Genomic DNA, 144,179 nt, shown 5'->3' with positions numbered 1-144,179 from the left:
TTACCTTTCTCTACACTATGCCTTTCCTTTCTGACTTCAATAATGAAATATTGAATATGTTTTGCCAACCTGTCTGCTCCCTCTGATACCTGAATGTGCCGGACCCACAATAATGGCATGTTGTCTCCTTGCCTAAACGTTCATCTAAATGCTTGTAAGGAGCTAACACACATTCAGATATGGCTGCCCGTTGACTCCATTCTACTCCCGTCACAACAGCAGTATTCACATTCAAACAATCAGATGTTCCCTGTTGTATCTGTTTAGGGTTCCTTTGATCCAAATGTGAACACGGTCTCTTTAAAGAATCCAGTAAACTAGTATTTACTGGTTCAACCAGCAGTCTCATCCCTGTGCTTCATCTCAACTAACTCCAATCTGTTTTTTTAAAACTCTGGTAATTATGGACTGACGAATGAAACAGACAGCAAAGTACATCTTAGCTCTACCTCCTCAGTCTCATTCGACCCGAGCAACCAGACTAGACGAGGATTACTTTAAAAGAGCGTGTCGTGTGTTGAGGCAGCATGACAAACACTCACCCCGAACACAAAGTCAGCGAATCATCTGCTTTAAAGAGAAAGAAACGGCATGAAATCCCTTCTCTTATCACCATTACAGAGTTAAAAAGCTCACTTCCTGTCTCAACACAAACTTAGATGAAGGTTTAATCATAATTTCCAGCAGGTTTGTAATTAGCAGTCATTATCAGGAGCGGCAGCATCGTTTGTCTTTGTTAATCAAGACGAACAGATGCGTTCTAAACATCATCTTCCTGCTCGGCACAGCCGTCAGGACGAGTGGGGGTCAAACACACACATCCACCTGAACCAAGTACTGAATTATAGAAAAACCTTCACTGCCTAAACATCCTGTATGGTTGATATTTCAAAATAAAATGAGGTAGCAGGTATGAAGGTGTTTTTAATTTGGGACACTAACATAAAAGACAACATCAATGACAGCTTCGGTCAAACATTTAACACGTAACACGGCAGGAACTTTGATTAGCTAGAACACAAAGTCCTTCCATAATGTCAAAACGTCAATCAATTCAAAGATTTAATTCCAAACTATAAAACAAATCCGTAATGCGAACACGATAAAATGTGTTTTAAAACGCGTAACTTTAAATCTACAATTGGTGAATTTCTATTTAAAGCATCATCATGGATGCAAAGAGTAATAAAAGTATAACCTCAAGTTAGTTCAATTAATTGTGACTTTAAATAACGTTTTCTACTTTTTTTTCCTAATCTTAACTACAAAATGTTTTGTCTGATACAAACTTTGTGTAACATTTAAAAAATGGACATATAGTGTAAAAAAAAAAAAATCTTAAAATATAAAAGAATTCCCAAAATGTAAAACAAACCAAAAATAATCGGGAGGACAGAACATTATTTGGAATGTGTTTTAAATTCTTTAAATAATATTTGTTGAATATGCTGAATATATACAATTGATCAGTAAAAGAGTCTGTACAAAATCATAATGCTACGCTCTATTTGGTAGGACTTTGGCCCTAATCAAATCTTGCAACAAAAAAAACATGAGAATAAGAAACAAATATGTGCTGTGAGGAAAACTCAAAACTGCATTCCTTCTGCCTCATGACGGCTTCCTCCTCCTCGCATCCTGTCGCTGCGTCTTTCTCCAAACAGTTAGAACGTCCTCAGGGAAGTCTCTCCTGATCTTATTCTCTAATGAGCGGAAACAACACAGGGAGGGAAGAGAAACAACACAGGGAGGGAAGAAAACTTTACAAACGGGATGGATGTCATTTGATGGATGGTAAAATAGTAGCCGGGCTGCCCCGAGGTGAGCTGGGAAAACTGGTACCGCCGTCTATTAGCAGATGTGCCTCAAACATCAGGGAGTTGGCTCCAATTATATTTCAAATCCAGATATTTATCTATTCTTGACGGGGAAATCGCAACGCATCAAACCCTGAATTATTTAGACCACAACAATTCCGGCACTCTGAAGAACACTAAAACAGTCGCAGCGTCGTCGTCGTGTCCGTCCCTCCGTCTTGTTTTGCAGTTCTGGCATCGATGTGCGGCGTTTCTGAAAGTTCTCCAAACGGAGTCATGATGCCTCTTTCATTCCCTAAGTGTCAAAGGGTTTGGAGATCCTGCCAGGATACTGTGCTCTGTACTGAGCTTCCATTTCTTCCACCCAGGCCATGCTCCAGTCCCACGCAGGAACCGGCTCCAGCTCGCCAAACGAGTCGCCTTCCGCCCGGAATGAGGGATACAAGGCGCTGAGCGGGGACGCCGGCGGAGAAAAGTCTAAACAGAGAAGGGGGGGCGACATGTTGACATGCATTTCAATATGGAGCGGAGGGAGTTTAATAAAACAGGAACCTCTTTGCCTGTGGAGAAGGTAACAGAATAAGGAAACATTTCGAGACCTCGGAGGAGAAACGTTCCACGCTGACTCTCTGAGGTAAAGCAAATTTAGAAGCTCCTTTGAAGCAGCTGTCTGTCACCGACAATAAAACCATTCCAATATGTGCGAGGCACCAAAACAAACATTGCCAATTCACAAGAGCTGCGTTCTGGATTCTAAAGCTACTATTATATATCAAAGACCTGAAGAAATGTAGCCGTCCAGGAATAATAATAGTTTATTCAGAGCTCTGAGAGGCTCTGCCGTCTCAACGTCCCAGTCTGAAACATGTTCCTGCTGCTCCACTGTTTTCATGTCACTGCTTTTTATGGTACGTTCACCGTTTTTTAAGCTACAAATTACAGAGACAGAAACCAGAAACACAGCATGTTGTTTTAAATTTATTTTCAATTCCGTGTGTTCGGTTCTTTCTGACAAAACTAATTAAAACTCAGTGTTTCATTTCTATTGCCAGAGCCAGTCTGCATCATATGAAGTATTGTGCAGTAAATCTGTTTGGGACGCAGCGCACATCTGGAGACGGGTCACAGATATCCAGTGAAAACAAACTACACATAATATATTTTATGTGTAGAAAACAAAATTGAGTATCCGTACATTTGCCTGTGTTGAAACACGTATTTAAATATAGAATTGACACATATTCAACCTGAATTTTCAATGTATTTCAATTCAATTCATTAAGTGAACAACAAAAAGCAGCTGCTGCTTCCACCTGCTGATGATCGGGGCTCGTTCATACGATTCTCCAAACCTTAAAGGTGACGACTCACTGCAGCTCTGGGTTTGCAGAGCTTTACAATTAGTAGGTAAAGAGCTTAGTGTCACTTGACTCATCTGGAGGCTCAATTTGCTGAAAGCTCCAAAGTAATTGCCTGGTGATACCTTTGATATTAGACAAACAGACACGTGCACGACCATTAACATGCAAAGTACAGTATGTGCACCCTGACTGCCCTTTACGGTCATTTAGAACCTTTAAGCATCAGAATGATGAGGACACTCCAGACTAAGCTGTGTCATGAGTTTCATGGTTTCATGGTTCCTGTATGCCATCAGTCTGCCGACCAGCCTGTCGGGATCGTTCATAGACGGAGGGCTCCATCTAGTGGAGGAATGCAATAAACAAAACAGGACAAGGATGCTCTGTTTGGGGAGGATCTTTGCCATTAGCAATTTTTATTTTTGTTGTTCAAAAATCGAACAGGTCACATGACGTTTGACAGAATGAAAAAGCAGAAAAACATGTTTCTGCTAACCTAAACTATTCTTTCTTTTGTTGTAATTTACTGATTTTACCTAAAGAAATGATTGTAATCTAATAAAACCTTATTTCTAATGGTCATATATGGTATACACATCCAACTGGATGCTTTCTAAAGGGTCATAGGTCAAGGCTGCCTTAAAGAGATGTTTGGAGATATCATCGTTTACCAATGTATTATCTCTGCTTACCTGACAAAGAGGCTCCACTCATGGTCTCGGCCGCTGCAGCCAGCAGGCGGGCGAAGTTGCTGCTGTCGTTGGTGTAGCAGCTGTCCACGGAGCTGATGAGGCTGGTGCGGGCGCTGGCCATGTCGCTGTCTGTGACGGAGCTCCAGGTGTTCCACAGGGAGCTGTCCCATTCGCTGTAGCAGGAGGAAGGCGTGCTCTGGAGGCGCGCGTGTCGCAAGCCAATCGGTGGGTCCTCAGGCTCGCCGGGGGGCGGGGGATCCTCCCGCTGAGTGGAGCGGACTGGACCACAGATGCAGCCGAGGGTGGGGGGGAAGCGCTGGGGCAGGGAGGGATGCTGCTCTGGCAGGACACTGTGGACAGAGAGGGGAGGCGTCATCAGAACACTTAGAAGCTCTCAACAAACTGACAGAGAAAGGACGAATGGTCACATAATGTCAACAATATCTTCTGAAACACAAGATCTTTTCTACAAAACTGTGCTGGGATCAGAACCAACGAGGACCACTACCTGCATCTCTCAGGTTTAGAGCTGAGCTCCAGATACTGGGCTGCTTCCTGTGCGGTCAATGTGCCTCCCTGTTCCTCATCCATCGACATGGAATACGACGTAGCAGACAGGTGGCTGTAGGAGGGGCAGCTGCTGTTGTTGGGGCGTCGCGGTTGCCCACGGTGATCTGACGCAGCGCACACTGACTGGACAGAGCCCATGTCCACTGTTAGCTTCGTAGAACGACTGGAGCTGAGGAAGATGCAGGAGACGGGGATGTTAGACCGGTTCATTCAGATGGACTCATGTAAGACAGCAGACAGTTGTCTTTATCCCACATCACTCTTAGAAAGAAAGCAATAATTACATTCCTTAAAAGTGAAAAATGTTCCAAAGCGAGATGCTAAGTAATCTTACACCTTTGTGAGTTTGGAGGACATAACATAACTGTTGTTTATCAGGGATCACTTTCCATTCATTGGGAATAAATATAAGAATCTGTACAGCCAGAAATCAATCCTATCAGTTGGACTTTGATGAGAGTTTAAAAGATAAAACTTCAATCATCTAGTTAATACAGTAAGATGAAGAGTCAATCTGCCTCAAACATCAAAACAACATTCAATGCCTTGCATATTTGAAATAATGCCCATATTAGTGGTTTATAAATTCCAGTTCTTTCTATGAATAAACATCCCTTTATTGCATCAGAGACAGAAAACATTTTTCAAACTCAGATTGCATATTTGGACTGAGAAAAAACAAGCTTTCAGATCGTCTATATAAAAAAAAAAAAAAAAAAATCTGTTTTGGGAGACATAAGCTTCCTGCGTTTTTAGCTCACAGATGTCTGCAAACAAGATCCTTATTCTTCCATTTTGAATGTTTCCTCTCAACAAAAACACGCTCAAAGGAAGGATGTTTAGGTGATTTCAGACCAATAAGACATTAACGAGACTTAAAAGACAGAGAGAGGATGTGATGCAGGAAAGCTTGATTTCTTTTAACGTGTGTTGTTGTCACCCTGAAGGAAACCGGTGGCTCTAAACAGGTCTATCATGGATGACAGCTAAACTCAACTGCACTGATGCACTTCTTTATTCCTGTATTCTCTATTAATTACACTCCTTCTTCATGAGGCCCTAGAAGGGCAGCGTCGCATTGGCCGCGCCTCTTTTCCACCCTCGACCAGCCGGTCTGAGCTGCGTGACGTACCCTTCATCTGAGGTGAGGCTGTGTGCGTCCGTGCTGTCCTCTGTGGGGAGCGGCGGTGGGGGGGGCAGCATGTCCACCAGGTGTAAAGATGCAGAGTAATGCAGCAGGCGAGGACAGCCGGAAACCTCATCACACTCTGGACAAAAACATAGGACAGCAGGAGTAAAATAATGTGTGCCAAAAATGTCTGTTCTAGTTCAATTTCTTGCTTTTAGCACCATTTAACATTTAACATGAAAGAGTAAAAGTGTGTATATTTCTCAGATAGCAGTTGCTGATACTGTATAGTTGTGATATATATATATATTTTAATACCACGCCGGCTGGATGGTACGTGACTGAGTCTCTGTTTGTAGACACTGGACGGACAAGCCTGGTTCCTGGTTCCTACGGGGACACTGTTCACTGCATGCAACTCTGGGAAAACAAATACACATTAGCCAGTATTCTATGGTGATGCGTTGAAACATATTCTAACCAAAGCATTCATCGTTTTCTAGCATAGATTATATAAGAAGTGGACATAGTCATGGTGACATTTCTGCATTATGTCTGTAGCCATCTTGGAAGTGACCATATTTGGACTGTGGAGGAGCGACGGGTGGATCTGACGAACACAAGCAGCTGAGCGGCACCCTCTGGATGCATCTGGATTCTGGTGTGAAGCTGCTAACAAAGTTAGCTTCATATGTCAAGGTCAAGTGTTAAAGTCAATCAAGTCAATCACATGTAGCCCCGCCCCTAAAGCATCCCCTGCTTTCTGGTCTGTTGGACTCTAAATGGACCATAATGGACTAAATGAACATCATGCTGGATTGAAGAAGACTTGAAACTAGAGATTGAGACCATAAACTCATGTCTACAATGTGCATGCTCGTCACCTTGCTTGCTGTGGCTTTTTTCCCATGACTCCCTCAGCACGCCCATCTTGGGCTGGGGGCGTATGGCCTGTTTCCATGGTAGCGCCTCGCGGCTAAGGAGGGGTGAGGTCTTGGCGACGGACTGAGGGAATATCTGGATGGTCTCGGCTCCTTGCTGATGAGGCAGCCCGTGAGGCATCTTTGGGCAACGCCCGGGACTGTTGAAGGTCTTGAGGCCGTTGCCCATCAGGTCCACGTAAAAAGTGCCATAAACTCCACAGCTGTCGGTCACAACGGGGACAGCTGAGTCCACGCAGCTGGGCTCCTTCCAGGAGACTGGGAGGCCTGGTGAAACACAGATGGATCTGGACTGACACTCTGGATATTTATCAGAGTATCTGAAGCATTGTAGGGAGGGAAACTGTCATGGTTTCACATCTCTGGTACAGTTCATGTGTTGCATTCATTATTTTCAGTACTATTGTATTATAAGTACTGTAGGGTGTTTGGCCTTCCTGCTGGGGTTATTGGGGGTCTCTTTCTAGCTATCTCACTCGCTATCTTGTTCTGGTCCATTTCATGTTCTATGAGTCATAAAGACTCACAGGTGACTCACTGATTGGATAGTTTTGACGACCCTAAGACATAATGTTTAAATCATATTTTACGTATTAAACAGAGTGAATATTAAGGACTATTACAACTTGTACTAGCTTGAACCCCCAACAGAATGCTGCTTCAACACACAGAAAGATTCTCGGGCTATGCAAAGAATCTGGTCAGAGATTATGGCTGTGATATGTAAGAGAATATTGTTCAGATATGTGGAAGGTCATGAGGAAACACTTCACATTCTACTGAGTAATTGTTGGGGAATGAAAGCACATTTAAATAGGTCTTAACATCCTCTCCCGACATGAGGCTCCTCCAATCAATGTGCTTTCATAACGATGGCTTGACGAAGAAAGGACTCCGTTTTTCCACAGCTGGTTCAAGATCAGCAAAAGGGAGGAGACCAATGGGGAGAAACTCAGGGTTTGCTAAAGAAAACCTGCCAGCAAGCAGGTTTGGTTCACAGAGTGAGTTACCATGGTAACTGACCTAGAGTTCACTCTCTTTCTGGAACAGAAAAGGTATCTCTCTTGTCAGGGTTAACAAACTAAGCATTTTAACAAAGCCTGTTCATCTGGAATCTACCCCAAAGTCCATTTGAAGAAAAACAAACACAGGAGCCTCCACTGTCTCCCTGCAGTGATCGACCAGCGATCCAGCCAGACGTGCATATCGGTACTCACTGTTGCCCCTCATCCCTGGATGTCTCTGGCCCTGGGCCCATAAGTCCTGATACTTCTGGTTGAAGGCAGGTCTCCAGCCTCCAGAGATCCAAGGAGAGTCTGGAGCTGCCATCCTGGAGTGGACGCATGACGGTACATGGATTTGAGAGGTTTTATAATGCTTTAACATTGTCTCTAATGAAACTGCTTATGAGTCATTATTCTGAATTTAAACTATAAACATCACTGATTTTACTTTACTTCACAGTGGTTGGCATCAGAAGTTAACATATTGTATTTACTTCCAAAAGTATATGTGTATTTAGTTTGGACTTATTCATATGATTACATCTTACATTAAACCATATTTGTAATCATGAAGCTCTCCAACTGTACCTGTGTTTTATGATGAGATCTTCACTGGCTAGTCGGCGCAAACCTAAGAAAATATTATACAAACTTATAAACAATGTTGGAGGAAGCATTTAGATCGTTTAAATGAGCAAAAGTATTAAAAGTATTTGTCTTTGTTGTACTTGTACTCAGATTTAGCATCTGAACTTGGTTGAATAATGGTGTAAAACTATTTATAGGAGACAGGATGTTCTCATCTTTACTGAGCTCTCATTAAAATATCATTTAACATTCCAACTCACACCTCTTACGTTATTTGCTAATTAGATTTATTTTTTTCATTGCCCCTTATTAATTATTTGTCATCTTTGGCACTTCACCTGATACTTTCATACAATCAACAGATTACTGACGTGATATAGAATATATATTTATCTCTCTCTCACAGGCTCGATAAAAACATTGGTGGCTCCGTTCTTTGGAATTAATTGACCTGCTCGACATTTCATCAGACCAACTTCTCCTACTTCCTCTTGTATCCTCCGACCCCCCTCATTTGATCTTTCTGTATTTTTATTTCAATAATACATTATTTCTCTCATATGTGTTTCATGACCTGAGTTGCTCCTCCTTTATATACTGTTGGCTAGTTTCATCGACAGAAATGCATCATATTCTATAAGATCATCATCTCTTTGTAGAGTTTATTTAGCTTAAGAAGAATTTTCTAAACTAAACACGTCATCTTTCAGTTTATCAGAAAAAAAAAAAAAAATCCGGAGATACGTGGTTTTGACTGGACAGGAAGGGGATTGAAAAACTGTAATCTGCAAAGTAAATAAAGCTGTCAGAGAAATGTAGTGAAGTAAAAAGTACAATAGTACATGAAAGTACAAGTACCTAAAAGTTGTGTCAGCTCAGGTGTAACTGAGACAACTCAGACAGTTGTTAAACGGAGCAGTGGACATTAAAGCTGTCTGTATACACACCTTTAGTCCTGCCATGTCCTGGCAGCAGGTGGCCCGTCTTACTGTGGCGTCTGAAGAGGAAGACAGCCGCAACCATCAAAACGCACCACAGGAGGGCGCCAATGCTGCCGATCAACACTGGGTCCTGCAGCAAGGCCAGGACCCGAGACAGGTCCTGTTTTTGGTCGTCTGACTCGGGGGGACCGCCTATTTGTGGGTCTGCAACAGAAAGTGGATGAAGTCTGATATGAAGTCCTGCTGACTTCTCGTCTGTGATGTGGTTTGATTACAAACCGAAGATGCAGACTGGCCTGATTCAGTTTTTTTTCCGATTGCAGAAATACAATTTTGAAAACAGTTTATTCAAAACACTACACACGGCTAACAGAATCACACCCCATTTGCAGAATACCTATTTTTTTTTGCAAATAAAACAATTAAACTCTTCTAAAACGATCTTTCTTTATACTTCTTAAAATCATACGTTGTTACCAAGTTAGGGTTGTTACTTATGACTGTATTCTGTTTGAATGAGTTACACACTGCTGTGATGAACCTGAAATACTTTTAGCACTTCTACTTCCCAATGATTACATTAGGCTACTATAAACAAAGTACACAGAGAAAGTACAAATACACAGTACTACTGCAAATTCACCAAACACTACACAAGACCAAAGTTGCAGACTGATGACAATGAAATGTATTTCTCTACATGCCCAACATGTCGACATGGAGATTCATACATAACAATGCTTTTTATAGTACTTATAAACCTGATTGGTGTATATAATTAACTTATAAACCTGAGTAATACGTTTCATTTTAGTGTGTAAGCAGTCGAAAAAAACCCGTCAACATCGTGTGCCTTTTTGCTCACTGATGACGAATCCATGAGGGTCACTCAGACTCCCTACTCCGGCTCCGTTGACAGCTGCGACGGTGATCCAGTATCGCCTCCCCGGTTTGAGTCCTGAGATAACCAGGTTGTGTTGACCACTGTCCACTGTCCAGTTTTGGTACTGCGGCTCGTCAGACTCAACACACCACACCTGGAAAAAACAGTTTGCATGAAGTCCTACGCACTAATCAGGAGGTGATACTACACATGAGTGTCCTCCAGTGATTACCTGGTAGCCCTGTATGATACCGTTGTGGGCTTCATGAGGAGGAGGCTGCCAGCTCAGATGGATGGTGTTATTCTGCTCATGGCTGACTGTTATGGACACAGCCAGCGGAGAGGCGCTGGGCACTGCATAAAGAGGAGGAGGAGTTTACTGTTATCTCCTAAACATGGCTTTACAGTAAAACACAAGTATTAAAAAGCGAATGGAGCTAATGGCATTCTTAAATTAAATCCATTCTTACCCGTCTCGGGGACTCTGAGGTGCCGGGTGTTGCTCTCCCTCCCATACAAGTTGCTGCCATAGGGGCGCACTTTGAACTCATACTTGAAGCCCCTCTTTAAGGGGCCCACTAGAGCCTGGAAGCTGGGCAGAGTCACTTTCTTTGCTGCCCAGTCCGAGCTGGCGGGCAGCAGGGAGCGATAGAGCACCTCGAAGCCATCAAGGTAATGAGGCTGGGCCGGGAGGGACTGGAGCTGCTCAGGGAGAAAACACCACACGGCTCATACACCTGAAGTATTCATGTTTTCTCTGAACATCTCAGAATGAACGCGTCCGTACCTTCCATTGTACTTGTGATATGTTCGACCCAGGGGCTACAATGGTGACGTTTTCCAGAGCAACTCGCAGAGCTGACAGCTCTTTGTGGAGGTCTCTCTGTTTAGTGCTGGTTGCATCTGGAAACACAAGAGCTTATCTTGATATTTCTTTAAAGAGTCGGAAGCAACATTATTTCTGAAGTGGTAGGTAACTTCATCTTCCAGTATTCGGACAGAACATTGAAGTCCAGCGCTAACACTTCAGGAGTCGGCTGGTAGACAACAATACTGTGGGCTGAAAGAATCCACAAGGCAAGAGCATGAGGAACTTCTTGTTCGGACATCATCTTACCTTCAACTAGTAGCTGTGCACTGGCAGAGACCACACCCACATCATTGACAGCAGTGCAGGTGTACCTCCCAGCATCCTGGGCGGTCACATAGTGGATCTGGAGGGTCTGGTCTGGGTTTACAAGATACCTAGACACACATGTAAAACAGTTTGACATTTACTGTCCCCCTCATCTCTTGAAGAAGGAAACCCTGGAGAAACTTACTGGCAGCTGAAGTTCAATTAAATGTGTGCATGGCAATGAAGTAGGATGATTGAGACCATTTTAAATTATATCTTCAAACTAATGTTGGAGCAGTTGGTTTGAAGTTGCTCAGCTTCAGGTTTTCTTGGGTCAGACTATCTGCCGAACCACAAACATCTCAAATCAAACTTCATTTGAACTTTTTCTGGAAAATAAGTTACTGAGTGACGAGCATGTCCTCTTTTCTGCATGTTATAGTAATCTAAATGCAAATACATTGATTACATAAATCAACACTGATGAGGTGTTCAGTTCACTCTATACTCGGAGTGTGTATTTCTGAGTGTTGCCATAATGAAGTACCTTCCGTTGGGCAGTGGCCCCTGCTCTCTGCTCCAGACCACAGCAGGTGGGGGGTCACCTTTAGCTTGGCAGTAGAACTGGGCGGACTCCCCCAATCTCACAGACACGTTTTCTGGCTTCAGCACCAACACTGGCTTAGCTGCAGCAAGACAAGAGGAACTCTGTACTGTACTGTACTCTACTGTACTGTACTGATATTTAATGGAATTTCATGTACTGTCATGTAATGTACTGTCATGTAATGTATTGTCATGCAATGTACTGTCATGTACTGTTATGTAATACTGTCATGTACTGTTATGTAATGTTCTGTACTGTCATATACTGTGATGTAATGTACTGTGTACTGTCATGTAATGTACTGTAATGTAATGTACTGTATTGTCATGTACTGTCATTTAATGTACTGTTCTTTAATGTACTGGTATGTACTGTCATGTACTGTGATGTAATATACTCTCTTACAATGTACTGTTATGTAATGCACTGTGATGTAATGTACTGTAATGTAATGTACTGTCATGTAATGTACTGTCATGTACTGTTATGTAATGTACTATACTGTACTGTCATGTACTGTACTATCATGTAATGCACTATACTGTACTGTCATGTAATATACTGTCATGGAATATACTGTTATGTAATGTACTATACTGTACTGTCATGTACTATCATGTAATGTACTGTTATGTAATGTACTGTAATGTACTGTTATGTAGTGTACTATACTGTACTGTTATGTAATGTTGAAATTTTCCTCAGGATCAATAACGTTTTTATCTATCTATGTACTTTACTCTACTGTGTGGTACTGCAGAGTACTACACTCTACTGTATGTAATGCACTGTGATGCCTATCAGGGTTAAATCTAATGTACTGTACTGTAATGTACTGTACTGTGTGTGGTACTGTATTGAACCATATATTACTGCACTATACTGTGTTGCACTGTACTATCCATAAGGATAAAAAGGACATAGGCTAAAAAGGCATGCATCAAACAAGAATATCAAGGAGTGAAAGAGTCCATAGCTGTACATTAGTGTACTGTACTGTAGAACTGGGGCTAAACTTCAAACTGAGGTGGTCAGAGCAGTCATAATGAGTAGTTATGGGATGCTGTCTCACCCAGCACAGAGAGGCGAGCCGCCCTGCTCTCTCTCACTCCCACGGTGTTGCTGGCCACACACACATAAGCACCAGAGTGGTTCTTCTCTGCAGGAGCGACGATGAGCTTCCCACTCAGCTGCTGCAACACGAGCACAGTGCAGACACCCAGGATGCACATCAGAAACATCCACTTCACATGGTGGACCTTCCATTTCTGAGAATAGGACTATTTCTTCTATTCTGACACTTAAGCTATCAAAAGGTTCTGTGGTGGATTTGAAAGAATTACGACCAGATGTCATATTAGTCATCCCTCCTGCCATGTCCTGCTGCCAATATTTTTCTAAGTCTTTATCAGATTCAGAAGCCATCAACGTAAGGACACGTTGTGCAAATATTCAATATGTTCAATATATTCAGCGTTTGTTCATCTCTTTATGGTAACAGACATGAACATGAAATTATTTCTGACAGGACAACATGGCTTATCAGACAGACCTTTTCAAATGAGGGAAATGTAACATAGCCAAATTGAATCAATTGAATCAATTGAACATAACTTGATTTGAATAATATATATATATAAGAGGTGATAATTAAGTGTCAAATTCAAACAGTGCCCTTAACAATACAAACACAATGTGCATTGTCGATCTTGCTCATTGATTATACTGACTTATTCAGCTCACACAGTGTTAGAAATGTTATGAGGATGGACGTCTCACTTCAAAGGGACTCGACCTTATTCAGACACAAGATCAACATGTACAATTGCCATCACATGCTTGATAAGGCAGAGGGCTCACAGTGTAGCGGTGATCAGTGTTGTTGATGGGCAAGCCATCCTTCTTCCAGACCACATTCGGTTCAGGATGTCCCATTGGGGGGCCACAGTTTAAGACAGCCACCTCCCCCTCTGCCACCTCCACGTCACTGGGCTGCACACTGAACTGCTCCTGCAACCCTACAACAACAGAGTCGGGGTGAGTCCACACACGTGTCTCATGTTAGAACCTTATCTCTACCTATCAAAGCTTGCCGTTGTTACTGATGTACGATGATGTTTCCTGCATTTCCAGTCAGAGTCCTGTACACGTCAGCATTCACCCATTCACACACACACAGCCATACATTGAGGGCAGAGGCTGCCATGCAAACGAGCCATCTGCCTATCAGGGTTAAATCTAATGCACATTACAAGACTCGGCCTTTGGGAGAAATTTGGGGTTCAGTAATTTGTTCAACTTCAACATGCAGACTGGAGGAACCGAGGATCGAACCGCCGACCTTCCAGCTGGAATGAGGACGTCACTTGTATTACTCATTAGCTGTTAGCAATCAATAATTCTGAGGAGGAAATATAAAAATATGACACTGATGTTTTAATATAGGTATATAAGACATAATCGGACTATCCTACATGGCCTTTTATCCATCACAGTTTGCAGTGTCCTGTAAAGACAAGCAGGTGCTGAGTGTCACCAGTCAGATAAGTCAACAGTGAGGGTCCGAGGTCAATTAGCACCACTGTTGACCCCCTGCTGTCCAGCAAACATTGACATTGGACGCCTGTAACCTCATACATCTTCCTCAGCCTTCAACTCCCCGTCATTCTCCTCGAATAAGGAGTAAGGATTACTTCAGTTATTAGAAAAACAATTAAGCATAATACGACTTTAAAAAGGGACTGAGTTGGTGAACGTCGCTCCATGAATCTCTACATGTGAGCCTGAACTGCAACACCAGTGTTTCCGTCAGTTTTTCTCCACTTTAGTTCAAACATATCTGTAAGCAGATCATTACAGTTGCCTACATTTGAGGAGAAGTCTGCCACACATTAGGATATCTTATAAAAGTGTGAGGAGATCTCTATTAATTAATGTTTTTAACCCCAGTCTTACCTGCGATGTACAGCGATGCGTTCCGGCTGGTGGCCTTGCCTGCGCTGCTCCTGGCCACACAGGTGTAGACGCCCTCGTGGGACTGACCTCGCCGACCCCGGCCCACGCTCAGGAAGAAGATGCTCCCCTCGGACAAAAGTATGGGCTGCAACCCTAAGTCATCAATTGTCGTGTCCAGAAGCTGTCCGTTTCGTAGCCACTCAATGGTCGGCTTGGGGCTGCCATCCGCCCGGCAGGAGAGCGTGGCGGGACTCCCCACCTTCACCACCACGTCGGCGGGCTGGTGGACGATGCGGGGCGCCGTCTCCTGTCCGTGAACCCTGACACCTGAGGATGACACAGAGATTTGGTCGAGACTGAAAACAGCATCCAAGTGGATTTAAGTAGATGTTGTAGTTCTGATTAGTTGAGAAAAAGCTGAAAAAGCTGCTTTAAAGAGAAGACATTATAATTATTCTATGATGACAGAAATAGTGTACTGGACATACTGGAATTTCATCTTTACCACATTTAACCTCACCTTTCGTCAAGAAACACATTTTAGTGCATCACAAGTAGAAGTTTTTTTTGTGAATGGTCGTAAAAATAACAAATTATGTGTCAGTAAAAGGGAAAACATTGCGTCAGTCTGTTCTTTGTGATCATTCCTGGAGGCGATTTAAAAACCTCTGTTTTTCAGTCTTCTCCCATGATAGCGAGCTGGACCTCGTGACGATATTCACCGCTGCGATGTGTTCTTTGTGGCGATCTGTGATAAAATCCTGCATCGTCCCATCTCTACAGTGGATGCACTGATCCAACCTCACTATATTATGTAACTTAAAATGAGTGACGTCGGAAAGTGTTTGCATCTTTTTGGGTGGCAGCAGTGAAAATGACCGATGATAATGAAGACAATTGGAGTGTAATCAGATATAAAATAGGCTTTATTGGTAACTATTGGGTTTTCCCCAATTGCTGTACACAATTTGAGGCATTCTATTATCTGAAAAAGGCTTGGAAAGATATAGCTGCTGTAATTGGGGGAAAGATCCTAAACTGTAAAGATGAATTATTTTCTGTATATAGAGCCACACCTGAACCGCAGCGTTCACATCTGAATACCGTCAACAGGCTACAGAAGAGCCCCAACAAACACATTTAAGCCTCACTACCAACAAACAATGTCTATTTGCAGGCAGCGGCGGTGGAATGCCATTGTTTGAACTTCCCATGGAGTTGGATGACCACACTGAAGGAAACGGGGAGACCGTGATCAGCTTCCTGACAGCAGAGGAAGCTTGAAGGTCTCAGGAACATCGACCCGTAAACAAAAGAAGACTGGAACTCCCTCATCAACAGCACATCCGCAACAGAACAAAAGACTCTTTCCAGTGACTTTGGTTTGCAAACAAAACGTTTTAAAAAATTAAGTTGTCGTCCCTTGATGTAAAAAAAAAAAAAGCCCAGGGTTAAAAGGGTTTGGGAGAACTGAACTCTACACCAACAAAGACATTTTTATAACATCTTCAATGTTTCATGCTGCAGAACCAGATCCTTACAAAATAGAAGGTGCCAAAAAGAAACAAAGACATGTTGTATTATTTCACACCTGAATAGAATCCTAATCTGGACAAATATACAATGTAAAAACAAAGCAAAAGGGTTGAACTTCTGCAGCTTTTCATTCACTCACTATAGCCGGAAATACCTTCAAGTGACAGCCAACAATAGACTGAAGCCCTCTATCACTGACTAACAAGAAGATACAGACAAAACACCAGTACATCATGGTAAAAACATTCAATGTGATCTAGCACATTACTTAAAGGAACAGTTCACTCCAAAATCAAAACTACGCATAGTGCTGTTTATTAATCCAGATAGATTGGGTTCCGTTGAAAGAAAGTAGTTCCCACATGTTTTTTTAATCATTATTTTGAGGTGAATAAAGCTACTTTTAAAATATCAAAATGTCAACCCAGGGGAAGTTGTGATGGTCACTTTACACTCTTCTCTGACATTTTATACACCAGAATCAATTGTGAAAATAATCTCAGATTAATCAATAAGAGATAAATCATTCATGGTTGTTTAAAGGGAAAGAGAAGTTGGGTTTACTCAACAGGGCTCAATTAAGTATTTTAAAAGGAGAGATACTGAACATGACTGGAATTCTGGATGTTGACTGAGCCCATTATACCCGTGTGGTAAATATACAATCACTTCCCAGAAGTGAATCAACAAGTAACGTGTAATATCTTTAAATACTTGTCTTCAGGTTTTCAGTGTTACAAGTTAACACATGAATGATCCCAAATCTCAAAAGTGGCGAACTTACCTGATAGAAGAAGAAGAAGTGACGCTAACATGGTCATAAAAACGCTTCTGGTCATCACTGATGGCGAGGTTAACGGTCACAAACGAACTGCGTTTTATTAAGCTAATTAACGGCTAACTAACGGCTAACTGACTGCGTGTCTAGCTTTCATCCACCGACGTAGACCGACCTTGCTTTTTTTGTATTTACATGTTTAATTTTACCTCAAACTTTACTTGGAAAAACCAATAATGAATATCAGCGGGGGCTTCACTTGTCCGTCCGTCTGTGGCCGCCCGGACGTCAAGCTAGCGCAGTGACATCATGCTTCCTGTCAGACGACTTTTCAAAATAAAACCCACGTTGATACAAAACATTGATGGATGCATCACTTCTTAACGTTTTCAGTCGCTCTGAGTTTGTCATATTTGTGCCAAAATAGACATAATGATGCCTGTCTGCCCTACAATTCCTAAAAACATCACAAATATCTCATTTAAGGTCAGACACGAAAGGCTAAAATAATAATAATCAATGGATAGCCCCATGAATTTTTCCCAGTTGTAATTGTTTAAATGCATACTCATCAAGAACAGAAATCTGAACTTTAGATAAAGGCATGTTCAAAATGTGCATTTCATTTTCTTGAAATATTAGATGTAAAGGTTTGTACAAAGTTAATTTAATTATTAATAATTTGATCTCTCTTATATATCAATATAATATATGTGTATTTTGGATGTTGTTTTTCATTTCGAACTAATCTTATTTAATTTATTTTACTTGCTTTTGCAATAAATGTATTAATGGCCAGTGTGTTGGGTGTCTAAATCTAAAAATGATCGTTATGTTTGACAAATCAAACACACATTTAAGAAAGTATTGGTATCTGTAAAATTTGAAAAAAAGTGATCAGTATCATATCAACCTTTAAAAGTCTGGCATCGGCCATCCCTAGTTACTGTGGAGGGTCCATGACGCTAGTTGACTGCAGTATAGGACGATGGATTCAAATATCATGGTTCCTATTGAAGTTTTAGCTACTTTATTTAACTGAATAACTTATTTATTGCATATATTTCTTATCAATTGTGTTTAAATATTCCAAAAATAGTAAAAGGTTTACTGCACAAGCCAAATTTCCAATAAACCTGTCAAGCTCTGAGGATGCTGGTCATCGTTCTTCAATTGAAAACTTTATTGATTGTACTGCACGGCAATAAAGTGATAAATTATTGACATTATTGTTGTGTTTTCTGGTAACATAGTCTTTATTCACTTACATCTAACCAACTTCAGCATGAACTCCCACAGGAGTCTCTCACTGTGGCTTTTTTTTTTTTAGTTAGCTTTTGACAGTTTTTGGCAGCAGCTCTTTCAACGCTGTTATGAAGCAGGAAGTTCAGAGTCTCCCATGTCTCCAAACAATACAAGGAAATTATGTATCCATCACTCATGCAATGAGTCCACAAAGTACTCCAACTGTAAGTAAGCTGTTTGTATTGGTACTTGTTGAAGAGAAAAATACCACCTTTGTATCCCACATTATTCAATACTGATCCAAAGCAGCTTGTAAGCATGTAGAGCATTCACACCGGAAAAGTAAATGTAAAAGAAATACCAGATAAATACTAGACTGTGTGTAGACGCACAAAGCAAATGGAGGTTCTGGTATTGTATAAAATATAAAAAAGCAACACAATTTAGCTGAAAAGTAACGTTTCAAAGGATAAAAAAGTGAATTAGTTGCAAGTTCCATCACAGCAAAGCAAGAAATAAGTAGCACTAGTTCATTCCTTCCAATGGCTCACATAAATGGAGTATTGTTTAGTGAGCTGTCCATTGTGAGGCTCAGAAAGGCCCGGGGCTAAGTGATGGATGTTTATATTGATCCAACAACTTGGGTTTGATGGCCCCGGCATCGGCCAGCTTTCAGCCCGCAACAAAAGCTTTAGAGGGGATGAAGGATGAGTCCCGGCTAAACACAACCCATGGGAATGGTGCTGTGCCGAGATGTGCCGAGGGAAGGAACCTCTTTCAGGCTCGAGAGCAGAGGTCAGGAGAAGGATTGGAGCGGGCGTGGAGGGCGGGGATGGGATACGAAGAAGAAAGAACATGTCAGCTATAGTGAGGAATGTGATAAAAAGTGACTTCAGAGTAAATTGTGTCATTCAAGTGTGTTTTGTAAAGGAATCAACAAGTGCTGTCGACACAAATAACCGCTTTTAAGCTCGTTTTAAACAAATCTGGATTCTGTGTTACACGCTGCGCCCGTTTTTCTTCGCGACTAATTGAAATAATTAAAGCAAAATGTTCATCTTTACGTTCTTCTTTCAGACACACTGTGATTGCTTTTCACCACGGTAACATTCTCCAGACTTTTTTGCAATTAAACCTTGAGAAATGAGCAGATCAGGGCTGTTTTTTAGGCATCTGGCTGACATTTTTTACACATTACATTGTTTTTATTTGTTGTCAAATACTACCCTTCCTCCGAGGCAGTTACATTACACTACATTAGTAACCCTAATGTAGTGTTTACAACGGCTTACTTCATAACGTTATCTAATTATAAAATAATTGCTTACAAACATGACTTTAAAGTGATGAGGTTTTTTCAGAAGTCTGCTGTCACATTAGCTGTTCGGGCTCCGAGCAGTAAATGTAAAGCTAAATGACTAAAAATCTAAATGTTGACAGAAAGTTTAATAACAGCACCAGCCATCCCAGAGGCAAGAGTTATACTTTAATACATTCATTTAACTTGGATTTTAATAAAAGAGGAACATATAAATAAATATGTACAGTATGTGGAAACAAATCATCATTATTATTATTATTATTGCACATACAGCAGTGGTGCACCAAATACCTACCAAATATCGTGAGTTTCAGACCTCACCTTTTTTGCGGAGCGGCCTGTTCCTGTGAGACGTGTGCTGGTGTCCGACACCGTGACGGACATGCTCCCTGACCCGGCTCTTTGACCTCTTGTCCAGTCCAGACTCTGTTGGACAAATGTCTTGGCACTGAGCCGTCTGCGAGTACTCTGCCCAGGTGTAGAACCAGGACACCCAGAGAAGCCACGCAGCCACCCGCATCTTTCAGTCCACGCTTCCTGGATGCAAGACCCGAACCCCTACTGCAGCGCCACAGACATCCAACATGTGACCTGTCCTACGCACCACTTGTTATCACCACGGAGATAGTTTTCTTCATATATTCCTTAAGCATGTGTTCCTCTTCCCTCCCTCTTTAATTTGGCTGCTCTCGGTCTCCCCATCTCCCTCCTCTTTGGGTCCTTTTTTTTCTCCCGCGGTGAGAGAACTTGGGGGGGAAACAATGATCAAAAAACAAGTTTCAGACCTCATGCTGAGCGAGTAGTGAGGGAAAGGGGACCAAGGGGTACTGTCTTGTCCAACAACATCTGTGCCATTCATTCTGCATGGGTTAAGGGGAAAGGGGGGGTTCAGAAAACAAGGCTCAGTCTAGGGGAGGAGGTGGTTGAAATAAGGGGGAGGTAACACAGAGAGGCCTGTTTTCTCAAGTCACATCACTTCCATTAATCAATGTCTGCCATGTGACTGATCAAATGCAGTTTTGATGATATTGAGCATGGCATACATTGAATAAATAGATCTCTGCTTTGATCAATTAGAGAGAGATTTCACCCAAAATTAGCAGATATGTAAAAAAAAATGCACTTGAGAAAAGTATATTCATTTGTAAAAAAGACAAACATTTCCTTCTCCTGTGTAATTTTTCGTTTCCCGTTATGAGTTCTCATACTCGGATGTAAATGATCGGAGCAGAAGAATGTTTTTCTTCCGACAAACAAAAGCCAAAATAGCTACAAAGGCTTCTCTTTCATTCACTGCGTTGCTTTAATGTGACAACTCAAGCCCCCGCTCACTCCCCAACCTCCCACCAGTCAACTAGCCAAGCAAATTTGTAGCTGCCTGTCTGCACAGTATGAGTCTCATACATCATCTTGGCTCGCCCATAAGAGGCAAACCAAGTCAACCTTGTCAGACTGTTCTGCTTTAATTTCAGACACAGTCCGTTTGCCTGGGTTGGGTGGACTCCCAGAGTGTACAGAGATTACACAGAGTTTTATCTGCCTCGAAACTCAAATTAATGGCTTCCATAAAAAAAATGGTGGTGATAGTTTTAGGCTTTGGATATTTTTCTGTCACACCGGTTCCTGTAAACCCACAATTACAGACACCTCAATGTAACTGTCTTCATGTAATGAGTTAAGAGCAATGTATTTATTTTCTTTATTACACTCTAATTGCACAATTTTACCTTTTGAAATATTTGTATGAATCAAGAATTTCACAACAGGATCGATTTGAAAGAAATCGTGCAGGTTTCAGTGCAAGCTGCCCTTCCTCCAGCTTCTATGCAACTGTGTCTCGGAAGAACACTAAGAAAAGTGGGGCTCCAACTCCAGAACCTGACTTGAATGAAGCTAACAAATCAGTCGAGGCTAAAGCGCTTCCATAGAGGTCAATTCAAGTTCAAGCAATCACACTGATTGGAGTCAAGTTTAGGTAGTAAAATAATTGAAGCTGTGTCCCATTTCTGCATCCTTCAGAGGACGAGGCTTTCCAAGTCCTGTTTGCGGCATCTTTGCCGCTCCTGTCACTCCTGTGGTTGATAAGAAAGAGCTTTACGTGATTAAAATGGAGCCAGAGATCATATTTTATTATTTTTCTAATATATTATGATGGAGAAATATGTTGCATCGCGGGTGCCATCGGCACATGATATATTTCCGGCTGAGAGAGTGTATTTCTCCCACATCTCCCGCTGCTGATCCACTCGTATTGCTTCAATTGGGCCGTGAAGCATCCATCAGTTGGACCCTAAGAATCCGGGGAAAGAAGGCTTCATGTGAAGGAGTCTTTGAAATGGGACAGATTTGTTGCAGCCGCTGTGATGCGTCCGGTCTTTCAACGTAGGATGCGGAGGCTGAATTGGGACCCAGCTTGAGTGTGCATGCACAGCGTTCATCTTTAAATGATGTGGGACACTGTGATTGGCTTATAGAAATCCAATCAGGTAAAGTGCATTTGGTGGAGTCAGATAGGGAGACATTAGGCTCGTTGGAGATGAAGTGCTCCTCGCAGGTAAAGTAGACGAGATCAGGCGGTCCTCTGACCAAAGCCCAGTAAATACGACCTCATGATGTAACACTGACATGAAAGCCACAGGTACTGTATCTTGCTCCGGGCTGAAATGAAGTAAACGCCAGTAAAACAGATGAATAACACAAATACGTAATCGAATCTGCTTCTCTTTAATAAAACCAGTACACATTAAATTCCATGTGCTGGCCACTCTTGTATAATCTATCTTGTCTCTCAGTACAATATCAAATATACATCTGCATACATAATTCATTTTTAACCAAATCATTTAATCATTAACTGCTGTAACTCAAAACCAAATTTACAAAGTAAATCCTACAAAAAGGTTTCATCCCTAAAATGTATTCTTAAATTAAATAAAAGAATTGTTACGGACAACACAAGTTAGCCAAAAAGAAAAAATACCAGGCCCATGAAAATAAAAGAGCTTAATGGAATTCAGCCATCATTTACACCTTCATGTCCTACTGAATTGTTCCCCTCAAAGCACTGACATACGTGGGGTTCAGTATGTGGACTGGAGAACAAATCGCTCATGTCACGATTGGGGGACGACTCACTCGGCCGCCGCAGTCGCCTCCTTGTGCCAGTCTATGTTGACCGGGTAGATAAGGAGCCCTCTGAGGAGGTCAAGGACAAGGACGGGACTCCGAAACCCCGACCAGAATGCACCGGGGGAAGAGTAGCCTAAACAGTACCTTAACAAGAGAGACACCTGATTCATAAACATGATTTGATGAACAAAGACTGCTGACGCCTCTATTTGCTTCAGCTAAACTCAGTTTGATCATGAAGGACGGGTTCAGTGAGCTTATGTTTTACCACTTTTGCTCAAAGAATTGTGTACCAGCATATTGATATTCAGTCATATTTGTAAATCACTTGACTTTTGTTGGTGTTGCTCTTCCGTACCTAAAGTTAGGTCAACCTAAAAGCTACTCTATGAACACGCAGGCCAGTTGGATCCGAGCAGGGACTGAGCGTGCTCCGTGGATCACTGTGGCCACCCATGTTCAACTATTGTGAACGTTTTCTTTGATCGGTGCGTCCCGTTGCCTTTCCAAGCCTGGCCAATATTCAATCATGTCTTCAACACCGTCGGAATGGAAACCCCCCCACGGGGTCGGGCTTCGGCCCGCGGTGGGGTGTCATGTCCAAGCAGCGGAGGGCTATTGGTGAGCGACCTGACCTCTAATCTCTTATCATCGGCCAACCGAGGGGCAGAGCTTTAGGGTAATTCCTTCCTGAGAGAGAGGGAGGCAAAAGGCCAAGGCAACAGCAGGATCTCAGATTGAGGATTTGGCCCCCCTAGTGTGTGTTGCAATGATAGTATCCCCTGGCCGTACACAAAAGTGCATAATAGAGCACAGCCAGGCAGCGCTGAGAAAAGAAAAAAAACTCTCTTCTTGGCCTCAAGACTGCATAGTTTGTTGCTCGGGGGGGGAGGGGGGGGACCCTCTGGTTCATTTCCACATTCTGTCACTAACTCTTTCACAGTTTAGTGAAATAGCCAGCCAGTGAACTCTGGTGTCTTCACGTTTGCCAAACATCCACTTGTTGGCTAATAAACCCTTCTTTAATCCAGGCCGATACTCAGATTCACTCCTCCACTTCTCGTTTTTACCCCGTGGAGCACTCATCAAGTTTTATTTACCAGACTTTTTGAAAAGGACTGCAAACATTGCCGTCTGCTTGATTTAACATGAACTGGAACGCATTCTACTGGGATAAGTGCATCGACTTCGCCCCAAATCTTTCATGGATATTCAGTGCTGCGGGAGCTGGGTGGGGCGGTGACGGTATCCATATCACAAGCGGAGGGCGAGATGGCTGAGGATGTGAACGGCAGGCCACAAGTTCTGCTTGAATGCATCTGAATGTGGGAGAGGAGGAGGAGAGGAGGAGGAGGAGAGGAGCACACCCCCATCTCCTCCGCAGTTTCACAACCAAGCACCCTGAGCTTTCTCCTCACACCTCCTTTCCCTCACACCACTCCCCCCTTTTCTCTCTCGCACCCGCCCCCATCTCTTTATATGTCCAGCTGGCTGCGCCACAAAGACTCCGTCTCCCAGTTTCAAATGATCCTCAAACCCCCACACGCTTTGTTCTGCTCATTTTCCCACTCCCCAGAGACAGAGTTCAGTAGCAAAAATTAAAATGAGGCGAGGATGGAGGGAGAGGGGAAGATTAAAAAGGTGAGGTGGAGTGAGAGAGCGTGTGAGAACCGAGGACTACTGTCACATCTTGGAGGGATTCGGAGTTTGCATACTTCTAGTCAGTGATGAACTGATGTACAAACAGCTTTTGCAGTGTGACCTTGACATATAAACTGCAGCTGAGTGTTCTCAAAAAGCCATCTTTGCAGACAGGAGAAAGAATCACCATCAAACATGGTCTCAACGCACGTGACAATTAAAAGAACACATCAATAAATTACAGAATAAAACATTAAAAAGGCCAAAGATGTGTACAGATCCTCATCTCAACATGTCAGCTGAGCATCTGGAGCATGGTAGGAGAAGGACAAGTAGCCGATTTTTGGGGGGCATTGATGGAGAGAAGAAGACGGTGTATCGGTTTATAAGGTGTAATATATTCAGATAAATATGGTGGTGCAAGTCCATGCAGGGCCAAGTTCAAAGTAGAACCTTAAAACCAGCTGGAGCCTGCACTGGGAGCCAGTGTAGAGGCCAGAACCCAAAGTCTTTTTAAGGATTCTGGCTGCAGCATTTGGACAAGCTGGAGACCTGAAATGGGACAGTAAGGAAGACCAGAAGACAACTACAGCAATCAAGTCTGGAGGACATAAATGTATGCATAAGAGTCTCAACGTCGTCGGTCAAATTTTAGCCGTGTTACAGAGACGAATGATGCCGTTTCGGTCATAAGTGATGGAACCAACAGGTTTCTGTGGAAGTTAAAGAGAAGAGAATATCTCAGCTGGCTGAAGCTCTCCTTCAGTCTGAGTCCGCGGGAGGCGAAGATCATGTTTTGCGGTAATCATGCGGTCAATTATAAGCAACAAGCCCCTCCAGGTTGAAAGGTTTTCAGATCCCACCCTACCCCCCGTCCCAGCCCGCTGAAACCCCCCCAGTTCCCGAGTTTGTGTGAAATCATGCGGTGGATTGTTGTGCAGAAAAAGGGACCACAGTATGGAGATGTGGGCTGGAACTAATAGGATTGGTTTTGATTCATTAGATTCTCTTTCATCATCCTGGTTGGAATTCCACTCCACGTCTCCTTGGGCTTCACACTTTTAAAATGGAAGTGGGAAGGGGTGGGGGGGAAGTGTTTGTAATTGAGCCTCTAGACTGTAAAAGCTCATTACTCTCTATGGAACCGGCAGCGTATTTATACGTCATGGAATCAGCATCATAACCATGTGAATGCAGCAGCAGTGTTTGACAACACAGTACAGGAAGTGACTCGATATTTGGCTAAATGCATCACCCAAATGGAGAATAGCCAGGCACAAGAGCAACACACATGCTTCTAAATAACAACAAAAACAAAGTTGTAGTCCAAAACACACTGGTCTTAGTAGTAGACGTGTTAAAGGTGAGTTGTGAGCGTCTCTGTGTTTGAGAGATGGATGTTGGTGTAATTAGTTGGAGACGAGTGTAATTAAACAAAACGGTCATACTCTGTTATAGAAAAATAGGTTATTATTTTATGCCGAATGATCGGCAACATTTTCCTGTTACCCTGAGTAAAGTTAGTCTGTATGCATTTAGACAAAATACATTCATTTATTTCAAAGGAAAGCATTCACTGTGTTTGCTTGGTTTCATATTGGATTACAATGGCCTGTTTAAAGTGATCATATACCAATATGTAGATGCACATTGTTCAAAGAGACGTTCATTACAACCACAACTTGAGACTTGACTTGGACTCGAGCTCACAGAACCAGCTGTAAAAGACCAAGTTGTCGTTTTCAGTCTTGTTGGACACTTAATAGGATTATCTGACACCACTATCACCTGTTTCATGAGACAAGAAATGTGTGTCTGTGAGTGTGAAGGACTCACCGAAACTCACCACATCAGTGTGATGCTACAAAGATTTTCACACTTTTTAAAGCACATCAACATCAGAAAACTGCTAATAATCAAAATAAAGGGACCAATTGGAAAGCTAAGAGACGGTGTCATAGTTCAGCCAAGTTATTGACCAGCTGAGTCTGTTTGTATATGGTATCAACATGACTGTATGATATCAAAATGAACACAATTAGAATGCTTTTCTGACACTGTGATTTAAGACTAAAAGCCAGAAGACTAATACAAACCAAGCAGATTATAAATCAAGAGATTAAAACTTTTTGATGCTCATTTTGTTGGCATTAAAGTGAAACTGTCTTCATATTTGCATGTCAGACAAACTATCCACTCTAGTTTCACCTGATTGTTTGACAACTGAATGTACTGAAAGTGATAATGTGTGTAATATCTGATCTAAAACCTGCCAATTTGCCATTCGAATTTTCAGCATTTCAGCACAGAATGAATTGGGGAAGCAGATATATCTAGATGTCAACTAAAATGGGTAGCACATCTGTCATTTTCTCACGTATGCATATTAATAAAACACTGAATAATAATGTCCAGTGATGCTAGTTCCGTGTCAACTTCTTTGTGTGGCATATTCTATAATCTGATGTTTTTCTATGTGTGATGTTACTGAAACATCATGCAGAAGAAGATACATGAATAAAAATCCATAACTTTGCTGAAGTAATCATTAGCATAATAGAGTCAAGTGAAGGAATGCATTTTATTGGCATGATTCAAATCAGCTACGGTTAATTAATTTCAGGAAATTATTCAGTGTATCAACACTGTTTATGAGTCAGTTGTGGGCTGTAGGATGCTTTTAGAATGTTCTTTTAGTGAACTGGCTCAGTGACGTGCAGTATTCCTAACAAAAAAAAATCACTGTGACAATGTATTTTTTATTTCTTTATAAAAAGGTGGCGAGAGTGTTTCAGTATATACTTAAAATAATCTTCACCTCACGTGTTAAGATTTCATTTGAAAGGACACAACCTTGTTGGAAACCTCTTCTCTGGTGGCTGTACATAAACAGTTGGCAAAGCAGAAGGAAAACACTGGCTCTCCTGCTGTTTCTGTTTGGGATTCATTCTGTAGTCTCTTTCCATGTGAAGGGAGGGCCTCTCGGCGTACCCTGCTTGTCTTAAGTTGTGTACATCAGCGGCGTGATCCCGGTGCCAGCTCTGACCCTGGCAGCTCTAGTGTGTTCTTGAGGCCTTGGCACACACTGGCTCCAGGAAATGAAAGGGGAGCAGCATGAAGAGCACCACCAGAAAGACGGCGCTCACCGACGCCAGCAGGACGTACCGGCCGATGAACAAAGTGTCCACTATCTGTGGAGAGAAGGAGTGAATACGTTCACTTTTAGGAGTTCATAGGAACGACACACTAGAGCTTTCTTGAGTAAACTTAGTAAATATAAATAGTATCCGAAACTTGAGAAAAGCATGGCTGTATTTCCTCTATTAGCCACTAGATGTCAGGAGAGGGCCTTGACAAAGGCTCTGTGTAAGGGCAAAGTGATAATGTGGCATTTTGTGAGGCCATGAATGGGCATTCTGTACACACATGCAGAAAGAAATGTCAGAAAATGCTATTTTCAGTCCCTCAAATATGGAGATCTTTTCTCTGTGTTCTATCATGCATGTCATCAAATAGAACATACATTACAAGCACTTTCAAGCACTTTATTCTAAATCCAAGCACTTTGCAAACACCACACTAAAATTCAAGTGTTTTCAAGGATTTCCAGCACCCGTACCAACCCTGATGTTGATGTCATTTGTTTTTCTAGCAGCAGCAGCGACTTAAGGTATCTGGCATTGACAGACAACTCCACTTAAGGTTGCGTTTAAACTGCCTTCTTTTAGTGATAAAGATTGGTTACTGTTGCCAACTGTGGGCTTTGAGGGAAGAGTGCATATTTGGCTACATGGATGCACAGTTAGATTTAATTTGAGATAATTCTGAAGCATAAATTGCTTAACTTGACTGCTTCATCTGCTGCGGAAGTGATGGAGACCTCAAAGACGACCCAAAATACACTTCACATGGGAATTTTGGCTCCTTAATGAAAGAAATGTGGCAGAAAAAGAAGCTAATGTACTGCTGTTGATTAAGGCAGCAGCAAAATGGATTTTAGACACCTAAAAAAAAAAAGAACATAGATAACGGCTGCACACACAAATTGTAAAGCTGTCTCACAGCAAGGTAAACCGGTGAAAATATTCTAAATATAGTGTACATTAATGGTAATGATTATTTCAGGTATATACTGTAAAATATATACTGATAAATATATACTCCGTCTGTTTCTCCATCTACTGAGGCTCATACATAAAACAGCCCACCCAGATTACAATGGGAAGCGATAAACTGATTGAATACAATCGATCTGTGCTGATACTGACCATCTCTCGGCTTACAGGTCAGCTGATCCACATTCAATACCGTTTCTTCCACACTATTGCTACAAAATTGTCTTATTACCACAGAGAATATATTTAAATGCTGCAAAAGTCTAAGAATAAAGACAGTGTATTAACCTCTCCACTTAGTTAAGAAGGAATGTGCAGTTACATCCACGTGTTACATAACATTAAGTGTGCTGGATCACTGATCAGCCAATAACCTGAGTTTAGTTAACAGGAGCAGTGTGAGGACAGAGGACGTGCCTTATGTATGACTGTACCTCCTGGTTGTACCTGTGCTGTGACCTGAATGTATCATTCAAAGCCAGTCAGCGCAACCTTCCAGACCTGGCGCTGATTCACGTATAGGACTGAGCCCTGGATGTCCAGCAGTGTATTTGAAGACATGGCATGTTTGTTGTTTCACTGCTCCCTCACAGCTGCTGGAAACTAAATGCTGATTCTGTACTGCTGGTTATTTTCTGCTCTAGATGGATGATCACACAGCTTGCCTGAGTAATGCATCACTGGACAGGTCTAAAGCAAACATGGCTGAGTGAGAACTTGCAGAAACGATAGGTCTCCTAGATTCACATTGGGGTTCCTTAAGTTAGGAGAGGGTTGGAGTTCATAAAGTTGCCTTCAATTAGATTTAATCAAGTCTTCACAGATAGCCCAGGGTCTGTGTTAATATTTACATCATGGACCATGCCGGAATATGCAAATACAAACTGAGAAAATGCCCTGAAGCCAGATCATACCAAGAAGAGTATCGGCCCTACTGCTGACTGAAGAGATTTCACAGGGTCTGGTGTGGAATGAAAGGTGTGTGTGTGTGTGTGTGTGTGTGTGTGTGTGTGTGTGTGTGTGTGCGTGTGCGTGTGTGTGTAAATCCACTGGTATCTAGGAGAGTTGCGGATGATGTATGCCGTCTCTTATGGATGCATTTAACACATCTCACTTTTTAATTTGCCAATTACACAGCAAGAAGGAACCCAAAGTGTGGGCCATGTTTTATTAATGTGCCATTGAGCGCACGGGTGGTAGCTGGCAGACGTGTGTGTGTGTGTGTGTGTGTGTGGGGGGGGGCGTATAACCCCCCTCCCTCCCTCCTTGTCTGGGACTGGCCTAATTGGCACAATGATATTTTACTTTTGTTTAACAGCAAGAGATTAGACATTACAGCCTGCACACATTCACGCACTTCCGGTCACATCTCTCTGCTTACACGAAAATGAAAAGATTTGACATCAAAACATGATGACAATGTCAACTGTGGGCAGTATTCTGGGCAACACTGTGGAACCTCAACACACCCTGGAGGAGTAGACTGAACAGCGCCCTTGTCTGGAAGAAAATCCACCTGCTAAACAACATGCGGTAAGGAGAAGGTTCCTGAATCAACACTGCACAACCACTCACAAACTACCTGATGGGTCTCGACACCAGAGAGATTATGGTCTTGAGTGGCCACAATTGTGATACCTCTCCTCAGAGCTATCGGCAAACCGAAAATGACGGACCAGAGAAAGTGGAGCAACTTCCTCGCCGCGCCAAACAACACACCTCCACCTCACAAAACAAGGCAAGCCTGGACAGTTTCCCAGTGTGTCTCAGTTCACAAATTCTGTCTGTGATGAAAAATGAGACGCGCTAGCTGCTAGCGTACGTTCCATAGCAACGGCCTAGGTATGTGCAAGCAGCCAGTCCACAAGGGCCTGTTTTATTATGTATAAATAAAAAACGAATTTACTTGGAAAGTGTCTATAACTTTCATATTGCCTTGATCGTTTTATAATAGCTGTGATATAATTACAACATTACCCTGTCATGAGCTACTGCTTAAATATACCCTCACGATTTACAGAAATAACAGGCCCCTTGATAATCACTAGAGGTTGGAAACTCAATACAAAACAAACCAATCGGTGACGACTTTTTGCTGGCGTTATAAAGTCTCATTACGAGTGATTTTACATGCGGGCTCTTTTAAACTCTGGAATCCATTTCTGAAGTAGCCATGGGTTAATTTGATCCGTTAGCCTTGTACAGAAATCCAGGAAGTCACATTGTGCTGCCTCTGTCTGTTGCTGCTCTGGTATCTGCCTTTGCACAAAGGCTATAAAATGCGAGCTCGCCGGAACAGGGCTCTGCTCTGCTATCTCTATGGGGTGGCAGCTTGCTTGGCAGATCTGGCCAGCTTATTGGCACGACCCGGAGGCAACATGAGGGGGGGGGGGGGGGGGGGGGGTTTGTTCTGTGTTGCTGTTGGACTAAGATAAAGCAGAACAGGCCTTTATGACAAGCACATACACAGACGAGCTCACGCAATGACACATCTCCTTACACGCATACAGCGCTGTGGACGCTGGCTTCTATCGGAGGTTTTATGTGGGAGAGGTTGCTGTTTATATTCACCTGCCTCAACCCTAAATAGAACCTTCGCGCTCAATCAGAGCAAATAAATGCTGCTCTTAGTTTCAACCACACATGATCTTTTGGCCCATAAAAACACTCTCAAAATATGAATTAGCCTTTGAGATCTTCAGACCTACATCTGTGACGAAGATCTATATGTTTGATATCTTATGTAGTCATTGATGAGCATGAAATGAGACAATCTTTATTTAATTTACCGTTCCTTAACGTTTCATAATGCATGAGAATAGACACTATATGTTTTTAAATATCGTTTTAAGAAGCAAAACAAGTGAACAGGAGATGGCCATGGCCAAAGTAAGCCGTTTGTTTGTGGGCTTTGAATCCTCGTTCTCACTCAGTGGTCTCTGTACCCAAAACATTTGGTCATAATGAAAGCCAAATGGCCTCGCAACAAAACTGAAAACATCCCAGGCCTGCTGTTATTTCCAACTGAAGTACATTATGTTGTCATTATGCACAGACGATAATAACACAAGCCTGTGTGTTTTTGATGCAATAAACGGTCTGAACAAGGTTTAAGAATAGTTCCTTGTCATGGATTTGGCAGGGAATACGTTTTAAATTGACTCTGCGTGTAGTGAAATGTTGTAAAACTCTCAAGTTAAAATATTTCTCCATGGTACTTGCATTTTAATATAGCACACCATACTCATTCATACGGTGTGAAGGACATGAGATATACGTTTACTTAGTTGGCAATACAAACTGTAGCAGCAGTAACAGTATCTGAGAATCGGAGTCTTTATATGTGTGTCAGATCTTTGCATGAAGCTCACCTCGATCTCTTTGAAAGGCGGATTTGTCTCCGGGCTGCGAGGGAAAAACACCAGCACTAGAGTGATGGTGAGAGCCAGCAAGAAAATGGGGATAATGCCTAACCTGGCAAGGCAAAACACAGACACACACACACACACACACACACACACACACACACACACACACACACACACACACAGTTAAAACTAAGAGGATAACATGACGACTTGCACTGCTGATTTGTGGTAAGACTTGCAGTAAATGCGGAGTTATCTGAGGATAATGTGATTATAAAGTACCAATCAAAACAATGGCATTCTTTATTGTGTTTTTTGAAGTTGTTAACTTTCCAATCAAGTGAAGAGCACCATGTTTCACCTCATTTAGACTGTACTGTAATTGCATCTTACACATGGGCACAGTGTTTGGTGTCACAGTGCATTCTACACAGAAATACGCTGACTTTAATTGTATTATGGTCCGTTGTAGCCATTGCACAAGTATTAATCAGCAGGGATTGTAAGGTCCCAGCAATTAATTAGTATAGCAGCATGTGGGTTTCATTAATTGTTTCGAAGAATTTAGGCAAGAAGTCAGGAAACAGTAGTGATTTTGCTGATCTAATGGGTAGACAACAACATATTTAGGTGGCGCTGCAACTTTTTTGTGTGAAATCCACACAAAAAAAAACATTTAAAGAAATAATCAAAAATCCATATATAACAGTTAAAGGGAGCTAATGGACTTCCATGAATCTGGGTCCACTCATCAATTTTATTTCGACTATATTATAGCTAAATAGGCGTTTCCTCCCTTAAACACACCACTGTGCTTAATGGTGAGTTAGACTAAATGAAAGATGTTCGTGGCATTTCATTGTCACGGTTTAAATGGTTTCTAATCCAGAAGGTGTGTGATTTTACCAGCTTGTAAACCAACGTTAAAAAGAGGGAGACGTTTACAGAGATGCGGCGTTGACTGGTTAATTCACATTCTCAAAGAAATCTGGACTATTCTCCATCAATAGATGCTGTTTCACCGGGTTTGTAGCCGGCGTGTGTGGAGCTGCCGTTCTCACTCACTTTGCAGATTCGGATGCTCTCAGCAGCATCGTCCCGAACACAAGCGCCGCAATCCAAACGAGCACGATGACAAAAACACCCGTACCGACTTCCAACACGGTGTTAGCCATGTTTAGTGCTTTCAATGTAGTTTCCCGTTATCCGACAGACGGAACCGTTCATTGGTAAAGTCGGTGAGAACCGACGTTCGTGGCATTACTAAGAAATACTGTAGCTAACACAATGAACGTAGGTTAGCTAACTTGAGCTACATTAGTTCACTGTACCTTCCACCGTAGTGTGGGTACGTTAGCTAAGCTAGCTGCCACTGCTAACTATGCTATACCGAGGCAGACGGTTGCCTGCTCAATGAAAACATGTAACTCGTGATGGTCGATACGAAGTTTCCCTCACAAAAAGTATATAAATGCTGTCCGTTAACCTAATTTATCTATCGCTTCGATACATTAAGCGTTCTATACCGCGTCTTCTACTTCCTGGTAACAGCAAACGGGGGTTTGATTGGATACTTGAACTCACGACTGGCCAATCATATGCGTCGGTACTGAAAAATACGACTACTGTGGCATGGGCTCCAGAACTTCACCCAACCGCTCGTCTGACTTTACATAATGCATACGATATCCATGTGTCCCGTTACCCTTCTTCTGTCTACCTCAAAGAAGCATGTCTCATACGAGGCCAAGAGTTTTGTCTTTATATCGAGAAGTATTTACTCCTTTTTATTAATCACCATCGCCACCTGCGCTTTTGACATGAAGCCATTCATTCTCTGTGTTTTCAGCCTGCCATATCCAGACGAAATTCTGGTCTCAATAAGCCTCCGAGCTCCCACCATCCCACCTGTCTCTTTGAAGCATGTAATTATAAATGCAGACCGACAGGGGGCTGGCCAGAGCCGCGATTCAAAGGCGGGCGTGCGTGCGCTGCGGTCCCGCTCGAAGTGGCGGTGCCTCTGCCTTCTTACTGGAAGAAGACGTGTTGCCTTTGTGGGACCCTCGTAAGATCCATGCATGCAGTGTTTATTCAGGATTTGGACGACAAGTCACATGGTGTGATTGGATCCGGTTTACACCATAGAGCAATCAGTCCTAAGAGTACAACGGGAACACAGCAAACCGAGACCTACACAAAACTACCAAACTGTGCATGGAGTTCAGAGTTCTCACTGTGTTTACTTGGAATTCCCTCAGATGATTCGATTTTCTTCGTAATCACAACAAAATCCACCAGAGTAAATATGGCAGGATGGACAGCAAGCAGCAATACCAACATTATATGAAACTTATGTCCAGGGTCTTGTTTGTCTTTGAACTATTTAAACTCAGACATTTGTAAACCTACAGAAAATAACCTAATTAATGTAATTGACTGACTAAAGAGAAGAAACAATGTATTGGATAAATAAATATGAAATTAACGTGTTGAAATCAGGTTTATACCTCATACATCATAACTATAATTCAGTAGTAGGCGAGAATTAATGCATTTAATTGCAAAATCAACAAAGTTATTGATTGTGTTTCTTGCAACAAATAATAGAAAACCCCTGAAATGTATAATCTCTCTTGTGGGCTAAAAGTCATTGAAGATTGTTGACACTTTGTCCTCACCCTCACAGCCTCTGTCACACACAGCGTTCACATCAGAGATGTCTCGTTCTAAATCTGGAAGCAAATAGAATGACTGACACGTTTTAAAAATAGTACTGACTAAGTTACTTTATTTGTTGAGACATATCTTGTATAGGTGTGTTTGACATTGAAAATTCTGGTTAATGACATCTTTTAATTCAAGCATATCAAGAAAAAACAACTTGTTTATTTGGGGAGTCATCACCTCGGAGTCATTGCTTACAAGCTGAACTTCCCACACGACCTGAACGCTCATTTTGTCTTTCTCCTAAACCGATGTGACTCGTGAAGCCCCGCACGTGATTGCCGTATTTCCCACGGACACTGGAAGGCATCAGCAGGCCGGTGTTGGGAAAACGGGGAGCGGAGATGGAGGTGGGAGGGGCCTGGCATGGCTGACGTCACCGGCTGTGTGGAGGAGTATAGGCTGTGCTGTCAGCCCAGTGTCAGTCTGATGAAGATTGGCATGCAGGTAAGCTGTCATTCATTTTCAATGTCAGTGCATGGGAGCAGGGCTTTACCACTTCAGCGTCCTTTTTCCCCTTCCCCCCCCTCCTCCTCCCCCTTCATTACAAAAGGCAGGACATTATTCATACAGTCAGACAGCCAGCCAGGCCAGAGGGAGAGAGAGAGAGAGAGGGAGAGAGAGGGAGAGAGAGAGAGAGAGAGAGAGAGAGAGAGAGAGAGAGAGAGAGAGAAGGAGGGAAAGAAAGAGTGAGGGAGGGAGAGAGAAGAGAGTGAGAGAGGGAGGGGGAGGGGGAGTAGAGGAGGGGGAGAAAAAAGAGAGAGGGAAAGGAGAGGAGATGCATTTTTGTGCTGGACTGAAAGACCAGTGGATTTTTTTTTTTCCTCTTTTGCTTGGCGCTGCGTTTGGATTTAAAAAATGTGTTGGTAATGTTTGTGACGCACGTATCTAGGATGTGTTTTATTTAGCGGCGGATGTTTTTTTGTGCAAAAAGGTTGTAATTTTAGAGAATAATAATAACAATAGTGAGCGGAGGACAGAATGAGCGCATAGCTGCAGGCGGCTGGCGTTTTATTACGGCTTTGTCAGTTAGCACCTGAGTGCGACGCCGCATTGTGATTATGCCTTCGTTTTCCAACGAATACTGGTATAATGGTGTCGACCTTCGGTGCAAAACAAAAACAAATGTATTGTTTTATAATTATTTTTAAATGATGAAGTTACATGGTGTTTTGATTCGAGTGAAATGCTTTTATTTGGACTGGCGTAAAATGATTAACTCGCGTGTTTGAGCCAAGTTAATTCAGCAGTTTTCTTTATTTATCATACATGTTATTACAGTAGTGGCACTGTGTGTGTATTTGTGTTTGTTTTTTGTGTGACAGAAACAAATTACCACATCATGTCAAACTGAAGAAAATATATATCACCTTTGGCTGGAAATGTAACCTTATTTTGAGTGAGTGATTTAAATAGCTTCGGTTTTGTGTATAATATATATTTTTTTGCTTAGATGTGTAACTTTGACAGGCGCCTGTCTTCATTTTCTCCTTGCGGTTCATGAACACCAGTTCTTCAAAGTAAAACAGAATCGTTTTTTCTACAAAGCTAATGTCTTGCATTTATTCCAGAACAATCCAAAGCAAAACAACAAAAACAACAAAAACCAACAGCTATTTTGCTCACTTGTCTGCATTTAAAAATTCAAACAGGGAGTGTAACCGTCTCTGTGTGAAGTGTTTCTAAAGCTCAAACTATGTGCATCTCGGTGAGCTGTAATGTTTACTCCCAGCCTTCCCTGCCCTGCAAAAACCTCTCCACGCTGAACACTGGCCGTCTTTGTGTGCCACTCACCACTTTCTATTTCAGATGACTACTTTATTCCACAGTGACTGTTTCACTCACAGGAGACGTTTGACTGGCATGAAGTGCCGTCAGCGTGATTTGATGGAGGCTGTGTGATTTTAAATGATCATTTAGTTTAAAAAAAAACAATCTTATTTTTATAAGTCAAACCAGCTCATCTGTTCAGTTCGGCTTTGAGCTCTTCCCCTAAAATGCCACATACGTGTGCTTATACATGGATTTAGTAAACACATTTGGAGGGAAAAAAATCAGGAAATAAAAGTCCAGTATTACTTAACTGTTTCAGCGTTATTTTTCATTTGTCAGTGGTACTAACGCTATTATAACGTAGTGAAGGCCCCCTCGCAGCAAAGACAATAGTGTTGGCTTCAGGAGTACATTAGCTTAATTAAATATGCCTCAACCATTTGTTTACGAATCATCTGCTTCCCTGAGAAATCACAATGGTGATTTAGACCACTTTAGCTCCCTCCGTCAAACACATTCGGCAGGTGCAGAGTGCTGAGTTTAAAATCCCACGAGGAGCTAAACTCGCACCCCCCTGTGAAAGTAAACGCTTTGAGAGACCCTGTTGTCGCTGCTGTGAATCGCTGTTGACAGACCAAAAGAAGGCCTGTTTCCTTTTACGTTATTCAAATGATTGTGCACCTTTGTCAGTGTCTCAGAGTGGTAGGATTCAGCTGGGAATGAATTTTGACAGTGCACACACACACACACACACACACACACACACACACACACACACACAGGAGTCACAATGCATCACTACTAATGGCTCTCAGTGATGTGTATTCTTTGTTGTCATCTACCCCACACGAGTCTACATATTGTCAGATAGGGATAATGCCAATTGAGTTTATCCCCAAAACCCCGCTGAGATCTTAATTGATGATTTGTGTCATTGGACAAGCAGCCCAGGGGCAAATTTGCTGCTGCAGAACTACTCTGACAGTATTTGCATATTCCCATTCCTGCTATATGGGCAAATTACATGATGAGGTGTGATGCTGTGCATTCCTGCAGCTTTTGGGGGGATAATCACTAATAAAGTGATTCAGTCACACTAAATGAAGGAAGTAAACAGAGCGAGGAGAGCATATGTTACAAACCAATTTAAGCATTTATGTATGGCCATAAAGCAATCGAGGAAATTAAACCCTGAGCAAATGTCTTGGCATTTCCTTCGCCTTTGCCTTTAAATCCGCCCTGCATGGTGCCGAAGAAACCAGATTTATTTTCCTTTTTAGTGTCGTGTAAGGCTAACAGGCCTTACTTTGCAAGATCCCTTTTCTTAGCAATCCGATTGTGAGATGTCTAATTTGTTTTGTAGGGCCTCACTTTATTCAATCAGGCAGCAAAAGGCGAGAGGATGTTCAGAATTATTCATAGGCCTTTCGTCTGCTGGGTATCCTCGGAGGAGTGCATCTAGGTCCTGTTCCGGGCCCGTAGGCAATGTGATGTAGGCTAGTTTTCTCGTGTTCAGTAGAGCAGCAATCCTTAAGACAATTGTGTTGTATTGCATGTTGTGGGCCGTGTCCGGACCCTCACAGGTCATGCCCACTAAGCTTGCTTGATCCCTATTGCTCTCAAGAGGAGACAGAGGCCTGTTTATACCGTCAGACAGCTCAGCTTAAGGACAGCCCTCGCATGCTTACCCTTGCTCATTCCGCAGCCAGTGCTGCGTTGGCATGGCTCTAAGTAAGCCACCAGGGAGCAGGGTCGGGGTAGATGGATTGGCTTGATTTATGCTCCAAGAGGAGCAGCAGGCAAATTTAATGATCCTCCATACTGTCAACATCACAGAGCTTTGTTCCTGGAAGGACGTAGAGATGTCATATATGTGGTTTGAAAACTGCAGTCAGACAGTGAGCTTGTTGTGTTATACAGTAGCACAATGGCTGAAGTCATTAAAAAATAAATGTCCCCCATGTATGAAATAGATAAAAACATTCATCAATTTGTTTTTTATGGATTAATATCAGATTATTTATCATTATCTAATAAATACAACTCTATAGAAATGTGGTTTTGTTGCCTAATCCTCAGCAATTGGTTTGTTGTATTGCTCTGGTGTCAGATTGATGACACAATATGTACAGTAATATATATGCCACTAAATGATTAATCATGATTAATTGATCCATATTGAGATTGCTATTATTTATCGCGATTACAGTATTTTGTGATTGCTTACACACTCGTTGCAGAATTTGGCTCCTTGTGTCGACTCTTCACACAATAAGAGACAACACTGGGAGGAAACATCTCACTTCTGTGACAAAATGAAACTACAATCAAAACCCCATAATCCGTTTCCAAAATGGCATTTTTGCAACAAAATGCTGCATATGTGCGACATTTGAATGAGCAGCATCAAGCAGCAACACTGATGTTCTTTATACCAAACGCTGCTGTCTGTACTACTTTGTCTACAGGAAGATTGTTCCAGTGCAGAACATCTCACATTTCAATGAACACAAAAAAAAAGCTTCAGAAAAAAAAAAAAAACAGTTTATTTTTCTTTGCTATTGCAAGTTTTACAACACCAGAAGAATTACAGCATAATAATCAATACAATATTTTACTGTAAACTCACTGGAGCAAAAGTAATTATATTAAAATGACAATATAAAAAATGGTTGGATGGTTTTGTATCCCACTTTCTGTATGTCTGTGTGTCATCCTCTTCCTCTCACTGCCTCCATGTGTGCAAACTTCACACCACAGAGGTGACGTTACCTGACGGCTATTTTCATGCTAAGGCTGATTGGTGTTCAATACTGTATTTATTGATTATAGGGACAACATATTGACTTCCATGCTCTGCTCAATCCCTGCTAATTAACACATCTGCATCAAAATAAGACTTAAAATAAGATTTTTCCTCAGCTGAATTCAGGTCATAGTCAGCAGACGAGGAAAACGAGTCACATATCACAGTCAGTCGTGCTCATTTAATTGTGGGAAGCCAAAATCATGATCACGACTAATGTCGGATATAATGCGCAGCTCTAAAGCAGATGACGTTATTGATATGTAAAACAATGAACCTCCCCTCAGTGCCTTCACAATCACCTGTAGTTTGGGACAAATGAGATATTCTGTCATTTTTACTTCATATAATGAATCAGTGTTCGTCAGTGTGGCTTTGCTCAGCTCTCAGTGTGTCATCCAAACATATTCTGCTGAGAAGAAGACGAGTCTTCATGTGACTCAGTGATTGATTGGACTAGAGCACATTTCATTGAACGGCAGACAGTCAGAAATGCTCTTTTCCACACAATAATGTGCGATGTGTGGTTGAACAGTGAACGCCACAGCATGGAAGTAGTCATACAAAAGCTTTAGTCATTAGGTAATGATTTTAGCATCAGTCTTCTGATTGCATTCCTTTTTTAGATGGAGGAAATGAAAACCCAGCAGGGACACATTCCATAAACTAAGTCGAAGTCATGGCATAGAAGGGAGGACTCCAACACGGCTTGTATTTTTTTTCCACCAGCAGGATGCACACAGTGTTTACTGTGGGGGGATTTTCAAAGACGTGTAAGAAGTAGGCTATTTCCACTCTCTCATGTCTTCAGCATCCACAGTGTTTGTATAAATTGCTTTTGATGTCATTACTTTTGCGTTAAAAACAATTAAAAACATATATTTTTAGACTTCAGTGGTATTATTCAAGGATCAAGCACAAAATCAAATTAGCAACAGCTTATTATATATTCTGCATTTAAAGTCCTATAACAAGACTCCGAACCTCATTGTGCCGTTGGTTCTTATCTCTGGTGGAATGTAGATAATCCTAATAAATGAGTAGAGCTTCACACAGAGAAATATGAAGCCTGCCAGCAAATCCTGAATTTATTATATTTGAGAGTCCTGGTAACAGCTGAGTTGGGTGAGGTTCAAAATATTTGATTTGAATTCAACAGCAGATCATAGCGGAGAAAATCCCACCAAGCACTGTGTGGCTGCATATTTGTGCTTCCGTCCAAAATGAATAAATGCATGGGCCAAAATGGGGTCAGTGCTATTGAAAATGTAAGTCTTTTTAAAACATACTTTTGAGTGAAATGAAAAACAAACTCCTGATTAATGCGCATTTCATTCAGCAATATATTCTTCGGAAATGAGCACCGCTTTTATGATTTTTGAAGCTTAATTCGAACCATAAAGAACAATAAGCGAATTATACCACGGCCATGCGACTCCACGTCACCAGCACGAAGCTAAAGGTGGAACAGCGTTCGTGTGATGATGCTTATTCATCTCATTTATCCACTTGTTACCAAACGTCTTTTTAAAGAAACGTAAAATCTTCAAAATTCAAAGTCGGAATGTTTACTGCCGTGTTTTATATCGTCAAACTAAACGTTAAAATCTCTTAAGCTCATGTTGACCACAGACCTTATTTCAGGCATCTAACCAAAATCACATAAAAACACAGACTTTGAAAGGAGGGAACAGGAAGTGCAAACATGCGGATTCATTTCCGGTTTTAAGACTCATGCAGCACCAACTTAACGCCATATGCTCTAACAATAAGTGGCACTGGCTTTCTCTTGCCAGAACCAAATGTATGCTTGCAGCTTGACATCTTTAGCAACATATACATTTTAAAACATTTTTTAGGTTGATGACATAATAAAATATGGAATCCGATGTTCACAAAATCTCAATCGATGGTTCAAATGCAACAAAAAAGAAAGTGTTCATTAGTGTAGCCCTATTGAGATCGCTTTCTTCCATATGTACAGGAGCATTGTCTTCTACCATCATCTCCAAGGGTTGGTTTGATTTTGGAGTGGTGAGGAGCTGTGGGGGCTTGCTCACAAAAACAACAACAAATTAAAGCACAATCTGTAGTTCCAATAATCATCACAGAGACGGCAAATGTCTGTATATCTCCACGGCAACGGTTCTGAAAATCAAAGCTAAAGTGCTTTAAACCTGCATTCTCTCTGCTGGGACGACCCCTCTGGTTGCAAAAATAACTGATTGTATAGAATTCTATGAGAAAATGATCCTACTTTTCACTTGATGTATTATCTCATGAGTTTATGGTCTCAATTGGTTTCAAGTCTTCTTCAATCCAGCATGATGTTCATTTAGTAAATGATGGTCCATTTAGTCAAACAGACCAGAAAGTAGGGGATGCTTTAGGGCGGGGCTACCTTGTGGTCGCTACCACGGCTTTGATACCTTCGCTAACACTCTAGCAATGCAATTAGCTACTAAGATAACTTAGGTTTAAAGTTTACCTTGAGTTATGGAAGATAACTGTTTTTTTAAGTTTGATCTTTTTGGCAATGTTTGCCTTCATTTGACAGACAGTGGAAAGGGTAGAAAGGGAATGACCTGCAGCAAAGGGCCATTAGTCAGACACAAACCTGGGCCACTGCAGGACTCAGCCTTAGTGTACTAGGTAGCAACTCTAGCAACTTTGATAACTGCTTCAGACCACAATCCAGATGGATCCAGATCCAGTAAGGTTGCTGCTCGGGGTGCCGCTCTGCTGCTTGTGGTCATCAGATCCATCCGTTGCTCCTCCACAGTCCAAATATGGTCACTTCCTTCACTGGTTGCAAAGATTCCAAGAAGATGACGGCCAAAATGCCAAACTTGAGGCTTCAAAATCGTAGTCCACGAACCAACGGATGATGTCACCATGACTACGCATTAGTGCATTCTAATTCCCATCTCGCTGTTTGGTCAGTGACCCTCGCCGTCTGATACCGATACCCTTTAGCTTCTGTTTCAGATGCAATCTTAGCTTCAAACTAACTCTTGTGTAAAAGAGTCGTTGGTCAGTCAAGTTAATGTCAATCACAATCTTTTCCTAACTCTAAGTAGTTGATTCCTAATCCTAAATTCCTGTGAAGATAATTTATTTTTAAAGACACCGTCACTGATACGTGCAAATGTGACGCTACAGGGGAACTTAGATCGTCATCGTTTGAAGCGTTGCACGCCTGACCACGCCCTGTATTCCACCAGTTTGAAATGAGAATATGTGCGGTGCCGTTTTTTTGCTGGCGCTGGACACATGAAGGGGAGTTTAAGATTATTCATTTGCATCTACTACCCACATTGTAATGACACAAAGCTGGATAAAAATGGCAAAATATCCCCTTAAAGCTCAGTGGTTTCATACTGCAGGTTTAGCTCCAGCTGTTTTTCAGCACTGCAGTGCTGCTGCCAGCAGGAAAGCTGCTGTTCCTCTGTGAGTCAGACTTTTATTGCCAAGTTGAAGACAGACAAAGTACACATCAGCCACGCTAACTTATATTACTGTTTTGCACTTTTTGCATCTCTGACCACCTCCTGATGTTGTTTCTTTTCACTCTCGGGTACATTTTCACCAGATGAGCTTCAGCATGAGACAGGTTGGTGCCCGAGACATGAGGCGACATATGAAAAGTCTGGAATAGAATAAAAGTTCGCCACTTTGAAATGGTGGTAGATGGCCTTTTAAAAATAACCCTACTTTGATTATTGGCAGAGAAGTCCATTGAAGTCTGCTGCACTTTGAATAGAAACGCAACAACGCTAACATTGTGACCTCCAAAAGGCTATTTACTGGAGCAAGGCTCCATTTTTTCAGAATCCTCTCCAAAGATGTTATTGGAGTGTATTGCTCTTTCTGCCACTCACTCCTCATCTGAATGTCGAGACTATTGCACTCCAGGACACCATTGATCTGAAGGACAATATTTTTGCTCAGTCTATAACTGCTCTGCTTTATTTTGACATTAGACTTAACAAAAAAAAAACATCTTTCTTCCTTCAAATCCATTTGTATACCTAATCTCCTGGTGGCTTTTGCAGATGTCGGGTGAAACACTTGTTAGTGTGCATGCTCTCGGGTGAAACAGCAGCTTATCAGCGTATTTCAGCTAAAGCACTGTCGAGTGGCAAGGACAGAAAAATTTGCACTAATGCATTTTAGTGATCACTCTTATTAACTGCAAAATTACTTCCTTCGTGTAGTTCTGTCGCCTGCTGTAAAAGCGCCATGATTTTATGACAGCAGGCTTCAGTCGAAGTGCATTTCATTTTCCATGGGAAGGCTACATCTTTTATGGTGTTTCATAAGTCTTGACGCTCTTAAAATGTTAGAGGATGACTACACTGTTTTATTCCTGTATTATATTTCATTAAGGCTTTTGGCATCCCGGATGCCTCGGTGCTGCTGGATTTATATCACTTCATGTCTTCACTTCGAGGATCTAAAAGCCTCTTGCAGTGTAACACAAGTACGAGTTACCCTGGAGTTCAGCTGTTTAGCAGGGGTGCTGCTAAAGCTACATAGTAGGTCACATGTTATAAATATGGAATAATACATACTGACAAAGTGCACATAGTTTGACACAGCGACCGTGTCACCTAGAAATTAAGTTGACTGTACACAACCACATTGAGAGAAATAGAAAGCCACCCCAATTACTTTAATCAACATAATGAGGTAATTAATAAAAAAGAAAAAAAATAGGAAATTTAATTAACATATCTGCCTGGTCTCCAAATGATGAAACCAGATGGACCTGCAAAATGTATTTAATTAGTTTTCAATATCCATTTAGAAATAAAAACATGATTAATGGTTGCTATGATTGTATTTGGGCAACAAAAACACTTATAAGGTTAGGTTAAGATCATTAAATATTAAAAAAGGTAACCTAATGCACAAAACAGGATGTGCTTTCTTCCTTTCTCTTTAACAACAACAACAACAACAAAAACTAACCTTAAAACCACACACAGCAGGGCTGCACAATAAAAATTGCCTGTTTGCCTTTGGCAAGTTAGAATAAATCTTGCAACAACAAAAAAAGAAGAAATAAACACATTGTTTTTTCCGGAGCTGATGATTAAAGAAGCTAAATTAAAACGATTTGTATAGGGGCAGATTTCCCAACCGGCCAAGTAAAAAAAAAACCCCCATTAAAACCAGCTACAAGTGTCTTGTGATAAAAGCATGTAGCACTTTGTTCTCTGGAAAAAAAGTCCCCCAAACATGGCAGGCAGAATGTTTTGCATAAAACGTAACTGACAAAACAACAAGTATATTAAAAACACAATGCCGTCTAATTCATGCCGGTAAGTGTAATCTATATAGAGTTGGGAAAAGTCGCCTCTGCAGAATCATACAGTAGACTGGTTATTTCAAACGTCAGCTGTTCTTAGGAAACAGCAATAGTCGTCCTGGCCGTATTCGCCGTCCTTGCCTTCTCCTCTTCTCACTTCATTACATTCAGAACATTATGACTTTGCTGGGAGTGGAAGGAAACACGAGTGCCGCTGACATTAACCTCCAGTTTAAAGCTACAGAGCTCATGGTTCCTTTCAGTCTCTTTGTTCGCATTCATTATCCTCTACTTCCTGTTCTGAAAATGACGGCAGGATCAACACCTACATAAAGACATTCCTTCCGAAGAACACGCTCTGACGTCTGGCGTGAGTTTGAAAAACCTGGCGATCCCGGTGAAAGCGATTTGTTTGTGAGAGCCGTCCTCTGGACGACGGCGAGCTTTGTTGACTGGTGTCAGAGTATCATGTTTGGCCTGCAGCTTAGACTCTGCAAGCAATCACGAGTCAACCGCAGCAGTCCAAGGGAGAACTTGGACGGGGTAATGGGTGACAGAGGTTTCCGGAGGAGTGTGAAGATGACGTGTTCACTCCCGAGTCAGATAAATGTGCTTTTAGTTAGAGGTCAGTGAGACTTCAGATGTCTGTTTATATTGTACAAATCATGCATTTTTTTGTTTATATGTGGTTTTACAACCCCCATTTGCTCTATTATTAATTATTTTCTTTCTTGTGTCTGCTGCAGCAATGACTCAGGCATCAAGGTATCCACAGTTCTTATCCATGAAACATTTCTGACCTTCACTACGAGCAAAACACACGAAGCCTCCGCTCGGTTTCCACGGTGCAAAAACGTTATCAATCCGCCCAAAGCATGTCGCAGAAAAACAAAAATCACTGTCGAGTCTGATTTGTGGTGGCAGACGCACAATTTGTCAAGCAAAAGCTGCGCCGTGTTAAGTATGTTTGTACAGTGGTGCGGGCTAACCGCGCACCAGCTCTGATTTTACAAGTGGTAATATTTAATGACTCTGCAACACGCGTCTGATTTGCGAGCGCCAGACTCTTAGCGCCACTCGTCCGCTTCAGTTTCCTTTTTCTGATTTCCGCTGCCACTGTCGAGACCCCGGGCGTCGAGTCACGTTGCCTTTCGAGTCATAATGTAAACACGTCAGATTTCTGGAGTGTGTGTGAAGAGGCGGGAGCGAGCGTGTGCAATTATCATAACAGACACATCGCTGTAAATGAATCTGTGCAGAAGGCCGTGCACCTCGGCGGCCTTTATTCTTCTTCTACGTCCTTAAATACGTACCACAACAATCTGTGTTACTGCGTGCTCAATCAAGAAAATATTCCTTCAACATTATCGGGGACGGCAGACATGATTCCACATGTTAATTGCAGCACTGTGAACTGAAAAAAAGCAGACTGATTCCCCCCCCTTTTTTTTTCAAACTAAGACTTCTTTCCACTACAAAGAATAATTACTTTTCCCAACTCCCGCACCATAATTGGTTACTACTCTTTTATCTTATCTATGTGCGCATAATTATCACAGTCATCATATTAGATTATTTCATGCATAATAAATGAACTCAAACTGTGTGTGGTGTAATTAGCACGTTAGGATATGTGCCACGATAAGAGGTTTGCTCTCTGAAAGATTGTATTGTTCAAGACATTCCTGAAAAGTGCAGGAAGGACTGGGATATATAACCATTGCTGTCGTGAGGTCTTACGTTTTTAGGCCTATAGTGACCCAGTAGAGGGACCCCCTATAACATACCTTATAAAATTGTGTTGCTTATTAAACCGGTCAATAATAATGTATAGTGCCATGTATAAAAGTACTTTGTAATGATGTATGCTAAGCCATTAAAAATAATAATTGTTGACAGCTTTTTATATTTACAGAACATATTTTAATTCTATTTTCGCATTTCTACATCACAATTCCATCTCATAACACTGAATAAATAGGAAGATTTATATTTGCCTATTACAGGTTGTATTCATGTTATTGTCTTTTTTGGAAGAAATAAAGCTTGGGAACAAATCATTTTGGGGACCCCCTGCAGTAACTCTGCGGACCCCCTAGGGGTCCCGGACCCCCTGTTGTAGATGTCTGCTCTAGTGTTAAGAAATCGTATATATTAAATATCATTGTTGAAGTTTATTTTGTAGTGTGTATCTGCATGCCTGTCTGTTTCGGGAAACTTCTCCCGTAAAGCGATGCAGCTTGTAATGTTTTTAACTGTGGATTGGAGTTCTCCGGCAGACAGTCGTTTATATGCAGAAGACGTAACGAGACATAGGAGCATAATGGAGACTATTGTGAAAAGACAGGCCGATATGCTATTTGACTTTGGCAGCTGTCTGCTGCATAGATCTTATCCAATCCAAATGACAGATGTGCATCGCTTCAGTCATAAGTTAGCTTTTAAGTCTTTCCTTAAATTTCCGTGGAACATTTTGCTTTCCATAGAACATACACACCGCTTTATACTGTTGGCAATGCAAGTATTTACAAGCTGCCACCAAATGTTGTTAAAGGTTCCATATTACAGGTGAGAAACATTTCTATGAATCCAGTTGTGTGGAAGGTTGAAGTCAGAACAGCAGCTCGGCCACGAGGTAAACCCGCTGCTGATGCCTCTCCGGTTTAATGCTGCCCTACTTGGAAATATTTCAGTAGTTATTTAATGAGGGGAGTCAATCAGGACCAAGTCCAGTTATGATGCCTTGCCTGGGGTCAGTCTGAACTGCCTATAAAGACACAGGGATTTTTGAAAATGCAATAACTTCAAATTTTACCACCCAATTAAAGTCCAATTTCCACAGTGTATTAAACACCAGTGGAAAGCAATGTATATAAATGGAGGGAGCTGTGAACCAGCAGCGATGTAGAATTTATGTTCTGCATGTCCACACTTCCATTTTAAAGGCCTTAAATAGTTGAATTGAACTCGAGGAAAGTTGAAGCCACCCACATTCAAAACGATTTGCAAAGCAAACTCATTTTAGTGCGTCTTAAATATTTGTCCATAAATCTGCCTGTCAGATTATAGATGTATAAAAAGTTGGTCACTCTGAAACAACACTTTGACGGATGCTTGCTTTTTTCACCACTCAATAACAAGAACATTTTCTTTGACGCCAAATGTTTCACTTGAATTCTTTTTTTTTTTTGGCCGTGCAGCATTTTTGGCAGGAACACCTTCACCAACCTGAGCCAAAGCCTGTAAAACACAAACATAATGAGCTATTTTCAGCATTGAGATGTGTTTCTTTTTTCATTGAGTGAGTTGTTCAGGGGGGGAAGAAATTTATATTCACAATGTGATGACAGCTTTTATTTAAAAAAAGATAGTTGTCAGACTTTATACAATTAAATTCAATGTGATTACTGCTATTATCACTAACTAGCACCAGCACACTGTAATTACCGCGGAGTAAGATAGACATGATTTGCAAAATTTGGGGGTAAAATTTCCTTTAAAGAGTGTGTGTGTGTGTGTGTGTGTGTGTGTGTGTGAGTGTGAGAGAGAGAGAGTCTCCAGCGATTCATAACCGTCACACTTTCTAAATACGGTGGGCAATATATCTATATTATGTTGACATCGTGATATGAGATTATAGTATGGATGGGATGGGATTTCATTGCGGATCGCGATTAAACACTAACAATAAGGTATTTCCTTTATCTGGACAATCATGAATATTGTCACGGCCCGACTCACGAGTGACTTAAAAAAAGCTGTCTAGCTCACAAACATGGTAGAGACATGAATAAAAGAGCCTGCTGATTAAAATAATTCAGGATACAAAACTTACATTTTTAAAATGTATTTATACTTTATTTGTGCATGGAAGCCTTATTGAACCCTATTTAGGTTATTTGATTGTTTTTCACTAAAAAAGATGTGTGTCTTATTTGTGACACAATACACATTTTGTTAAGTTTGTTTCTTAACATTTTAAGAGTTTTAAGAATATTTTGCTGATTATCAGGATAATATCCTGAATCATAATTATTTTGGCAGGATAATCATCACATGACATTTTCATATCTTCCCATGTTTAGATTAGATATCGTCTTATATTTTGGATAATCTGTATTTCTATATTTTTTTAAAATGTTAATTCCTTTTATGTGCAGACATATTTGTCATTAAACCCCTTTGTGATTCCAATTGTCTCGACTTGCCAGACTGTTCGAGCTGTAATCTGCCCCTATCCACTTAGTCATTACATCCATAATACTGAGGATTATATCAAAAATATGATTGTTGAAAAAGTTTGTGAAAGGACCAATAGTCAATCCTATATAAGCGACGCAACATCAGGGTATTTGGTCACGAATATTGAGATATTTGATATTGCAGAGCCATGATTCTAAATAAAAAGAATCCGAAAAAGCTCAGTCGGATTCTTCCAGATACAAAAGTTTGCAGCCAAAGAGGTGATGAAGGAATTCATAACAGTTTAGAGGACTTTAATTATCACGGATGGAAGAATATTGAATAAAAGACGGCACACAGTCACACGCCGACACACACCACCACTTCCAGTGTAACTTCATAATGAGCGATGAGGGCTCTGTGCTAAAAGTCAGTTATATCCAGCTGCCGAGTGCGTGGTGAGTGAGGCAGCTTGGACGCGGTGCAGTGTCATGAGAACGCTTTCCTCCGGTCAAGGTCTCACTGCCTCCCTGGTATGTCTGTGCCCGTCTCCCCGCTGGCACTGCTTTGGCATTGCTACAATGTCAGTGTGGCGCAAATGGCACTTTGAAACATGATAGCGCTGATTGCAGATCCAATTTGTTTGTTTAGCTTTAAAGGGAAAGTTTTGAGGGGGTTAGGATAGTCCGTCAGTCGTCTGTGTGAAATCCTCCTAAGTAGATTGTTCAAATGCTCCATGCTGACAATTAAAGGCATATATGAGTGAGTCGTGAGTGTGCTTTCTTTTGTATACTGGAGGAATTAAAAAGCACGCGGGTCCGTAGTGACTCATGTCTCGGACTGTGTGGGTTCATAAAATCCTATCTGTTCTCTGAGACGGGCAACTGACTTTATTTGTGACTTGCCCTTTAGTGAAATCAAATTTGAAGTGAAGTTCAGTTCCTTTCTATGGAATCAGGCCTGAAGCTGCACAACTTGCTTTCTATCACGTAACACGCTGGGAATTAAACATTAAACACCACAGGGAAATCACCCATCTGGGAGACACGGATGCTTTTAGTCTTAATGTTTGCTTCTTCTTTTTTTTATAAACCTCTTTCGAGCTAACTTTACAAAAAAACGTGTCGTACTTCTTTACTGGATAAAGGTCAACAGGGAGGCGGGGAGGCGTTTCTGTGGGAGTAGTGGCTTGGAGAGTGCTGCCGGTCGGACTATGAAGGTGAGACGTGCCATGGCAAGAGATGAGGCATGACTTGACACCCACTTCAAAACAGGCCTATTTATATGTGTGTGTGTGTGTGTGTGTGTGTGTGTGTGTGTGTGTGTGTGTGTACAGAGAAAGGGGATGGAGAAATTGATTTAGGAATGTCTGAGTTTTTGTTTCGCTTTTCTTTTCTCTCTTTTTTTTTTCTTCCAAAAGCCTGTGTGTTCGTGTGAATCCTTCCGTCTCAGTGAAGCGACGTACCACTGTCCCTCTCTCCCCCGTGTTCACTGGTATTTATAAAGTGCCATAGACATTTAATACAGATGGCAGAGCACCTTAAATTTAAAGGCACTATTGCTCCGTCCTGGGAAATGGACAGAAAGTACTTTGTATTTAACTACCTGGATATGGAGCTGAGGGGGGCTGTGAAACGAGCGGTGCATTTCTAATGTGTGGGAAGGAGAGTGGAGAGCACAGAGGATACCTGAGCGTCAGTAAATTCTGCAGGCTCAGTCCAGAGGGATGTCGTGCTTTATTATGAGGAGATGTGCACAACTAGAGTAGACATCCAGTACATCAGTGAAAGAGTTAACTTTCTTCTTTTGGATTCTTACCGGGAGGGAAGAGTCGGAAGGAAAAAAGAAAAAAGAGCAAGGTTAGCTCACTTCAGACACTGATGGGGAATTCCAAGTTGTCTCGGCCGTCTCTGCCGAGCCCATTGTCTTCCCTGCCTACTGTTTCATAGCCAGACAATGAACGAGTGTTTTAATTCACTACAAGAAGTATTATTGCATTTTTACATCCCATAAGTGATACCTCTATATAAATAATGAGATAGTGGAAATGATTGTTTATGTCACAAAGACAATAATGCTGCTGCGATCGGAGCTTTCTCAATGTTTCCAGACGATCGTTCTTATGTACGTGGAGGAGGTGGGTTTATTTTCCTTAAATTAACTGAAATCCTCCACTCCTCCAAAATCAAACTGCAGTTCATCTTTTTCTAATATTGTTGATTATTGATATTTGTCAAAAACTTTTGTTTAAAAAGAAATACAACCATCAATATTGGGTTGGTTTTGTGCGCTCTTGTTTTTTTTTGTTGCATTCCTCAGACTTGTCTGACACCTCAGAGCCACCGTACATACTGATGTAATCATCCAAATACGTCTGATAATCACTTTGTAAACAGCTTCACACCAGAATCCAGATGGATCCAGATCCATTAAGGGGGGCAGCTCTGCTGCTTGTGTTCGTCAGATCCACCCGCTGCTCCTCCTCAATCCAAATATGGTCACTTCCTTCACCGGTTGTAAAAAACACAAGATGGCGATGGCCAAACTGCCGAACTTGAGACTTGAAAACTGTAGTCCACAAACCAACGGGTGACGTCACCATGACTACGTCCACGTGTTTATGGGGTTGCTAGTAGAGCCCGACCAATAAAGGATTTTGAAGGCCGATACCGATACAAATGTTTGTTGATTTAAAAATCCGATATTTCAATATATTTGCCGATATTTTTATTTTATTTCAGAAACGTGTGACAAAACATTAACAGATTTCCCTAACATTAGTTATTTGTAGTTATTTATGAGTCTTCACTAAAATAATATGATAATGCAGTTTAAAAATAAACATTTTATTGTCACAACGGAACAGAGGAACATCAAAATATATTAAAGTTCTGATAAATAAAATGTATAAAAATACAAACTTAAGATATAAAACTTAAAGTCCTTTGAACAAAAACACAATAACAACAACAACCAAACACAAAGTTACCAGTATTAAAAGACTTGGTAAGCTTCATAAATATAACTTCAAACAAGACTGGAGACAAATTCTGTTAAGTTCTATGAGGGTGTTTCGTATTCATTTAAATGCCGATACCGATAGTTTGGAAAATGCCTAATATGGTGGGGCTCTGGTTGCCAGTTGATGGTCACTGCATAAAGCAACCTCCCTTCCTATAAAGTACAGTAACCTGGGATTTTCATATCTGATTTGGTTGCCCACAATGTGAAAATTAGTCTAGTCTTCCAGTTTGCTGAGGATTTTGTTTATTGATCATACAATATCTCACAATGCAGTAGTGATTTATAGTTGTCTCTAAGTGTCTCTGAACTGTTGTCTTCCCTGTATGTAAATCACTGAATTCAATCAGTCCTGAATAGACAAGTTTCAAGTAAACACATTTACATATTGGCCCTTTGACCATTGCCTCTGCATTCTCTGTCACATCATGGAGACCATAACTATCCCAAAGGGACTTTCAATGTCCATCACGTGATATTAGGATTAGGATCGCTTTCCTGAGGGACTTTTCCAAGATACTGAGGGAACTGGAGGTTCATTTTGCACTGGACACATGTCCTTAATGTCAGATTGTTTATTTGATTGTTGGAAGATTTTGAAAGAACGCTGAAGGTGGACACAGAACCCAGGCGAGCTCAGATGACTTCATATAACCGGCCTAAACTTTTTTTTGAGGAACGAGGGAGGATTCCTCCAGGGATATTCCTGCAGTGTCTCGTCAGTGTGTTACATTTGACAGTCTGCAGCTGGTGGAAAGTGTGTAGACGTCCAAATATTTTCACTACTGTGGCTTTTTACATCAGGGTAGGCATACATCTTAGATGAAGGTTGCATATATTTGTGTGCGTATATACAATTTATTGGCATGTACTGGAGTGCTTTGTCTTGATTAATAAAAACATTTGAAGTAATTCTCAAGTTCATTCAAATGTCAGCTGGGATCGGTTTGGCTCTTGTATGCTAACATGATGAAATCTTTCATGGCAAAACACACACACGACTCCGTATCCACGACCCTCCTCCCTGCCAGCTTCACGCTCCCTATCACAGCAGCAGGGTCAGCGGGATCCCACCTGTTATGTCACTCATAGCAGGAAGAGCCAGAGCTTCTGCCCTTAAATCTAAAATCCAGCAGGTCTCGTGTCCAGCATCATGACAGCCAGCCGCCATCCTGGACCAACAGCTTGTTTACTCTGGAGCCGGACAAAAGATTCTGCTTTGACCAGAATCACTTTAATCTACTTCTCTTCAGACACACTTCATGGATTTTGAGAGAAAAAAAGAATAAATTCTTAGGAAGTCATTTAGTCACGTATTGAGGATTGTTTTCGTACAACAAATAAAAATGTCTGCCACTGGAGTGACAGAATTTATTCCATAGTTTTCATTGTGGCCATATTCATAAAACCAAGTGCGGTGATCTACATATTAAGACAAAACGATAAACAGCTGTGTATTAAATATCTTGCCAAGATAGATATCCTTTGGCCTGCATAGTTTTATTATAATATAAAAGTGTTTTCATTATTTTCAAATCAAATCTCATTTATATACATTATTAAGAACTGAGGGTACAACGGGCCTCATTCACTGATCTCTTCCAACGTTTTTCCTCAAAATTTGTTCTTAAGAAAGGTCCAAAGAAAAGCCGACATCAGATTCATGAAGTCTTCTTAAATTGTGCAGCAGTTTGGACCTATATTCTCATGATGATGATGGTGAATCCCTTGGTCCTCTTAAATTCAAGGTGTGTGCCAATGAATCCTAATTATCAGATGAACGTCCTGCATGAAACTGAAACGTCCAAACTAAAGTCTAAAGAGACCACGACCACGAAGTGGACGTTCTCCTGCAGGAAGCAAACGCCACATGAGCTGTTCATGGTTCATCATGGTTGTCTGGGTGAAATTAATTAGTTTTTATATGAATACGAAATAATGACTATATACTGAATTTGTATTGACTGTTTTTAACACATTTCTAATGACTGTGAATAATTGAAAAACATATAAGTACAGTTCTATATATGAAATAGATCTTACCGTAGTCCAGATGATAATAAGGCTATAGTCTAAAAGATAGTTGTGATGTTTACAGATACAGGAACATCTGTAATGCTAATCAACCACAGTGTGATTTCAGTGCCCTTTAAAAAAGTAACAGGCCTGAAAATAAACTAAAGGCCATCATCTCCTAATATAAAGATATAAAATACACCCATATTTTCCATATGATTTCATGTATGAAAAAAATCACAAATGAACACTATAAGCCCGACAACTATAAGCAAATAATTTAAACCATTTGTATAGGAATGATTCTCATTCCTCAAGCTGTTAGATCCATATAAGCGGTTGATTATTTGAACTGTAGTTTTTTTAATTATTTTGAATAGAACACATTATTGTAATTTAAATACTATGTAAATTAAATACTATGTTTTACAAATGTCTATTTTCTTTTTTAAATATATAATGTGTGTGTGTGTGTGTGATATATAAACACACACACACACACACAATTTGAATATCAATATGACAATTACAAAAGAAGTATGCAGTATGCCACAACCATCCAAGAAAACATCTGGCAGCATGCCTTGCCCTGGTTTACCCTACTGCTGTGTTCCAAACAGGAATGAAACTGTTTTTCAATGACAAATCAACATGATCAGCGTTAGAGGTCACAAGAAGTCAGTAGTGTTGCACAAAAAAGTTTGGCGTTGTTTAAGCAGCGTGGCTCAGAAGCTTTGGACAGAGAGCTTGAAGACCATATCCTTGTACAAGTGAAGGAGCTTAGCTATCACATACATACATACATCAATGAATAATCATTTTAATATGAGTAATGAAGGGCCACTTGGTCTAAACGATGAACCTATGAGACTCTAGTTGTCAAGGGTGAAAGGTCATTGTGACCTCACACCCTTCCCATTCTCATAAACGTGACATTTGGCACAAACTTGGACACACAACATTCTGGTTGTGTCCAGAATCACTCGCTATTCACGACTCCCTACATGAAGTACGTGCTCTACGTGGAGTTCCATGAAGAGCACCATTCAGTGAGCTCTTCTATAAAAAAAGGGTAACACACTTTCAGTCTCTACTCTGGTCATTTTCTCTGCCCCGTTAATAACGTCACTGCTGACGCACCAGCCAGATCAATGGTGGCTGGTGGAACATACATCATAAATACCAACATATTTTGTAATGAATACAGATAATTCAGATAATATGTCAGATAATTGGTTGTAATTTGAGTTCCCCTGGTAAACAGTGATCCCACTTTATATGTCTAGGGCTTTTATTGTGAAAGATAGGGACAGAAGGAGCATTATACGTCAATGTGGAGGCAATAAGCCTATTTTCCCAAATGAATAACTAAATTCAAAGTACTTTGTGACCGTCTGTGTTGTGATGCTTTGCTCACATTACACACATTATTTTTGTGCCACAACTCACAGATTTTTCTCGATCCTGCTGATCTCTCTACTCTCGTCAGTCTGTCCTTTTTCCTCAAATGCAATGCATGATGGTAGGCCTATATAATGCTCGGGTTAGTGATTGGTTGCATGCTATTTTTCAAGTTGAATTGTGGGATACTTTGAGTCCACTCGAGGGCATAATCATTTTAACTACATATTGAGGCAAAACTACAACATAGAGAAGTCACTATGATGAGTGAATGGTGAAGGACACAGTATCGGACTCACAGAACATTCACACACTCAAGAATTGACATGACTGATTGGTGGAGGCATACAAGCGCAAGGTGGTGATACTAGTTGGTCTAGTTAGACATTTAATCACCTTCCATTTACATCCATCTTCTTTCTTATATCATATTGAGATGGGTGTATACAGGAGCCTTAACAGTGAGATGACTGTGATTTTTGTTTGGCGTATTAATTATTAGCTTAAGTATTAGCATATTAGCTTATATTAGCTTACACTCTCCACACCGAGCACCAGCTTTTTCAGCGTTAGCGTTCTTCATGTAGGCTAGCTACATCAGCCAGTGCAATTCAAAGAAAGATGCAAGAGGGTTTGCTGTTCTCTCTCACTAGTTGGTCTTCATGTCATTAAAATATACAGATTTCATATCATATCTTATCATACGTATACTGCAAATATGTTGTTATGGACATTTTACATAATAAGCTAAATTAGCTCGCTATATGGAATTAATTTTACATTTTATTTTATCAGCTGATTTGAGGTAGAAGTAAAGAAAAACAACTATAATTTTAGTTCAGTGTTTTGAGATAGAAACATATCTTTACATGTTTTTTATACTACCATTAAAACTATTTGCCGTTTTACTGGCATGTTGGCTTTGGTCCTCCATAGGCTACACATGGTAGTGTGGAAAGACATATATATACATATATATATAAAATCTAGCCTAGTAGGGGAAGATGAAGTAGAGATTCCAATTTATGTCAGTATTAGCAATTCATTGTCCCGAAACGTCTCAGTGCAAAACACTTTTATGTTCCTGGCTGCACCTTTATTCTCTGTGATTCTTTCTTCTCATCATTAGCCTCCATTTGGATAATCTCTTTTTATCCCAGTAGTCTGCAGATTTCTTTTCTCCCTTTTTGATGCAACTTGATTCGTTAAACAGAAGAATCCACTGGTGGCACGGAGGATTGGAACTCAAAAGCCCAGACTGGAGGAAATTAGACTGGCCTCTTTTTGTTTGCTCAATCCATCCTGACTCATCACGACGTGGGTATTTTTAGCAGATGATTCCTGTTTGGCTCCCCCCTCCCTCCCACTGTTCACAGGGGCCTATCATATTATGTGAGACAAGGAATAATAATCAATGTCATATATCAGCCAAGAGTTGATTAGTGGCACAAAGTTAGAGAGCCTTGTGTCATACTGGAAGTTAGTGTGTGTTGCAGAGAGGAAAAGGGCTCATATAGGTGTGTGTGTGTGTGTGTGAACTTAAAGTGTGTGTTTGTGCTGTGTTTTGTCTGGCTCAGCTGCGTGTATCAGCTGCATGCTCGTTAAATGTTGGGCTTAAACCCGCGCTGACGCCGAGCCGGCTCTGGTTACTCCCGTGGGAATACCTGCCATTGTAATCATGAGCTCCTTCTAATTCCCTGGAATTAGCCTGAAATGGTGGAAGTTTGGCCTGGCCAGATAACCCGGCTTTGTCGTTTCCACCACATTTAAGGGTTCTGCGTGTGATACGTCTCCTGAGGTTTTATTGTCTGACATGTAGACCTCAAGCACAGCTGAGGTTGGTTCATCGTGGTCCCTGTACAGTAGTGTAAACGTTCCTCCTCATATAGTGTCTGACTCCTCACTGTTAAGGTGGCCAAGTGACCCGATATCCTGTTTGTCAGGAGAACAGAAATATTTCTGATTGTTGCACATCCTGCCGGTCAGCGATCTGTGGCACATACAGCTGCCGGGCATGACGACTTCTTTAGCTTCTATTGTATGAGCTTGGAAACAATCACACTCTGTACTGACTTGGTCTTCAATGCCAGGGAAGGATTTTGAAGTGTGAGGTTGCTGGCTCGGTTGTCATTATGCGTGGGAGATTCCTGCGAATTTTGGGTGCACGAGCCACGGGCATTATCATGTAAAATTAATTATTTGCCTCTTTTTTTTATGTCCCCCCGAATCTCAGCGCAGTAAAAAACCTGCCTGTGTTTTATTGAAACGAAATTATGGTATAATGTCACTTTTGCTATTAGCCTAGAGTCTGTGCATGCCAATTGATCCTGCTGTTGTCATAGCAACATGAACCACTAAACCTCTGCGCAGCTGTTGTTATGGAAGCCCTTGAACAGCTGGGGGGCTATAGCTGTAGAGGGATTGTGGGAAACGGGTCTTTTGGTCCTCCCTTCACACCTTGACCCCAAAGCTCCTGCTAGAGAGAAGGAGGAGGATTTGGGAATCTTAAAGATGTCCATCTGGAGTTTTCTCTCTGTTGCAGAGAGCGTCCATATGATCAGAGAGAAAGTTTAGGCAGGAAGTTGTGAATATTTAATCATGTCTGCGTTGTCTCCAAAACCCTGCATTGCCACGAATGAGAGCAGTGGAATTAAATGAGTCAAATGAGACTTTATTCTCTCCCAGGGTTTGCCTGATGCGTTGGAGCATATCCCATTATTGATATGAGAAAATGTTGTACACAGTGCAACAATAAAACAATCATTTCACAAGAAGTACAACTTGTCCACAATAGTACAATTCCTGCAGTGATAATAATGCTGAAACGTAACCCAAGAGAAAGGTCTCCTCCTCCCACTGTTTGATTTTATGCAGAATTAACTGACTGTGTATCAGGATTATCAGTATTGTGGACATATCCTTTTTCTGGCTTGTATACTCTGAAATAAGTGCTAACTACTGTGTATATGATAATATAAGATTGTATTGGAGATTGGGATAGATTAAAAAATAACTATAAAAAAAACACTATAATTATTAGTATTATTAGTATTTCATCAAAATGTCCACTAAAAATATGTTTTAACCATATTTTGATGATAATATGGTCATATTTTGATAATATTGTGACATATGATTTTCATATCATCCCATTTTTTTAGTTTATTGAGGTACCTATTGGCAAATATGGAATATAATATTAATAGGTATGTTTTTCTTTAATGTATCACCTATACATTAGAATCGTTGCATTTCTGTTATAGAATGAGCTGTTTGTTTTGACACACAGTCCTCTTCACTGCCATGTTTCTACAGGAACCCAGAGGGCCATTTGAGTTTTCACGTGGGCCACCGCTTGGCACACACTGGCCCCTCAAGTGAAAGTAGAATCACTATGATGTAAGATATAATCTATTACACCGAAAATAATTACATTCACAATCTTACTTGCATTATTAACTAAATGTAGATGGAACAATTGTCAAAAACAGGTTGTCGGACCCTTATAAACATCGTCTACTGGTGAACATCAGCAGTAATGACATGATGCAGCTGGATGGAGCTAAAGCTTGTTTTCATCATAGAGTCTGATGATTATTTTCTTGATTCAATGATTCGTCGATAATACGTCAGAAAATTGTTTAAAATCTTGATTGCCGAAGGGTTTAGGTGCACACTACTTCCCCTAATATATATTATCTGCTAACAAATAATGGTAATATGCCAAAACATATTTCAGTGTTCAAATGTCCCTGAGAAAAGCAGGAAACTATTAACTTGATCTAAATAGTTACTATGACATTTTCTTTAGTTTGACTATCATTAGCTAACCCTTTGAATCAGAAGTACTTTATATACTGTTTGGTATTTCAATCTGTTGGGTGCTCCTTTTATTGTACAGTATTAGCACTGTTCTGTGCTATATGTATCTTTTATTTTTAAGTTTTTGCTGCAAAATGAATTTCCTTTTTCAGGATAATAAAGTTCAAAATTGGACTGAGCTTGCGTAACAAGAAGCTGGTCATGCATTTTGAAAGTAAGATCTTACTTTGCAAAGTGTTTGCTCCTGAGTTGAGTATAAATTAGCAGAAAGAGTACCTACGTACATGTAGAATGAGTGGCTGTATACCTGTTTACACATGTAGAGGCTGCAGTGTGAGTGATGGTGGGCAGATTGAGGAATGCTAATGTTTCCTCTGTGGCTTATTTTGTGAAGAACACGGTGATTAGACCTCCAGCCCCCTGGGTGGAGCCCCTCTCTGCACCGGGTCCCACTCTGGTTTACTTTGACGTCAACAGGAAGGTCAGCTGGGTCCCAGAGGGGTCATGTGAGAGATGGTGAATGGTGTGTGTGGCGGGCTTCGGCATACAGAGACGCTCTTCCAGTATCCCAGACGGGGCCGAAGGGATGGCCGAGGGAGGAATGGCCCTTGGAGCTTAGGGAGGGCTTCGGGAAGGATTACTGAGAGGCTAAAATGTTTTCTTTGTGGCTGAAAGAAACCTAAGAAATGCTCTCACCCAAATCTCCCATGGTCTGAGGGGGCTGGTTGGGAGGGAAACTAAAGCTACATCCTAAAGAGCTTTGAGCTTGTCTTAAATGTCATTAATATGCCCTATTTGCTTTCAGAGTTTGAGCTCCAAATCTTTTATTGTAGCCTTGTGGAAATAGAGCCAGATTCACCCAATACTATAGCTAAGAAAGAAAGAAGTATTTTATTGATGGTGGGAGGAAGTGGATGGACTTGGAAACAACTGTGAGATAGTTTCAGCGATGAAAATGTCAACCAAACCTGCTTCCAAAATGCTGCGACACCAATAAGTGTATTAAAATGATTGTATGAGAACAACACCCGCCATATTCCTGCTTTTTGTTTTCAGTTGAAAGTGTGAAAAATGGCGGACAGAAGAGTAACGTGTCCAGCACTAATTCTTGAAAACAATCAAAAAATGGTTCTGCAATTTTCTCATAAAATCCCCCGATGTTAATCCATTCTATGTCCAATGAACCCCTTTAATTTGCTTCATCTCAGATGATGTAAACACTCTTAATTGACTTTCCTTAAAATTTGCATGCCAGTGGGATAGAATATTAACTTTTATTGTCTTTTTCATTTGCTCCGTCTTTATTTTAGATTGATAAAACTCTCAAAAAATGAAATGTTTCAGCTCTTCACACTAAAGCTCCACAGCTTTCATTCCAACCCCCCATCCACTCGGGGGCCTCTGGTAGTACCTACCTACCACACACACAGTAGTCCCCGCTGAGCTGTGCAGGTCTGGATAAATACCATCCCTTCAGAGGCTCTATGTTAGCAGATTGCTGGAGGTAGGCGGCCCGCTGTGAGGCCGGCCACACTCCCACTGTTCTAGAGGAGCTTTAAGCGAAAGATCAGGTGTCCAGCCCTGAATGCTTGATTGAACTTAAATCTTTTGCATGTGCGCCATAACTCTCTCTGCTGCGCGGAGCCCCGTGTGGCTCAGACATGGCCAGCCAGTCAATTGCTCAAAGGAATTTGAGTTTCTAACCTCCCTGTTTTCACCTATGTCATGGAAAATTATGATCAGATGCATTTTGTTTGTAGTGATGAAGAGTTGCATAAAAACAATGGATTCACTCTTACTAATCATTATAAGGCAACCTAATTAACATTGTTTGGCATTCTGTCGACAGCAAACGAAGAATTTCCTTGTAAAGGGAAACAATAAACTCTTTGAATCTTGAATTTAATCTTAAAATTTTACCTAATACTAACAAATAAAGCACTGATTTAGGTATTTATGCCTTAAACATCGCCTATTTCATATACAGGAATGTATTTATAGGAATATAACACTGTTAAATAATATACCACAACTGGATTAATGTGTAAAAAGCATACAATACATTGCATATATGTATATGTACATTATATCAGTTGCTAGTTAATTTGGCATGTGGTATCCTCTATATGGGATATTTCATACCCAAAAGTGCATTAATTCAAGGATAAAGACGGTAAATTATATTTTTGGATCATTGAAAATTTCAAAACCATCAATGAATGTATCTACTAAAACTAGAAAAATTGAAATCTATCCCATCAGTAAAAAAGTGGAGCTGACCCTTAACATGCAGTTTAATTCTGCATGTCGCCATTTTTAATATTCTTTAAAGTTATATTTCTGACCTTATTAAGTGGTAGGCTATCACTTAAACATTCTCATCTGTCTACAGGTTCTGTGTGGAGAGTTGGATAGTGGGTCACGGAGCAGAGAACAACCCAGAAAGCTGCTGCGTTGCTGTGGGCAAGCCAACGGTAAGTGGCCTTCCTGTAAACCTTCTGATATTTCCAGGCTGCACTATGTCCTGTCCAGCACCAGTCTGATTTAATTTAAGAGCACAAAATCAAATATTATTTATGCTCTAAACACGTTGCCATACCACAGTAGCTAATGATTACCCTGCTGCAGTTTACTTAAGCAAGTTAAAAACAGCCGATCATTTCAATCATTTGAGCATATTTTCTCGACATATCTTCACCACCTCGATGAGAATTTCTATTTCTGTGCTCAGTTCTTGCTGGAACTTCAATCTAAAGCTGTATGTGTGGGTTTTAAAATGATTGATGATTCACTCTTTAACAAACACACCATTTACTTCTTGGACCAGGAAGAAAATGAATCTGACCTAATGTGAATTTGGCTTGTTGGTACTGGGTGATTTCATTTTATATCCTGCGTTTAAATGTATTGCTGGCTTTACCTTGTACGGGTTTGAATTGATTGCCTGATTTTCCACAAATTCATGTACAAGCCCATACAACCAGCTGAAGAACAAAGGTGATTCCCTACTACTGAACATGTCTGCTTGTTTCTGGTCTCGACAAGAAATATGAATGGCAAACAAAGGCAAATGTAAATGAAAGATGACAAGCAACCTTTCCTTTCCAATGGTATGTTGTGCTTCCAGCACAGTGAGTGTAGGTAGGACACTGGTTTCTAAGGGTGCTTTCACAAGCCAAAGAGTGAAAGTGATTATTTTAGTACAACAAACACTAAAACCGAGGAAAAGATACATTTTCTGAGTAGAAGCCAGGATTAATAATATTAAGACGTCTTGATAGAGACTAAATACAATGTTCCTGTAAAGTCGGCTAGGTCTTAGCATAGAAGTGCTAACGGTCGTTTATGATGTGCTGATGTGATGTTTTTATGTAGAAACATCTCCAACCTCCCCAGGTAACGAGTAACATTGTTAACACAACGTTTAACCAGGACGAGCTCCAAACACACAAAACCAGCCTGGAAATGAAGAAAATGCACTTCATGAAAGTCAATGGAGCAGGGCCGGATAGTTGTCAGAACCTGGTCTGATCTGGCCATTGCTACGCTGTGATAAGCCAAAATGAGTCTGAGGGGCAGGACTTCGTAAACAGTCAATTCACTACAATTGAACTACACTTTGGTTCACTTGGAAACGGTCTGAGACAACCTTTTGCAAGCCGCCTTGGAAAACTTATTGTGGTTCACACCAGATCACGAGACCAAACGAACCGCGACAGAGTTTTATTTTAAACTGACTTAATGTTGGCTTGTGAAAGCAATCTAACAAACAAGTGTCCATCTTCAATGTTGCTTTGGAGTGGTTAGTGGTTCTGTATTATATTGCCAAGATGTTGAAATGCCCAAATGGTTATTGGATGTCCATGATTGCAACTGGAGTTCTTCCCACAAAAACACTCAGCGAGGGAGTTTGCTGCTGAGTCACTGAGGTTACCAAAGTGAATCATAGCTACAATCAGTGCAGGTTTGGATTATCTGGCTTGGAAAGTGGATGTTTCCCACCTTTCATGGTGCTTTACAGCACTTTCTTTAAATGGTTCTATATGACACCATTTTAGGTTCTTCACCGTAGTGTAGTTTAGTTTACTGAGGAAAGCACCATTAAAGAGAACATCTAAAGCCATACAAGGCTTAAAAGGTTCTTTGTGTACAGCAGTACTTTAATGCACCTCGATCCATGCCAAAGAACCACTGAGGAACAAACATGTTTTTTTAATATGTCCATGTACATACAATGACAGGTAAGCAGAACGGTGTTCTTGTCATCAAGCTAAGGCAGCACCAATTAGTTTCATTTGTCAGGGAAGTTGTTATTTTATGAAATTGTGCCACATTAGACAACACATTGTGAAGACTTTATATAACGCAGCAACTAACAATGCCATCACAATACAGATCATGAGAGACAGCCAGTTATTATTGCTAGTGTTTTTTGTTTTTTTTGACTTGGTAATGTGCTGAGATGAAGTGTTACTGTATATCATGCACAATGAATTGTTTGGCAGGACGGTGTTGTTGTTTGTTGTTGTTGGCCATATCCACCTCCACCTGAGTCCTTCCAGAGACAATGATATTAGAAATTAGGTAGAAATTGCAGTCTTGGAGCATTTTAATATTACTGCCTGTCCCTCTGGCTCAGATTGAAATAAGACAAAGGACTTTAATGTCCTCTGCTCGCCCATGTTTGCAACTAATTGCAAATTGATTTGGAGAGCTGAAAAAGTTGTGATGCCGAATTGAAAATTATTTAGATTTTTAATATTTTTTTCATGTCAAGCTTTAATGAACACCCCCTCCTTCTCTCCCTCTCTCTCTCTCTCTCTCTCTCTCTCTCTCTCTCTCTCTCTCTCTTTTATCTTTTAATCTACAAGCTGGAGTCACGGTTCTCTTTGTAAGATGCAGAGTTGCTGTTTAAATTGCTGGTGTTTGTGCTTTCATGTAATGACTATTTTGCAACTACACCTGGCTGGCTGAACTTTATACTTGTACGGAGTCTTCAGGGGTCCACTTGGTTCCAGTAATTGAGACTCAACCTAGAAGTCGAGTCAGGCTAGGTACCATTTCTATTCCGTCTAATTAGGTCTCGGGGTCTGCGTGTCTTGAGTCAATGTGCCAGTCTGTGTAATACCTGGATGATTATGAGCAGATGTGCCTCCATGTGTGCATCATAATCATTGCAATGTTGTGTACTAGCATCATGCCACAGTTCTTATTCTCTCTCTTTTGGTCTTTTTGGTCAACTGCATTTTGAATTGGGTGTAAGCACCATTGGGTGGGGTCGGACCATTCTGTCCATTTCAGATTGGGTCTCTTTGTCATAACCACAATATTTCCATAACCATAGAAGCCATGTGCCAATAAGGGAGAATTTAAAATAATATTGACATTGGGTGTAATATAAGAAGATATTGTCGGACCTCATCTAGCATTTCCCCTGCTGGATTAATGATTCAGACTTACTATCCTCTGTATTCTCTGTCTTCATCCTACTCTTGTAATGCCAATGTTCACACCAAACACAAAGTGAATTTCACCTTGTGTTACTTTGACCGAAGGATTGTTTGTGTCTATTTGCGTCACTCATGCTAGACACGCCAGAGAAGAAAATACATCACGGCTGAAACCACCATGATTGCTGCTTTGTACATATTGTGAATTCCCAGATACGACAAGAATCCAAACTCCCTCCTGTCTGAGTTCATATCATCACCCAGAGGTGCTCGGTGAATTTCACCAAGCTGTATTCACTGGATCTAGCAAGACACACATCGGCTGGTTTACCACAACTGGATGAACCCAAAATAAACAATAAACAAAAGTCTGCCTGTCTGCAAGACAACAAGATGACAACTTTTAAAATGCTTGATTTCTGAATGGAGTCTGGATTGATGGCAGCTAGGCTATGCTAACATTGTAGCTGCTCCATCAACACTCCAAATAAGGTCATCTAGACATAAATAAAGCAACCTTGTTGTTTGGACCATAGACAGTCTCTGGTTTCTCCACTGGTCTGGTCTCTGGACTAATGTGAGCTAGAGGTCTGGGGGACCACAGACAGGAGACACGTGTTTCCTTCATTTAGGATTCAGTGACGTTGTGATGACAGGAGGGAATCTCAATGTTGATTGGCATTTGCATCACGCAATTTTCTCACTTGAGTTTAAACATTTCTCTCTTTAATATATTTTGCATATTCACATCAGTTTTCACGTTTTTGCATTGAAATAGAACATTTTTACATTTGGCATGAACATATCAACCCCTTCATGAAAGTATTTGTGATAAAACTGTCAATGTGCTTGTATGAAGGAGGCCAAAGACAAAATACAAGCTAGGACAGTGGAGTTCTGTACACACGTGTCAGTTTCTAGATGACTGCCAGAGGAGGTCTGCTTATACTAAGCCATTTGTCTCTTCCTACACACAGGCCAGACTAATCACACAGCTAGTCTCCATGTCCTCTCAGCCCCTAAGTGTTCCCCATTGCTGCCCTCCCTCTCCCCTCCCAAAACCTCCAGCACGATTCCCCACCACGGATTGTTTTACGCTTAATTTTGTTAGACTTAATGAGATTTCACTAATTAAATCTCCTCCTGGTTGGAGACCCCTCCCCTGCATTGCCCCCCTCAATTCCACTAACAATCACTCCCAGCCCATGGGGTGATTGCTTGTAGAGCTATATTAGACAAATAAACTTTTTCATGAAGAACAGAGGCAGTGGGTTGCACAAGGACAGGCCCGTGTTACTCTGTGGATTTCCAATTTCGCGCCAAGATGCTCCGCTGCACTTGTGATTGCCAATAGGTTTTCAGATCTGAGATGTCTTTGCATCGTAAAGATGAGGTGCTGATGAGTATGTCACTATTGGTAAAGTTCTTTATACCATCTCATTTTCGGTTTTTGGTGATATTTGTGAAATATTGCCTGGTCCTTTACATGCGTTGGTAAAATTTTTAAGTCAAAACAAATATCCTGTTCTAAACTCCTCGTACTGTATATCCCACCACCACCTTAATCATATATGGTAGCACAGTAGCCAAAGCTCGAAAGCAAATCCAAGTGACAGGACTTCACTGACAAAATGCACACATGTTCCAGATTCGTGTCCCTAATAATAATCCCTGCATTAGCTGTGTAGCAGCGCTAAAAGGGAAGTGCTGAAGGGTGGGACAAGCTCAGTTCAGTCAGGCCTTGGAGGTCATTGTTGACAGCAGCCGTTTGCCCTGCTATTGTAGACGACCCATTGGGACTCTCGCGCTGACTATTGTGGGAGCCAGCCTCCCGTTTCCCGTTTGAGCCCTGGACACCCGGTGCCAGCTCTGCTGCTCAGCTCTTCAGCCAAAAAGTCCATTATACTCTACTCTCCCTCCCATGCCTCTGTGGCCATTGTAGCCCAGACACACACACACACACACACACACCCCGTCACAAGGCCCTGCGCTGTGTTCCTCGGGTGGGCGAGTGGGCAGTGTGCCCGTTTCAGATGGGGGTTGCTTCCTTGATGAAGGTCCGTGCTGATCGGGTTTCTGCCACCTGTCATTCAGCTTAGGAGGCAGAAAAGGGGGCAACAGTGGTTGTGGGCGGTGGGAGTGAGGGGGCAGGGTAGAGTCAGGGGCTGATAGGAGAGATGCCATGGCAATCTGGCACCAAGCCTGCAGCCTGCTGTTGTTTCAGCACAGCCTCCCAGATTTCTCAAGAAGTCCTTTTAGTTCAGGCAGTGGCGGGTCCCCTGTTTGATCTAATAATAAAGTAATCCAATTTCACACATTGTAAAATTATTTTTCCATAAGATTATACATTTGAAGGGCCTTTGGATAGCACAGAGAAGAGAAAGCATTAAGCGTAGTTCGAGGCACTTCATGGCCTCTCAGGTCAAACCCTTTCTTAGAAAAGTCAATGTAGCTCGTAGCCTGTATTTATAATTGCTGTTGTATAATTTACGTGTAGCTTCTGTAAGTTATTTCATATAAGAGGGATTTAAATCATCATATATTCATCTTCATGCTCTGCTCACGCTGCAGTGACACAGCACTGCCCACTGATATCCAAACACACACCTCTTCCTGTCTCTCCATGTTGCTCTGTTAGCTAATATGATCCACAAACAGCGAAGTGCAGTTTTATTTGACCAGTATGGCTGACTTGTCCCCCAAAGTCTCATTTGATTGGATTATTTTCTTGTAAACACCACTGAGTTCAGCATGAGTCATCAAAGATTTGAAACTGTTTTACAGGAGAGAATTTGACGTAAATATACTCTGATACAGATTTTTTTTACACAATTCCCTGCATGTAACTAGACATAAATGAATAATTTCCACACAAACACAGGATAGTTTTTCACACCACATCCAATTACCTCTTTTCCAGACGTATTTATGTAGATTGTGACAACTGCCTCTGATAAAGCTGCACAATTTTTAAAGAACGTTTTTGATCCTTGGTTTATATACACATATGGCCATTTATTGACATGTTTTGGACAATACCTAAATCATGGGATGTTTGTTCAATGATCAATCGTGCAGAATTCTAAATGAGTCAAACTAATGAGGACTCACATTGATCATCAAGCTTTAACGTTGCTGCAACCATTTATTATTGCATTGGCAGACCAGGGCCAAGAATGTTGCAACCAGTGTGAAGAGTATTGTTTATTAAGAATAAATAATCTATTAAGTTTTATCCTGTTGTCCTGATAACTAACACACAAGCAAACAAACTGGACCAAACACATAACTTCCTTGGCGGGGGCAACAAAATAATATCACCTGCTGTAATTCATCTCAGGAATTCATCTGATAGACACAGCATGTTATTACAAATTGGATGCTGGTGGAATGCTGGCAGTAAAGTGTTTATGGCCTCATTTAGCCTCGCTCATGGAGAGAAATTCATTTGCCTTTCCTCCCGTCAGAGGAGCAGGTTCCCTCAGTTGTGATTTCAACCCTGCCATGCTGCTCATTCTTTGAGATTTTAGTTAAATCGAGCGTCCGGAAGTTCATATTAAACACAATTACTTTACAAATTGAGTTTGATGTAATTGTTGTAACATTATGTTGAGTAATGGTGTATCCCCTAAACTTTTAGCATTTTAGTTTATGGTCTTATCAGCTATGAAATCACGGCTGCCATTTTAAATTAAACATGGCAGCAGCTTGTGGAACATCCGCCTCTCCTCTCTAGGTTAGTACCACCATGTTTAGCAAAGAATGTGTCAGATCGTGAGACCTGTAGTCTGGCCTTGGTAATGAAATTATTCTAGTCTCTATTTTGGCTGCAGAATGGAAAATCTGACTTCAATCAAAGAACACTGGAAGGCAAACTGGCATGCAGCGACATACTCTCTCTGACCTCTCTCTTACATGAATTTGGGGTCACGCTTATGCTCTACATTATTAGCTCCACTGTGTGATCCCACGTTTCCGTGTACCTCTATGCTTAACCGTCGCTCTCCAACCAATCCATATCCATTTCTGCTTCACCCGGGCTCTTTACCCTACCAACCCTAATTGTAATTATGTTGATTTAACTTAGACACATGAGGCTCCCTCCCCGTCATCTGAATGGAAGCTTATTAGTTTGGATATTTTTTTAAATATTTATTTATTCCCATTTCTCAGGGTCCCTGTCGGCATTTCCAATTACTCTTGTCGTGCGGCTGTAATTGCCTCCATGCTAATGGCCGCCAGACAATTGTGCTAAATGAGGTGAGGCCGAGAGGCTAGGAGCCCGACTTCATTAAGAGCTAATGGGATTTTATAAGGGGGACTGAAGACCCAGCTCATCAAAAAGAGGGAGATGGAAGGAAAACAAAACAGATGGAGGGGGAGAGCCAAATCACCACTATTCTAACTTAGCCTGCTCCCTTTCCTGGCACTCTGATGAAAAAAAGAACAGGTTTCTCTAGAGGACAACGAGCTTAATATAGAGAAAGACAATAAGACTGGATAGTGGAAAAATAGACACACTGATGAACGGATAAGTGTGCATATTTCCTCTGGCTGTCCAGTTGAACATGAAAAGCAGCTATTTTTATTTGTCCCTGGCTCTTGGAAGCTGTTTTAAGGAAAGTATTTCATTTTTTTTTTTGGCAAAGTAACAGCAATGGTTATGAATACATTATATATTTTAGAAGTGAGTGAGACAGTCCAAACTTCCCACATAATTCACACTTCATTTAAACACACAGAGACTTAGATTGGTGCAAACAAGGATGGATGTCAATACATTTCAACATTGCTCCGACACAACAGGATGTTATGAGACCAAGGCAATAACAGATACTGTAAATCTGCATTTGGGTTGAAGGCCAGCCAAGGCCATCAGAAGCCCACGAGGTCATAAAATAATTCAGAGCTCTTAAATCTGTTATTGTGTTGCCTGGTGATGAATTCCACTTTAATTACGATAAAAATTCTTCCTCTTTTTAATCTTGTGGCTACAACCAAACGTGTGACAAGAGAAGAAACATGCTGTATAAATAAATAATTTGGGGTATTTGTCTTTGGTTTTGTATAACAGAAGAAAACTGAATCCATTCTTACAAGCATTTCATTATGTGTGCGTGCTTGAAATACAATGTCCAATAATTACAAAAACGACATGCGTTTTTATCTCTTCCAGAAAAGCTCAGTGCAGTCACGTTAACAAAGTTCTCCATTCAGTCCACCAAACCAACCCTTCACAGAAGTAATGATCCCGTACTGATCTGTCTGCCCTTGAAATGCTCGGATAGGCGGTCATCCATCTTGGTGAAATCGTTCTTTTCCCCACTGGAATATAGTTATATTGTGCGCTCTGCAGTTGCAAGATCAGGTTTCCAGTACTTAAATGTGCTGCAACATTTTAAAGCGGACACTGTTTGTCTGCCGTTGGTTTCAGCCCAATGGCCTTTTTGGCTCCTGTAGACGTGTGGCCTGCCAAATTGTATTACACGCCGAATAAACTGACGTGTTCACCTATGAGAAGTGTACATTATAGAGTCAATGGGGTAATAGATACTGTAAAGTGGTGTACTACTACCACAATCCTGACTCATGTGTCTGCTCGTCTGCTTATGGAAGCATGGGAGATAATCTGTGTGTTGCAGCTTCATGGGTGTCAACTTTTGGTTATCGTTATGTCAATATTTTTTCACATTTTGCACTATTGACAAAGACAACTTTGAGCCAACATTTGTGTTGTATCACCAAACCTGTCATTCAACAGTATAAAATAATGTCACATACAAATGGCAGATTCCCCTTTAATTTAATTAATAATACCAGAATACAAATGCTGGTATGTATTTTGTGAAGTTATAAAATAAGAGGGCATTTGACTGACACACACAGGATGAGACTCTGAGATGTGTTGGTCCTATGACATATGAATAAAAAACATGTACAGATTTGAAATATGGCACTAAGTAAAACATATTGTATTTATTCCTTTTCTATCAAATATAAAAAAAAAACATTTCATTGGTATTGCTTCAAAAACAGCTCATGGTCAGCTGCCTCTACTGTGATCAACATTGTGATAACCTGTTTTCTGTTTAGTACCTTAAATATGTGTTAAAAGTACAATTGTACTCATAATACTGTTAATAGAGTACCACCAGTACTGATCTCAAGCCAGACTTGAACACCTTAAACTATGTCTAAACATGTTTCAATCAAAACTGAGGGCCACATCCATAGACTGGAAGTGCATGTAGTCCTCATGACGTCACCCACTGTTCCGTGGACTACAGTTTTAAAGCCTCAAGTTCGGCATTTTGGCCGTCCACATCTTTTAATTTTTGCAACCAGTGAAGGAAGTGACCATATTTGGACTGTGGAGGAGCGACGGGTGGATCGGATGCACACAAGCAGCAGAGCGGCACCCCGAGCAGCAACCTTACTGGATCTGGATCCATCTGGGTTCTGTTGTTAAGCTGCTCACAAAGTTAGCTTCATAATTCAAGGTCAACTTGACAGCTAAGTGTTGAAGTCGTCTTAGTAGCTAACTGCATTGGTAGCGTGGTAGCGATAATGTCACATGGTAGCCTCACCCTATAGCATCACCTGCATTATGGTCTATTTGACTATAAATGGACCATAATGTACTAAATGAACATCATGCTGGATTGAAGAAGACTTGATACTAGGGATTGAGACCATAAAGTCATGTTGACACTGAGATAATAAATCAGGAGAGTGTCATTTTCTCATAAACTTCCATGCAATCAGACGTCTTTTTCCACCCGCTGATAGCCCGCAGAGGAAATGCAAGTTTAACCACTTAAAATGTTGCTACCTGCTAACATCCCTTAAATATGTGTGCTTCTCCTTTAAATATCCATATTCAGGTGTGCTATAACGTTACATTAAGTATGGAAATGTTGAGTTTATAAAGCAAAGGAGTCCAAAGAAGAATGAAAGTAGCCATTAAGCATCGGGAGCTGAAAGCAGATTACATTTGTAGTAAAGTCAGTCAGGTCTTTATTGCGCCGAAGGAATCTCCTGTTCTTTTCCACAGACTTTTTTTGAAGAATCCACTAAGTAAGGCAGATGTGTCTAATCATTGGGGCTGCAGGCTGTTTTTGTCCCCTAAAATGTCTCGGCCGTGCTGATGGTGGGACGACGATTGTGGTTTAAGACTCAGGCCTGGTAGGAACAGCTGTCCTACAGCTGCCATCTCTCCTGCTTCTTTTTTTTTTTTTTTTTTTTTTGTGGGGGGGTGAAAAACAGTCCCAAACCTCCTGGGTCAGAGCCCTGGTATGGCGGTCTCCCTGGCAACTGGAGCTGAGACTGTGGTGGTGTGTATGTGTATGTGTGTACAGTGTGTGTACAGTGTGTGTGTGTGTGTGTGTGTGTGTGTGTGTGTGTGTGTGTGAGTGGGGGGAACAATCTGGCCAGTGAGAAGCAGAGTACTGGGGGTTCAAGCTATCCTCACTTTAGCTGCATCTCTCTCACTTCAGAGACTCCTGACATTCAGTGTTTACCTGAGACAACGGGGGACAAGCTGTGCACAGAGCGTCACGTCCCCCCGTCCCCCCACAAACAACAAACAACCCCATTCAGAATGACATGATTAAGATTCTGTTTCTCCTGCTTTTCCTCTAACTAAGCCCAACACAAGGGAATGTGAAGCTCCCCCAGCAAAGCAACATGTTGAGAAAGGGGGGGAAAGGGGAAGGAGGGGGTGGGCAGTGAAAAGAGGAGAATGTGAGTTTAGAAAGACAGAAGAGGGAGCGAATGAGAAAGAAGATGGGGGGATGGAGAGGAGAGCAGAGGGCTCTGGAGATGGAAAAGCGGGGAGGACAGGGGATGAATGGGAGAGGGAAAGTGGATATGTGGAGATACTTGGCTTTGGCCCCATCAAAATAGCGGTTGTCATGCTAACTCAGCCCTCCCTCCTTTTCTCTCTCTGTCTCTCAGACACACACTGAGACTCTCTTTCACCTTCACACTCCAAACCTCTCAGCCAGTGTCTAATCACAGAAATCTGCTTTTACATTGAAAAGCAGTGTGTTGTCTCAGAGGAGTTATGCACAATTACACTTTTAAGAGGTAAAACGTATTTTGTCCTCTAGAAACTTTTGCAATGACTCAAAAACGCATTAACTTTTATGCAGCAGGTCATTTGAAAGTTTTAATCAGTGCTGTTATTTTTTGTTTTTGTGTTTTTTATTTGACTTCTTTCCAAGCTGCCGTTGCCTACTACTTCCAGCCAATGTATATTGATACAGTGGTTGCCCAATCCAGACAATTATCATCTACAGTGTATTCTCACACTTAAACTTCAAATTATAGCGCCCACCAACCTTCTGCGCAAACACATTTGATGAAACAGCCTGAGTTTGTGTTGTGTTGAGTGAGAAATACTGTACAGTCTATTACAATAAGCTCACAAGACAAAAGCCCAGTAACAGGTGTTAGCTGTGACACATGAGCAGTTACTGTGTATTGGCTGATCAAGGTGTGAGGGGAGTGTGTGTGTCTGTGTATGTGAGTGTGAATGTGTGTGTGTGTGTGTGTATGTGTGTATGTTTTAATGGAAAAGCTTCACAAAGTTTGATGCAAATGGAAATCTTCAGTGAGTTATAAAAGTATTTTTAAAGCAATATTTTTTTGTTAGCTTGAATCTGCCACTAAGGTCATATTTAGATGTACATGTATGGACACATTTTAAACATCAATTAAAACCACCTGAACCTGAATTCATTAAAACTAAAGTATCGAGTCTGTTTTGAAAATGTAAGTAGAAAGTACAGATATTTGTTTTAAAATGTTGGAGAGTAAAAGTAAAAAGTCAGAAAAATAAATACTCAAGTACAGATACTAGAAAATTCTCCTTTTCACAAAGTATTTGTACTTCATTACCTCTACAAAATTCGAGTACTTCACTGTGGTTTTCTCATTGAACGTTTTTGTGGGAAGATATTGGACGTATATTAGCATTTAAAACACAAACTTGGATGAAAACATGAATAACTAATTAAACAATGAATCCAGTGGGTGAACCGTTGCTTAATGATTTAACGTCCGTCTAGAACAAATCATTGTTTGTGATATTTAATGTCGGGTTCGTACATCCTCAGACTGAATCCACACAGTGTCTTGATGCTTTGAGCGCTAGTGCACAAGTCAGGGGAAAAAAATATGTAGTCAAAAAGCCTTAATGGATTCATATATTTGCAGCAGTAGATATTCTCTGCTTCTTCTCTGTACTGTAAACATCAAATACAAGAGATACAGAGAAATCTTTGAAGGTGATGTTTCTTCCTCTTAGTCACAAGTGGGCCAGTTTTTGCCACCCGATGACAAGGAAAACACCAAACAGAGGGGCTGGACATTGTTTCCATAGAAACAGACCTCATGCGAAAAGGTCACTGTCAGAGGTTTTTCTTGGAAAAAGGCAGAAGGATTATAGGGGGGGGGGGGGGGGGGGGGGGGATTCAGACGAGGGGAAAAAACAGTTTTATTATTCATTTTTATACATTCTTCTTTACCCTGAACGAATATTCTAACAATGATAAAAATGTAGGATTTAAATAGTGCAATTACATGGCTGGGAATGGTGAGAGCCCCCTCTCTTTTTTTATTATTATTTCTTTATTCTCTTTTGAAGTCGGGAATTGAAAAGGGAGAGTGGTCGACAGGCTGTGCGATGCCTGAGCTTTGTGTTTCGGTGCAGATACGTCGCCTGCCTGCCCCCTCAATCACTGGCAGTTCCTTCCTCTCTCCCCTCCCTCTCAAGTCGTTTTAATTAAGTCAGTCTCACTGGCATGGTAGGCAAAGATAATTGGAGAGGGTTTTTGGATGCCATTTACTCTAAATGGCGCCTGTTTCTTCCCATTCTCTCGCTTTTTCTACACTCCCACAGCTTCTCCCGCCACCCCTCCCCTCCCACTCCTCATCTCCTGGCAAGGAGTTACCTATCTTCCCTTTCCTTCCCTTTTTCTCTGCTTCCATCTCATATTCAAAAGTGAAATATGGATTAACTTCTTCTGTGTGGCTGAGGGGACGACTTCCTGTGAATTGCAAATTTTGGCCAACACTGCAATTTATTTGAAATGGCAAATCAGGCAAAGCAATTTAGTGGGAAATAAGGAGGTTCTTTGAACTTCCCTCCTTTTGAAAAGTTTGTTTTCTCATCGGATGGGGAGAATCTGCTGAGAAAAACCTTATAGGAACGTCTATCCCATGCTTTAATGGAAAGAGTACAATCCTAAAAAACAAGAAGGGCGTTGATCTGAGTTTTTATTTGCATGAATGAGGTGTTTGGGAATGCTTTGAAATTCTTCAGGCAATGTAGAAATTGCATGTTGTCATTGAAGTTCAGAGTGGTATTCATGTTCCCCCATTACTTCCATATGTCTAGAGTAGTTACTAGAGAGTAGTTTGTGTTTGTCACTGACCAACTTGTGTTATAATGCACTTCAGCACGCTAGCTCTAAATCCACATGGACTGTGTGTAGTAACATCGTAGGAATGTGCAGCACATAAAGTGTATCATGTAACCGATGCATGATTGCCTAAACACAGTGAAAGGCGGAAGTACATGTGTCCATACTAATCCATGTTAGCAGCACCGCCAGTGTTTCAGTGGTCTTTGCAGTATGTCAACTGTGTGGGATTTGTCAGTGTGTGTGAGTGTTAAGTGTGCGTGTGGGGCTCCCTCTATCAATCAGGTAGGGCCGGGCCCTGCTGCTGAAAGGGGGCTACAGTGGGCCACCCATCCAGTCAGGCGCTCTGGGGAGATCCAGTGTCCTTAGTGCCTTAATGCACTCCAGATGTCCCTTCAGCCGAGAGAGAGAGGGGTGGGGTTGGGTGGGGGGGCAACAGAGAGAGGGAGAATGTGAGGCTGTAGTACCTCAGTGTAGACCTTGATCTGGCTCACGGACTATAGCTCTGGTTTGTTAAGGGGGGTTGATGTCGAGGCACCTGCAGTTTGGCGTATTTGTGATAGCTGAAGAGTTTTTCCACCATTTAGCACCTGAAGTGTAGACATTGTTCTTGTTTCTCATGTGTTTAAACATCTTTGTGTATTGCTTTGGAGTCCTGTGTCTACTGTACCATGAGCAGCAACCTTACTGGATCTGGATCCATCTGGAGTCTGGTGTGAAACTGCTAAAAAAGTTAGCTTCATAATTCAAGCTTAACTTTACAGTTTGAGTAAACTAGAGAGTGAGACCTTAAACACATGTTTACAATGTTAACTGAGATAATAAATCAAGTGAGAAGTAGGGTAATTTTCTTATAGACTTCTATGTTATCGGACTTGCAACCAGAGGATTTGCCCCCTGATGGACAGCAGAGAGAATGCAAGTTTCAGGCACTTCAGTCTACTTTTCAGAACTAGAGGTTGCCACCTGGGTGGAAGCCATTCATTCTTAAATGTCTCTGTGTTCAAGAAGCATTGTCTTTAAAAATCATCAGAGATAATACAAAATTGGTCATAGCAGCATACCCATTATTCCTTTTGTTCCATTTCTGGTTTTGTCTTTTTTTTTTAAAGAGTGTTTTTTAACTGGTTATCTCAGTTGAGCACTCATGAAGGTTCACCAAACACTCCTTCATCTCAGACTCAAGTGGATCAGATTCAGTTTCACTTCTCAACCTGTAGTTGGAGCTCCGGCGGGAGGTGAAGAGCTCAACACCCGGCAGCAGGCCGGTCCCCGCTGGGAGCCGACACCACGCTGCTGGAGGACCAGGTCTTATTGCTGGGCCCACTGGAGGGAAGGGAGACACAGGAGAACCAGAACCAGGACTGAGTAGGGCAGTAAAAGGAGAGGTATTCTCAAGGCAATCTGATGCTCTGAAACGCTACTGCTTTTGTCCACAGAGACAACCAAAATAAATGCAAAATGAAAGTTCCTCATAGTAGCTTTAACTTGTTGTCACTACTGCAGGCTCACATGTTGTTAATTGGTTCACATAACCTTTCTCACAACTGGGAACACACATCCAAAATTATTTGTTGACATATGACATGACATCTCCGCATCCACTGCAGATATTGTGCTAAATGACAATGTGTTAACCTCACACATGGTTCAACTAGCTTGCAGCGTGCTACTACAATAGGCCGATTTTTCTATGAAGTAAAATTGCAACAGCACTGATCAGAACAATGATGCAGCTTATAAAAAAAATAGTATATAGTATCATAGTGAATCAACTTTTCTTCTACTGGAGCCAAAAGTCTCCCATTTTCCACACTGCATTATCCCATCAAGATCACTGTCAAGGCCTCAAATAATGCAGCTCACAAGCTAATTTAGCTTGTAGTATAAGTAGAGGGATAGTCCACACAGGGAGGGAGGGGAGGTGGACTCCAGGAGACTGCTGTCGGTGTCCCGTGTCAAACTGAAACTAAACGTTGACATTTTGTCACATCAGGCATAAATAACTAAAATGGTGTTAGTGCCAGTGAGTCATGTGACTCATTTGTAGCTTGTTAGTCAGCTTGAAGTTAATGCCAACCACACTCTTTTCTATCCATACACTGAGCGATAGCCACGAGGCCACGCCTCACACAGATGATACCCTCTACTCCTTGCATTGGTTAGATTTACTGGAAGGGAGGGTCCATGAATGGTGGACTCATTAAACCCATTATCTCTTGTTTGCTTGATACGTCCTTCTACTTCGGCCACATACTTTCTTTTCTCCTCAAACAACTCCTTTACCTGCAGCATGAGCCGGCATGCTACCTCTGGACTTTCCTCCATTTATTTTGAGCTCCTTTACCCACCCACCCTTCTTCCACAGCGCCTTCTCCTCCCTTCCTCTCTTGCTTATGTGTCTTATCCCCTGCTGTCCACCTCTCTGTCCGTCCTTCCCTGCCATGCACGCTCTACTCTTCTCCCCATGGTATTGCAGGGGAAATTTAATATGGGTTTGTTTGGTGTTTCCAAGAATTCCATTCAGCTGCCGGCTCTCTTTGCCCCCCGACACTAAGACAAACAGAGTGCTGTGCAGCCAAGAGCAGCAAACACCACTGGTGTCGGCCTCGTTATTTGGTTTTCACATTCAGTGGCCTTTTTCAGTGGAAAAAACTGGCGGGGAACTACTACATTGCACAGATTTACTAATTTTACAACATTTTCCACACAGTGTGACTCAAGTGATAATCGTTAACTTGGTGTTATACTGATTCCCTGTTAATATGTGCTGTTAGTTTGGGTTGCTATGTTTGCCATATTTCACTGTGTTGTTGTGCTGCTTTCGTGTTTGGTAATCTTTGTGTTTTTGACCGGGTAACACACAGGCATCATCTCTGACAAGTTAAAAACGAGCCATTTTTCCCTGGAGAACTACTCCATTATATTTTAACCAGCGGTTTATCGCAGTATCCTGCAGCTGGTGGGAACTAAGGTGTTTCATCTGAAGTTGTTCTTCAAAAGAAAGTTTTTCACCTTGGTGCTGGAGGAGATAATCCACATCGTTTGTGGTGACGACAGCTTTTGTCGGCGGATGTGGCTCAGAGGTTCAGCGGGTCGTCCTGTAATCAGAAGATCGGCGGTTTGATCTCCGGCTCCTCCAGTCCGCATGTTTAAGTGTCCGATGTTTAAGTGTCCGAGAAACTCAGAGAACCCCAAATTACTCCTGAACAATGTGTCTGTGAATAGACCTGAGAATAACTCCTGATGGGCAGGTGGCACCATGTAGGGCATCAGTGTATCAATGTGTGTGGCATGAGCCAATCCATTTGGCTTCTTTTTTTTATTGCCAATAAAAAATGGATTCAATTTTCCTGTAATTGTAGAATAATTCTAAATAAATAAACACAGCAACCAAATTTTGCATCTGGCTCCATATGACTTTTTTAACGTGAAGCTGTTCACAAAGTTAGCTTCATAATTCGAGGTAAACTTTTCATCTAAGTGTTAAAGTCATCACATGGTAGCCCCACCCTAAAGCATCCCCTGCTTTCTGGTCTGTTGGACTCTAAATGGACCAGAATGTATTAAATGAACATCATGCTGGATTGCAGAAGACTTGAAACTAGAGATTGAGACCATAAACTCATGTTTACAATGTTTACTGAGATAATACATCAAGTGAGCACTAGGGTCATTTTCTCATAAACTTCTAGACAATTGGACTTCTCTTTGTCGAGTTGCCCCCTGATGGCCAGTAGAGAGAATGCAGTTACAACCAGACTTACATACACTGGAGGTCGCCGCCTGGCTCTATACATTATTAAACATAGAAAGTATAGCAGTCTTATTTTGATGGTCTCTAAAAAGCTTGTGACATATACAATAACCACATTTAGTCGTATCTCAACGGCATTTTCTTTTTCTGAAATTCACACAGTATTCCATACATGTAGAACACCTACTGGTGTTACATACAAATATAGCCATATGCATAAGATGTTGGACCGTTTTGCTGCAGGTAACATAGCCGTTCCTCTATTAAACCAAGGAGCCAGATGTCTCCTCTTCACTCCCTGCTTTGCATGCTCAAAGAGTCTGATGTGTCATTAGCTTGGCTGGGATGCAGACTTGTCGTACATGCCAGTCTGCTCATTCATCCTCTGCTTCTGCCTGGCCTCGAGCAGCTCTTTGACTCGTCCCTCCAAGACAGACTCAGCACCCTGCCCTCCCAAACCAGATCTCTGCTAACAGTCAAGTGGACACCACACGCACACACACACACACACACACACACATGGAGAGAGCCACCCAACAGCCCTTCTCATTAATCCCCCACCACTCTCCTCAAATATTCCCTTCTGCTGATCTCATTGTGAGGGAGTGGAGCGTATGTATTGGTGGTGGTGGGCTGGTGCAACAGGGCCTTCTGCAGATGCCGGGGTCCATTTAGTGAGATTTCACTTTCAGTTTGATAGAACATTTCCAATGTTCTGCATATTTACACCTAGGAGTTGAGGCCATGCAGCCCTGAGGGATGTGCTGCAGAAGCAAGTTCAACTACCTGTCTGAAGAGGCAGGTCTGAGACTTACTATGCAGTCATTGTCTTATATTTGAAACTGTGCCACCAAAAGCTACACATTTTTAATCAAATGAAATAGAGACATAATTGCTGTACATGGAAATTGTAGCTATTGTTTTGGTGGATGAGGAATCTGTCAACTCCCACAGAAGTGTGAGCATATAAAATGGCAATTTCAAGTTGAACCTCTCAGGTATAGTTAGTATCTTTAAAGTAAATAGCCAATTTATCTTGAGTAGTGTGTTCATTTTATGTCTTCAACCCAAGATGAATCCATCATTTCTCAATAAGCTCATGTTATGTAGACTATAAAAACCTGAATGTGGCATCTGCTAATCAGATGTGTATGTGTGTCCTTGGACCCGTTGACTGTTTTTCACAGCTGTGTTCCCATGGTAACATTCATCCTATTTATAAGTCTAAGATCTGGATTTAAAGACCATCTAAAAATTAGATTGCTAACATGCTATTGTTAGCATGCTAATAAGTAAAGATGCTAAATTGTACGTACTAAATGCCACCAGCTTTGTGAGGTTGAGGTAGACGCTTAAACCTTAGTTAGCTCAAAGCATAGCTGAAGTTAAGTTTAGCAAAGTCTGACAGAGCAACCTTGTCTCCAAGAAATAGTTTTTTACTCATTTGCAAATGCAAATTCATTTTGGGAGACTTGTGTGTTGTTTTTTTTAGCAACATAATAGGGTAACGTTTTTAATGAGTGTACATGCAAAGCTGAAATTAACTGAACGAATCAGCAAACAAGTTTTTTTTTCTCCCAACACTACCTCCTCTTTTGCGATACAGTATCCATTTGTGGCAACAAAAACACAATTAACATTTTTATAGTGACGTGTAGGCACTCAACAATTTTGTTCTGGCAACAAAAGCACTTTGGTTAAGGTTATGGAAATATGGCGGTCTTGCTTAAATATTAAAAAGTCAATATGTTGCCCAATAAGCAACATTTTTTAGTAAATTAACATTTAATCAAAACCACATTCTTCTCTTAATCTTAACCACAGTTCTTGTGTTGCCAAAACCGAACCGCATGATTCATTTAGGACGTGAACTTCAGTCTCTGGTGGCAAAATCCTGCTCTTTGAACTCACCATTCATTCCCCTCTTCCCTACAAAAACATAGCACTTCCTTCACTCACAAAAATATCACCACTGACATAATCCAGCCAGCAAATATGTTTCCATCAAAATGTAAATGTATTTTCTACAAGACGGGGTCGGCCAAAGAGCTTCGCAGATGAGCTGATTATGTGGCGCCACCCTCAGGACAATCGTACAACCTTTGAACAAGTAGCAGTAAGCCTCGAAGAACATGTATTTAATGAACAATGAAATGCATGAGCGGGGTCGGAGTTCTCCAGGTGATACTGACAAAAAGGGGGGGGGAAATGTTTTACATTTTGCTTGGGTATACTCGAGACGCTGTTCAGTGTGTATGCGCGGCGCTAACACGAGACCACAACTACAGCCTCGAACACAACCACCACCTCTCTGACACGGGGACGGTAAATGGTGTGGCTGCACTTTACTCATTGCAGGATTATTGCTTTATAGTAATATGATATTATGAGATGATATTATATGTGTAGTCTACTGGTTCCATCAGATAATGTCAAATCTACTATGTGTGGTCACAATACTGCAGATTTGAGATGAAACAGGAATAGTTTGTTACATAAAAACTTGAAGTTTTTAGGAGTGACGCATGCGTTGGAGGGATATGGATGCTAGAACCAGAATTATTTACGGAGGTCATTTCTGCCCTCTGTCTTTATGCTGTGTAGATTTGTCTCTTTTTAAGAAATATTCTATGGAAGTAATGTATTCCCTCATTCTGTGAAAGATGAACTTGTGCAGAGTTGATACTTCATCAATTGCACACTTGAACTACTGTTACTCATATCTTTGCATAAAAGGGTACATTTACTGGACTGTATAATTTATTCTGTGTAGTCATATGTTAAAGTGAATATCCTGTGTCAGTCAGTAGCTAAAGTTACCAGAGTGACACGGATGGCACTCACTCCCTGTGATAAGGAGGTATCTTAAAAAAAAAAAAGAAGGAACCTTGCAGATACAACAGCAGATAAATGGTAGATAAACGGCACAATGTATGTGGCAGCAAACATGACAGTAGAGGAAGAGGAGGAGTGAAGTGGTGGTGGTGGGCGGGGGAGCGGAGCAGAGCAAAGTGTCGGGAAAGGATTCAGCAGGAAACTCTTGGAGATTACATTTCCTCTCCATGAGCTCGGCCGTTCCAATTTCAGCTCAAATTTTTTCTACCTTCAGTGTTCTGATGGTTATCAGCTTAGCAGAGGAAATGCTCCTCCTGTGTGTGTGTGTGTGTGTGTGTGTAGGTGTGTGTGGACCGTGGGACGCAGACACTCGGCCCTGCACCACCTTGCAACATTAAAAATGCCTTCGCTTCTAAGCTTGGAGGCCGAACACAGCTGAATGGATTACAAGGTCCATGTGGCACGACATGTGTTTACGCAGCTACATATTTCATACTAAAACATCCAGGAGTCTCGTTGAAAAAACAGGATGTTCTTCAGGTTTGGTTTCACTGGAAGGGACCGGTGACACTTTTAATCAAGACATAATGAATGAAGCTATATATCCATAATGTGCTGATGAACTTGTCTCTTATCATCTGGAGGATGAGACGGTGAACTCCCGGGTCGTCTCATATGACCCACAATTCACTCCGACCTTGAAGGATGAAGCCTCAGCTTTACTCTCCACGAGGACAGACCCACGGACGTGAGCCGACGCGGAATCTTGACGAGAAAACGCTTGGATTTTTATACGCCTCGCGGCATTGTAAGACTCATCAGAGTTCTCCATTTTCTCCACCCATCAACGTCCATATGCTTGAAAATGTTGCATGTACACAGGCTGTGCATGACCCACTGCGTATGATGGTATGGCATCACTTTGGCCATACCAGTATTCACTCACCCATCCAAGGTCCAGGTGTATAAAAGCAAGCACCTAGGCATTTTGTTTCTACAAACATCTATGAAAGAATGGGTCGCTCTCAGGAGCTCAGTGAATTCCAGCGTGGTACTGTGATAGGATGCCACCTGTGCAACAAGTCCAGTTGTGAAATTTCCTCACTCCTAAATATTCCACAGTCAACTGTCAGTGGGATTATAACAAAGTGGAAGTGATTGGGAACGACAGCAACTCAGCCAAGAAGTGGTAGGCCACGTAAAATGACGGAGCGGGATCAGCGGATGCTGAGGCACATAGGTCGCCAACTTTCTGCAGTCAATGGCTATTGACCTTGTCACAACCCGGCTCCAATGCTGTGCCAAAATAGGAAGACAAGCACAAGCTGGCTACTAGCAATTGGCATTTATTGGCCCCAGAAACATAAATCAACCAAGGCAAAATGTGTAAAGATCAGTATCAGTCATGAAAGCATGTATGAGTGTGTGACAACAGAGGTGTAGATCAAAAAGAAACCAAGAAACCATGCTGCCATCAGGCCTGCCGGTGAGCAGAGATCGGTTCCCCAGAGAGGCCGTGTACAGAATGCGGACAGACTTTGTAGGCAGAGCACACTGGCCCAGGTGTAGCTCATGCAGCTGACGACCCTCCACTCAGCACCTGCAAAGCACAGTCTACAAGGAACAGGGACACCTAGTGCCTGGGAAGAGGGATCGTCACAACCTCCAAACTTCATGTGGCCTTCAGATTAGCTCAAGAACAGTGCGTAGAGAGCTTCATGGAATGGGTTTCCATGGCTGAGCAGCTGTATCCAAGCCATACATCAGCAAGTGCAATGCAGGTGTAAAGCACGCTGCCACTGGACTCGAGAGCAGTGGAGACGCATTCTCTGGAGTGACGAATCACGCTTCTCCATCTGGCAATCTGGTGGACGAGTCTGGGTTTGGCGGTTGCTAGGAGAACCGTACTGGTCTGACTGTACCACATGTAAAGTTTGGTGGAGGGGGATTATGGTGTGGGGTACCCAGAAGAGTTGAAGCTGTTATAGCTGTAAAGGTTGGACCAACGTCATATTAAACCCTATGGATTAAGAATGGGATGTCACTTAAGTTCATATGCGAGTCAAGACAGGTGAGCACTTTTGGCAATATAGTGTATTTAGTTTCAGTTTAAGCTCTGTCAGTTGGTCAATCCACCATTAAGGTCCAGACTGAAGATATATTGGCACGAAACTCCTCAGCTGTACTTTGTGTTTAGTGCTAAATGTGATTGTGCTAACATGCTAAACTTAGATGGTGTAGATATTGGCATTGTCATTATATGTCAGTGTGCTGATGTTAGCATTTAGCAAGTACAGTTTCTGTATTATACAGAGTTGCTAGCATGACTCTATACTGGTTGTCAAAGAGGACGAAGAGTAATTTCCTCAAACAGCTTGGCGGTGTGCAAACACATCACACATACCCTTCTCCCATCAAAATGAGTGTGTTCATGCAGGTTTTTTTAAACATAGAAAAACAGGCTTACAGTTAATAGGTGATAGATTGGCCCAGTGAAAATGCAATTACAGCAGTTGCTATATGTACAGTGTGTGTGTGTATATATATATCCATTATCTGACTACATACTTTAATAAATTGTAATACTATCCAAATCGCTGTTGTATCCACTTCAAAACACGTCACATTCCATGGCATCAGAAAAGGGCTGATTACAGATGGATGCTATAAATGTGTGTGACTTCTTTTTTTCTCTTTTTTTCTGCTTAAATGTCCAGTGGAAAAGGGCAATACATGAGTGAAAAGTATATTTGTGTATTTTTGGCAGCAGGACGGAAAAAAAATGTATCCACGTTCTACTAAAAATCATCTCATCCGTGGTTCTCTGAGCCTTTTGAAACCATACAGTCACTGTTAGAGTGCTATTTTTGTTGGTGGAGGGGAGCAAAATGTTGGCACTCTCCACCTACCGCATATACCCGCTTCCCAGGAGTGTGTGTGTGTGTGTGTGTGTGTGTGTGTGTGTGTGTGTGTGTGTGTGTGTGTGTGTGTGTGTGTGTGTGTGTGTGTGTGCCTGTATGAGTTTGTGTTTGTTTTAGGAAATGATGCAGCACCACTTTGTGTAAATTTAACCACGACAGAGCTGAAACAGAAAGCCGTTCACTGAAGCAGGTCCGACAACCATTTGGTCGGCATGTTGTGTATGTAGTGGAGCGTGTTCTTCTTATCACGTTCTGTGAGGAACATGCTGCAGTGTAACCCTAACCCTAGAGGAAACAAACATCTATGCTGCTATATTAGAGCTGTAGCCAATGAGAAGCTGGTTTTACTGTAATGAGTGCTCACTCTCATGTTGTGGCATTTTAGCTCACAGCATCACTGTTCAAATGAAGGGGTCTATTGATGATTGTGCCACAGGAATCAATCATATAATCGCATTGCACTGATTTAATCAATTCTCCAATTTCCATCTGATGTAAAGTATGATATTTCATGCACATGTTTAGCTCTCTTGCCCTTTTATTCACCCATCTTCTGACTATCCAATCCAATGTCTGCACCATATCAAGCTAGGAAGATACAGCCTGGAATGTGTTACTGTAGCTGGAAGCACCGCTTACCCATATTTGATATGAATAGTTATTCAAAAACACAATAATTAAAACGGAATGAAAAACAAAAACATGTTAGCAGTTTATATGGTATGCACTGTTAAATGATTCTTGATTCCAGAGGCATGGTGTCAAATGTGTTGTTGTTCTTTTCATGGTGAAAATAATAACAACAATCGGTGCTTTGTGTGTAAATATTTAAATGTTATTTAAGACAATTACAATTAAGCACCATTGTATTGCAGAAACATGTTAAAACAATTATAAGTCAATAAGTTGATTTAGGTTTTGAATGTTTAGTTGTTTGCATTTTAATTGAAGAGGCTAGAATAGAAATAGAGCCATTAATATTAACTTTATTGCTTTTCTTTTCTTACTTACTAACTTTATTATTGAGGTTGAAAAATCTGGTACCCCTTGATTCAGATGATTAAAGATAGTTGAATCATTTACCTGCAGCCTGGATATTCCTTTCATCTTTGTCTTATATGTTTAGCCTCCCCGGAAAAAAACTCACCTCATTACCAGAAGGGCTTTTAGCTATGCTAATAAGGTTATTTGCATGCAAACCACTTGTCCCTGGGGAATTACAAAAATGTTCCACTCTACTGTAGTTTTACCACCATCCGTTTTACTGGAGACTTTAATCTGATTTTTAAAAGCAGGAAGGAACACAATCAAACCGGAATCTGTAATATCCAAACAAACATTTGCATAAATACAAAGAAAACAAGAATTGCAGTCAGATTGGAGCACATTGTCAGCAGTTAGAAAGAAAGCGATGAATCTCGCAAACTGCCATACCCGAGGGAATTCCCTGTGTCTTCATTATGGCTGTGGGGCATATTTGAATATGTGAAGGGCGTTCATTAAGAAGTTCAGTATGAAAAATAATCTGGAAAGGTTATAGATATAAATTCAAGTAAAGAATGTCATTGGAAATTGATAAGGACGAGTCAGAGAACCCTTTGAGTGATGTCAGCCCAGCGAGCGAGAAGAAAACACGCCAAAGGTCATGTTTAGCATCGTGTTGACAATGATGATGCAGCGTATTTGTTTTATTAAAAATGAGCACGCCCCCCCCCCCCACTGAGCCACTGAAGTGTGAAGTTACCTTGTGCAGATTGAACCTTGTGAGACCAGAACAAATTCTGAGCATTCCAATTTGTTAATCGCTGACTGTGGCTTGTGATCATGTAATTCATTTCTCCCTCGCTCACAAGTTGGTTGAGATTCACACTGTAAGCAGCGTTGTGTTGAGTGTTTATGGGTGAGTTGCTTTCTGCTAAATGGGAACATGCTCAGCCAGGTGGTGACCACAGAAGCACTCACTTCTTCGTTGGTAAAACTAAAACACTTCCAGGACGTTGCAGAGATATGATGTCACATAAACGTCTCTCCTTCAACCTCTCGACACAAAACCTTTCAAACGGCCTCCGTTAGTCTGTTAACAGCCTTCACACATTGGAGGCTTTTTCTCCTCCATTAATTTAGATGTCAATATCATTTTTTGAACTCTTGTTTTTGTCATAAGTACTTTCACAGAGAATACGGGGGGAAAAAACGCAGCAGGCTTTTTTGGAATGAGCTTGATTTTTTCTGAGCTTTTCCACCAAAATAAAGGCATTAGCCAATCACATTGTGCAGAACGGACGGATTCAAAATGTACACTATTGTATAACAACATGGAGGCTGTTTATAAGAGGTGGACATATTCATCTAGATGTCACCCATTGGTTTATGGACTACCATTCTGAAGCCTTGAGTTTGGCAATAGCCATCGCCGTCTTGGTATTTTTGCAACCATATTTGGACTGCGGAGGAGTAAAGGGTGGATCTGACGAACACAAACGGCGAACTGCTGCAGTACGAGCAGCGATGGTAGCCATGCCGTGGTAGCGAATTGTCAATCACATGTAGCCCCGCCCAAAAGCATCCCCTGCTTTCTGGTCTGTTTGACTCTAAATGGTCCATAATTCACTAAATGAACATCATGCTGGATTGAAGAAGACTTGAAACTAGAGATAACTAAACTCATGTTTACAATGTTTACTGAGATAATAAATCAAGTGAGAAGAAGGGTAATTTTCTCATAGATTTCCATGCAATCTGACTTATTTTTGTTGCTCCCTGATGGCCAGCAGAGATAATGCAGGTTAAAGGCACTTCAGCATTGGCTTCACTTCTCAGAACCAGAGGTTGCCCGCCTGGTCCGAACCAAGAAAGCAGATTTTATTTCTCCTTTCAATCTCCACAAAGACAACCATAAATAACTTCTCTAAAAGGAAACTGAATAAAATATTGAGTTTTCTGCATTTTCATGTCATTTATCCATCTTCTCCAGGTGTGTAAAGGCCTCCTTAACAACGTCCACAACAATGTTGGAACGTCCTTCACCAAGCTTTAAATTAGTGCCTTTTCTATCTTGTGGGATGTGTCCAATCAACAGGCGCAGGTGAATAAATGATAGTCGTATGAATTGTAAGTGTGGGCTGGAGCAGAGCAGGGTGTTGTGAGGTCGGGTGGAGACAGGGCTGCTGGCTCAGGTTAATGAGGTGGTCTGGGAGTGTGGACTGGGTCCTGACTGCAGTATGTGTGGAGCTCGCACTAGCCTGGGGGGGATTTATAGCCCTAAGACCACTGGTGAGACCATCTTCGCCTCCGGCTGTGTATGCACTTTGAGTGTGTGTGCAGGGATGCATGTGTGTTAGATGCTTGTGTGTAATATTGCCCTCAGGATGACACTGGTTGAAGCTTTGCTGCCTCTGTGTTTAATGTTAGCATTTGTGCATTAATATACATGCCTATGTTTGCATGCATGCCCATTCCCACCTGAGTGGGGGGTGTTTGTGCTCTGATCTGTGTGTTTTCCCATTTCTGTGTCGAGTCCGACCACATGTGTACACATGGCCCCTCCTCCCCCTGCCCCAATCTCATTACCATGCCACCCATCCCTCCAACATTTTTTACACAACGCCATCAAGGCCTCGCCTCTCGGTGTTTGCATTGTAAATCAGGCCTGACAATAAGGCGATGATTAGATCCTACTCATATTCAAAAACACCTGATTTATTTATTCATCTTCCTCTCTTGCAGAGCATCAAGATGCATAATATCTGACCAAGGTGACATATCCACTTCCAAATATTATTCATTGCATTTGCAGGTCAACCTCTTAACCAACAAACTCAAACAGGGCAGATTAAATGAGATTTTCATTGCCGGATCTGGAGATGGCGTCCTTAAATCCACATTTCATCAGGTTCTCTGCCTCATGCTTGTACATGTGATACCAGATCTGGGACCAGAACGGGCGCTGCAATCTGTCACGCTTTCAACATTTGGACGCTGGATCCAGCCTTGAGCGAAAAACTGTGATATGCTGTCTCTGTTTTCATGAATATGCGCAACATATTACTCATGGCGAGCTCCAGGGTTCTGAGAAGCGGATCCAATTGATCACTAGTTAAGTCAGACAAGCCTTTGCACCGTTGTTGTTCTTGTGTTTAAGAAATTGGCATCATGGGAATTGGACTAATTTCTTTCAGGATTGCAGACTGCCCTTGTAACATTATTTCATTATTTGTTTGAAGCATTTCTGTGGGTCGTGAAAGCAAATGGATTTTGAAAACAGCATGAAGAATTTAGAGGAGCTTAAGAAGAGCTTGGTTGGTAATCGATATTAAGTTAAGTAATAAATGTTGAATATCAATATGATGTTTTAAAAAAAAGGAACCTTGAGATCAAATTTAAACAAAATTATCTAAATAGTGAAACACATAGAAAACACCAAATCAACGTTTCATGGTGCATTCAGGGAAATGTCCATTTGGACCCAAATGCAGAGAGTTGAGGAGGCGGCACATTAGTGAAGTGATTTATTGGAGATTCAGCAGGTGGCGAGAGTCCAAACAGACAGAAGGTCCAGCAGGCAGGTTACAGCAAGCTGCAGCAACACAACACGTATTGTCCATTCAATTCCTGAATTCTGCTGATTTCTATGCACCATTTTATGGTGGAAATATCTTTATTTATCTAAAAGAAAACTAAATTGAGAAAGCAGGTGACACAATATTCAAATATAACATAATACAGGAAGGCTCTCGGGCATTTTATGTTGCTTTCAATTATTTATTCTCCTGATCAACTTTTCACATTTGACGTTTTCCCTGCTGAGTCAACACATGATGTTCTCTTCCATCCTCCTTTGTTTGGGGAAGTTCATGAGCTCTTTAAATTTTGCACGTGGCACCTTGTCACCTCTGTGATACAAATTAATAAATGTTTAATTTGTGTATAAACACCTGGACTTGAATTACTCGTATGTATTCCATACACAGAAGCTTTCATCCAGAAAGAGTCCCACTCTTTCTGGATGAAACGTTTAGAGAAGCAGGTCTTCATCGGGGGGGGAAACCAAAGCTATCAGAAAACACCTTCATTGCTTAAAATTTGGCACATGTCCACCTAGACTCAAGGATGAACTGATTTGATTTTGGTCAAAGGTCAAAGGCCACTGTGACCTCACAAAACAAGTTTTTGGCAATAATTCAAGAATGCATATGCCAATTCAGACAATTTCACTGAAGCATCTAATGAGAACTAAATAAAATGATGAAGCGATGACATTTTGGACAAGACATGGATGTAACAAGATGGAGGATTACAACCTTGAGGTGGTAATTCTAGTTTTATGGTGTAAACTTCATCATTACCCATCTTTGGTTTGGTGGGCGAGCGAGTTGAGCTGTGTTCAAGAGCTCTAGACATCAGACAACCACCAGTTTGGGTCACAGACATCCAACTCACCAACGTGATGACTTTTATTTTGACATGTGAGGCCTGAATCGTGTTGATAATTCACCATTGTTGTTTAAAACATGTCCGCCAGTGCCAAACTCCTGTCAGGTCACAAGCTGGAGTGCAAGGAATGTTCCAATTCCACATTTGATAGAAGTTCAACACTGTACAATAAATTCACCCTCAAACCAAAGCAGACAAGAAAGAAGCTTTGGACACGGTTGAAGCGTGGAGGCCAGAGGCAGCGATCACACCATATGTGACCAGATATGGATTTTCATTTCACTGGCGGTGGTAAACGGGGTGAAACTGCAGCTAAGACGCCGACTAACCTCACATCAATACAGCCGAGGCCCATTCTATGCCTGAGAATTGTTGGAAAATTGAATGCTGAATAGAAGCTTTTCTTACAGCACAGAACCCGATGAAAGAGTGCGACTGCCTCCAATCCAAATTCACAAAACCCTTTGATGTTTGGAATAATTTTATGCCTACTTCTCATTTTCCATTTTATGCTTGCTTTTGAATTTTGATTGCAACTACAGGCACTTTTCAATTGATATGCATTATGAACTCTGTAATTATTCAAAGGCCTTTGTTGCGGTACAAACATGTCATTTGTCCTCAAAATGAATTTGACACTTATTGTGTGACCGTAAACCTTTGGCGGGTTCAGAGAGAGTGGCAGCTCTCCTTGTTTTAAAGACATTTAAGCTTCATGAGGTTGGATTTCACTGTTGAAATTAAATGTCTTGTTTTGTTGGTGCTTTTGCAGTGTTCTCGTGCGCTCTTGTATGTACATCCCCGCTTCAGCAGCCGTTGTACAGCGTGGCGTGTGTTTGTGTGCATAGCATGTCTCCGTGTGTGTGTGTGTGTGTGTGTGTGTGTGTGTTTGTGTGTGTGTGTGTGTGTTTGTGGATGCTCGATTGCCTGCTCAAATTTGGCGTTTGGTGGCCCGTTCCTTCGAGGGATGGGCGAAAACTTGAGCGGCTGCCTAAAACACTGTGCAGTAATTGGAATTGCTTTATCTTCAGTCTCATCAATTAATGTGCAATTTTCCATTTAATCACTAACACGCTCACTGCATTTGCAATTAAAATGAGGTCTGATAACAGAGAAGATGCCTTTCAGCTGATACCAGTTGGAATGAGAACAGAAAACCAGGAGACACAATCGGTACACAAAATGACTCGCAGAGACATGCACATGGCACACAAACAAGTGTGAACACACGCGGTGCAAACAGTCACGCTCTGAATGCGCACGCACACACCAGCACAGTATGACGTGATAAAACATGCAGATTCGCTACAAAAAGAAATTACAACTTGCCGATGGTGAAAGTAAACCAGCATTTAACATGAAAATGTTGGCAGCAGTGGCGGATCAGGATGCCACTCAAATGGAGAGTCGGGTCTCAGTCGGTTGTCTTGTCTGAGGGGGAAGTCAGAGACGTTGCCAGGGGTCTGGGTCTCAGTGGATGAGCTCAGCGGCGGGGACGTCACGTATTCTTCTGATTCTTAAGAGAGGGATGTTTGCTTCTCGTTTCTTCTCGTTTGGCAGCAGGAACCTGAAAACGAGTCTTTTGATTGGAGGGGCGCAGGGCTCAACACACTGATATGTGACTAGAAGAAGAGCACATGACAGGGGTTTTATAGTGCTGTGAATATAGTAGTAGGTGTGGGGGCAATATGGCAAAAATAAAAAAATATATATCATGATAAGATATAATCCACATGAACTGTAAATCATAGAATTTTGACATAGAAGAGGGGGCGGGGCGCGGTTGTGAGTTGTCATCGGTGGAAAAAGATGGAGAAAGCAAAAAAGCTGTTTATAATTTAGAATTATGGTAGGCCTACAGTGGCTGATATACTAAAATAAACCTTTATTATTTAAAGCCCATACATGATGTATGGGCTGACACTGATTAGTTGTGCCCCTGACCACACACACACACACACATCACTTTTTAAGCTGATTCGCCTGTTACTCTTGTTATTTCCTCCTTTGTATGTCGCAGCAGTGCTACACATTTAGCAGCGGTGCTATGCTGCTGTATGCAGCGGGGACGATGGAGCCGTAGAATTGCAGCTAATAGAATACTGATAGATACTAACGACCTCTCTGTAAAGGCCAGACACATTCTAACATGGTCATATCACATTAATGTTCCTGTAATGTAATCAATATTGTGTGTCTTGGTATTCACCTATACATTTACAGTGATCCTATAGTACTTAATAGTATATTTACATTTATATATACCCTTTATAGTATTTTTAAGATCAGTTAATGTTCTTGTAAATGAAATATTTAAATATTAAAGTTTGTTTTCATTAGTCCATAACTCTGTCACACACACACACACACACACACACACACACACACACACACATCCTGGGCCGCAGTGTTCAGCCAGGTTTCAGGTTTCCTGATGCGGTAGCTCTGAACAGATGTTGCAACCGGCACAGAGAGTTCACTGGCATGCGTGTCTGTCCACGTCGATACCATTCACTCCGAGTGCACCGTCCATTGTAATTGTTTCCTGTCTTCCATGACCACACAAGGCTTTAAGTGGTATTAGAAGACATTTTCCCAATAACTCCCATCGGCTCAAGCTATCCAGCGAACAGTTAATTCACAGCACATTTCCTTGCAGCTAATGCACATAGGTTATATGTAGCTTCAGGATGGAGCACCTGCTGTGCTTGCCTGTAGTAAGTTGAGGTGATGGTAGGGGGTCTATGTGGGTGTGTGTAACATACCCTGAACCAATTAGCTCCTTCAGTGGGGGTGGGGGGGGGCGCTGGTTACGGCGGTGTTCCACAGGGTACAGCCCTCAGCCCTGTGGGGTCCCGGCCAATAGCAATTAGCAAACCAACAAGAGTCCTAATTAATCCTCTTGATTGGCTTGGTAACAACCAGCAGCCAACCCATAGACGACTCCACCAAGATGCATTGCTTTAAAGCCAGCTGTATTGTGATTAGTAAACAAGCATAGCTGTCTGTAATTGGTAAACAAGTAGTCGGGTTTGTTTGCGGTGTCATTACGAACCTGCTGGTTTGTAAAGTATTTCTGTAAAGGGCTCGATGATTGAGTCTGCGTCGCTTTGTTTTCTTTCTGCTCGGCAGCATTGTTAGATCACTCAGTATTAATGCATCATCCCGGCTGACTGCCGGCTCTATGCCATACATGCAGAGGGAGGCTGCGGGGAGAGAGAGCAGAGAAATAAATTAGTAAATGGAGGAGGGGAAGAAGTGTGAGAGGGAAGAGTGAGATGTTTCGTGGGAATCCCATCTCCTATTATTTAATCATAGCAGCACCTGGTGGCTGCTGCTGTAATAGAATTTACAATCACTCCCTGCACTGGATTTATGTTTCTCTTCTTTTTCTCTGTCTCTCCCAGTCTAAATGTGAAGCTATCCCATGATGCAACATGTGTCCCCAACACCTGCAGTGACAATGATGGCCACCCAGAGCGTTCCTCCACCATCGTACCAGGAGAGCCAACAGGTCAGAGACAGTTTCATCAGAATTATTTTTTTTAAATGTATTTATGAATAATAATAATTATAATAATAATAATAATAAACAACTAAAGAAAATATATATTTCATCTAACATAGTGGCTAATATTTCCACTGAGGTATAACTCTTATCAATAATAATAAAAGTCAAACAGAGGCAGTGCTGCGTAAAAACTCCTGTTAGCTCCCATCACAGACACAGAGCAACACATAACCATGTTCTACAATCTAAATAGGAATATTAATAAAATGATTTGTCATGGGGGTGAATAGCATTTCATAATTAACACATCACGATACATACTGTATGTCAAAGTGTAAGAATTAGAGGTCGAGCCCCAGCCTGCAGTGTAAAACACAACACGTGATGCCGCCAGCAGGTCAGTGTATTTAATGTAGCCTTAAGTGTGGCTGTGTCTACGACCGCAGACCATCCCATGGGGGTGGGGGGGGGGCAGCGACCGACCGCCTCACCCTCCTCCTCGTCCACACCACCTCAGTCTGCTTTCGCCCAGAGGATTAGTGCCATGGGAGAGCTCCCGAGCTGCAGTCTGCCCGCTCGGCAAATGCAAATGAGAGCTAGTTAAGTGTGAAGAAGCTAATTTATTTCCCATTTGGTGCTGGGATTAAGACTTGAAGCTTCCTCCCTCCCCACCCCGACTCAAAGAAGAAAAAAAAAAACGTGGAGGGTGGGGGTTGTTAGACTCATTTCCTCAGAGAGAACGGCTGAGATACCATTGCGGTGGAAAGGGATGAAGAAGACAACGGATTGAGTTCGTAAAGCGTGTCACTCCCGTGGCCACCCAACAGACAAATAACAGCAGCAGATCCTCCAAAGATTGCTTGTTCAACCACCAGGCCGACCCAGTCTCAGCAGTGTGGTCACTAGTGAACACTACAGCTATATAGCTATACACTACATCTATCCGTCAGTCCATCCATCCATCTCCTTCATTTTGCTTAACAGCTTCATTAAGAGGCAACTGACCTGTCAAGCAACAATGATTCATTCCAGCTGCATCCTCATTCCTAATCTGCCGGCGTCGGATGCATGTTGCTCCTTACTGCTTTTGAAAAGTGGTTAAAAATGACTCCGACCTCACAAGCAGCTGTTCACTCATGGCAGAATAATACTTTTTCTGTCAAAATGTTACACTGTTGATGAAAAATGATTACATGTTTTGGCCTGATTGACAGGAGATGAGGTTGAGTGTTTTTTTTTATCTGATTCAACTCTAAAGGCCTGAACACGCCAGGGCCGTTGTTCTTGTGCGATTCATTCACATGTGGTTTTATTTCATAGAAATGAGTACCTTCTTAGCAAAATAAAATATCATTAAAAAAAAGCAGTGTTAGCAATTTTTATGAGCTTTCGCACCGCAAATAACGGCATCGACCTGTGACGTTGTTCGTAAAGGACACATTCAAAACGTTAAACCAAAGTGAACAACACATATTCTGAAGTAAAATGTATTACATTTATTTAGCATTTCTCTAAAAAGGAAATAATAATACAGTTTAGCTGAAACCCTAAACTGTTCAATAGGATCCTGCTAGTTGCTCCAGAATACTGTAGTTTAGATGCAAAATCATTGTTTCTTATTTTATGTGTCCCCAGATGACGGGCACCACTCAGCAGAACACCAAGACCCCACAGGTCCACATCCCAGCAGCCTCTGCAGCAGGAAATACCTCTGTCAGTGTGACCCTTGACCCCCAGGCCCAGCTTGAGTCTGACAAGAGGGCCGTTTACAGGTTGGTTGACATGTCATTATCAGCTATCTTGTGTGAATGATGCACAACCACACATGTTGTTTTGCAACTGGTAAGCCTTTTACCTTTTGGTAAAGGAATATGACTAATTGACAAACATGGCACCATTCTGCCCTTAAATTGTTTTTTCCTTTGAAATCATTTTTGCATTTTCTCTCCTGCTGGCTTTAAGAAAATGTATTAAATTGACTTGATGGGCTACTTGCTGAAGAAGGCCCAAAGCACTGTTGTTCTATTGAATTGATATGTTCCCTTAAAGTAACCATGACTCAAATGGGTTTTTAAAATTGAAGGGTATCTCCTTGAGTGTCATTCATAAACCAAAAGGCACCTTCAGTAAATGAATTCAGTCATCAAAGGCGAGCAGAAGCACCCTCAATTGCTTTGGTTTGGATTTGATAAGTTGGCTTTAAAATAATCACTTGGTATGGTGGTAACAGTCAAGTTACTTCTCTGACCTCTGCATCGTGTAAACTGAAGGCTCAAGCCTTTTGACTTTGATAATTAGGCAATATTAAAACACTTAAAATGAAGACAATGAATGCTTTTAATGAGTAACATGTTCTCACTCCCAGTTGGTCAAATCATGCAGTCCTAAACTGGAAACTGGAATGACTCTCGTACCCTTCTAGCGTCAGTTTTGAAAAATAAACTACCTTCTTCACAGGAAATAACTTGATTAGCTTAAGCAAAACATTTGGTTCAGTTAAGGACAAAATGTTGTTTTGGTTACAATAAATACATTTGTTACATTGTTGAGTTTGTTACATTACATACATGACATAAGCTAAGAACGTTACCCTCGTAAGTCAGTCGTTTGGTTTCACAAATGAATAGTCATGTGGGTTTGACCCAAACATAATGAATTCATTTCAATTGTATTAATAGTGTCATATCACAGCAGAAGTTATCTCAGGACACATTGAGCAGGGCTGGAATACACTCTGATTTTCTCTGAGTTAATACAGTTTCAAACTCAGGGGCGAGTAATAAACTGCCTTTATAGGCTTTTAGGCGGAAATCTCGAGCAGACCAGGCTTTGGGTTCCAACTGCATTTGGTGTTGGTAGTAGTATAGTAGTAGAAGCAATAGTATCTATTGTAACTTCCTCGGCTCTATCCCTCTTTACATTAAGGTTTAAGAAGATGAGTGAGTAGTAGGGTCATTTTCTCATGGCAACCAGCAGAGAGAGTTTCAGGCACTTCACCTGACTTCATACATCACATTACCACGTCGATGTAGAGCCTCATAGTGTGAAGCATCAGGCCACTGACCAAACTATCGTATAGGCATCGGCCTATAAACACCTAAAAGGGCAAAAGGAAAAACACATTGAACTAAAAAATGTTCATCTAGCAAAGTTGTTTTGTGTAAGGTTACAGACTTAAATGTGTTTACAGTAGAACCATTTCTTTCTCTTTCACGCCAACAGTCATTTTCAAAAGTACCATTTTCATAGTGGTAGAGACCTTATGTTGGAATTAAACTACCGGTTTGTTAATACTTCTTTGTATATTTTAAAGCCAAATTTAAAAATTAAACAAAGGAAACTGTACGGTATGTGTCAAAATAAATTGAATATAGTAGAAACATGGCGGTACCACACGGTGGACCCTCTCCCTGATATGAAGGGCTCATTCTTTATAAATATTATATACGATTTCTGCTCATAGATCCCCCTGAAAATACATCACACTGGCCCTTTAAAGAAACGTTACACTTAATTTGCAGTCAGCTCGGAGTATAAGCTTTGTCAAATCTTGTCTGACAATTTTCACAGGTGTAGATAAGCGTTTTGCCTTTCCCCCCTCTTTTGTCACCCTTATTTCAGGTTGTTTACAGATCGCCCTTCAGACATGTGTTCCAAACTGTATTCCTTTATTTACCATGTCGAAGCCCTGGAAGGCACCACCTTGTTAGGAGGAGAAAATAAGCAAGAAAATCACTGCTGGGTGTAACTCAAACTCTAGTAAAAAGAAAAAAAAATACACCTCACTCCTTATAGCTTATCACTAGAATATTGATGCACCCTTATAATGAGCTTGTATTATCTATTTATGAAGTAAATTATTCAAAATACAGACATTTTTAATCGAGCCGGTGTAGGCAGCAAACCAACAACTTACTAGATTTGTTGAGTGGAACGAGACAGGAGCGCCGTCTGGCGCAGCCCGTCCTGTAGCGATGACACTGCACAGGACGCGGGGCCGTCTGTCCCGGCTCCTCGGGTCCCACCCGCGGGTATCCACCACTGCTGTTGCAGGAGGTGCGAGCCCCCGTGCTCAGGCCTGAGGCGAGCTGCTGTAAAGTGCTCAGCAGCTCCTCTGAGATACAAGGCTGCCTTTGATGTGAGCAGCCATGTTTGGAGCAGCTCCGGATAGCGGTGGTGGCGGTGTGTGGTGAGGGGGGTGTCTCAGTCCAAAGCATCCCCTCTTCCACTTCCATATGGGCTTTTCTGGATCTCCACTTTCCTACTCTTCTTCCCCTAAACACACACACGCACACACACACACACACACATGAACGCAAGAACAGAAGAAGCTCACAATGGTAGCAGTGACGATATAGACTTATTATTTATACGTTTATATTTACATGGCCTCTGTTGTCTTCTAGAGAATATATTAACGTTAATAATGCTGATATACTTACAGCTTGATTGGAGTGCCTCTATAAGTGCTGGGATCTGTGTGCCCATTCTCTATGTTCATTAATGTAAAAATGTTTTAAACATGCACAGTAGAAGAGGACTTGCAGCAGTGTGTATTGCGCTGGTTGGGCAATGGAGGCAAGAGGCCAAAGCATGGATTAAAGGAATAGTTAAAAATGGCCGAAAAGCAAAACTTCCTATCTGGAGGATTTTCTGATCGGCGGATTTCACTTTGAATGATGAGAACAAGGAAGATTAACAATACCTAGTCGATATTGTTCACACAAAATATAGTACCAAAAACAGTGTATTATGCCTTGGGTATCCTTAAAAAATCGCATTATGCAAGAAAAAAAGCACTTTTTTTTTTGTTTTGTTTTCTCAAAAAAAGATCGGAGGTTTTGCGTTTTGGCCATGAGGAATGACACTGACTTTCTGTCTTTCTGAGACAGAGGTGAGACGATGAGTATCAACCATAGACTGTGTAAGAAGTAGATTTTCAACGTTGTGGTTGTTGCCATCTGTGATTTTTTCGATTTCCCCCACGTAGATCAGTCAAGCTATTTTCACGTGTTTATTCGTGCACATTGATGAACAATTTTGGTTTGTGTTGCAAATGGAAAAACATGTCACACACAGTTACAGGTGAGCCCTCCCTAGGTTTCCCTTTATCCTCGGCAAAAGATTAAGCTAACCAGTAAACGTAGTTTATCAGTAGCTAGACACAACTCCGTGTTGCTGACCCATGAAGGGCAGAGGTAAAGCAAGAGAGCACATGTATGAACGCAGCGGGACAGAAACTGAGTCACAAATGTTTCACGGGATTTTAGAATCATATCATTTCCACTTATAGCTATTTATAGCTACAAGCTACCGATTTTGTGTGATTATAATACTGTATATTCCAAATGTACATTCACACACATTGTTACTGCATATTACTGCTGTATAATTGACCCTGTTACACAACAGGATGGAAATAAAATAAGAACTTGATTTGCTTGTAAAGGAGAATATCAAGCCGACTGAGTCTGTGAGCGTGTATGATGGCCAATTAAAATGTTGTGATCAACAGCGTGCTCGGGGAGCAACATGAGCTCAGGATCCACCAGCATTTGCTGTTAAAATATGTTTATTTGTAGCTCTTAAGTGAAATCCTTGCTGTTCTGTACCCAGAGGAAGCAGAGCACATTACAACTTTTGGAATTGTTTTGGTCCATCCAATGAGCTAATGACTAATCACACCTTGTTACCTTGTTAAATGCGCAATTAAATTTGACTTCACAAGTCACTGTCTCCCACAGTGAGTCAAATTATGCTTTAAAAAAAAAAGAGAAGAAAACCTCACACAGCACTGTTATTTTAATAGAAGTCTGATCCTCCAGTGTCCCTGTCACTACACGCAGCTCATAAGGGGGCTGTAGACTTTGAAAAGCAGCGAGAATCAGCATCTCTGCCATTTTCTTTAATTATTTTGCTCAGGAAGTCTGTGCGGGCTTTAATGTTTCTTTTCACTAATTGCGAGAATGCCAACTTTATGAGGAGATGTGTGGTTTCCTCTCTCTCTCTCCCTCTCTCTGTCTCTCTGCCTACTTTGTTATTAGCAGCGGAGTAAATGTGTGATAGGGTAATTAGCCTAATGAGTTGTGGCATTTACCATAAAGATCCTTCTGGATTCTGTGCATCTTATTAAAAAACTGGCTTTTTTCTCTTTGTTTATTTGTAGGTTGGGAATGTAACATTCTCAGCTGATGGAAGCTCATATGCCTCAGAGATGGAAACATGCACTTAATTGAAAGAGACTTCATAATAGTCCTTGATTTTTTTTTTTACCAGAACATGCTGTTTTAAGGTCACACTTTTAATTCCACTGTTTCTTAAGAGATAACTGCTCTCTTGCTTTGCATGAAGAGAACTTAGGGAGTCAGTAATAACCAGTAAGACAAGTGCGTAAGTCCTCACAGGCAGTATTAATGCCTTCCCACACAGAGGGGAGACAAATAAATGACATAGAAATGCGAAATATTTCACATGCAAATATGATATATCTATCCATGATAATCCTCTTTTATTGTTAAAGGTAAGACTGGAAGGTTTAAATCTGGTTGAGAGTTGCCTTTGTCAAGATAGACTGTATAAGAAGTGGATGTCGTCATGGTGACGTCACCCATTGGTTAGTGGACCACAGTTTTGAAGCCTCTAGTTCAGCATTTTTGCGGTCCCCATCTTCGATTTTTGCAACCAGTGAAGGAAGTGACCATATTTGGACTGTGGCAGAGTGACGAGTGGATAATTCAAGGTAAACTTTACAGCTAAGTGTTAAAGTCATCTTAGTCGCTAATTTCACTGGTAACGTGGTAGCATGGTAGCGACCTGTCAATCACAAGGTAGCCCCGCCCTGAAGCATCCCCTGCTTTATGATCTGTTTGACTCTGAATAGATCATAATTTACTAAACTAGTTGAAACTAGAGATTGAAAAATGTTTACAATGTTTACTGAGATAACTAATTGAGTGAGGAGTAGGGTCATTTTCTCATAGACTTCCATACAATCAGACTTATTTTGGCAACCAGAGGAGTCACCCCCTGATGGCCAGCAGAGAGAATGCAACTTCAAGGCTCTGAAGCTTTGGCTTCACTTTTCAGAGCTGGAGGTTGTTGCCTGGTCAAGATCGAGTAATGAAATAATAAAGAATAAGCAATGAAATTTGCTGTATTGTTTCTGAATACGGAGCCTCTGTATTGTTACATTCAATTCAAATTAAATGTAAATAATGGTGAAATTCAACTCCTCCAGGAGACTGGTTGATGTCTTTATACATTAAGATTATAAAATCCAACTTCATTCAAAATAAATGATGTTGCTTTTTCACCGTATAAAGTTCAAAGTACACAGGAAATAAACAACAACTAATTTAAAAATATTTTGACATGAAATAATCACATGAAAAAAAATTCCCCCAGTGTGTAAAGGTCTTTTTACTTGCTTTTTACAGTCAGACACACACTACACAGACTACATTTCCACAGTCCACACAGAGAGCTATTAGCTGAATTGGCTGGAATAAAGAACAGTAATGGCTCTTCAAGAACCTATTCATCAAACACATGGAAGTGTAGTAGTGTTCAGGAACAGTTATTGATAAGTAAAACATGTCATTTGCATCAGAAAGTGAAAGAAAGCGAATTCAAATGTGATTTATTCTGTGTTTTGACAGTGGTGGGATCCTGTTACAAAGCTGCCGGTGTTGCGGTGCAGAGCCCTGTATGGTGCATATTATCATTCACTCCCTTCCATAGTGGGTCTTTGCTGAAAGCCTCTCCCATGCTGGTCAGCCTGGGTATTTTGCATTGAGGCTGGCTTTAAGAGTTTGTGTGTGTATTTGTGGGAGGTTAACATGCCGCCACGCTGACAGTCTCCAAATTCCAAGACACACAGGATTGTATCCAGCCTCGGGTGTGTTTATGCTTGTATATGCGTTTGTTGTTAATAGCATAAAAGAAGTGAACATTGAAGCCCTCGTACACAACAGGAGGGAGTGCGTTTAATTCGACACATCCAAGGATGCCGTTGGCCACATTTGTGCCCGCCTGTGTGTTTGCCTGCCTCTGTAATGCACCATAAAGTCTGTTTATCCTCGCCGCCACAATGCATCAATGCATCCTCGACCATCGCGCTGCTTTTTCCAGCAGCGCAAAGACTCTCGCTGTCTGATGGGCTTAAAGCAGGCTGTGCCTCCTCCATTTAGCAGGTCAGCGTGTGCTGGTGCTCAGCCGCTGCTCAATGCAGGAAACTGTGTCAAAGCTCAAGTGGTTTTATTGGCTGTTTCCTTCAGATACCCCCTTTTATGAGTTTCCTTGCAGCTTGACTTTGGGTGAGAAAGGAAGTCCACAATTTTCTTTCTTTCTTTTTTTTTTTTTTTACTTCACTGATTACTTTTTTAGATCACACACACACACACACACACACACACACACACACACACACACACACACACACACATAATGTGTATGTATAGTGCAAACAATATGCAGAGAGGGATGAAAGGAAAATAAAAGGCGAGAAGAAAAAAAGATGTATAATAACAATAATAACAATGGGAGGTTGGGTTTTGCAGGGGTTCAGTGCAGCCCTATGGAGGAGGCAGTCAGTGGGGTCCAGCTCTTTTACTGTGTTGTGTATTTAGTTTTCTAGACATTTTTCTCAATTTGAACGGATCCACCCCTCACCCATTTCACAATATCCCAGTCTTTTTTTATTGTATGTGTGTTAGGAAGCAGAAAGTTGATGTAATGTAAATGATGTTGGTGGTAAAGAACAGGTTAAGCACATGCATGTATGTGAGAAAATAACAAAATCATTAATACGACTGTGAGGTACAGTAAAGTTAGGAGAGGAACTAAACACGGTGTCCCTTCTGTATGCATGGGCTGTGGTGTTGTGGTTGTGGCTGATGTTGGGGGGAGATGTTGTACAAACCACAGGCTGGATGGAGCTTCTTGGTTCTCTGAGAAGCAAAACATCGAGTGAAGTTCAGGACCAAACGTGAGAATGAAAAAAGCAGTTTGAAAAGTAGAGAAAAGGAGACAGGATTTATTCAGATAGTGCCGGGGGTTCTTTGTGTGTGTGGCGTGTGTGTGTGTGGCGTGGTGGGGGTTTTTCACACACACACACACACACCCACATGCCCTCACACAGGGTGTGCTTCAGACATGTAGCCTGGGGAAACAGGGGCCTTGTCGGGAGCAAACGCAGCAGGATTCCACCACAAACCGGCTTCTAATATATGGGGGTACAGCAGGACTGATTAGGCTGGCGAACAGTAGGGAGCAGAGAGAGTGAGAGACCTCCATCGCTCTCTCTCTCTCTCCAACACACGTACACATCCACATAAATACCTTCAAACCCGACCCCCACCTCTTTCTGTACCCCCTTGGTGGCCTGCCACATTATTACGGAAGCAGGCGAACATGACTTATTCCGTCTACGCTGCTTTGATTGAGCTTTTTTTTTTCATGCACAGCTCTGCATCTTCACATGCACTGTAACATTTTTCATTGGCCAGAGAAAACCTGCTACCTCCAATTTCCATAACACACTTAAAGATGAATTGCTGTTGATGTTGGAGGTTTGTTGACTTCATAAGCAGTAGTTGAGAGAACATCTCACCACAAGTTTCATTCAGTTGCTCAACGCTTAAAACAATCTCAGCAGAGGGGAGTTGATTTTTCTTTTTTTTCCTACCGGCACATAGAAACCAATAGGTAGGTCCAGCTCTAGTTCTCCAGCGATAGTTCTACATTTTCTCTGCATGCCAAGCAAATCTGGCAAGAAGATACACTGATAAACGACTAATATTAAATTATGTAAATTATATATTGTACAGGATATAAATGATTGCATTCTGATAATAATATATATGCATCCCACACTTTTGACTTTCTTCCCCTCTCTCCCTGCTGTTCTTCTGGAGATTCAATTCCCCCAAGTTCACCTCCCATGTGATCAAATGTTCAAAAGCATCCATTATATTTCATGAAATATAGGCATTTTTATTCTATATCTACATGCAAAGTGGGTCCTATTCACAGAGCCAGTCGCTGCTACAGCAGCCTAGAACAGAACTATCAAACACTGGTTCTAGATAGAGCCATTCAAGCTTTTGCGTTGGCCACCACTGTAGTTCTCCGACCCGCTTGGCATGTGGGAGACGTTTCAGTTGGTTGCAATCTGCAACCGACAAATTCTACACACTGGCCCTTTAAATGTCTATAATCAATGTTAGTTATCATGACAAATTATTTAACAGCAGTGTGAAAAACACATTTCAATGATTGTTGTGATGATCCTTCAGAGAATCATCACCTGACGCTGCAGCTTCCCTCTGCTTCACAGCTGTATCGTGAGTTCCAGCTCATGGTTAAGCTGTTCGACTGCATCTTCACTTCACTTCACTTCACTCGTTGCATTTTTTTAATGTGACCATCGTTTTCTACCTATGAGTCACACTTTTACATGTGTACTGCCTTCTAATCAAACATGAAAATCCAGCAGCACCTTATTTCCTTCTTCTGCCTCTGACTCACCGACCATAAAGCAGATGCCACCAGAGCTGCCACGTCCCTCACCTTCATGTTTAAGTCATCACATTCCCCCGCTGGCCTCTGATTCTCCGTTTTGGGCTTTTCGTTGGTGACCCAGCACGATGCAGTGCTGGAGGGTGGGGACCGTGCTGACTCCACTCACTGGCCATCCTGTAAATCGCTCTTTTATGGCCCTCATAATGATCCCCCAGCCGGCAATCTCCACTCCGTCGCACTGCAGATAGAACCTGCCGCTTCTGGCAACCAACATGGGGGGGCTCAGTATAGTTGCAGGAGGTAGTGGGAGACTGGAAAACACACGTAGCGTGTCCATGCACTCAAACACACACACACACACACAAGCAGACACATGCGGCTATGTTCACGTTCATAAAAATGCATGCCTTTTCACACCCCATCTACCTTAATCCCAACTTCCTGTATAAAGGTCAAAGAAAGCACCGCAAGCTAGTGTTTTTACTTCGCTCCAAGTTGGCGAGGTCCAACTGTGCACCATGGTACGTAGTCAAGGATAGACGTTTCCTCGTGCAAACCCTGATTGCCTTGATAGCGTTAGCCGTTAGCCTCAGATTACCAATGACGAGGTACGATTCCCACGGAGCACAGGCACTACACAGCTAATCTCAAAAAATAATAATGATCTTCAACATATCATGTCACATGTCCTCAACTGAAAAGCTTTCACGAAGGGAGAGAACAGCATCGGAATTATTATTTTTATTGGTGTATCTCCATCGAGGCTGAAAATCTACATAAATATTGTTTTTTCTTGCCTGGTTAAACAGCAAAATGAAAACATTGCTTCTATTTTAATTATATCAATTTCAATGAAATGGCTCCACATTACATGTTTAAGAAATGTTTGTTGTCACATCTATGAAAAGGAATTGCAGCAGTGAGAAAGAAAATGCAAATACAATATATTCAATGCAAATGAGAGCAGATCAGGCTTTTACAAAGCTGTTGCTGTCAAGATGAAATTCTCACCCTGTATGTTAACACATTGTTACAGATGTCAGTAACATTTCAGCTCAACAAAGTCTGCTGAACAAATTCACTACTTTACGCTGCCTGAATGTCAATTGGACTCAGCACCATTAAACAAGACATGCTTTATTATTTTGGAGCAACAGAACAAACATCATTGCTGATAAATCAGGAGGCTCACACAAACTACAGATAAAGGTTTATGGGAGAGGGCTGTGCATTAACCCATTTGGTTCACTCTATGATCTCAGACTAAGGAAAAATCAATTTACAATGAAAAGCAATCAAAGCAGAATAACAATTAATGATTTATAACATTGTATAATAAAGATTTTCTCATACTGGACAGCTTTTAAAATGAAGCTACCAAAAAAAAGAAGAAGCAAAATAATAAGCCCCCTCCCTCCTCTCCGGCCAAACTGTGACACACGTTTGGTGTGAACACGATAACATGATTAGTTTACGGAAGCCCTGAGAGGCTTTTTGCTTTATTAGATAAACAGGAAAGTGAGAAAGACTCACCTGGAATAAAACATGAATGCTTTTATTCCTATTGGTTACATGGGGTTGTGGTACACTTTAGTCTGCTGTGGTCAAAAACAGTATTACAACAACAAACACTTTCTTTCTGGCCAAACCTTTTTTTCTCTCTTTCCTCCTGTTCACACCACAGGACAGAAAACAATTTAGATAAGATTTAGAAAATGGATCAACAGAATTTGTGGTCTCTCATGGCTTCCATAAAGACATCAAGAAAAAAGAATAGCAGTACCTAAAGACAATCTGTATCCTTCTGATCAAGTATAATACACTGATGTGGCAGGATGTTGCCAAAATACATTATGATTGTTTGGGAATGTGGTGTCAGATCAGATTTGACCCTCCTGCCAAGCCAGATGACATTAGGAAAGACCGCTCAAATCAAGAATGCAATAAAACACTAATCAAACCATAAAAATCGGTCATAACCTCATTTAATAGCAGATGTATGATGCCTCTTTAGGAATCGTTTTACTGATTTAACATGTACAAGCTTTCTCGTTTTACCAAGATGAATCGATGAAGTTGTTTACAAAAACGTTTCTTGTTGAAATAGAAATTTGTGCATAGGCTGACGGATGGATGTCTGCTATTGTCAGACTTTTCTGCTATCTGCACTATCTTTTCTGCGAGGGCACAGTTGCAGCATTCTGTGATTAGTGCCGCTTAAGACGATTGGGAATACAAGCGTTTTAATGCTTCCACATAGGCAGAAGCCATTGCTGGAGGCATTATGTTTGTGGCCTTGTCCATTATCATTAAGGTGACATCTCAGATGAATTTGAAATTTTCTTTGAAACTTGAATTTAGTGATCAAAAGCCATTGCGGCCTCACAAAACATGCTTTAGGCGATAAATAATTGATGTAGTACCATTTCAACAAAATGTCCAATAGCATGAAATGATGGAGGGATGACTTTTTGGACCGACAAAGATGTAAATTGCAACATGACTCGTTGGCCGAGATGAGGTAGTAATTTAACCCTATAGCAGAATAATCAGGTTTGGAGCTTCAGCGCTGATACAGAACTCAGGAGGTAAGTCTGTCTATGCAAGAGGAGGTATTAACAAGGTCATAATTACAAGACAACTGTTCTTATTGTAACATGAAAAGGATCTTGTCAAAACAAGAAATCTTCCCATAACAAGAAAGAAAATACATAGTTTTGTTCCAAGGCAGCAATAAGTAGCGTAATAATATAAAAAAAATGTTTTATTTTGAAATTTACTGTTCAATTATATAAACATTATTGTGTCTATTAATCAGGTGGCAATCTCCAACCTGATATGCCTTAAACTTGTATTATCTCTACTGGCCATCAGGGGGCGACTCATCTACTTGCAAAAATAAATTAGATTACATTGAAGTTTATGAGAGAATCATGCTACTTCTCACTTGATTTATTATGTCAGTAAACATCTTAAACGTCACGTCATGATGTCCATTTATATCCAGCCTATGCTTTTAATTCTGCTATCACACCTTTTCTTAGTTTTTAGCTTTTCTATCGGTGTCTTTTTCTCTCATCCACAGGCAGTAGTCTATATATTTACCAGCCAATAAAGGTGCTGTGTACTCTGCAGCTCGACCCACAATGCCCCTGGGTCCTCAGTCCCTGCAGTGCCACATCTCCTTGACAGCAGATGTCTGTGAATAAATGCATTTGTGTAGGCGCTTCTGTTCATAAAGTGACTCACGACTCAAACATTGTGTCAGTGTGTTGACTCTAGTGGGCCGACATCTCTTAGTCTTCTTTATTTAGTAACTCAGAAGGAAAAATAGAGAAGGTTAAATGATCTCGCCGCATTGGTAGAATGAGTTACTTTCTGTGATAAAATAAAAATAACACAGAGACTGAATGTGAGACTAAATAACTTGTATAGACACCATCTGCAGTGTTGAGAGTCACCCTGTTTGCTGTCGGTTATCGTTCCCCCTCTCCTTCACCCCCACCTGGATTCTTCTCCACCCACCACAAGCAGACATTAAACAGACGAGGCTGAGGCTCTCCACTCGGCACGTGACCCTCCTGTTTAGTATTCCTGCCACGTCTGGCTGAGGGAGCGGCATTAAATTGGGATCAGGCAGATTAGAGTATAATATAGACGACTATTAAAGGCTGCAAATGAGAGCCATGGGTTAGAGCCTGAGCAGGGTCCCAGTCCGCCTCCATGTCAGCGCAGTCCGCTGCACTATACACACACTGACATGCAAGCACATACATGTGAGAAAAATATGACAATCTTCATTGGAAAACAGCCACCAGTAAGTGCAAAAATCAAATTTGTATACATGCATGCTGGATATATATTGCATGCTACCCTTGTATGCAAAACATTACTGGTTAATAATGAGTCAACAGCAGCACCACAATACTAGTTTAACTAAGCTACTGGTAGAAAACCACCCAAGGGAAGGACTGGTTTTGACCCAGCTGCTGGGTCAGTTTTTAACCCGGTGATATTTTAGCTCTATATAAACGCTCTTACAACAATGCACACCTCCACCCCTCACGGATCTGGCCAGGACACAAATGTCCAACAAAGAGAATTATTTGTTGTATTAATAAAAATAATCATTGTGCTTGGTATTTTTAATAATATGAAGAAACTGTCCTGGGTATGCCTTTGAGCTGCGAGCAGTGTTTGAATGACAATGTCTTCATTTTAAATACTGAAATCCTCATATTCATGGGGATAATGAGTTCTCACATCACCGATTTTGCTGTTTTAAATGGTAAAAACATCAGTAAACTTCCTGTATGCCCGAAAAAGCTGAAACAATGGAATATGCCACTAGTAAGCAGCTTACAGGGGTTTTATAATACACTGCCTTATCATAATTAATTTGGCAGGGACATATTTTGAGAAGTTCCCCTGGGTTTCCTTTCAGTCAAAGGTAACACAAAGGAGATTGTGTGAGACGATGGAAGAGGCAGAGAGCTGAAAAAGAAGAACACGGAGAGATCCCTACTATAAAATATAGGTCTAAGGGGCAAATATATGAATCTATTCTCAGTCAGTCTCCTGTCTTAGTTTGTGTTCTATCACCATATATGAATCTATTCTCAGTCAGTCTCCTGTCTTAGTTTGTGTTCTATCACCGTGGCCATTCAGGCTTTCTTCCAATGCTCAATAATTTGGCATGTACAACATTTACCAGCACAGTATGGACCATTGCACAGTGTATCTGGGGGAACTTACCTGAGTGACATTCCCTATAAAAGGCAGATGGTAACAATGTAGGTGACACTGTGAAGCCAAGCGCTGTCACTGGACCATATCCTATCCACTTAAAGATCTTTTTTTGATCTCTAGCTGAACCTTGTCCGTATGTTCAGCATGTCCTTTCGGGAATGTCATGGAGCTGCCACGCTATTAACAGTACAGTGAGGGAGGGAGAGGGGTTTTGGAGCAGAGCTCGTATTATGTCTCAAATCTTATGTCTCTGTATCATGTCTCTAGGATCTGCAGTCACTCCATTGAGAGTCCACGGGTCTTCATAAAGAACAGTCGGCAAAGTGTGAAAAGAAGTTTGAGATGCGGTTACAGAGATGAGAGAATCAGACAGCTTTGTACCTGATAGAGCAGACATGATATTCCTTAATCTCTTTCTGATGGACTGACTGTCAGCCCTGATGGACAGTGTGCACCTCCAGCAGAGCTACTGAAAACATGAAATCATGCATTCTATTATATCAGGCTTTCAATCTGGAGCCTCAGCTTCCAACTATAGTTCTAACTCCCACAAGGCCCTGCCCTCTACTGGGCTCTATGGGTAAAACTCTCCTCCAATCATGCATTCGCCTACTGAACATTTGCATAACAACAGCCGGCCAATCAGGACACGCCTACCTGATGTCCGCATGTCCCGGCCTCATTAGCAGGACGGATTTTCACAATGCCTGTTTCATCTGCAAAAACATAGATATCTAAAGATCTAAGATATCTAAAACGCTCCCTGGGTTAACTGGTATGTCTGTTCTTTCCTCATCCATCTCTAGACAGGAGAGGTTAAACACAGTGGTACCATATCTGCTGCTGCATTTGCAGGTCAGCCAACGGTGATGCATTCACAGACCTCATCACTGACTCAGATCCTTCCATGTCCGCCTTCCTTGGGCCAGCCTTCCATTCATGGAGGGTCTGGCTACCGAGTGGGCTGGGGCATAATATTACAGCTTATTAGCAGCTGTGCCCCAGCTGTTTGCTCGTCCTTTTACGGGGTGACAATGCACTGGGTTAGACTGGGTTATTCTCTCCACTCCTGCATCGTCTGTCCTCCATTCATGGTGTTGAATCAGGGGATAGTTTACCCCTCAGCAGAGAGCTGGACCCACTCTCCACTCAGGACAGACAGAAATGGTTTTACTCTTTTTAGTAGTTCTCAAGAAGACAGAAGAGTTGGGACCCATTTCAAATCTTTGCGTTCAAAAACAATGCATTGCTCACAAGACTTTCCCAGGGCTGACCATCAATTGGTTCCTGGACCTGGTTCAACTGGGCAATTGGTTCACCTCCATCCACTTAAAGAAAGCGAACTTTAATGTCGACGTGGACACAGGCTGGTTCTTGGCCACCCTCTCAGGAAGCAGTTCTTGCAGGAGTTCAGCAGACCATGTCCAGTGATGCTTGCCTACTTCCTTGAGGGGGAACTACCATTGGTGGTCGAGGCTTTGGTGAAAAACCTTTCAGCATCTGGAGTGCTCCTTTCTTGTGAGGTTGTCATTTAAGACAGCTTTGCTGCTTGCACTGACCTTGACAAAGAGTGTGTGACAAATTACTTCATGTTCAGGAGTTCTTCCAGGTCGAGTGGTGCAACAATTCCAAGATGGCATCAGCCAAAATGCCGACCTTCAAAACCGAGTCCACAAACCAATGGGTGACGTCATGATCACTGTGTGGATTTCTTATATACAGTCTATGTTGTGTTGGCATGTTATGTTCAGATACACCATCAGACAGACTACAGAGCTGTCTGTGTGCTTCAGGGAGGGTGTGGCCGGTAAAACCCTATCAAAGAAATAAGTAGATCTCCCAAGCCTGTAGGCAGGCAGGAAGAGGCTCTCACACTGTGTTCTGTGTACACTCTACTGTACTCTAGTGTCAGCATTGACTAGTGGGGTGACTATCTCTATGGGTAAGTATGGTTCTTCAGCAAATTTCTGCCCATGGTCATGTCACATTACATCAAAATAATCCATGTTTCCCAGCAGAAACAGTGTTGTTTTGGGTGCTAGCCCCTAAAAAAAAACAAAGTGCAATGGTTATTTTTTGCTCTACATGGACACACTTTGGCTGTCTTTCATTGACTGTTTTACACTAGTTCTCTGGGGCTCGACAAAGGCTTTCTGGGAAATGTAGGACACCTCCGACTGAGATAAAAGAAGTTGCTGCACCAATTGAATAATTGCAACACTCAAAATTCACCAAACTTCTACAATGCATTTAGCATGGAACTTGAAAAACTAGGGAATTACTATTTTCAAAGCTACATTGATGATGATCTGGATTTACTTCTGATAGGTAATCAATAATTTAGAGATGAATTAGGGTCAAAGATACTGACATACGTTGCCTCTCTCTGTCTTCCTCCTCAGACACCCATTGTTCCCCCTGCTGGCGTTGTTGTTTGAGAAATGTGAGCAGGCCACACAGGGATCTGAATGCATCACATCAGCCAGCTTTGATGTGGACATTGAAAACTTTGTGCACCAGCAGGAGCGAGAACACAAGCCATTCTTCAGTGAAGACCCCGAGTTGGACAACTTGGTAAGCCGACCGCTGTGAGGCACATGCTGATCATCAACACAACACGAGCTGCTTCAGCTACTTTGATTTCTGGAAGACATTGTCTTACGGTGTTTACTGGATTACATGCTTTAACCAGTGCTATAATATTAAGTAGTTAGTTAAGGGAACCTGCACATCTTAACTGAAAAATAATAAGAAAAAAATAATGCTGCAGGAATGCATGTTTCCTGTGCATCCCATCATTACTACTCCTAATCATTCCTCCTTTTAATCTTCCCCATCCTCCCCCTGCACTTCCCCTTGCACAACAGCTAGCAGTAATTACAAATTAAGAGAAGGAGGATGCTGATCATGCTCACTGAGAAAAAGAGGGGGAGGAGTTGAAGCCAGACAGAGACAAAGACAGACGCAAGAAAAAAAGTGCACTCTTGCCATTACAGTACTTGGGACGGCAGGCCGACAAGTGCTGAACAGTCAATTAACCCTGCATCTGTGTGTTTTATGAGGCACTGGGTACGGGCATCCCTCCCAGAGGGCACTAACTCTTCCACGGGACAGTAATGTTACACTGGGCCTGACTGGCTGCGATGGGCAAAGAGTTACTGGTCCCTTGATTAAGTGAGCGCAGTTTAATTAGCTGATTTATCTCCTCCTTGGCCAAGCACTTTTCTGTCCATTCTGTTGACCTTGAGTGGTGACTTTGAGGGAGTGCTCTACAGTGTGCTGCTCTGAGTGGTGAAAGGCCACGCTGTTGATGGTCAGATAACTGCTGAAGACACGAAAGTACAGTAGTCTATGAAGGTTGTACATAAACTGGATGATTCCTGTTAAAAACACACCTCCTAGATGCTAATCTTTTTATAATATGGGTTATTTGAAACAACATTCTGACGTTATTCTTTGCCATCATAAGGAATAAACCTGGGCCCATGCAGTTCCCTAGCAACAACATGCCAATGAAATGGTATTTTAAATATCAAACATCTAGTCCATCACCTAATATGACAGAAGTTCCTCTCTGACCCGTGCTATTGCATTTATTCAAAATATTTTATTTGGTCAGAGCAATATATCCATTTTGATAAGGGGAGATTTTCCTTGACAGCTTCAGGGACATCAGTCTAAAAAATTGCACTGAAGCCTGCCTCATCAGCCTCCAGACTTCCTCAAGGCTGTGCTTGTTAATGCCTTGCTAATGTGTTGGTCTAAATACCATGCTTAAGTCTGTGTTTTCTTGCTAGGAACCATTTGAAATACTGAAAACTGTTAACAATACAATCTAACATGCCAAACTCTTCAAGCTGCCTTTAACACAGATTCCATCCCAAAACAGTAGAAGGAAAGGAAGTTACTTTTGAAACCATAAATACTCACAGATTTACAATATATGCAATCAGAGAGGAATCGCCCCCTTATGGTCAGTTTAAATCACATTTGCATTTGCTTCACTTTTCCGAGCCAGAGATTGTTGCCTGTGAAAGACATAAAATATACGTATTTCAACACATAGCACAGCACTAAACTAAGATGGTTAACATTATTTGCTACTTTAATTATCAACACTGTGATTGTGAGCATTTAGGTAGCATTTAGCGCAAAGAAGCACTATGCCTCACGGTGCCCCACAGAGCCGCTACAAAAATCTGCATTAGATATTCCTGAATGTTTTTGGGGAAAAAAGAGGCTTGCTTAATTTTAAGGAGTAAACTGTGCAGAAAATGTACTAAAAAAGAATGAATGGGGAAATGAATGGTGGTTTAATAAAGTGATTTAATTGTGTAGCATGTTGTGAAGGTGATCTGTTTGTGGTTTCTCTCTGTTTCCTGCAGATGGTAAAGGCCATTCAGGTGTTGCGAATCCACCTATTAGAGTTAGAGAAGGTCAATGAGCTCTGTAAAGATTTCTGCAACCGTTACATCACCTGCCTCAAAACCAAGATGCACAGCGACAACCTCCTCCGTAACGACCTCGGAGGGCCCTACTCTCCATCACACACCAGTCTCAACGTTCAACAGGTCAGCCATGGACTCTCTGTGGATCTTACACTTCCTTGATGGTATTTTTGAGTAGCACTTACAAGATACACCATGTCATTTATCAGCAGGCAGATTTAGCTTCTGGGAATTTTTCAGTCACAAACAGTAGAGCTATATCATTTGCATTGCTCACTAGTGTCTCTCTGTGATCCCCCAGGAACTAATTCAGACCTCCTCTCCATCCATGACCTCTGTCTCCAGCTCTGTTAACCCTTCAGGGATATTGGTGCCCACCGGGGGTCTGCAACAGGGCAATGTCGCCATGACTACCATCAACTCTCAAGTGGTATCGGGTAAGCATGTGATAACACACAAACACCAGGACCCTGACACGCACACATACACATGCAATATTATCTCGGCTTTTATTAGTGTTAGGGGAGTGTTTCTAGGGCAATGTCTAATATAAAAGCTGTGCTAGTGGTTTAATAAAATCTACATAATAAAGATTAATGGGACTTGGATTGGTTCTGGTTGTTCTGGACAGACAAGGGTAATTTCAAATGGACGGAGCACATACAGTACACTCCACAGACAGTGTTTTTTTCAAGTTACCATGGTCACACTTCCTTTTACAATGCAGTCTTTTGCAAATCTCCACTATCAGTTAATATGAATACAGTCTAAACAGCACCAACTTATTATATAGTACTTTGTACTATGTATGAATGGGGACATCCTGCTATTCAAAACTTATCATCGGGGGTCAGGACATGAATAAGAAGGTAGAGAAATGAGGTGTGATACTTGAAGATTCGCAGTTAATAGTGACAAACATGCTGTAGTGGTATGAAGTAAAGTTTGTTAGTAAGAGGTTGATTACTACCAGTAATGTGCCAATCTGAGAACCCATTATGTTCACGCCATCAATGGAGTTTTTTTTTTTTTAATACCTGAATCCTTAACTGTGAAGTCCCCCAAGGATCCATTTTGGGACCACTTTTATATTATTATCTACATATATGTGGGTCACATAGATTTGAGATTAAATTCCATCTCTATGCTGAAGACACACAGCTGTATGTTGGTCTAACATCTGGTGACTCAGCTAATGCAGCACACATTTTGTAAAGTTTTTTGGTAATTAAAAGCTAGATGTAACAAATCATCTTTCTATCAGGTCAACCATCTTTCACCTTCCCCGTCAAAACAGAGTCACCATCTTTAAAATAAAGGATTGGGCAGTGAGAGTTATATTTGAGTCTAGCCTTTTTATTTGAAAATCAAGTGACAAATATGGTTCAATCATGCCTTCTCCTAAAGGCTCATTTATGCTTCCATTTCGTGCGTAAATAGAGACGTGCGTTATCAACGTTCTAAACGTCGCTGCCCTCATGCTTTCATGCGTCCTCTACGTTGGAATGGACGTTGAGCAAAACATCCTCTAGAGGGCGTTGTTCACATTAAAACGTTACTCCAATAAAGTTTAAAAAAAATAAGTTTATCACAACAACAAACATGGCGACTGGACAATGGAGGAGTTAACGATCCTGCATCTATTGAGAAGGAGGCAAAATCGCAGGCAGCGTTGTAGACGGCGGTGGTCTGTGAGACCACTGAATACATTCCAAGTGTGGACGGAGAATTCCAGTCATTGGTTTTACCGATGACTGGAATTGACGACGAACGTCATTTTCAGTATATCAGGGGCTCATTTATGCTCTACGCTAGACAAGCATACGGATACGGACGGAGCCTTCTGTCCGTTCTCTGCGTACATTTCGTCCGTATTTCTGTCCGTATCTGGCAAGCTTGCGGATGCGTACTGATACGGACCAAACGTTGCAGTTCCAACAGAAATCGTGGGGGCAGTGTCGGGCATTGTACACAGAAAGTGCCGTGAATAGCATACACAAATTAAAAAACGTTTTAAAAATGACTGATCCCTGAGGCGAGGAAGCGAATGGTGACCGCTAGTCGCTCAGCCGGCGTCACCGGTGAATTGTGCAAGTTCCCATGCTTAATGTGAGCAGCCACCCGGCGAAGCCAGTTGTCGAAAGCCCCGACGGACATCCTGATATACTGAAAATGACGTTCGTCGTCAATTTCTGTCATCGGTAAAACCAATGACTGGAATTCTCCGTCCACACTCGGGATGTATTCAGTGGTCTCACAGACCACCGCCGTCTACAACGCCGCATGCGATTGTGCCTCCTTCTCAATAGATGCAGGATCGTTATCTCCTCCATTGTCCAGTCGCCATGTTTGTTGTTGTGATAAACTTATTTTTTTTTAACTTTATTGGAGTAACGTTTTAATGTGAATGACGCCCTCTAGAGGATGTTTTGCTCAACGTCCATTCCAACGTAGAGGACGCATGAAAGCATGAGGGCAGCGACGTTTAGAACGTTGATAACGCACGTCTCTATTTACGCACGAAATGGAAGCATAAATGAGCCTTAAGCCGACATGATATCCATTTCAAGTCTCACAGATTTGGAGAAAATACTCTATGCTTTTATCTACTCTAGTTTCCACTGCTGCAATACATATAAATCAGGTCTTAACCAGAAGACTAAACACCAGAATAGCTAAAGTACTGTTGCCTGGCTCAAATGCCTTACTTTTAATCTCATGTACTCTGTTTAATATTTGTCATGTCATTTGCATAAAACATATTTATTTATATCTCCTCCATCTTTGCTTTATCAAATTTCACAATTTCTTTTTTGCGCTTTTTTTAACTGCTCTTTGTAACCACATTCGTGCTGAACAGTATACATATTATTATTATTATTATTATTATTATTATTATTATTATTATTATTATTATTATTCATCTAGTGTACTGGCTTCTATGTATATGGTATGTATATATTACTGTATGTGTATCTGACACCGATGATCGTATCATTCATATGGTGCTTGGCTGATAGGTTTTTATAATGTCAAGCCTCTACTGTGAAATGTTAATCCTGCCCCCTGGAAATCCCTTTTAACCCAAAATAAATCAATATCTGCCTTTGATCACTACACATTGAAGAGCTCAAACAGACTGTGGTAAGAGTGTCTTGATCAAGACTAATTAAGCAAGAAGCAGAAGCACACTCCCTTCTTCTTAGTTCTTCTTCTGGGTTAAAAGACATTAACGCACCTTGAATTTAATCATTTCATCTCTTGTTTGCCGTGTTTTGTTTGCGGGGCTGACAAGAAGTTAATAAGGCTCTGTTGGTAGCACGAGACGTGGCTGCCAGTAGCTGCTGAAGCCACTTGATACTCATAACAGCAAATTATCCCCTCAGGTGGGACCCTGTACCAGCCGGTTGCCATGGTGACATCGCAAGGGCAAGTGTTAACGCAGGCGCTGTCGTCGGGAACCATCCAGATCCAGAACTCACAGGTAAAGCCACCTGACCGATGGTTCTCTAGCCGACATATTCGCTCCCTCTCTGTGCCCTCACCACCAAGTCTCGATCTGTTATTATTAAAAGAGTCTCTTTACATCTCACAGAAAACCCCCAAGGCCCCATTTCATTGTCTCTGTCTGAACATAGCACCCCGCTGACTGACAAAATGGAAGCAGTTCATTCCTATGATGTTCAGGGCACGAACATGATCCTGGCAGGTTTGACTGTGAATGAAAGGCATGGGAGGACATGTACTAAGTAATTTATACTGGAGATTAAATAGATACAGGTAATACACATTTTCACTCATACTCACTCAAGTTTTTTTGTTTTTTTTACAAAATTGGTCCTTGTAAAATACCTCAGACCAAAAAAAAAAAGAGTAATGTATTGTGGAATTATTACGGACAGGAAATAACCACAAATATTGTTAGTTTTTTTAGCATATTCGGAACAATCACTGTTGAGCTCTCAGCTGTTGTGGAGATGAATGAGCCTCATGCATGTTATCCTTCATCCAGTGATCCTTCGTGAAGTCCCCCCCTCAAACGCAGACTGGTCAACCACAGCATAGGATCTGCCAGCTTAATTCACTCATTCACTTAATTCACTCTTTTTTCGTCACAGACTCGTCTCTGTTGCCATTAAGAGTACAAACCCTGTCAAAGCAGAGTGGCTTCGCTCACACGAGGAATGTTTTTGTTTAGTTCCATACGATAGAAGCACAAAGAATCTGACCTGGGAACTTGGTGCTGAATCATCAAAAGACGGACCGAGAGCACAGACTGAAGGCAAAATAATCAGCCATCAGAAGACAATATATTCTATATGAACATAAAACACAGAATTCCATTTAAAAGTGAAAGGTTGGCAGAAATGCTGAAAGGATTTTAATATAGTTAATGTCACGGAAAATTGCTGAAGTAGTCGGGGACATTTCCACTTTTTTAGACTACAAACATAAAGTACAAGTCATTTTTAGGAAGTGTCCTTGGTGCATGTATAATGGCCTGATGAAGTGTGAATGTTTACGTGAATGTTTACGTGGCCTTAAAGCAGAGTCTGTGGTGTGAAGTTAATGTCTGTGTGCATGAGGGAACAACACGTTTATGCCTCTCTTTATGGATGTAGACATTATGTTTTTGTTTTTTCCGTCTGTCCGTCTGTCCCTCTGTCCGTCCTGCTCTTGAGGGAATTCCTTCAAACTTGGAACAAACATAAACGTGGCTGGAAGGATGAACTGATGTGATTTTGATAGTCAAGGGTCAAAGGTCATTGTGAGCTTACAAAATACGTTTTTTTGGCCTTAGCTCAAAAGTACTAAAAGACAATTTCACACAATCTAAGAGGATACAATGATGACATGATGACATGGACGTAAACTGGAACTTGACTGGCTGGGGGAGGACTACAACCACGAGGCAGCAATTATGGTTTTAATATAAGAAACCACATTTTTATTGAGCCACAACTTAGATTGACACTATTAAAATATGCAACAGAAGATAATGAAACTTATTTTCCTTTTACATTTCACCCCACGCTTTAAAGTGGAGTCTAGAAGCGCCTTTTTCCCACTGGACGAAAAACCCCACTAACGCCCACTAACATCTGGCTTTTGTCTTCAGAGGGAAAGGTTACAGTCAGCATTCATTCCTGGGACAAATGACTATGCAGTAGTCACGGGTATTTATTGGCTCCAGCTTCGACTGGCAGTGAGAACCTGTGGAGACACGCCCCCTTTTCCTGTGCGATGCTGGGACGCACGTTCAAGTGGATATATTGTATATATATTGTGTAAAACCAACAGGGATTTGGACAATTATTGCAATGTATTAACATAGAAAACATACAAGTAATCAAGTAATATGCTGTCAGACAACAGGAAATGTTTTTCCTCTTTTTACTGTTCCAACAATCACCAGCTCTGGTTTGAGAGTTTGAAAGAGGGATTGAATGAGTAACAGAATAATTAAATGAGGAATCTGTTGCTTATTTTTTTATTTATATTTTTTTAACCAGCATATATGCGCTTAATTTGGTGGTTACTTAACAATTTTTTAAAACCACCAAACAGCAGTCTGAGTAAGTTGGTAATTCAAATTGGAATTTACAGATAAAATTTAGTTGGAATTTTAGGACTGAATTTGATCATTTCTGCCCATGGGGGGGCAAGGGGGATTTAATGCATCTCTGGTGAGGCCAGTCTTTGTTTGGCCTTGACTGTCTCAACACTTGCTTATAGATATAACTGGGGGGGACAAATAGTGCAGAAGCCGTGTCCTGAAGAGCAGCTCAGTTTCAGACAGGTAATTTTGTGCTCGACAGTCAGAGGAGGCCTCGGTGAATAGTGGCGACCCAGCTGAGGGCGGGGGCTACATGTGGGCTGGGAGTTGAACACAGCCCCGTTGCTGCTTTGCCGACAAGCCCTGAGTAATCACACTCTCGAGCTCAGTGCCGCCAATTAATTCAACCTTGCTTTCCCCCCGCAACACACACACACTCCCAGTGCTGAGGGGGTATAAGAGGAGGTTGTCCACGTGACACCCAGCTGCAACTGTAATGACTCTTGTTTCATGTGGGGAGTATGAGGGGGGATGTTAGTGTGTGTGTGAATGTGTATTTATGGTCCTTGTGTGGGTTAAGGGGGGTGCATATATGTTCGCCTTTTATTTATCTCAAAGAAAGCCAGGATTCTTTCCACTACTACGCTCTGCAGAAAATTAATCAATTTTATATTCTTTAGCAGACCTGCATTTTTTATTCATGCATTTTCTCCTACATGCTTATATAAAATGTCCATACAGCATGTTCCCTCTGAAGTGTTTTAGCCTCCACAAACAGATTCCCCATTCAAACAAAGTTGCTGGTACTGCTTGGTGCAATGGCAATGATTAAAAAAAGATTTCTCTCATATTACGTATTTACAAAAATGCAGGCATTAAAATACAGTATGCAGTGTAGACATCTGTATGTGTCCAGAGTAGAAAGTATAGAAAACCAGCATTTTGTCCCTAGATGGGGAGTGAGTGGCCACCTGTGTAGATTTTACTACACAGATAGATAGATTTTTTTTATCAGACCTTGTTCAAACAGGAGGAACTATACATATAATTTCTTTGGGATTCTTTTCAGTGGCAGATTAATCCACATTTGGTGCTCTAGTGAATATTTGGGGCAGCAGGACGGTGGATCTGGGACTGAGTCAAAATAAACTACAGCGTGTGTGTTCATGGTAATGAAGGAACATGTCACCCAGTGAATAGCACAGTTGAATAAGATATATCAGGCTTTGAAACACACACAATACTTGTTAGTACATGTAGTGTTGGTCTGGGATTTCTTGACAATAAGAAGAAATATTGAAAATGAATTCATCATGACTTCCCTGCAGCCCAACCGTTACCGAAAATGCACTCTTGACTGGAACATCCAGACCGTGTGACCTGAAGTTAACCTTGACGGCAGCAAGTCCATCACAACCCTACATGTCCTCACAAGAACAGTGGACTGTGAAGTCAGTCCTCACAAGTGTGGCTCAGCCAGACCAAACACATGGACTCACACACATCCATATGTACACCGCGGGCTGTCAAACACTGTCGATACTCTGAGAGCGTCTCGTCCTTCAGCACTCGCACTCCAAACAATAACATCTGAATAATGATTTCTCACTGAACACAAAGACAGGCTTAGGTCAACACAAATGAAGAACCAACACAAACACAGTCACACTTTGTACCAGCCCTCCGCTGCTTCAGCACCAGGCTGTGGAATCCAAACTTTTGACCGAAGGCTTGTCTGACCCGACACTCTTTCTACTCCTCATCCAAGCACCAAAGACGACTGACCCTCTTGTGTTTTCCACATAGTCAAGGTCGCTGCTTTTTTCATATATTTTAAGTATCATTGCTCAAATTCAGTTTCCATGGTGACACTTGAGGAGGTGTTTCTGCCCTTGCCACTGAAAAAAAGAAAGAAAGGTAATTGGTAGTCTCTCTTTGTTTCCGTGGCAACAATAACTAAGCCCCATCCGCTCCTTTTTTCTTCTTTTCTTTTCTTCCCTTCTCTTCCTGGTCTTTATTGCGAAGGTAAACTTGGACCTGTCTTCCCTGTTGGACAGTGAAGACAAGAAGTCCAAGAATAAGAGGGGGGTCCTGCCCAAACACGCCACCAACATCATGCGCTCCTGGCTCTTTCAGCATCTCATGGTGAGTGTGTGTCTGGTCATTCCTGTTGGTCTGTTCAAAGGAAGTGTTATGAGGTGGACAGTGATGAGAGCGATGTGTATGGAGAGGATGAATGGTTGGAGAGTGACTCACAAATGCTGTTAATTAAAGTACCGGTGTGTCTTTTTCCTTCTCTCAGCACCCGTACCCAACAGAAGACGAGAAACGGCAGATCGCAGCACAAACAAATCTAACACTTCTACAAGTGAACAACTGGTGAGATGCCGTATTCCTCATGCACTCAGACACTACTTCCTATCACTGGAGTAGAAACGTGTGTTGAGGTTTAACATGAACCGGAGCATACTGTAGCACCTCAGCACATTTCTGACACGGTGGCGCCATCTTCTGGTCATATTTACCAAGTACATCTGAGACCAAGTTCTGCCCCCTTTCTTATCGTAATCCGTTCTCACCCTTGTTTTGAAATGGAAGATATTTGAGTATACTTTAAAAAAAATGAGATTAAAAGTGCATAATGTTTGAATTGAAAATAACTTGAGATTCAACCTGTAAAATCAAGATGTATTTGTTAAAGATAGTTGGTTGTAACTATGTTTTGTATTTTGTTCTAATTTATATTTCTGTACTCAATAATGTTGCTTTGTTTAACTGGTATCTATGGTGATATACATTTTAGTCACGTGACTGTTGAATGGACTGTATAAGGAAAGCAGAAACCACCAGAGAAACCAGCCTGATGAAAGTAAAACTCCTGAGAAGGTTCGGTGAATCATTTTGGATTGACCGTCGTTGAAGCTCATTATCTTCTGGACATCGCTGGTTGTACCTTCACACCTCTCCGAGTTTCCTCTGGTGTTCCAGTTCATGCTTCACTTCTAAAATGAAAGCTGTCTTGATTTGAAAACGTGTGTCTTGTCCTTTCCTTGTTCTCACAGGTTCATCAACGCTCGTCGCCGTATCCTCCAGCCCATGTTGGACGCCAGTAACCCAGACCCAGCTCCCAAAGCCAAGAAGATGAAGTCCCAGCATCGTCCGACACAGCGATTCTGGCCCGACTCCATCGTGGCTGGAGTTCTGCAGACGCACAGATCAGGAAACAACTCAGACAGTATGACATCCTAACAATTCAAGTCATTTAAACAGACACCGTTTCCAACTCAAAATTGTGTGTTTGTAATGTCCCCACTAGATGTCACTAGTGACTCTTTGCTTTTATTTATGTGAGTAGATATAAAGGGTAAAGTCAAGAACAGAGAGTATACAATTCTTGGAACATAAAAAAAAAAATTGTCAGATTGGAATCTTAAATTAGATCTGAGTATGTGTTTGAAATACGAAGGGTCCGACTCTCTTGAGAATGGTTTGATAACCACAACGCCGACACTTTTAGTCATCCATGGCCCATTTTAGGATATCGATTGTAGTCGTTGGGTGTAATTTATTATCTGCTATCGCTGTGCTGCAGCTGTCGCAGGCGAACACAGAGAAACGTGGAGACGCAAACCTCTCAGAACCTCACTGTCCTCGTTTTAAGTGAAACCAATGCTAATATGAGGATATTCTTCAGTGTCGTTTTCACTCAGGAAGGGGTTTCCATTTGGAGAACGCGTTACACTGTCGACACTGACGCAGGGGTCGGTCAGTTTGAAGAAGTTGTATAGACAGACCCGGGTGGACAGTGGTGGTGATGTGGGCCGGCTGAGGGAGCAGGCAGGTCAGGATAGGAACCCTGGAGCACAGGGACAGACACAAACTAGTCCCGGTAACAAGAATACAAGTTACTTCCCTCACTAAGCTGCGCCTAAGTGTAGTACCACGGTCCTCGTTATAGATGAACTGCTTCTCACCTGGAAGCATGTGGATTTCATACAAAACGTGGTTTGTCGTCAAAACGTAGAGCCAATTTGCTCTTTGATCAGGCGACAGCCAGGCGTTTCCCATCATGCCCTGGGTCCCGCAGTCAGTCAAGAGCAAAAACTCCGGCTGTCGATCACGTGAGGTTACCGTTGCCCACGTGTGCATGATGTCAGAGCGGGTCGGGCTCAAATCGGACACAAATCTAAGTGGCATGCCTTGGGCTGCGTGATCGATGGTGTGCAGGCCTCGCTCCTCTCCAAAGAGCCTCATGATGTGGCGATGAGAGGGTGAAGAGCCGAGGTAGATATACTGCAGAGGTGATGAGTGAATGACAGGTGTGAAGGTAGACGGGGCCCAGGTTGATGGCAGGACAGGAAGGGACACACACACACACACACACACACACACACACACACACACACACACAGGGAACGAGCAGGGGACGAGGGCGACAAGAGGAAACACAAAGGAGAGAGAGACTCAAGAGACACTGGGGAATAAGCAGAAGCAAGGCCACGGCATAATGAAGCTCAGCTTCTAGGCAATCATAAAAGACATAATTTACATTTTAAATGTTTATTCAGTGAAAGCACAGCCAAACCTCCCATATTCCGATAATCAATTAAATGTAATTTTATTTATACAGCAACAAATCAAACATTTAGCTCGGAGGGCAGTCGAATAAGGGAAAACTCCCCCCAAAAAAACCTTTAACAAGAAGACACTGAGGAGGATCCTCCACCAGGATGGACAGACTTACAATAGATTAATAAACACGATGACATGTGGTCAATTCATATGACAAAACATATACATATGAGGAGCAGTGGTAACAGTAATGGCCAAAAAACTACTACTTATAATAACAGCAGCAGTGGATATCACATATTGTTAATAATTATAAAGCAGAACTAATACCACAGTAATATTAGAATAGATAGAAGAATATATTAGAAATATTATCTATAAATTACCATCCATGTTTATGTCTATATAAAGATGAGATTAAATGAAAAATGCCTTTTAAAGCCTGTTATATCACATTAAATGTGATATTGTGCACATATTCCACGATGTATGTATTTTTGGTATATTTATAGAACAATATAATTATATTTTCTTCCTGTAAAACCAAATATGATGCTTCCTTAAGCTAGCTCTGACCAATTTCAACCAATAATATCATGACGTAATGCCCTCCCATGGCCACCATCTGTCCACTGCTTGAAAGCCTGTGAGGTAGAGGAGGGTGCACAGGTGAATGGAGAAGGAATGGGTTTATAACGCCTCACCTCTCCTCTGTTTCCTCCCCTCAGACCCGCTGAGCATGGACAGCCTCCAGTCCTTGTCCTCGGACTCGGCAACCCTGGCCATGCAGCAAGCCATGCTGGGAGCCGACGACTCCATGGACGGCACCGAGGAGGAGGACGAAGAGGAAGAGGAGGAGGAAGAGGAGGAAGGGATGGAGGAAGAGGAAGAGGAGGAGGATGGAGATGAGGAAAATGACAGGGGGAGGCTTATGTCCAGCGGAGGAGGAGGAGGCAGGAGAGATCTGCTCATGGAGCACAGCGAGGATCTAGAGTAGTCGACGAGGAGGAAAAGACGATTTGAACCTTGACCCAGTTGTCCCATCGATACGGCCAAATTCAAACTAGCACAGCTCTGATGCCAAGTGACTGTTGAGAGCGTGTGAGAACATCCTAGGTTTCCACCTAATACATGAGAGACTCTGATGCAGAGCCACCACGAGGTCTAATCAGACACGATGACCACGACTACACAGGACGAATATGAGTTTAATGATGAATATGTGTTGTTTCATTTTACTATTGTATGTTTTCATGCAGTGAGCTCTTGAAATATTTGGATAGTAGCACTTTTTTTTCTCTCTATTGCTTGTATTATTCGTGGACATAAATGGCACAAGAACTAAAAGGTTGGAAAGATGACTGCCAGTTTTAAATTGAGACATTTGAATACAGTGACAGTGAAAGAAGCTTGGTGATTTCAGAGGGCCATGACATGTTGAGACTGCGTGAAAGCAGATTACAGTGAACTGAAGGAGGAGGAGAAACAGGAGGAGTGTCGAGTAGTTGCACATGCATCCAAAAAAAATATCTTTGCACATTTCTTTGACCATTTTTTATGCATGTATGTGATAAACAACTACTTTTTTAAAACTGAAAGTAATCTGCACCATAAAATGAGCAACCAAAAGGTCTGCGGCTTTTCTATCTGTTCATTTCACTGAAATCCCAATTTTCAACTGATAGTCTCCATGTTAAAGTTGCTGTTCATGCGTCATTTTGCCTCCTAAAATAAGAGTGAGGAGTACTAAAAGAAAAGTTGTAATGCTGTCCAAATATCTGCAGAAGTGACTGTCGGCCAATGTGTTGGTTTCCACTGCTGGGATATCATTCACACCTTCTAAATGACTCGTAGGATCTCAGGTCGAATACTGCTCTCATTCGGCTTCTTCCTCATGAGCAAAACACTTGACTCACTGCTGCAGCAAACCTTTTAGAGCATGACTTTTTCAAACAATCTTAGTTCATTTCTTTCTTCTTCCATGAGCAAAAACAACTGTAGTAAACCAGTGTATTCTGACTGCACTTATAGTATGTATATCAGATTTTTCATATGTTTGCATTCTGGTGATGAAGGTTTGCATATTTATTCTATTTCTTCTTTTTATTTTGTTGTTGTTGCGTAGCCTCAGAGGGTAGCTTGAGGAACAACCTGAAAATGGGAGTTGCTTCTGCAACAGGTGACTATATTGTAACCCTATTTCTATAAGCACAGACGCGGCCCTCTACTGGACTCTTCCGGTAATACTGTCCTCCAATCACAAGCATACATTTTCCCCGTGAAAATGTGCATATCAGCCAATCAGTACTGTCTACAACCCTCAGTATTAAGGCAACATACAGTTTAGGCCATAGTTTCTCTTCAGTCTACTGGACTCTATATCACCTACTTCTGTATAACCTAGGCCACAACAGTGGAGTTGCCTTTCATACTGCGGAGTTCACACATGTTCAGGTATACATGTACTGATTGGTCGGCTTGGCTCATGCAATTTTCAATGCTCAAATGCATGCTTGTGATTGGAGGAGAGTATTACCCATCGAGTCCAGCAGAGGGCGGAGCTTGTGTGAGTTAGAAGTGTAGGTTTTGCAAACTTTCTGATGAATGCTATTGCATTTGCTGGTGGCCATGCACATACTTGACTACAACCATCTAGTCAGTCTTAGAAAATCACCCGTGTATTTTTTCTTGTGACTGTCATAAAATAAGAACATGGCGAGCCCTGCCGGTCAAACTGTCTCACTCACAACTCAACATGGAGGGGAATCACACAGAGATGGCCGATGACTGTGGAATGCCCAGCCGACGGAGCCCGTGTCTTTTACTGACAAACTTTTACAAGGAGACAAAGAAGACAATTTTGAGGAAAACGAGAAAGAGAGCGAAACTCAGTCGCAAAGTCTCTTTCAATTTTATGTGAAGGATTTTCAAGAAACTGTGAAACAATTTCAGCTCTCTGTTTTGTACTAAAACACACAAATGGAGTCGCTCGTTTCTAATGTGAAGATAGAAAAAGAAAAAAAAACATGTTATATTGAATGTTCTGATTGTTCATTGTGAAGTATGTTGCTCATTAATATTCTTTTCTCAATTTTTTTTTTTAATGGATCTTCCAGAGCAAGTGACAGACAATAGGGAATATTTATATTTCATTTGTACACTTGGTTGTCATAATCTATTGTGTTTCAATAGACCAATTTTAATAATTAAAACATGTAAAGGTGCTGATTATGACTTTGTGATATGAAGGTTTTGCATATGTTTAGGCTGAACAAACATTAAGGGTCATAAATTCCCAATTCAGGAGGTAAGCCATTTGATTCACAAGGATATATAGAGACTAAAAACACAAAACAAAAATAACAACACTAGATATGTTTAATTTAAACCCCGGATCACAACCTTATGTGACACTTCCGCTGTGTGCCCTGTTGCATTCCATTATTATTATTATTATTATCCAGCTATTACAGAGTTAGTAGTCCAAATATTGCTTTAACTTCCCTCTCTTTCCTGTCTCATGTGTAGTCTCCCACCCACTGGTTCTTGCTCTAGCCTGTGATTTAAGTTGCTTGAAGACGCCCGCCCAAATGTTCCCCTTCCTACCAGAACCGTACAGAGCTCCCCACCACAGGGAATCAACTGTGGATTCTGCTTCCTTGGAGTAAATGGCAGTCACTCCCGTGGGTGTTTGCTGTACGAGCCACATTGTATTGTTTACACGGCTTGTACGCTTGTGTATAATTGCATCCTTGCGTTGTTTTCTGCCGCCCCAAAAAGGTCATTCTTTAAATGCAGCCACACGTATTAAATATTTGTTATTGTCTACCGATATGCTAGTTTTCTCCTCCTTCAGCCGCATTTTGCAGTAGGTGGAATTTGCATATTAGTGGCCATGTTTGACTTATAAATAATATATTTGTGAGTGCTTGACATTACCATGAGAACGCGATAGACAAAGGTTCACAATATTTAAGTGATCTAATACAAAACATGTAAGATTATATCGGCATCACATCAGCTCTTCTATAATTATTCCACACAGAATTGTTTAGCAGGTCAGAGGAGGAGAGGATGCAGTTAGAACAAGGAGAATGTGGACATTTTAATATATCCCATATAGCTAATGTAGGCATTTTTATTTCCTCATGGGGTGGTGTCACATACAGCAGCAAACTCTATTAATTAGTGTTGTTTGTGAGAATATGTGGAAAAATAATGTAAAAGATGTGCATTTTTTTTCATTCACCCTGGACCAGTTACACGATGCCAACAAAAAAACACAGCAAAACAAAGAAGCAGGATGTATAGTCAAAGGTGTTGAACCTTCTTCAACTTTTAAAACTGAATTGTCAATTACATAAATTACATTAAGGTTTTTTCTCCCGGATCCTTTTTTTGATAAATCACAAATACGTTTTTAATCAAAGTCACAGAAGTGTGCATCAAGAGGACGTCTGGATGGATGGACGGACTTCCGGCCAGGAGATTGCAGATCACATCCTGTGTGAAACCAAAAGTCAACATTGGCTAATATTCATATACGTCTGTAATTTAAAGAATGTATTAACGTTCTTTAAATTACAGACGTTAATATTTTTGGGATTCTGCCCCTAAAACTGGACTTCCTACTGAAGAATCATATTCCAATGTGACCGCAGCCCCTTACTATCACTTACACAGAGCTGCTTTTGGTGTACACCTTTTAGCTTCTTTCAGCTCATTGTTTTGGTTTTATCGCATGTAAGCTTTTTTTCAATTCAAGCGCAGCAGACAGACAAAATAGCTTGTAAACACAGTGGAGCATTTAGCAGCTGAAGAGGGTTGGTAGAGACCAAAAGGGCTAAAAGAGAGAGAATATTGGACATTCATATTGTCGTTAAATAAATAAATCAATAATGTCACTAGATAAGCAACTATTTGTTAAAATATTAGCCTTGCTTTTATACAACTTGTTTTTGCCACTAAGTCATTACAGGTTTATGCTCTGTTGATTCCACAAGTCAAACTATGTGGTCAATGAGATTGGTGGAATGGGTGACAAATACTCATTTAAGTTTAGGCAAAGGCTGTGATCATGGTTGAATTGAACTGTTGATAGATGATGAGGCCTCACCTATCTGGAAGCTACCAACTTGACTTAGCTAACTCAAAGTGGTTTTGTAATATGATTCCTCCACTGCAGCTCAGCGATAAAAAAAACAATATCACAACATTACACAGAATTTAGGGCGAAAAAAGACTTTGAATGTACCCACTTCATATAAGCTTCAGTTGATTACATTTGTGTATGTTTGTGGATTGTGTCCCCCATCACTTCATCAGGTTAGAATAAATGATTACAGCATGCAACCCCGTTTTAATGTACATATGAACCTGCGACTACTGTCTACTGTCTGACCTATAAGATGTTTCAACAAATTACAAATGTTCTTTTTCTGGTGAAAACAATTCTGTTTGTGGAGACACAATTCAAACCATTTGTAACATTTGGCAAATCTATCAAGATTCTCCCCTTAATTTGCAGCACAGAACATAATGCAAGAAACTACAACACAGATCCCATGCAATGGCCAAATGCAATGTAGTCAGATTCAGAAACACCAGTTCATCCCATCCACAGAGATCCTGTCGAATACAGTTTATCAGATACAATTTTACACATTGCGAGTTTTTCTCCGAAACACATATACTGCAATGGACAGAAACATGACCATCCCTGTTGTATGGTACAACATGTCAGCCAGCAGTCGCTCTGAGGCTGGAGAGCAGTAAAAATAGTCTCAGAATGACAGAGGCTGAAAAAGCCACTGGCGATGGTTCACTTGTTTGAAGTGGCCTCACCATCGCGCTCCAGTGTGGATAGACCAGAGAAACACACACACACACACACACACACACACACACTGCATGGCCTGATGTTCCTTCGTAGTGGAGGTCTGCTACAGTCAGTGCCATCTGGGCGCCTGCATGCTCCCAGATGTCCACTCTGTAATTAGAGCCAGACCCGGACCGGCCTGGTCCAGCCCAGATCCAACCTCTCATTTACAGAGAACCTCCCTGAATACTTAAGAAGCTTTCCAACACTGTGCAGGCCTTTAGAGGAACCCTTTGGCTCTGCAAAAACATTTTCACCAAAAAAAGCTGGAAGACTTACGGTAAGGCTCTAGCTTCCATCATATATTGAGGACATTTGCTTGAAATAATGTTAATTGCAATTCTGATTGAATTTCCTCCTAATTGGAAAAACAATCAACTACTCTAGAGGTTTTACATTTACAGGTATTTCTGCTTTATTAAATCATATACTGTGAAAACTGAAAGAGATGATAATGTAGAGAAAAGCCAGCAGTGACAGGACATTAGACAGATTTGTACTCACAGCACACACTCTTTCTTTGCTTCTCGACTGTGTCAGGAAATAAACCTTTTTTCTTATCACTTCATAGGAGTTCAAAATGTCTATCGCCCAGGCGGCCGCCAAGGCCATGCTATCCGATGCCCTGCTGCAGAGCAACCCCGGAATAAACCGGATCAACCACCTGGAGCTGGAGCTTCCGCTGGACAAGGTCATCAAGTTTGTGTCTGTGGGCCTTCCACTGCTGCTGGTGTCCATGGCCTTCGCCCGTGAGGTCTCCCTGGGTGAGCCACTGTCTTTCTCCGTGCTTTTGTCAAAATATTTTCTGTGATTCGGTAACACTGTTATGTGTCCTCCGTAAAGTAACTGTACTGTTTGTCCTCTGCCTATTATATAGCACTGGTTATGATAAAGAGGAATATTATACATAAAAAATTACTTAAATTATTAGAATTTAATGGTATTTAATTCAATGTTAACACAACAGGTTTGACAGAATTATATATTTTTTTAAGCCACTGAAGAAGTGAATCAAGTTTTTCTTTACTATGTCAGAGCTGAGTTTAAAAAGTCCTGAATCAGGGCAAGGGAGCACATCGGTTTTCTTCCCCAAGGTCCCCGATTTTTATTTTTGCACTCGGACACATCAGCTTATCCCAACAATTTTCCTATTTGAAGAAAATAAAAAACATAAAGAGCAATACCAATGAGAGCTATAATTACGTCGTACTTTCGTACGTCGAAACAGAATAAAGCAAGAGGGGGAAAAAAACACATAACCAACAACCTATAATAAAAGGAAGACATGTTGACTCCATTTCAGGGAAACAAAAACCATGATTCAAACATCAACAAACATGTTTCGTGGACGTACCAATTGCAAAAAGACACGAGAACATGGTTGAAAAAGTTTGAGAACTACAGAAGTTACCATAAGAATACAGTAGATACCACAGCAGCACTGACAACTGTGTCAGCACAAAATTACAACCGTCTCTGCATTCATCATCGTTTGACTGTTCTGCTGTCGGCTGAAGCGATTCAGACGGTTTGTCATGAAACATGCCAACAACCTGTCTGTGGTCATTCAAAGAACACAAAAAGTGCAGCTGCACAATCCAAAGTATACGTGGCGATTCTTTAGTACGAGTCTGTCTGCTGGGGAAGGCTGACTCCCTTGACTTTGAACTAAACGTCTCCCGAGCTGCTCTGCAATCAGCCTGATGCTTCTGATGCTAATTGCCATGGGGATGATTGAGAGCAGCGTTCACTGACGCTGGCACACTGTAATTACAAGGGGAAGTTGTTCTGTGGCAGCTCCCCACTATTTGAGTCAAATGAGAGGATATGTTGATTAACTGGGGGTGTGGTGGGGGGGATGAAACACGATGTGTTGCCGGGGCGCACGGCCCGACTGATGGATCTTGGCTGCCTATCTGCTGGGTTGTCAGTTTCACAACAGTGCTTGATTGCGTTGCTGTCTGGAGTCTGGTTTAGTTGCACCTGGACTCTCAGCCAAGAATGCTTGTACAAAGCAGAAATGTGGGGATGATCTGCCAATGTTAATTGTGGAGTGGGAGTCAGTGATAGGAGCGGTGGCAGAAATGTAGGTTCCGTCGCTTTGCCAAAATGGCTCACAGGGATGGGGGAGTTGAGCGGGAGAATATTTTACAAGATTTCGAGAAAAGGCATGTGCTGTCTTTTTTTTATTCAGGGTGAGTTGTCAATGTATGCGCCCACACATTCACTCACAAGCAAAGTGGAAAACAGATTCCCACAGGAAGCTGCATGAGAACATACAGTGGCGTCAGATAGTATTATGACCACAGCAATCGCCATGACTTAAACCGGAGAAGGTGCCAATGCAGCTTCCATCGGTATAATGTGAAAAATATAAGATTGAACTTGCTTGAGGCCCTAAAAACATAAATCCGTTCTGTAACAAAAAAAACCTTTTTAATGTCAACATGTTTGCACAATTGGAAACAAATTACATATATATGATGCCTTTAGGGTATTGTGAAACTTTGAGGACAAAGAATGTGACAGACTGCTTTAAAAAGCCTTTTTATAAAGTATATACTTTAACAGTATTTCATTATGTGGCGGCCTAATAATGGATGGTGATGAACCAACCGCTGTTCTGCTCACTACTTCCACCATCTGTCCTCACCATTAGCCTCGCCATGTTGGCCTCCGATAATATCCACTATAACAGGATTCCATATGTCCTTACAAATTTCAAATCAAATGCATCACATACATTTTCATACAAACATTTTATTCTATATAATATTGAAATGAGTAGGTGAAACTTGAAGAATGTAACGTCTTATGTTGCCTTATCATGGTGCTTTCAACTGCAGTATGTGAAAAATATAAATAGTTACATAGACAAAACATATTTAGTTTGAGTTCAGTATCTCTTTTTCATATAAATATATCTTAAAATGAAAATCCTCCATTATAACCTCAGCTACCAAAATAATAATTTAGCTGTCACAATCAATTTGTTGAAGAATAGCTGATTAATGACACGCATGTAGTATAATTGGACCATGTAATGGTGTACTGGCAGCATAAATCACATCCTGACAGTATGTTTCTACTCCCAGAAAGCTGGGCAGATGTGGTGTAAAAAAAAAAAAAATAGAAGCTCCATGATTCTCTTTCAAGGCTCTGAATTAGTTGCGGCCCCACCCTTGGTGTGTTCCCTTCCAAGCTCTCTGCTTTAGGGTGGCGCGCCCTTGAGAAATAACAGATGGGTGCAGAGCATGGATTCAAGTGGTTGGACTGCATGTGTTTATATCAAGGTGAACTAAATATAAGGTGCAGAATGGAGTCACCCAGGGTTCTAAATGCCAGGTTGCCATTTGGAAACATATGATTTCTCCAGGGAAAGGAAAGGGTATCATGGTAGTTACCATGTGCATGTCTGGTAGTGGACCTCCTGTACTATGTGAACTTGTACAGCTTATCTTTGTTGGGATTCATTTGAGCTTTAGATAGAGTGGGGACATTTTTGAAAAGTAATACATTTTGGCTAGTCCTCACTTTGGGACAGACCTCAAAAGCCTGTTTGAGGTTTAAGATTTGGTTTAAGAATACATTTTGGATTAGGTTAGGATAAGGGTTGGGGTCAGGCATTTAGTTGCTATGGTTAAGGTAAAGGCCAGAATGATGCCAATTAATGCCCTCACAACAATAATACAATGTTTTGTGAGTGTGTCTGTGTGTGTGTGAGAGATTGATATGAACTGCTTAGCGATTTCTTATGGTCAAATTAATAAGCAGAAAATAATTTCCCATATTAGCAGATAATGTTAGAAATCAACATTTGCTTGTTTTGCAGGGCCTCAGATCAGCTGTTTTCCTCCCAGCAATTTCACCATGAAGCAGGCCAGCTATGTAGACACATACTGCTGGGACTCTCTCATGCATCATGAGTTTGACAGCGATGGGAACTTTGAGGAGCGCTCGCTCTGGGTGCACAAAGTAAGTTGAGAGATTGGCTGACTAACTTGTTTTGTCCTCACAGTCACTGGCAACACTTCAGTTAAAATGCCACTGTGCCGCTTTTAATAAGAAGTACATGGTTTGTTTTCCGAAAGCTATTTTGAAAGTATTCAGAGCCAGTGCAGTTGACATTTAAGGTCCCGTCACAATCAGTAAAGCAGTTCTAAATGTGGACTTGTGGTTGTGAAGCCTTCGTCTGTCTTCTGCTTGTTTTAACTCTTTTCTGCCTCTCCTTTCTCTCACTGTCCATCCAGATGTTCCCTTACTCTCTTCTGGCCATGGCAGTGTTGATGTACCTGCCAGCTCTGATCTGGCGCCAGCTTGTCATGCCCACGCTGGGCTCAGATCTGCTCTTCATAATTGAAGAACTAGACAAGTCATACAACCGCTCGATCCGACTGGCCCAGAGCATTCTGGATATGCGCCAGAACACTAAGAACCCCCTCACATTTCAGGCCGAACTGCAAAGGTCAGAGACCAGCGACTGTTGGCTTGTGCAATGCCTCTTTCAAACAAAACACTTCCATATTCATGTTTTCAGTAATCCAATTTTATTTGAGTTTATTTGACCCCCAAAGTAGAACATACATTTTTAAATTCAACTCCCAGCTGCAAATGAATGGTGCTGAGACTCTTTTCCTTGTCCAATTGCAGGGCCAAGAAGAAGCGATACTTTGAGTACCCCCTCCTGGAGAGATACATGCAGTGCAAGCAAAACTCCTATTTCCTTGTTAGCATGCTTTTCTTGCGGGGCTTCCTCCTCCTGACCTTCATGACAGCTGCCTGTCTCTACCTGGCCTACTTCCACCTGTCTGCCTTCCTGCAGGACGAGTTCAGCTGCTTTATTCGCACAGGCATGCTGCGTGATCAGAACTGGGTTCCTGAACTGGTTCAGTGTAAAATGGTTGGGCAGTTGGTTTTTCAGGTGATCAGTGTTGCCAACGGCGCCATCTACGTCCTGCTGGCTCCTATCGTCCTCTTCAGCCTGATTCGCCTCTTCGTTTGGGACACCACCTTCTTCTCCGTCTACGAGGTCCTCCCGGCCCTCGACCTCATCAACCGCCGTCGACTAGGCTGCCCACTGAACGACCTCAATGTCCTCCTGCTCTTCTTGCGTGCCAACGTAGCTCACATGTTGTCCTACGGGAAGGTGAGGGCACTGTGCTCGTTGCCGCCACCACAGGTGGGCAACGCCACCGCGGGGCAGGGATTGAACGCAATGCTGACCCAAGAGGAGATGGAAGAGCGTGAAGAGGCTGCGATGGAGTTGACGGAGGAGGTGGAGGAGGCCAAGGAGGAAGGGAAGCTCAACCTCGTGGACATCATGACTATTCTGGGAGCGGCGCAGGGACGAGTGGTAAACTGCAGCGAGAAGAGGCCTCTGGTGGAGGAGAATATGAGTCTCGGTACCGTAACACTTATCTACTCACTCAAACGCATTCTGCTTGTGGCTATTTTCATCTACATCATCTGGGATGTACAAAAAATTATTAAGTGACCTCCAGACTGCAGATGCAGGGTCTGAAAATGTAAATGGAAGGTAGCATAGGCAATTCTTACTGAGCAGATACTGAATACACAATAAGGTCAAATCCACATGGACCTGAAGAAGCAGTTTTAGAAGTATTTGCAATTGGCAAATTATTCAACTAACATTGTTTAGTATTTTTTTCTCTCTTTATTGTCTGTAACTGTATTGCTACTGCACTTTCTTTTTGAAGCCAGACTGAACTGCCTACATTTCTAAAAGAGTCTTTTAAAATCACTGATTACTGTAGAAGAGCTAGATTTGTGGTACTTCTTAGCCCTAACTGCCCTCTCTGTCTCTTCACAGAGCCAAACCACCAGGGGTACCATGAGTTGAAGGAGACCGCACCATTTAGTCATTACTAGGCCTCCTATGGACTGAATCAATGTGATAACAATGGGGGGGTTGGGACATTCTCAACAGTAGCTTTTCAAGATTACTGTACCCACACAGGCTGTGGACATCAATGAAGACCAACAACAACAAAAACTCTTTTAGAAGTACAGGGCAAATTGTTCTGGCTACCAGTGTCAATAGATTTGTTTTCAGCATGTAGTATGTCTGTCTGTCTCTTACTGGAGTACCATGCAGTTCTCAGGAGGCCAGTGGTCAAAGGGGAGTGAAAGGTTGTTGTAATTACAGTGAGAGAACACAAAGCATGACCATGTACCAAAACATATTTATCCTCATGACTTGGTCAGATTAGTGAGAGTGTACGTTCATGTCAATTGAAAGGCATACTGTAACTATTGTCAGTAATATTCTTTTAATGCATTTAATAAGAGGTAACTTATAGAATATTGTTTTATTCACAATCTGTTTTTTTTTCTTCCGTCCTTGATTATAATGTGTTGACATTTCTGCAGTTATAACTTGGTTTGTTGGGGAGAGTTTGGACTTGCAATCATCAAATGTAAAACATCAGAAAGTCAAACAGAGCCATCCATTCCAGGACAACCGAGAGCCACTTGCCTTTTTAGTGCTTTTATTTTTAGCACATGTAATTTGAGAGCTGGAGAGACTCGAGCACTGTGCTGTTTCTGTGCTTGGATGTCGGGTTCTTGGACATCGAATAAAAAAATACTCTTGTTAGAGTCATATTTTGCATGTTTTACTATATTATTTTGTGTTTTTAATTAGGCATGGCTTTTGCGTTTCTGCACTTCAGCATTAAGCTATAAAGAGAGTTGTGCGTATAAATGTATTAAATGTTAGTTAAACAGATGATAGTAAAAGTGTGGCACTCGTCATTAGCTGCGTGCTCCAGAGCGACCAAACGCCTTCAGAGGGAGGCCTTGTAGTCACAAATTACAGCCCCACCACCCCCATACAAGAGCCAGCCTCGGCCACACAATACATGCAGAAAATAGTTCCGCTTGTGCCACCATGAGTGACTGTTCTATTGAATGAGCCTGGAATAACTACTGTGCAGCAACAGTGAATTATCCACAGAGTAAAGCATGCAATTATTTGGATGTTGTTGAAGACACAAAAGGCAGGCAAGTTGCCTAGTGGGTAATAGGGGGCCGTTGGTGTCTAAACAAGTCCCCTCTTTGCTAGTCCAATTACAAAGGATGCGTGTGTGTGTGTGTGTGTGTGTGTGTGTGTGTGTGTGTGCGTGTGTGTGTGTGTGTGCGTGTGTGTGTGTGTGTGTGTGTGTGTGTGTGTGTGTGTGTGTGTGTGTGTGTGTGTGTGTGTGTGTGTGTGTGTGTGCTCTTGTTTCAGGTCAATGCAAAATATTAACGTAAATAAAGGTATGTGGTGTGTGTGGAAGTCAGAGGCTCTTGAATGTCCTCTATGCTAAAATAATTGCTGCTTCACTCTAAAACTTTATAGGAAATGGTGATGCTTCTTGTCACAAGCAGTCATGCATCCTCCATCATCCATCTGGCACAGAGCTTGAAAAAAAGCGGACAGATGGTGATAATGAATGTTCTCCGCTGTGTATTTTGAAGAGGAGCAAACTTAATTCGGAGTTTAACACAAAGGTAAACATAGGTATCTGCTGCTTGTGGTCGTACTGCTGTTGGCTGGGCAGTAACTGGCTGGCTCAGGCCACTTGGGGGCATCGTTGAGTCATGCTGAAACCAGACCGTCCGCATTGTTTTGATAGCTGCAATATATTAATTTAGGGCTGCATCACAAGTGGGGTCAGCATTGATATTTATAATTCCTGTAATCAAAAACAAAAAGGGAATGCAGTCTCATTCAAATCAGCCTTATCAGGCGTTCACCAGGTCCAGACTCCTCTGCCAGAGTCTGTAAAAGCTTCTGTGCTGCAGCCAATTTCCCAGAGTCAGTAAGTGTGAGGAGGCTGGTGTTGCTGTGATTGGAGCATTGGCTTTTAGAATCAAGAAATTGCTGGCAATCTTCATCGAGTTCAGCTATGTCAGCAGGCCGGACACCAACGTCCACTGTTTTGCACTCAGTGTTTTCCCAGAAAGTTGGGCATAATGCTGCTGCTTTCAAGCTGGATTTGATGGAGTGAAATAAGAGATCAAAGACGTCCTCAGATCGCTCTCTGCTGTCATTCCAGCCTGCTTGGATAATGACAATGACTCTGTTACTACCAAACAATGCTGGGGCGATCTCATCACACAGGGTTTACATGACTCACAGTGCAGCAGCTAGCTCTATGCAGGATCCAAGTGAATCCAGCCTGACAACTCTCCCTGCCCTGGACTTTTTCTCCACGTCTGCATGTGAAATTCACTGATTGGAATGGACAGATATATCAAATCACTTTGCTCTAATCCTTTTTCTTTTCATTTTGTATGGCATTGAAGACACACAGGCTCTGCAGAGGGTATATAAAAGCACCCAGGACATCCCTGGTATCCATTTTGCAAGCACCGGTGATAACCTGCACAACGGATACTAAAAGACAAACCCACCCAGCCCCATGTCTGTTCACCCTGCTGCTGTCTGGCATGAGGTCCACTAGTCTGCCGTACCAGCAGACGTCAGAGCGGCTCCTGTCCTCAGGCTGTGAGGCTCCTCAGCTCCACCTCATCCTCCGCACTCCACTGACTCGCTCATAAACCTCAGCTCTGCACGTTGTGTCCGAGACTCAACACTGATTTACACATTGCACCACATCTGTGAAATGTACATTGAACTACCCACTCCTACCTATCTTTTTATGCACCCCTGTGGATAATACAGATCTATTTTATTCTATTGACAGATATTATGTCTTCCTTTTGTTCTGTTTTTATAAATGTTGTTCTATATTGTTGCTTATTTTATTCTTTCATATATTCTATCATTGTGCAGCGCTGCATTGTATCCAGACCATAACGCTGGACTTTGAACATGTGTTAGGCTGGTGGATGAAGAGGACTGAATTAGAGCTAGCTTCCTCCCTGTTCTGGTTTTACATATGCCCTGTTTGGCATTTAGATTGCTAGCTGTAAAAGAATCAAGGCCACTTGCCCACAGATCCGATTCTGGAGGAATTTAAAGTGAGTTTAAAGTGGTGACAGCGTGCTAGACAGGCGCTGATGGTAAACCGTTAAGCACTGTTGAGGTGACCTCCAGTTCATGACACAATTGATCTACTGTAACTCAGCTCCTTGTTCAGAAGGCCACTTAATGGAGACAGAGCCTTAAATCAAACGTGGGGGCCACACTGAGAAGAAAACACACACACAGGCACTTTTTGTGTTGTTGTCAGTGATTAGAGAAGCCTTGAAAAGCCACAGCTGCCTGCCGGGGGAGGGAGTGTTTATAGAGGGACAGAACACAATTCAAGCTATTGGACATATTTCTTAAGATGATACATTTACCTCAGATATTTGTAGCATTTAATAGAATGTAACTTCAAAATTGTATTATAGATTTCGTCATATAAATCGTATGGTGGAATATTAAGGTTTTTAGAGAAACTTATCCAAAAAGAGAGAAAAAAAAGAGCAGTAGTCCTCTCCAACCACTCTCAGCATGGAGAGCTCTTCATCGTCGGAGGGCGGAATGAATGTGACTCACAGGTTTCTTCTCAAGTAAGCTTCCTGCCTCTGAGTGACTAATCTCTGTCTCTTTTCCCGGAGGGTTCTGTTCATCAAGATCACTCTTTTTTCTTTGTTTGGCTCACACTGTCAATGCTAAGTGCCAAGTTCTTTCTCTTCAGCACTGTTGCCAGAGTTATGTTCATTGAAAAACATCACTGATCTCACACCTGCTGTGTGGCTCTCATGAACTTCCCTGTTTACTCTTGCATTGACTGATTAATTCCTTCCATGTGACATTTGTGGAAAATATCCATGGATCCTCACACTCGTTCTGTGCAGCTCAACTGTACTCAGATCAGCATTATGTCAGAGCGAGCGGTAATATGAAGCCCGCTTTGTGTAGCTCATCAAACAGGGGTAGAAGCTGATGGTATAATAGTGCAGGGGTTTATTACTGGGATAGGCTAACAAGACTCAAAAGCAGGTAAAGTGCACATTCAAGAAGAACATTTTTATGAAACAAGAACTGTTGCCCTTCATACCAATTGAGGCTAAACAAATTAAATTAATTGCTAAGGATATTTTTTTGTCTACAAAGTTCAGGACTGTTGCACAGGGAATCGTAAACAGAGGACAGATGGACCTAAAGCAGCCCTCTGGACTATTGAACGACCGCTTTGCTCTAACGCACTCCCACAGACGACCAATCAAAACACTATTACAGAAGAATATTCATATCTAAATAACTGTAACAGATATCAGAAATGGGATGAGCCCCATGAGATGCATATGCTTTATTGTAATATATATATATGTGTGTGCGTGTGTGTGTGTCTGTTGGTGAATAAGTTGTAATACATTGTTTCTCCACAGTCTAAATAGATGTTTGTTTAAATTGAACAACATGACAGCTTTTTTCTATTTGAAGAGACATTTTAAAGTGATTGTAATCATGATTGATTTTTAGTATCACAAAATATAAAAACTTAACAAAATGTATTTATATGTGAAAAGCTGCAGAATGCTACCTTACATGAACCTGTTATGCAGTTGAAACTGGATTCAGGGAACAAGAGGGGGAAGTCTGACTTCCAATGTGACTCCAATCTGCCCTTCAACACTGACTCATAGTTCTGGCAAGCTGCTTACCTCAAGTGCCAAAGTCAAGTACGGCTGTCAGCAGGTAAGGATGTAGGATGAGACAGAAAAAAGGGGAGCTGACATTGTATTTCAGTCAGTACTGTCAACGGCTGACACTCAGAATGTTCTGACGGGTGGATAAAACCCTCTCTATGCTACCTTTGCAGAATGTTGAGCATGTGCAGTATCATTTCAGCTTATTCCTTCATTTAGTCATTTACACAGCATACTCCAAAATAATAAGATGGTTGTTTGAGAAAAGAACAAACACCACATTAGTGAGAACATTACTGAGAACAAGCACTGTGACAAAGCAACCCTGGAATGTTGCTGCTGCATTCTTTTTTTAATACCTAGTTTTAGTGCTTAGTGATTTTGCTACACTAATCTTGCTTTATTTTATTTATTTTTTTGTTCTTTTGTTCATTTTTATTGTGACATCTGTACAAAAAGGCAGCTTCGTTTAAAACAACATTTAAGTGCTTAAAGCTGCAGCTCTGCCAACACTGCAATTTTTCCAGCTAGCTGTTGTACTCCCTTCATTCCCATCACTTTTTTGGGCTATGCAAACATATTCTTCGGATTTGGAATCACTTCTACTTCCGTTAATTTCAGAATTATGGCTAGAAAATGACAACTCTCTAAATGCCAGAAATCCCACGCCCAGATGACGACCAAAATCCAATCAATAGGTCCAATCTGTCCACCAGATTTAATTGGAAATCTGTCCTTAGGCTCTTGATGTGTCCTGCCAAAAGACATACCAACAAACTAACTGAACGATAAACATAACCCAGCAGTAATATACGTGTTAGTAATTCACATTTCATCTACCATGCACACACACTGCTCGGCCCCTTATGTCTGTAGTAATATTAGTCAAGCAGTAAATGTCCCTCTTCACCACCACCTCCTTAACTGCACGTACATGGTGTGAGTAGTCTCCTTAGGCCATGTACACAGTTTGGTGTTGAAAGATCAAAAAATGCAAGAAAATGCCTTCAGGCGAAGAAGCTATTAATAACATCCCCCAAAACTCCAGTTTGGTGTAGGATGATTGCACTCGAGACAGATTTGTAGTGCAAGGACAGGTTTATGCATGTGTGCCGATATTTCACATAACTTATAGCATCACGTGTATGAATGCTGAGAGTATTAGAGTCTAATATATCACACATCACATGAGACTGACTGCTTTAAACTCTCCGTTAGAGACAGGACATTTAAATGAGTCCATGCCGGTGGTGTAACAGCTCATGCTGGATCAGGTACATCGTTATATGCAGATCTTCATGAGCCGGAGAATGTGTCAGTTTGATGTGTCAGATGCTTTTCAAAGACCCAAACTCATTTGCATTAGTAGAATAGTTGGAAAGGGTTTGACCTCTGCCTTGTAGCTGTTGTGTTGTCCAGTAGTAGTTTGATGGTGTATATATATACACCAGAGTTTAGCCACAAAGATTACAGCAGGACATCATTACCTGCTTATTATGTGACAAAACAGTGGATTTAGTCTTGTAATCACAAGTCTAAAATGTATTTCTATATATTTCTGTTAATATGTGTGCCTGTGGGAAATGGGCACAAATGCCAAATTAAGTGAAAAACCTCCACTCAGGACATAACATGCATCATCTTTTATCTCTGTTTGAAACATTATTTTAGATGACCTTGCAGTGCCACTCATTTGGTAGATCGAAGAGAACTGAAGGTTGTGTGTCCTACAATTTGTCTGTTAATGTGCCTTTCCACTGTGTAATACATTATTATCTTAGAATGTCTTTGTTGCTTCCTGAATGGATTTTCCATTTTCTAAAATTTGATTTGACTTTTTCTACATAAGGTATACGCATGACTGATCATCCAGGCTGAGAAGCAAGCTGCTTAAATGCGTTACACCCATAGACTGAAGTGTATGTAGTCAATGTCATCCATTGGTTGGTGATCAGTTTTGAAACCTGAAGTTTGACATTTCGGCCGCTGCAACTGTTGCAACCTGAATCCTCCCCTGCTTTATGGTCTATTTGACTCTAAACGGACCATCATTTACAAAATGAACATCATGCTGGATTGAAGATTTGAAACTAGAGATTGAATTTATGTTGTTTACTATGTTTAATGAGCTCATGGGCTTCAGAAAAGGTACTTTTTAAAATAATTTCAGTGTAAAACCTGAGTCCCGTGTAACAGGGTTCCCTGTTTTGACAGTGTTACGACCTCAGCTCGTTGGGGAAAGGGAAATAACATAAAGAACCAGATGGAATTGGTTAGGCAAAAATATGATTGTTTTATGAATAAGGAAGGCAAATATAAACACGACTCAAACACGATAAACTAAGGGAGGAGGAGGCTATTCCCAGATAAAAATACAAAAAAGCAAAACTGAAATACAGAACTGGAATAGCGCCTCTAAGTCCGATGTAGGAAAAATAGTGTTTCACCGCAATTAAATTAAATTAAATTAAATATAGGCTCAGGGCCGTCAACGTGTGTCACACACACAAAACAAAAAGAATAACGCGTCCGGCACGCAGGCCTAGCCAAAAGGGCTAACAAACAGTAACTAAAGACAGTCAACCCTCAGAACAAATACTCGAGGCAGCAACTAACAGGGAGACAAAGGGGTCAACTGCTCACATCAAATCACAGTGGCATCGAGTAACTCTCTGCTGCTGCTTTTTAACAGGTGTGATGACAACGAGCTGAGGCAGGATTGGGCAGGTGAACTGGAGCAGGGCGACCCAATCACAGCGCAGGAGAGAAGGCAGACCGAGGCAGGCAGGTGAATAGGTAGAGGAGGACCAGGAAGGAACCAGAGGCACCAATCAGGAGCAAGGGCTGGTACACTTCATCTGCATATCAGAACAGGGTGACAGAGACCGGGGCAGGGCATAACAGCCAAGGGCCGTGACAGACTGATAAAAGCATGACTAGTCCTAATGTAGTTAATTATCATGATGTTGATTTCTGTCACTGAGAAAATGAGCTCTAAATAGAAGCTCAGGTCACGTTGTTATAACTTAATATTATCAAAATAAAATAATATAATACGGTAGGAATAATCCACAACGGGGATCTAGTTTATTGGAGAATGTGTACTCTTGACTACAGTCCTCTCCACGTAAATCATTGATTTCATAACATCAACAGAAAGTTGTTGAACCCCGCAAATTAGTCATGGAATCAATTTATGTACTTTTAGCTTTATAATATTTTCAAATGTGTGATCTGACAGGGGCCAACCATCATTTTACAATCTGTACCCATAATTCTTTCTAATGTTTTAGCCAGATAAAAGTGGCAAACAATGTTAAAATGCATGAGAATACAGGAAAGTCTATTAAAAAATACATTCCCTTCGTTTAAAAAAAAAAAAAAAAAAAATGTTTTTAAATAAATTTCCGTCACTGGAATCAGCAGAATGCCAGACAATGATTATTTTCTGAAATGGTGACGTCTCTCCTCACAGCTACATTGACACCACAGATCGGTAAATTGGTGATGCTGACAACTTGGAAGACAAATCAGGGTCGTATCCCAGTGTATGTTGTTATGGATACGCCAGGAGTCTCTTGACCCTGCTGGCTGGCCCCTTGACTGAAACATGACACATGTCTGGCGATGACCCTTTTTTTGAGGGTCTCTCAAACTCATGTCCTCTGGGATGACGATTTGCTTGATTTCCTCTATGTATCTGGCGAGGTCCTCAAAAACTTATTTGAAAAGAAGCCTCATCCGGTCAGTGCAATTCTGCCTTTTTGAATATAAATTAGAATTGGTATGAAAAAGTTGATTTTGTTAAAGTCAAATGTTGCTTGTTATGTTACATCGTTTATAAACAATCTGTCTTAACATGCATTGCTGTACATTTTCCCTTCTTGGACTTTGGGGATGTAAACAGCTCTGCAGTCTTGTTGCTTGGCAGCAAGTTACAGCCTGAAAAAAAAATAAAAGCCTGTGCCTTTAACAAAAACTTGAGGCTAAAAAAAGGATACAAAACATAAATTGAATCGATTTTTAAATTGAAACAATGCCTTTTGTTGTATATGCCAAGATGTTGTAATGCTATTCACCTAAAACAATTATTGCCTGCGCAGCATCCCAATAAATGGGAAATTTACATTATTCTGCACAAAGTGTAATGACTCAGTCCAAGGCCTCTAATGATAACTTGTGTGCATGATTAGAAACAAAGAAAATCTAGTTTTTAATACTGTGAAAATCACCCGGATCAGTTAAAGGATGCGGGTGATATGAGTGAGTGAGTCTGGCATTGTTTTTGCATATTCCCACACCGAGCCAACATTAATTAAAGTGACCTCTGATTGGTGTAATCGGGTGTGCTTAATGCCGACGTGAAAAACAATCTTACTGTATTTACGTTTATCCTTACCCAGCAGTTTCAATTGAGCTTCAATGTCACCCACCCCGGCCCCTGGGACACATTTGACTAAAGTCGCTGGTGCCACTAGTCTCACAATGGAACTGCCAATTACCAGATTTGGCATCTAACCAGGTGTGTCGAGTGGGGAAAATCGATGGGACAGGTGAACTTGGTTTACCGCTGGCTTCGGTTTAGAACTATGCCTCCTTCAGACATTCACGCCGACAGAGGATTGTTGGTGCGGAGCCGCGCTTCTAAATCCTTTATACTTGCCTCCAAAGCAAAAAGTGAAGTACATTCTTTACAGCTATCATTATCAGTAAAG

At 41.5% G+C, this 144,179-nt stretch overlaps 4 protein-coding genes across 7 annotated transcripts; 2 read left to right on the top strand and 2 right to left on the bottom strand.

Moving 5' to 3' along the window:
* Positions 1-913: 913 nt before the first annotated feature.
* Positions 914-20,006, bottom strand: robo4 (roundabout, axon guidance receptor, homolog 4). Of its 2 annotated transcripts, none has more exons than XM_084029470.1 (19): positions 19,807-20,006; positions 14,606-14,932; positions 13,511-13,668; positions 12,723-12,843; positions 11,591-11,729; positions 11,044-11,171; positions 10,714-10,829; positions 10,397-10,628; positions 10,159-10,280; positions 9,909-10,080; positions 9,050-9,247; positions 8,103-8,145; positions 7,728-7,840; positions 6,454-6,777; positions 5,888-5,989; positions 5,573-5,708; positions 4,379-4,609; positions 3,871-4,220; positions 914-2,294 (listed from the first exon to the last, which is right to left on the bottom strand). In XM_084029470.1, the coding sequence occupies exons 1-19, from the start codon at positions 20,003-20,005 to the stop codon at positions 2,113-2,115; spliced, it is 3,393 nt and encodes a 1,130-aa protein (XP_083885596.1). In that variant the 5' UTR covers position 20,006; the 3' UTR covers positions 914-2,112. The 2 variants fall into 2 exon arrangements, with proteins under 2 accessions (XP_083885596.1, XP_083885597.1); XM_084029471.1 differs by lacking the exon at positions 19,807-20,006 and adding an exon at positions 16,926-17,173.
* Positions 20,007-26,935: 6,929 nt separating this feature from the next.
* Positions 26,936-33,276, bottom strand: tmem218 (transmembrane protein 218). The gene is made up of 3 exons (XM_084029512.1): positions 32,804-33,276; positions 31,742-31,844; positions 26,936-27,446 (listed from the first exon to the last, which is right to left on the bottom strand). Exons 1-3 carry the CDS (start codon positions 32,911-32,913, stop codon positions 27,312-27,314), a joined length of 348 nt encoding a protein of 115 aa, XP_083885638.1. The 5' UTR covers positions 32,914-33,276; the 3' UTR covers positions 26,936-27,311.
* A 1,485-nt stretch (positions 33,277-34,761) lies between these two features.
* LOC311026137 (homeobox protein PKNOX2-like) lies at positions 34,762-127,212 on the top strand. 2 transcript variants are annotated; one of them, XM_084029497.1, is made up of 12 exons: positions 34,762-34,909; positions 61,190-61,271; positions 93,028-93,134; positions 94,767-94,903; positions 110,804-110,975; positions 112,787-112,972; positions 113,151-113,286; positions 116,236-116,333; positions 120,432-120,551; positions 120,709-120,785; positions 121,469-121,641; positions 123,707-127,211. In XM_084029497.1, exons 3-12 carry the CDS (start codon positions 93,048-93,050, stop codon positions 123,973-123,975), a joined length of 1,455 nt encoding a protein of 484 aa, XP_083885623.1. In that variant the 5' UTR covers positions 34,762-34,909; positions 61,190-61,271; positions 93,028-93,047; the 3' UTR covers positions 123,976-127,211. The 2 variants fall into 2 exon arrangements, with proteins under 2 accessions (XP_083885623.1, XP_083885624.1); XM_084029498.1 differs by lacking the exon at positions 61,190-61,271 and having other exon boundaries at positions 34,796-34,909; positions 123,707-127,212.
* A 1,832-nt stretch (positions 127,213-129,044) lies between these two features.
* Positions 129,045-134,846, top strand: LOC311025481 (pannexin-3-like). 2 transcript variants are annotated; one of them, XM_084028400.1, is made up of 6 exons: positions 129,045-129,136; positions 129,428-129,620; positions 132,689-132,831; positions 133,107-133,321; positions 133,507-134,258; positions 134,687-134,846. In XM_084028400.1, exons 2-6 carry the CDS (start codon positions 129,437-129,439, stop codon positions 134,743-134,745), a joined length of 1,353 nt encoding a protein of 450 aa, XP_083884526.1. In that variant the 5' UTR covers positions 129,045-129,136; positions 129,428-129,436; the 3' UTR covers positions 134,746-134,846. The 2 variants fall into 2 exon arrangements, with proteins under 2 accessions (XP_083884526.1, XP_083884525.1); XM_084028399.1 differs by lacking the exon at positions 134,687-134,846 and having other exon boundaries at positions 133,507-134,365.
* The last annotated feature ends 9,333 nt before the right edge of the window (positions 134,847-144,179 follow it).

Source organism: Eutrigla gurnardus (assembly GCF_963514095.1).
Source record: "Eutrigla gurnardus genome assembly, chromosome: 15".
Taxonomy (NCBI): Eukaryota; Metazoa; Chordata; class Actinopteri; order Perciformes; family Triglidae; genus Eutrigla; species Eutrigla gurnardus.
Note: the sequence above shows the minus strand (reverse complement) of the source record. Positions and strands in the feature narration are given on the sequence as shown.

Excerpts from the sequence above, each read along its gene's own strand:
- robo4 (XM_084029470.1), bottom strand. The coding sequence starts at position 20,005 with ATGCGGGTGGCTGCGTGGCTTCTCTGGGTGTCCTGGTTCTACACCTGG. Across the intron at positions 14,933-19,806 it reads CAGGCCGCTCCGCAAAAAAG|GTGTCAGGGTTCACGGACAG; the intron begins GTGAGGTCTGAA and ends TGTCATCCTCAG. Across the intron at positions 7,841-8,102 it reads GATCTCATCATAAAACACAG|GATGGCAGCTCCAGACTCTC; the intron begins GTACAGTTGGAG and ends CGTCCACTCCAG.
- tmem218 (XM_084029512.1), bottom strand. The coding sequence starts at position 32,913 with ATGGCTAACACCGTGTTGGAAGTCGGTACGGGTGTTTTTGTCATCGTG. Across the intron at positions 31,845-32,803 it reads AGAGCATCCGAATCTGCAAA|GTTAGGCATTATCCCCATTT; the intron begins GTGAGTGAGAAC and ends TTGCCTTGCCAG. Across the intron at positions 27,447-31,741 it reads CGCCTTTCAAAGAGATCGAG|ATAGTGGACACTTTGTTCAT; the intron begins GTGAGCTTCATG and ends TTCTCTCCACAG.
- LOC311026137 (XM_084029498.1), top strand. The coding sequence starts at position 93,048 with ATGATGCAACATGTGTCCCCAACACCTGCAGTGACAATGATGGCCACC. Across the intron at positions 94,904-110,803 it reads GACAAGAGGGCCGTTTACAG|ACACCCATTGTTCCCCCTGC; the intron begins GTTGGTTGACAT and ends CTTCCTCCTCAG. Across the intron at positions 112,973-113,150 it reads CCAGTCTCAACGTTCAACAG|GAACTAATTCAGACCTCCTC; the intron begins GTCAGCCATGGA and ends GTGATCCCCCAG.
- LOC311025481 (XM_084028399.1), top strand. The coding sequence starts at position 129,437 with ATGTCTATCGCCCAGGCGGCCGCCAAGGCCATGCTATCCGATGCCCTG. Across the intron at positions 132,832-133,106 it reads GCTCGCTCTGGGTGCACAAA|ATGTTCCCTTACTCTCTTCT; the intron begins GTAAGTTGAGAG and ends CTGTCCATCCAG. Across the intron at positions 133,322-133,506 it reads TTTCAGGCCGAACTGCAAAG|GGCCAAGAAGAAGCGATACT; the intron begins GTCAGAGACCAG and ends GTCCAATTGCAG.